Source organism: Ascaphus truei, chromosome 4, assembly GCF_040206685.1.
Source record: "Ascaphus truei isolate aAscTru1 chromosome 4, aAscTru1.hap1, whole genome shotgun sequence".
NCBI classification, from domain to species: domain Eukaryota; kingdom Metazoa; phylum Chordata; class Amphibia; order Anura; family Ascaphidae; genus Ascaphus; species Ascaphus truei.
In genome coordinates, this window is record NC_134486.1 from 226308988 (window position 1) to 226447952 (window position 138965).

Consider the following 138965-nt stretch of genomic DNA (forward strand, 5'->3'; position numbering starts at 1 on the left):
GGCAGGTCAGAGAGAGTATCTTCAGGAGTGTACTCCTCTGAATCCATGCACCTGTCATGTGCAGTGCCACAGGCATCTCCTATGTTGTTCTCAGTGAATATGCTGCCACTATGTGACATAATCAGATAGCATTGCCTGGGTTATCACTGCTATGCAGATGACACACAACTCTACTTTTCCTTTGCACCAGGCAGTAAGGATCAATTATCAGTCTTCAATAGATGTTTATCTGAGCTCCTAGAGTAGATGAGTTCCAGTTGGTTGAGGTTGAATCCTGATATGACAGAAGTGCTCATGGTGGATGCTCACTATCAGAAGACAACAAGGCTGCAGCAAGGTCAACACACTGGCCTTAATCTTGGGGGCTTCCAGCTGCTAAACTCTTTCCATGTGCGGAATCTTGGTGTTGTCCTTGACTGTGAATTGACCCTTAAAGATCAGGTGTCAGCCGTGGTCAAATCTTCATTCTTTCACCTAAAGAACATAGCCAGGATTAAGCACCTAATCACCCCAGAAGATCTTACAATGCTTGTCCATACCTTTTTTGTCCTCCCGCCAGGACTACTGCAATGCACTCTACCTGCATCTTCCGGAAAAAGAGCTGTTGCTGGTGCAGAATGCTGTGGCCAGGTTGTTAACTAACTACACCCGTTCTTGCCACATGACACCTGTTCACTGGCTGCCCGTAACATGGTGACTTTATTTCAAGATTGGCTTGTTGATATTCAAAGCACTACATGGCCAGGGTCCTAGCTACCTGAAAAGAGCTTCTTGTTTCCTACACTTCCATACTCTCACTTCGATCTGCAGATGAAGTATTCCTAACAGGTCTCAGAATCTCCTTAAGTTCCTTTGGGACCCGAGCTTTTAGCCATACTGCTCCCAGTTTTTGGAACAATCTGCCTGGAAATCTATGAAAACAGACTCAAGACCTACCTGTTTACCGATGCATTTAATTAATGAGCTACAACCTGTCCAGCATTTTATAGCCACAGTACTGCCCATACTGCATTGTATCTTTCCCTTTTGTATTGTTTATAAACAATTTCTTCAAAGTGCAGGTCTCCTCTAAGACAGAAATACAAAGTAGAGCTCTACTCACAAGTTCATAATGAAGTTCACCATTTAATGTGACTTCCAATATATATATATATGTAACGGATTTTCTGGCCTGGCCTGACCCACCCAATCTCACATTGGCCCCTGTGGTCTGACCAGTCCCCATTGCAGTGTAGTGTCTGGTGGTGCACCTGTTGGCAACAGGACTCCTGAGTCTCCCGCATGATGTTGTGTGGGGATTGCCAACCCAGACAGGCAGCTGAGGTAGTGTGCATGAGTCCTACCTACATCCAGTGCAGCGCCTCCACCTCATCAGGATCCTAGCGTCCGCTTGTGGATGGTCCTGGTGAGGAACTCCTCTGTGGTGCACTCCACACTTACACACGAGGGTATGATTTAACAAGATCATCTTTATTGACTTGCGGCGGGCCAGCTGCCCCTCACAGTGGTTGTACTCAGCCGCTCATGTTCACCGCAATTCCCTTTGAAAGGTGTCCTTTCCCAAATTGGTGGATTCCCTATCTCCCCTTGGGGAGATATTCCCTGTGCCAGGTCCCTGGTCACAGTCTTATGAGCTGTCTCCTCCCAAGTCTGCACTCAGACTTGCTCCTTCTCCAACCAACCAACTGAACTCTACTGATGATCTAACTTTTAGCAGTGCTGTACCTTATGTATCCTCTGGGGGCTGGCACAACTCTGACATCACTAATCATGGATTCAGAGCATGTGACCACTCCCATCCATACATAGGGCACCTCACCAGGGTGTGAGGGCAAACCTCCATAATTACTGCTGGCATGCCCATAACTTACCAGGCCTTACTGTCAGCAGGAGAGATGACTGTAATCCATTTTACAGCATGGTTACATATATAATAATAAAGATCACTAGTGAGCACATTCACATGTCTTAGGCTGAGTCCATAGAGACTTCAGCAGTGTGGAGGCGCGCGGAGGCTGAGGGAAAGCGGGTGCTTTCCCTGGCCTTAGACCGCGCGCCGTCTGGGGGTGTGTCGGGGGGGGGGGGGGGCCTGTAACGTCATGGAGCTGGTTCGCCCTCATTGGGTGAACCGCAGACGTGACCGGCCCTGCACTCCGGCGAGCGCAGAAACGAAAATTTTCTTAAGACACACGCTTCTGCACGCTTGCGGAAGCGTGCGCAAGCCCCTGATAAAGCTGCTCTCATTGCGCCTGCAGAAGCTCACTGCTGAGCAGCAGCGCGCCTCAGCATGGGTCAGCGTCTAAGCGCTGACCATGCCCGAGGCCTTAGGCTGAGTCCACGCTGCCGCTGAGCTCGCTCATGCTTGGAGAGCGGAGATGTCACCAGCTCTCCAAGCATGAGTGATCGCTGTCCTGCAACATTTTTAGAGCAGGAGTGGGGGGGGGGGGCGTGGCTATTAGGGGAGGGGGCGTGTCATTGGCTGAATAGGGGCTGTGTGTGTGTCTGTCAATTATTTTTCTACCCCCTTCCCTCCTCTCTCCCTGCTCTCTTTCCCCCATTGCTCCCTCTTCCCCACCCCCCATTGCTCTCTCTCTCTCCCCCCCATTGCTCTCTCTCCCTCTCCCCCCCATTGCTCTCTCTCCCCCATTGCTCTCTCTCCCCCTTACCCCCTCTCTAGACCCCTTCCCTCCTCTCTCTCCCCCTTCCCTCCTCTCTCTCCCTTTCCTCCTCTCGTTTCTCTCCCCCCTTGCTCTCCCTTCCCCTCTCTCCTTTCTCCCCCCTCTCTCCTTTCTCCCCCCTTCTCTCCTTTCTCCCCCTTCTCTCCTTTCTCCCCCCCTTCTCTCCTTTCTCCCCCCTTCGCTCCTTTCTCCCCCCTTCTCTCCTCTCTCTCCCTTTCCTCCTCTCGTTTCTCTCCCCCCTTGCTCTCCCTTCCCCTCTCTCCTTTCTCCCCCCTTCTCTCCTTTCTCCCTCCCTTCTCTCCTTCCCCCCGTCACTTCGTTTGCACCCCCACACCACACCACTTTGTTTGCCCACACCACACGACTGTTTCCCCCCCCCCCACAACACCACACCACTGTTTGCCCCCCCCCCACACCACACCACTGTTTGCCCCCCCAAACCACAGCAGTCCATTTTGTCCCCCCACCACACCAGTGCGTTTTGCCCCCCCCCCCACACCACATCAGTCCGGTTTCCTCCCCCCCCCCACACCACAGCAGTCCGTTTTGCCTTCCCCCCCCCTCCACTTCTCTCGGCTAGAAATCCCATGTTTGTGTTTGCAGTGCTCTGAGCCTGAAAGTATCTCTCCAGTGTCTCCTCAAGCACAAAGCTTGGGAGAGCGTGCGTGCACGCGCATGAGCGCCCACGCACAGCGCGAGCGTGAACGGGAGGATTCCCATTCACAGAGGTAAGCACACCAAGTGCCAAGCGCATAGCGAGCTCAGCGCCAGCGGGGACTCAGCCTTAGGCTTCGGGCATGGTCAGCGCTTAGGCGCTGACCCGTGCTGAGGTGCGCTGGTGCTTACCAGTGAACCCCTACAGCCGCAATGAGAGCGGCTTTAGTAGGGGCTCGTCTACGCTCCGGCGAGCGCAGAAACAAAAATTTTCTTAAGACACACGCTTCTGCACGCTTGCGGAAGCGTGCGCAAGCCCCTGCTAAAGCTGCTCTCATTGCGCCTGCAGAAGCTCACTGCTGAGCAGCAGCGCGCCTCAGCATGGGTCAGCGTCTAAGCGCTGACCATGCCCGAGGCCTTAGGCTGAGTCCACGCTGCCGCTGAGCTCGCTCATGCTTGGAGAGCGGAGATGTCACCAGCTCTCCAAGCATGAGTGATCGCTGTCCTGCAACATTTTTAGAGCAGGAGTGGGGGGGGGGGGCGTGGCTATTAGGGGAGGGGGCGTGTCATTGGCTGAATAGGGGCTGTGTGTGTGTCTGTCAATTATTTTTCTACCCCCTTCCCTCCTCTCTCCCTGCTCTCTTTCCCCCATTGCTCCCTCTTCCCCACCCCCCATTGCTCTCTCTCTCTCCCCCCCATTGCTCTCTCTCCCTCTCCCCCCCATTGCTCTCTCTCCCCCATTGCTCTCTCTCCCCCTTACCCCCTCTCTAGACCCCTTCCCTCCTCTCTCTCCCCCTTCCCTCCTCTCTCTCCCTTTCCTCCTCTCGTTTCTCTCCCCCCTTGCTCTCCCTTCCCCTCTCTCCTTTCTCCCCCCTCTCTCCTTTCTCCCCCCTTCTCTCCTTTCTCCCCCTTCTCTCCTTTCTCCCCCCCTTCTCTCCTTTCTCCCCCCTTCGCTCCTTTCTCCCCCCTTCTCTCCTCTCTCTCCCTTTCCTCCTCTCGTTTCTCTCCCCCCTTGCTCTCCCTTCCCCTCTCTCCTTTCTCACCCCCTTCTCTCCTTTCTCCCCCCTTCTCTCCTTTCTCCCTCCCTTCTCTCCTTCCCCCCGTCACTTCGTTTGCACCCCCACACCACACCACTTTGTTTGCCCACACCACACGACTGTTTCCCCCCCCCCCACAACACCACACCACTGTTTGCCCCCCCCCCACACCACACCACTGTTTGCCCCCCCAAACCACAGCAGTCCATTTTGTCCCCCCACCACACCAGTGCGTTTTGCCCCCCCCCCCCACACCACATCAGTCCGGTTTCCTCCCCCCCCCCACACCACAGCAGTCCGTTTTGCCTTCCCCCCCCTCCACTTCTCTCGGCTAGAAATCCCATGTTTGTGTTTGCAGTGCTCTGAGCCTGAAAGTATCTCTCCAGTGTCTCCTCAAGCACAAAGCTTGGGAGAGCGTGCGTGCACGCGCATGAGCGCCCACGCACAGCGCGAGCGTGAACGGGAGGATTCCCATTCACAGAGGTAAGCACACCAAGTGCCAAGCGCATAGCGAGCTCAGCACCAGCGGGGACTCAGCCTTAGGCTTCGGGCATGGTCAGCGCTTAGGCGCTGACCCGTGCTGAGGTGCGCTGGTGCTTACCAGTGAACCCCTACAGCCGCAATGAGAGCGGCTTTAGTAGGGGCTCGTCTACGCTTCCGCAAGCGTGCGGAAGTGTAGGTCTTATACAAATTTTAGATTTGGCGCTCGCCGGAGCGCAGGGCCGGTCACGTGAGCGGTTCGCCCAATGAGGGGGAACCAGCTCCGTGACGTCACTGGCCCGCCCCCCGACACACCCCCAGACGGCGCGCGGACCAAGGCCAGGGAAAGCACCCGCTTTCCCTCAGCATCCGCGCGCCTCAGCACGCGAGAAGGCACCCTGGACGCAGCCTTAGGCAGGTCTGTAACCCTGCCTTTCACCATATTCCCAGCATACAGTGCTTTCACTGCAGCAAGGGATTCTGGGAAATTACATGCAAATGAGCACACAATGTGTCACCTTTTGTCTGAAAAACCATTATTACATGGAGCCCATGTAAGCTAATGCTCGCTGTTAAGATAGCTTTAAAGCACAGCATGGGAATCAGATTCAAAGCCAGAAAAACCATTCACAGACATGTTTCAACCTTAATGGGTATCATCGGTGTGAAGTTGGTTGTACTGCTAGCTTTGCATTTTCAAGACTGTAGGGTTTTCACTCTTTTTCACCCACCATAACTTAAAGCGTGTGTATATATATAATTTGGTTGACTAAGTCACTCTCTGAAAAAAAAAATAGTCTTCTGCACATTTCAAGGCCTCCAATATATTTTCTGTAACTCAAGCAGCAGAAGTTATTCATAAGAACATTCTTTGTTTGTGACATCGTCAGTGTCCTTTGCAACCTAAAAGAGAAGGAAAAATACATTGTGTTACTATAACTTTAATTAAAAAATTAAAAATGATTCACTGCCATTGTGTGCTAAAATGATACATTTGACTCATCAGTACAATCCTTTGCCCATACAGTATAATCACAACAATTTAAATATGCAAGCCTAGAAAGATAACACCTAACATTTTATTGGAACATTCTATTTATATTGGAAAAGAGAGGAATGTTTTAAGCTCCTTATTTGCCATGCAGCAAAACCGTTATCTCCTTTTATACTGAGCCCAAAAAGAAAACCTGTCTGTGTGAGGAAACAAAGTTGGTCAGCAAAGAAGCTTATGTTATATAGATGTAGCAAGACTTATTGTTCCCTGTGCCGCGATTTTCACTGTTCCTGTGCGGCTGCACTGTGGCCCTGAGAACAGTAAACTGCCAAGGCAGATTAACTCAGTAGGGTTCCATGCTTCGGAATGGAATCCCACAGCGTTAATCTTTTTCGGGCAATCTACAGGGAGAGAATACTGATTCTCACCTTCAGATGAGCTGCGCAGCCATCTGCAGCTGTGTCCCCGTCTCTCTGTCTACAGTCATGTCCCTGCAGCGCAGGTAAGATGCAACACTGTTTTTCCTTCCCCCTGGATGACGTAGATGCCCTTATATAGGGCTCTACATCATGAGAAGGAAGCTATACGGCCATATTTGGTCAACTACATCATCAAGAAGGACTGCACAGTGTTACATGTCCTGTGCAGCCCAAAGGTTATGTAGATGATCAAATATGTCCATATAGCCTCCTCATGATGTGAGACCACATAAGGGCATCTATGTCATCCAGGGGAAGGAAATACAGCCCTGCATCTTACCATGGCTGCAGACAGCTGTGCAGCTCATCTGATAGCCATCTGGCTATTATCTGGCAGCCCAACAAGCGAAGGATTAATGCAGTGGGAGTCCCATACAAAAGCATAGACCCACGGAGTGTTAATCCTTCTGGACCGCAAACTTTTCTGTCCCTGTGGCTACAGAGGGGCCGCAGAGGGCCATGGTTTTCAGCATTTTTTTCCGTAGCCACCAGGACAGAAAGTCTTCCTACATTTGTACTTTCCTCTTGGAAGTTCAAACAGAGGCAATGTGATAAAGCTACATCTTGCTGCTAACCATTAGTTCACTGAAAGCATTTATTGGCAATATAATAATTTGGGAACAATTTACAAGCTTTCCAAATTAAGTGTTTTTTCCTTAAAGTGGGAGAACATTTTCTTGCAAAACAAACATTTTATTTTTCACAAATGTTCTAAATACCTAATTTTTACATCATATTTGCAACATACAACTTAAAATTAATTAACATGGTTCAAGAGACAATAGAATAATAAATCATACTTTTATCATAGCAAGAAACACTCCTAGTGTGTTTACAAAGACAAACAAGAGAAAACCCTTTGCTCAGTCTATGAAAAGAACAAAAGGCAGATGCACCTATGGGATATATATCTGCCTCTCTGCTAATGATCTTACCCACACCTCCCCCCCCCCAACCCCCACTGCATCCCCTTCCCCATCCATGCTGTTCCTAGTCACCGTTTTATTACCCTTCCAATGTCTTCAAACACCACTTTCTCACCCTACCTTATCTACATCTCTGGTTTTTTTTCTGCTTTCCTAACCTCTGTTTTAGCCATAGATTTCTTTGTAAACCAGTATTGCTCACCTAAGGAAGAGAGGGGAGATCTCTCAAAAGCTTGTCCTATGACATAAATTGTTAGTCCAAATAAAAAAGATGTCACCTAATACTGAAGTACTCATAAATATATATATATATATATATATATATATATATATATATATATATATATATATATATAGAGGTATCAGTACCGTGTTAGCCGAGCTTCAATAATCAAAAAATAAATAGATGATACCGTTCTGTGGCTAACGAAATGCTTTTATTTGTGCGAGCTTTCGAGATACACTGATCTCTTCTTCCAGCGATGTTACAATGAATGAAGCAAAAGGTATACTTAAAAACAGTGTCTCTTGGAATGTTATCTGTGCTGTTCCTTCCCCCGGTGTGGATGTGTTTTATAGCTAGAGCAAGGGTATGCACCTTAACCCTGGCTTTGCTCAAAGCTGTGACCATGCAGCAAGCTTAAGCCTATAGGGAACCATGTTTAAAAAAAATTTGAGGCAAAAAGTGACACTGTGTGCTCATTTGCATGTCATTTCCCAGAATCCCTTGCTGCAGTGGAAGTGCTGTATGCTGGGTGACAATGGGGGAAGGCGGGGTTGCAGACCTGCCTAAGACATGCAGATGAGCTTGCATATATATATATATATATATATATATATATATATATATATATATATATATTACTGTACACTAAACAAGAAAAAGAAATCCCAGTTGTCGGCACTCTAGGCCAATTAATCAATAATGATTAGTAAATTGGAATAACATATCATTTTTAATAGGTTGCTAAGAAACAACAGGTACCTAATATAATCATGACCCAATTAAAATATAGAAAGTGAAGGGGGGAAAAAGGGAAAAAGAGCTCCTCTAACTCCACTTGCACTGAAAAACTCAGACTAATGCTGAGATAGTGTCTCAATAGCCTATACTGAATGAGTGTGCAGAGTATACATTGTGTGCAGATCTGTACCGCAATTGGCGTTGGTTATTTGTTCACTACCATAATTAATGTCTGTATTTTTCATTTTATGTAGATTTTATATAGATTTTTTATCTGCACTCATTGCTTTTGCGTTAGTAATACCAGCATTGGATGGGCCTTGCCATCCAGCACTGCATCTTAGGCACATGAACAGATAACCAATGCCAATTGCTGTACAGACCTGCACACAATGTATACTCTGCACACTCATTCAGTATAGGCTACTGAGCCACTATCTCAGCATTAGTCTGAGTTTTTCATTTCATGTGGTGAGGAGCTCTTTTTCATTTTCATTCTGTTGTTTCTTAGCGACCCATTAAAAGTTATACTTTATTCCAATTTACTCATCATTATTCATTAATTGGCCTAGAGTGCCCATAACTGGGATTTTTTGTTGTTGCTTAGTGTACATTTGTTAAAGATAAATAACAGTTAGATAATATTACCTTTCGTTATGTTTTTCTACATTATGGTCTCGTCACTATCGGATTTGAAAAAAATGGTGCACTTACTGCACCGACACACTTTATTCGAGCAAATACCCGGTATGTACCTGGCAGATACCTGGAATGCGCCGCTCCTCACCTCTGACAAGCCCCGTTGCATTTGCCTTCCCAGCCTGGGTTCATGCCTGGCTGATGGGCGGCTGATCTGTTAAATGAGGATGATTAGGATTTAATAGGCTGCAATGCTTCGCGTGTCTACCAGATGGCATAAATTCATGAATTGTAATGCAGTGTATATATATATACTGTGCAGTATTGCAGCCAGCGGGAATAAAATGCTTCAATCCCTGCCTGGAAAATAACTCAATGCACTCGGGCAGAAAACAGTCACAAACCTCAATACACCCGGGTATACCCGAATTCGTGGGACTAGCCAAGCTCGAATAAAGTGTGTCGCCAGTGTAATCACTTACCTGGTGCCGCCTTCCTCCTCCAGTATCACGCCGTTCTGTTCCGTTGCCTTGTGATGTCACATTGCCAGCCGCGCATGCGTGAACGCCACTTGCCAGCCGCTCATGCGCATGCGTGATCGGCACTCACCGATCACGCATGTGCAAGTAGGGTTGCCAGGTGTCCGGTTTTGAACCGGACAGACCGGTAATTTGCCCCCCTGTCTGGTGAAAAATGAGAGGTAATACCAGACATGTATGTGTCCGGTATTCTCCCTCTCTGAACGGGCAGTGCGAGTGCTAAGAGTGGGCGGGTGCAGGGTCCCCGCTCCCACCTCTTATTCAGAAGCGGGCAGAAGGAGGGTGAGAGGAGGATGTGGGGGGGTAATGGGGATGAGGGAGGGGTGAGAGGAGGATGAGGGGGTGAGGATGATGGGGGTGAGAGGAGGATGAGGGGGGGTGAGAGGAGGATGAGGGGGGGTGAGAGGAGGATGAGGTGGTGAGAGCAGGATGAGGGGGGGGAGAGGAGGATAAGTGGGGGTTAGAGATTGATGAGGGGGGTGAGGATGAGGGAGGGGTGAGGATGAGGGAGGGGGGTGAGGAGGGTTGCAACAATCTTGGAAGTAGTGGGAGAGAAGCATTAAGATCAGTATTGTTCACCATGTATGACTGCAGGTATGTTATTAATAAATGATCTGACCGTTATGTCATTTTGTTTCTTAATTTCACTCCACATATGCACCAATTTATATTCTATTTCATAAAAAATGCTGGGAGGGCGCTCAATCCCCAAACCCCTCCCCAGAATTTTTACGAAATAGAATATGAAATAGTGCAAATTGGTGCATACGTGGAGTTAAATTTAGAAAAAATTACGTAATGGTCTGAGAAATGATAATAATAATAGCATGTTCTTGTATAGTGCTGCTAGTTGTACGCAACGCTTTACAGAGACATTTTGCAGGCACTGGTCCCTGCCTCATGGAGCTTACAATCTATGTTTTTTGTGCCTGAGGCACAGGGAGATAAAGTGACTTGCCCAAGCTCACAAGGAGCCAACACCGGGAATTGAACCAGGCTCCCCTGCTTCAAAGTCTCAGTGCCAGTCAGTGTCGTTACTCACTGAGCCACTCCCTCTCCCAATTTATAAATAACATACATCCCCACCGACATTTCGAGCGCACCGCATTTTTCACCATTGTGTCCAGTATTTTTGGACAAGCCACCTGGCAACCTAGCAAGCACCAATTGCGCATGCGCATGAGCGACCGGCAAACACCGATTGCGCAGGTGGCAAGCGCCCCCAAATTCTGCAGCCCTAGGCCCTGGGCCTAATTGGAAATCCGCCACTTTGTCTCGTAAAATTTAAATCAAAATGTACAGGATGTCCCCTAATCAATTAACACAAAACTTAACCACAACTTGAAAATATACTCCCTTTTTCATTAAGAACAATTCACATATATTTAAAGCTTTATACCTAACTCTTGATTTGAGTATTGTGAACCTGAAAAAAAACTGTAATCACCACACTTTTTTCACATTTCTAAATAAGAAGCAATTTGTCTACTTTGCTTAGTGATAGCATGTCTGAAGTAAGAGAAGACAAAAAAAATAGTTTCATATTTACATTTGCTATTTTTTTGCCTAATAGATTCTTTAGAAATCCAACAACTCTATGCTTAACTCTTAAACACTGATGCTAATGTATCACGTTAATGCCTTTAACCTATTCAGTTGTGGTAACAATACTGCAACCAAACTGTTAACTTTAATTTTAAAAATACCTATTTTTCTATGTCTCTTGTGAGGTCACCTGGGTTAACCTGGTCTTTGTACTAATGGGCAAATTAAACAATGAAAAAACAATATGTATATAATAGTAGTGACTGGTGAAAGTGTAGATGAACCAGAGATTTTACATAATCTCTAGGTTATCTGCAAGAGCATTGTGTACATTCCTGAGACTGGTCTGGTTAGCTGACAGAAGGCCAAAAGAGCACACAACATTTCCTTACAGATTTAAAAATGTATGATAATTACAATCTGATGGAATCAACAAGGATAAAGAAAATGTAGATTTGTGGCGGGCAAAATTAGGTGCAACAATATCAACTGTGACAGGTTTTTCTGTGTTGCGTATGTCAGATATTTATTTCCTCCTTAAAGCTTAAAATAAGCCCTGTCTAGACAGATGCCACAGCATGCATTAAAGTTATACAAATGAAACAGTGAGGGTGGCATTGTTCTAGGGATTACAGGGAGAGAGTTATAGGATATTTTATACTCCAAGATGAATTTGGGTTTAAAATCATTCTCTCTCCCAGCCTTAAATGTCACAAAAAAATGATGAGTAGGAGATAAGACACAGACACAAAGGGTTGGCCTGTCCTTAGGGGCAACAATTTGAACATAAAAACTATGTATTTGGTTATCAGAAGTATAATTCAACAGAGGGGTGTTATACTAAATAACATGGGAATTCTCATATTTCAGTCTCCTGGCCTCTTGAGTACGTTACCATCCAGCAGAGCAGTGGAACAGCAAAGAGAGGCAGCACTCAGAGGTAAGTGTACAAAGAATTGTATTGTAACAGACACAAAAATCCGACATTTCCCACAGAGGGATCTTCTTCCTGGGGTGTGCAGTGATGCCTAAGACTTACTGTGACTAAATACCCTAAACCCATGTGAACCCATCACCTGAAAACAATGCAAACGCAGATTGGAGGCACGTGATGACCTTCCTGCTTTGCTAATTGCTGCCGATGACCATTTAGAATCAGCCGCCTCTGCAGTTAGTGCTCCAGAGGGTGCCCCAGTTGCTGAATGTGCCAACTGATCAAGCACAGGCATCCTCCATCACCTAGGCAACAACCTGACCTCCTTGGTTATTTAGTCACAGTAAGTCTTAGGCATGCTGTCTCTCTTTGCTGTTCCGCTGCCCTATATATAGCTATATATAGCTATATATATATATGCAAATACAACTGTATGCTCATCTGCATGTCTTAGGCAGGTCTGCAACCCCGCCTTTCCCCATTATCACCCAGCATACAGCACTTCCACTGCAGCAAGGGATTCTGGGAAATGACATGCAAATGAGCACACAGTGTCACTTTTTGCCTCAAAAACCATTTTGACATGGTTCCCTATAGGCTTAAGCTTGCTGCATGGTCACAGCTTTGAGCACAGCCAGGGTTAAGGTGCCCTTGCTGCAGTGGAAGTGCTGTATGCTGGGTGATAATGGGGAAAGGCGGGGTTGCAGACCTGCCTAAGACATGCAGATGAGCATACAGTTGTATTTGCATATTTGCTTTCCTGTGGAGGGTTTTTGTCACTTTTTTTACTCACCATAACTTAACTCAGTATTATGGTATATGTGTGTGTGTGTGTGTGTGTGTGTGTGTGTGTGTGTGTGTGTGTGTGTGTGTGTGTGTGTGTGTGTGTGTGTGTGTGTGTGTATGTGTGTATGTGTGTGTGTGTGTGTGTGTGTGTGTGTGTGTGTGTGTGTGTGTGTGTGTGTGTGTGTGTGTGTGTGTGTGTGTGTGTATGTATAGTGTATCTTTTATTAAAAAAAAGGGCAATTCGGCGCCTAATAATACTAAGTGAACATAGAAAAAACTATGTGAACTAAGTGTCCAAAAAATAAATAAAAGGAACTCCAACCATAAATAGTCCAATGGCAAGATGTAGCAAACCTCCAACGGGTCTCTTGAAAGTGGTCTCACAGCACATGGAAATTAAAAATAAAGAATATCATAGTGCAACACCATACAACAAAAACACATAAATACACCAATAATAACCAAAATAATAGAAAATAGATATAAAATAAATGAATATTAATACTAAAAAATAACCAATGAATAATAAACCACAATTAATACCAATATATAAACAAACACACGTGGCTAGTGAATAGCTAGAAAGACTAATATATTTCATATAAATAAAACAGACAAATGCCTTCACAAAGGGAAATACTGACACAGTGATTCACTTCCAGAGGGTTTAAATTCGATTCCTACTCACGACAGGGAAAAGTTGTACAAGCGTCCTGAACAAGTGGTGGATCCAATTGCACCAACTCTGAATCAATACTGACAAGCAGCCGCCTTTGCCTCATGGACACACACCTCAGGAACCGAAAACCAGTCCAGCTGTTCCGGCGCCTCCTGGTGATGTCACAAGACTGTGACTGGAGACTACAAGTGTCCTTATCATTGAGTGAAACAACTAATGACATCATCAGTAGGAGCTGGAACAGCTGGACTGGTTTTCGGTTCCTGAGGTGTGTGTCCACGAGGCAAAGGCGGCTGCTTGTCAGTATTGATCCAGAGTTGGTGCGATTAGATCCTCCACGTGGAGGACGCTTGTACAACTTTTCCCTGTCGTGAGTAGGATTCTAATTGTAACCCTCTGGAAGTGAATCACCGTGTCTGTATTTCCCTTTGTGAAGGCATTTGTCTGTTTTATTTATATTAAATATATTAGTCTTTCTAGCTATTCACTAGCCACGTGTGTTTGTTTATATATTGATATTAATTGTGGTTTATTATTCATTGGTTATTTTTTAGTATTAATATTCATTTATTTTATAACTATTTTCTATTATTTTGGTTATTATTGGTGTATTTATGTGTTTTTGTTGTATGGTGTTGCACTATGATATTCTTTATTTTTAATTTCCATGTGCTGTGAGACCACTTTCAAGAGACCCGTTGGAGGTTTGCTACAGCTTGCCATTGGACTATTTATGGTTGGAGTTCTTTTTATTTATTTTTTGGACACTTAGTTCACATAGTTGTTTCTATGTTCACTTAGTATTATTAGGCGCTGAATTTCCCTTTTTATATATGTCATTGGATAGATTTGTATCAATCTTTTTTTTTTTCAGGCTGCCTAACTTTCACAATTGAAAGTATTCCTTTTGTAAGCACTTAATAATATTTTAAGCATTAGCTCTGTTAACCACATTTTTCTTTCTTGCATATAGTGTATCTTTGTAATATTCCCTATTGGTAAACAAGCACTGTACCACTTTAAATTTAAAATTGAAAAAATACTTTCTTGGTATTGCGAGTTACATCCAGAGCCTGAAATATGCATTTAGCTGAGAGAGCAAAACCCATAAGTCAGACTGGGGTTAGAGCTATCACCGCCTCAGGTCTTTCCAATTCTAAAGCAAGTACAATCCAGGTGTTTTCGCTGTTGAACCATGCCATTTGTCACTTTTTATAGAAGAGGTTTAGAAGATATGATTTGCAATAGAGAATAGATTTTTTTTTCTCACATTTCATTCCACTATTTCAGAACATGTCAAACCGCGCAATTCGGCAATGACACCTTCGGAGCTACGAGAATAGGAGAGTCTGTCTTTGTGGCCTGCTAGAGGTGCCTGGTCAGCTTGAGGGTACGTGGATGGCATCCTGATTCTGGTTGAAGGTTGGCCTGACAGTGGAGACACTGTTCCCAAAACTGGTAACCCCATAAAAAGGGTCAGTAGTAAAATTAAGCCTTCACACTCAACTATATACAGTGGTGTGAAAAAGAAAGTACACCCTCTTTGAATTCTATGGTTTTACATATCAGGACATAATAACAATCATCTGTTCTTTAGCAGGTCTTAAAATTAGGTAAATACAACCTCAGATGAACAACAACACATGACATATTACATTGTGTCATGATTTATTTAACAAAAATAAAGCCAAAATGGAGATGCCATGTGTGAAAAACTAAGTACACCTTATGATTCAATAGCTTGTAGAACCACCTTTAGCAGCAATAACTTGAAGTAATTGTTTTCTGTATGAATTTATCAGTCTCTCACATCGTTGTGGAGGAATTTTGGCCCACTTTTCTTCACAACGTTGCTTCAGTTCATTGAGGTTTGTGGGCATTTGTTTATGCACAGCTCTCTTAAGGTCCAGTCACAACATTTCAATTGGGTTGAGGTCTGGACTTTGACTGGGCCATTGCAACACCTTGATTCTTTTCTTTTTCAGCCATTCTGTTGTAAATTTGCTGGTGTGCTTGGGATTATTGTCATGTTGCATGACCCAATTTTGGCCAAGCTTTAGCTGTCGGACAGATTGCCTCACATTTGACTCTAGAATACTTTGGTATACAGAGAAGTTCATGGTCGACTCAATGACTGCAAGGTTCCCAGATCCTGTGGCTGCAAAACAAGCCAAAATCATCACCCCTCCACCACTGTGCTTGACAGTTTGTATGAGGTGTTTGTGCTGATATGCTGTGTTTGGTTTTCGCCAAACGTGGCGCTGTGCATTATGGCCAAACATCTCCACTTTGGGGTCTCGTCTGTCTAAAGGACATTGTTCCAGAACTCGTGTGGTTTGTTCAGATGCAACTTTGCAAACCTAAGCCGTGCTGTCATGTTCTTTTTAGAGAGAAGAGGCTTTCTCCTGGCAACACTTCCAAACAAACCATACTTGTTCAGTCTTTTTCAAATTGTACTGTCATGAACTTTAACATTTAACATGCTAACTGAGGCCTGTAGAGTCTGAGATGTAACTCTTGGGTTTTTTACAATTTCTCTGAGCATTGCACGGTGTGACCTTGGGGTGAATTTTCTGGGACGTCCACTCCTGGGAAGATTGGCAACTGTCTTGAATGTTTTCCACTTTTGAATAATCTTTCTCACTGTAGAATGATGGACTTTAAATTGTTTGGAAATGACCTTATAACCCTTCCCAGATTGATGGGTGTCATGACAGAGAGGATTTGGCCCGGGATTAAAGGGGTTACACCCCATTTGGCCACCCTCTACTCTCACCTGGGAAGCAAGGGGTTAACTGGACTGAGGTCCAGTAATGTGTTTTTTGCCTTGCTTCAGTATCCAAATGTTTATTCCCTTGTATAAACGTATTGTGTTAGCCTGGTGTTTGCACTCACACATACACTAGGGTTGATGCGGGAGGGAAGGGGTTAATGTTAATTTAGTGATTATAGCCCTTTGTTCTCTTTTCCTGCCTTTTCAGGCTCCATTTTGCAGCCGTCCATAGGTCGCCATTGAGCCTCCATGCTTACTAATGGCAGAAGTAGCGGTTTTGGACCTGTTTTCCAGCGACGACCAGCAGGTGGCGTCCGAGAGGAGGAGCGGCGGTTTCCCATTGTAAGTCAATGGGCTCATTGACTTCAGTGGAGATTCCTCAACGCCGGCCTCGAGGAACAGGTTGGCAGCCATCCAAACCGCAGACCGCAGAAGCGGATACAATGTCTTTGAAAAGAGTTTAATCACTTTGGTCAAGTTCAAAGACAATTGGCATGGGAATCTTAAGTTCTAGGGCCCCTTGGAATAAAGTTCTTTTTGTCCCTAGCTCCTAGGAACCCCCACACACGATCCACACAGGGTCCAGGAATGAGAGACCCCCGTAAGGGGTCGAGCGGAGAAGGAGGGTCGCGCCATTGACTTCAATGGTGGAGTTCACATTGAATCTAATGGCGGCGTGCGCCATGCATTGTCTGTGGCAGCGCCGGCCATTGATTCCAATGGGGAAAAGCCGCGTGGCGTAAAAACGACTAAGTGTGAAATGCTGAAAAATGTAAGTCCATATCTCTGGTTCTGGAATGACATGGGGCATGGGATTTGGGTGGCATGTAGCCAAGGTTCCGGCTTTAATGCATGACCCTTCCCAGCCCTCTCCGGCCAACCAGATGGAGTGTGGACAAATGTAAAGATTTGTGTTTTTTCCATAGGCTTTAATGGCGGCAGTTCTCCATTGAAAGCCTATGGCGGGAAATCCCATTGACGGCAACGGCGGAGCCCGCCATTCAACGCTATGGTGGCGGACCCCGTTGATTTCAATGGGAAAAGATTGAAAAGCAGAGATTAATTTTTAAAGGGACGAATCCTGTATTTTTAAAAAAAATGTATTAAAGTGCATTTCTGTATCTCCGGTTCTGGAAGTCCCAGAGAGTTTAAATTGGGCCAATATGTAGGGTCACTGTAGGCTTTAATAACTGTCAGATTTTGACCCACTGGACCCACCAGAACGGAACTTATTAATAAGTGAAAATATTAAAGTGTATGGGATTTTGGATCTGCTCTGAAAATGCAGACCTCATCTGCTATGCTAATAGGGCAGGAAGGGCATCCTGAAAGAATTAGCATAGCCCTGTGATCAAGAGTGATCAAAAGTTAACTGCCCTGATTGTTTATACTAGGGGCAGGAACAAAGGAACTGAGTGTTTTTAAGTGTGGTACTTCACACTTACAGGGGAAGCCAAAATCTCCTTCAAAGAGATTTTTCAAGCCAGCTCGGCACCTAGGTTGTAAGAGAGGGGGTTGAAATGGTATTTAAACCAGAGTCAACCCTTACTCAAATGTCTTCATGCATGGTCTTCATGATCTTCATGTATTGTCGTGATGTCTACATCTGAACCTGAATTATGGAAGAAATGGCCCATCCTGTATCCTGATGGCTTTCTTGTCCAAACCTTTCAGTAAGTGTCTATATTTTGTCTGTTATTTGTATAATCTGTTGTGTTCACCTTTTTCAAGGAATAAATTATATTTTATCATATCTAAGCCTCATTCAGTTCAACCCAGTTATATTTTTGGTGTATTATTAATAGCCTGTCACAAAGTTACAGTCAAATGGGCAGTAACAATTGCTTCTCTAGGATCATTGCTGATGTCTTTCCCCCTTGGCATTGTGTTAACACACACCTGAATGCTCCAGACTAGCAAACTGCTAAAACTTCAGCTTTTATAGAAGTGGTCACACTTGCTGATGATCAATGAATCAAGGGCATTTGTTTAGCAGCACCTGTCTGCTACTTAGCATCTTAATTCCTATGGAAGCAGTAAGGGTGTACAGTACTTAGTTTTTCACACATAGCTTCTCCATTTTGGCTTAATTTTTGTTACATAAATGATGACACGGTGTAATATGTCATGTGTTGTTGTTCCAATGGCACTGGGTCACTAGTGTTTATTGATGATGTGACAGAAGACAGAAGCAGCCGGATGAATTCTGAAGTGTATAGGAATATATTGTCTGTTCAGATTCAGCCAAATTCAGCGAAGTTGATTGAACGGCGCTTCACTTTACAGATGGACAATGACCCAAAACAAACTGCGAAAGCAACCCAGGATTTTTTTTAAGGCAAAGAAGTGGAATATTCTGCAATGGCCGAGTCAATCACCTGATCTCAATCCGATCGAACATGCATTTCACTTGCTGAAGACAAAACTTAAGGCAGAAAGACCCACGAATAAACAACAACTGAAGACAGCTGCAGTAAAGGCCTGGCAAAGCATCACAAAGGAGGAAACCCAGCATTTGGTGATGTCCATGCGTTCCAGACTTCAAGCAGTCATTGCCTGCAAAGGATTATCGACAAAGTATTAAAAATGAACATTTTATTTATGATTGTGTTAATTTGTCCAATTACATTTGAGCCCCTGAAATAAGGGGACTGTGTATGAAAATGGTTACAATTCCTAAACGTTTCATACGATATTTTTTTCAACCCCTTGAATTAAAGCTGCACTTCTATTGCATCTCGGTTGTTTAATTTCAAATCCATTGTGGTGGCATACAGAGCCAAAATTATGAAAATTGTGTCAGTGTCCAATTTTTTCCAGACCTAACTATGTATATAATTGTATATAATGATAATATATTAAGGATATATTAAAAATGGACTGATTGAACTCACTCCAAGACAAAGAGAACGCAGGGGCTAAATTCTTCAAAATCTGGGAGACATATATAGAAACATTGCCTTTAGATTCCCAAAGACTTATTTATATATAATATTTTTTAACATATCTCTTTGGTGGAAGGGAAAACATTATGGAGACGACTACCTAGTATTTTTGACTGACAGGATTTGTTTGGGCAGGGAGGCACTGAAGGGTCAGGGAGGAGTACCTACTGGTTTACGCACGCATGGTCTTCTCAAGTACATTGTCTAATTCCCTTTATTTTATTTTCCCATGTACTCTTTATCCATATTGTAATCGTTTAATTATGTTCCGTGTTATTACGCTGGTTACCAGGTTTTTACAAAGTTCGAGCTGAACACAGGAAGCTTGAAGGTCTAAAATGTAAAGTGCAAAAGTTCTACCATCTATGAACTAAGACCAAAATTAAAAAAAAAAAAATAGATGGGTGATTGTAATCTAAACAGATGTTTATTAAAAAAATACACCACTATGTGAATTATGAAATACAGTACTGTGATAGGGTATGATATGTCATATATCCCTGCAAGCAACTGAAATAAATATGAAACTACTGTTTAAAAAAAAAAGCTGACATTTTTTATGAAAAAAATAAAATAACCACTTATTTATCAATTATTTTTCAATATATTTTGACCAGCTTCCTACAGAGGGAGTCATTTTCCAGTCCTTCCACCTGACTTTATATATGGTGAATAAACACAATATATTGGAAGGACAGCAGTGGAGTGGAATGTTCCTAAAGAGTTGCTGTAGTAGATGTGTGCAGAGAATTTAAAAACAGGAAACTTATTTAGGGGAAAATAATATAGGCTTTTATTAGACAAAACTTTCACAACATTAAATCTGCTTGTGTTCAGCATACAGGAGCAAAATAAATAGGCCTAGCTCTTCTTTGGAGCACTGACTATACAGTGCTTAGTCTACCAGTTGGGGGAGCTACGCCCCTTTCCAATGATAATACACGAGTCAGATATACTGTAGGCAAGTTTTACCTTTGGGACCACCCCCCGGCTTTCTTCAGGCTGGAATAGGGGGTGAAAAAGTCCATGGTCAGGGTGTTGTCCACAGCGGAGTCTCCCTGGTGCAGATAATCTGCCTTGTGCAGGGTGGGCTCTGTTGCGCAGTCCATGTGTAGGAGCTTCCTGGATTAGAGAGTCCCAAAGACTGAGAGTTGTACTCTTTTATAGGTCTAATGAGCTAGATGAGGAGACCAATTAAGCCAGCCGGCTTTGGAATGAACCTCCTCAGTGCTGGCTCAAGTTCTGTGTACCACTGTGTTACAGTTACCAACTAGAGAAAATAAACCAATGATTCCTTGTCAGCATATTATTGGCATATTTATCATAAATTCATTATTTACTGAACAGTAAATAGAACCAGAGGCATAACCCCTTTGACTACTCTGCTAGTTCCTTTTTTCTTCATTATTTACTGGACATTTTTCCATAGGGCTAATATATAGTAAATTATGTGGATTTCTGTCATGCTGGCAGTATTAGATTATCTTAATGCAGTAGTATCGGAGCCTTTGACAGTAGACATACTGTGACACAAGCAATTTGTTTATCCTGGGGAGTCGACATGTCATAAAGACAGCATCCAAGTACAGTACTACCAGGGAATTACTAGAACTGAAAACCATGTTATTCTTTAAATGAAGTTGAAAAGCTTAGAACAAAGTGGTTGAACTAGAGGGCATGACAACTAACTGACGGAAACAATTAAATTGTACCTCGTTCAGCAAACATGGAAAAGATTAGCTTGGGCAAGATGGAGCCTTTGATGCAATATAATATATCTATCGAATATTATCATATTGCTACTTTTAGTACTGTAAATGTAATGTTCAGTGTGTAGCCCCCTGTAAACAGCACAGGCTATACCTATCTTCCTTCTGCTGTGGTAAGTCCTGTTAAGATCAGGCACCAGTAATCATCATGGGTTTTCCCCCTTCATAGCCCTATCCTGAGTGGTAGACGCAGGCCTGGACTCTGCTGCAGGCGTGAGCAAGAGGGGAGGTTCTGCCGACATCACGAGGGGCGGGGCTAGCTCTATATTTAGCAGCCAACTCCGTTGAGTAGAGTTAGAGTTGATAGTGATACCGAGAGTCTGGAGTTGCCGGTTAGTTATGCCGGGAGTATGCAGTTCAGTTAGTATGCCATGAGTCCAAGAATCCTGCGGATCGGTCCGAGGAGTTGGAGGAGACTACGGTCTCCCCTGCGCAGAGTGCAAGGGAGAGAGGAGCGGAAAGATTCAGCGTCCTTTAGTAGAACTGATAGAATTATAGACTTGTTGGACCAATGCCCTCACCCCACTGCCAGGGGTGATGGGGAGAATCCAAGACCCACCACGAGGCTAACCTCAGGGGTGGGCCACGGGGTATTGAAGCCCTAGCCCAGACCATCCTGCCGGAGGAGCGACTTGGAGGGAAGGAGAGGAGGAATTATCTGGGTGGAAGGCGAGCGGCGTAATAACCCGTCCTGGCTATTGTTGTTGCGGCTGCTGGAAGCCACTATCATTGGGATATTGCTGCTCTGTCAATAAAAGAGACTATTCCTTATTATCAAAGACTGTGTGTGACTTGGAAAGTACTACCCTGGGACTGGGACCCAAGGGGTTCTTCTATACCGGTCCTGTCCATATTCCTGGGAGTATAGAAGATGGAGGCGCTGCACCACTAGGAGATCATGGAGGCTACCACCCCAAAAGCCCGGTCCTGGCTCCCCCACAACATCGCGGGAAGCTCAGGCCCTCCTGTTCCTCACAGGTACGCACCACACCGCATGTAATCTGCCCTCATGCACCCTAGACACCACCGTAGAGTCTGGGGGAAGAGGGGAAGCAGGGTTACAAGTGTTACCTGCAAGAATCATTTTTGTGGCGTTTAAAACGAGCTTATTCTGTATTTTGTAATATTCGTTTGTTTTTCTTCACTCTCCCATATAAGCAACTCGTATTTACCACAGTTCACTCTTTTTTTTATACACAGGCTATTTTATTCTAGCCTTTACCCCTCCAACAAAACCATCTTTTTTTTGTATTATACTGCCGTTTTTATATTTCTCTTCCTGGCACTTTCATATGCCTTTATTTTCCTTTCTTAATGCCCTCCTTTCGAAATCTTCTCTCTTTACATCCCTTCATCTCCCATTTAATTTCTGCTCTACAAACCCAGAATTGTGAAAACAGGGGTAACTCACCACAATGCAACACCTGACATTCACGTGAATATAACAATGCATTTAATGTGTCTTATCCCTCTTCTCACTGTCTTGTGTTGGGGGTTTGCTCTCACAGATTTATGGATACGTCGGTTACATCCAAACTGTACAAAGAACCATCAGTGACTGAGCAGTGTCTGCTAATGGCTTCATAAGATAATGTATGCCTTATGTTTTCAAAATGGTTACTGTAAACTAGTCTTCATAATTATAGTGGCACAGTTTTATTTTAATGTTCCTATTTATTTTGACCATCATAACTATTACAATACCTTTATGCTGTTCCCTGGACGTCCTTTAAGGCAGGCACGCAAGGGTCCGTTATAACATTCAGGGAACGTCATATGAAAATTGCTCACCTGATGACGAGATGGAGTGGTAAACATGACTGCAACAGAAGTGAAGGGGACTTCACTTCTGTTTATGTTCCCCTGGGGCAGCCGTAACCATATGATCGCTACTCCATAACATCATTGGCACTCCAGTATTCCAGTGCCAAACATTAAAGTTCATCACACCCTCATTGTTTTATAGCGCATCTCTGTATTGTTCCCCATTCTTCAAAAATCCTTATGTCCACATCTTCCTCTGTGTTTGCTCTGTGGAGTGACTTGGTATTATCATAAAAAATAAGATTTAACATTTGAATCAATATCATTTATGTTCACAGTTAAGAACAATTTCCCTATCATCAATCCCTGTTAATTAAACAATTACTATTATTTAAATATATACAGTATATATATATTTTATTTTTTACTTAGAAGCTTTTATTTGATTGTTTACTTACTAATTTACAATACGTTTTCAAAAGTACTCAAGGATACTTCCTGTATGAACCATGTCCCAGTAAAATATCCTAAAAACTCAAAGCCAGACATAGCTATAACATACAATTATTTCTAGACCCTGTCTTATGGTTGCTATTAGAACTTAGCTTTCTGGATGTCTACTGAATGTTGGGCCCAGCTTCAAACCTAATGCATTTTCCTGTTGTCACCAGGGAATAAAGGATTCTGGGTAAGTACAACTGGAGTTGTAGCACACTTGTCACCTTGAGTAAAGCTGATAAGCCATACACAGATCTACAATTTGTGTCTCCTTTATGACTGATGCTAGAATTTGCATGTGTATATTGGTAAAACGTACAGGTCTATAATTGCTTTGCTCTGACTTTTTCCCCTTGTTTCACACAAGTATTATATATTATAATCTTCAATCTTTATAAAAGACAACTGGGTAATTGATTTACAATAAAAACTAGAGACAATAATAATAATAAGTAACCATTATAACCTATTGTTTTCTTAATTTTCTTCTCCTACTCCCAGACTGTCTTTACCAGTCTGTGTCATTTGTGCATATCTTGTATAATTTGATTATTCCAGTTTTTCCACTGGCTACATATTGAGCCGGTTGAACTCGAATACAATGTACTAGATTAATAGATTCACTGTGGCATCACTCTCCATTCTAACTGTATCTCAGTTTAGTGCAGTTATGTGAGTACGTACATAAGAATAAAGGTCCTTCTTTTCCTCAATATATACTGTATTGCTCAAAGACCCGATGTATTTAATTTTGCATGTTAAATATGTATATAGAACAGTTTGTTTTTTTGCACAAATCACCTACACCATCAACATGCTTGTTATTATAAGAAGAGTAATAACAGATTTGTCCAGATATTATTCAAACAAGATATTTCAGACAGTCTTTCGAATATAATATTCTAAGTCTGCTGGACCCCTATTGATGATACAGTATGTATTTATCAGTACATGCTGATAAATAATACATAATAAAAATATAAAAAAGTACAGTTGTGTTGAAAGTTATCTCAGTTATTTCTATTTAATAAGTAAAAGAAATAAATGTTAATAGGAGGATTCCTCCTACTGACACCGTGAAACTCTGATCTCCTACTGTATGGCTTAGCGTTAGAGGAGGTACCCACAGTCTAAACATTTTATTGCAAAAATGTTGAAATTACAATGGCCCCGTAGGTAACAACGACCCTTTACAGTAAAAAGCTGATTCCTGGAAATAAATTCTTGTGGGAAAATACATAATACCTATATCTGCTTTTCAGTGGGTGTGTACATTCAGAAAATATACACTTTAGTTGTGGTATTTATTTTATGCTATAAGAGTGTTCTGTCTTGTCAAGGATGCAAAAATCTAGTTAGTATGAATTTATGAGCAAAAATATCACCGCAGCTGTTTTCAACAAAGATTCCCGGCTGAATTTCTTTGGGGGCGGCGTAAACACCTTTCCCATGTCTAGATTCCTTGTGGTATGTACCTTCTGAAAAAATATATTTCATGGGAGTATTTTTATGATAGAGGGTAGTTTATCTTTGTCAATGATGACATGCATCTTTTGTGTTCAGCCCTAAAAAAATAATACGTAAAGAGAAGTGTTACTAATTTATGGCCTCCACTTGCTAAAACAGTATGTTAACCTATCTGGTATCCTTGTAATCAGAGAACCAAGGGATATAAAACTTAGTATTTCCATGATTACACTAAGCTGATATGAGAACTTTTAATACAAAGTCTGAAGTTGGTGTTATTAGTATTTTTTTTCATCAATTTACATTAATAATAATAACTTTATTTGTATAGCGTTTTTCTCCATTGGCACTGAAAACACTTAACAGTTATACAAAGGACAAAATAAGAAAACATTAAAAGAGACCAAATACAAGGAAAAATACAACACAGGATAGGACGGTACTGTAGTTATTAAATGCCAGGTTGTGGTTTATTTATTACATGTCTGGGTTAAAAGGTAGGCCTTGAGCCTGTTTTTATAGATTTCCAGAGAGGGGCCTCTGGAACTGTAATAGGCAGACTGTTCTAAAGAGTGGGAGCAGCGTGGCTAAAACCTCGGGCCCCCAAGCAAGTCAATCAGTAAGTATAGATATAGGATAAAGTATCTGTTGTCTAAATTTAGCATAGGTTGAACTTGATCGACGTACGTCTTTTTTCAACCTCATCTACTATGTAACTATATGTAACTATGAGATTCTGGGAACTGTTTGGAGTCCTTCATCTGCATATCAAAGTGAGCGAATGGGAGTCTAGGGAACTAGAAGCTCTTTTCAGATAGCTGGGGCCCTGGTAGTGCTTTGAACGTCAACAAGCCAATCTTAATATAAAGTCACCATGTTATGGGCAGCCAGTGCAGAGAACGGAGAACGGTTGTTATGTGGCAAGAACGGGTCTGGATAGTTAACAACCTGGCCATAGCATTCTGCACAAGCTGCAGGCGGAAAATATTGTTTTCAACAAAGATTCCCTGCCAGAATTGTTTTGTGTGAAAAGACGTGCTACCCATGTTTGAATTCCTTGGGGCATGTACTTTCAGAAAATGTATATTTTTGTAAGAGTATTTTTATGTTTGGGGGTAGTTGTGCCTTGTCAATGATAGAATAAAGAAAAAAAATCCAGCGCATAGATTGAGGCGGAAAAAAAGAGAAATATAGTGTAGTATGTTTTCAATTATCCTTGATATCCAAAAAATAATAGATGTGGCACTTTAGTGCCTAGAATATAGCCATTGATCCATAAGGTGAATCTCCTGTCTTTGCTGTCAAAGGACTTTTTTCACAGGGAAACTGTTGCAATTCTTTTAAGCATTGGTTAAAACTTTCTTCAAACTTGAAACTGCCAGTGTATTGCAGGTGAGAGTTTCCCTTCTCACGTGTGTATCCGTTCGGATTTTACTGGCACCTGACGTCACCATCGGGTCCATCGCGTCTTATCTGGGTTTCAAGAGGGTGTCTCACTCACTGCGTTTCACTTGCTTCTGCAGCTTCTCACCCTACGTATTTCACAAGCTGAACTTGCTTCCTGAAGGGCTTTACAACAAAAAACTGGATGGCACTCAAACACTCCCTTTAAACCCAGTGATGTCAATGTGAATAAAACTTTAAATTAAGTGAAAAAATAAAGTGCAGACATATTAGATCTACAACACCCAAAAATGGTGTAAATTGAGCAACAAATAATAAAAAATAAGTGGTAGGGACCTCCACTCAACCCTGACGTCACTTCCAGTTTCGCCAATTCGTCCGTCCGCGCACATCAGAGTGTGCTTTTCTCGCCTCTCCGGATCACGTCAATGAGCTATACTCTACGCGTTTCGCTGTACTAAACTGACAGCTTCCTGAGGAAGCACCCTCTGACTTGCATGGACAGACGAATTGGCGAAACCGGAAGTGACGTCGGAAGCAGTGACATTTGCGGATACGATCAGAGGCTGAGGCGGACGAGGAGGTGGTGAGATCGCGACTCACCACCTAGAGATACTGTCTGCTAATTCTTGCCTTTTGATCTTCACCTAAGTGTAAGCCTCCATTTGCGAGATTCACTGATAAATTGTATTTTTAAGTTTGATGGCATTCACCACCGCTCCCCTATGGTTTGGAGAATATTCCTCAGTGGCTTGTCAATGATAGCATTACTATTTAACATTCATCCCTAACAAATCCAGGTGTGAACAGCCTTACTTATTTGGGATCTATATTGTATGCACATAGCTAATATCATAGGGCAGTGGGCAAGAACATTTAGTATTCACTTTAACGAATGGATTGAATGTTTTAACTATCTGGGACAATAACAATAAAATGAAGATGTTTCCCCCCATATTTATGGTATCATATATTGGTAACATAATTTGCAAGCCCAAGAAGGTTACAAATGGAAAACTCAGTTTGTGCTGAAAAAACCCCCCCAATATATCGTTTTCTCAGATACTGTATATAGAAAGTATCTCATAGGAATCATGGTTAAACAAATGTAGAACAACATTTTGAAAATATTCTTGGCCACACAACTACCCTCGGCAGCAAAAAGGTTAATATAAAATGAATAGTCGTGTGTTTCCACTTTGTTACTTGCCATAACCTTATTTTGTCTGGTCTGATTTTTGCTTCCAACTACACAATGCAGATTCAGCAAAAAGAACAAATGGAAAATTGTGAAACCACTGTCATTTAATCTATTTCTTGCTGTGTATAACCTCACTTAGACAGCCTGAGGCTTTGGTTATATCACTGGAAGGAAGGCAGAACAAAAATAATGCATGAGCATATATATATAGAACTTGCCAATGGTGTACCATTGACCTTCCAGGCTCGAGACCATGTGATAACTTGTTGCATCCCACCCTCCAACAACAAGAATGGAAGATGAAGTCCTCCCCTTTCATTAAGATCGCATTCACATCTCCTGGAGAGTTATTGATGTGATCTTTGTAAAAATGGGCAAAAGTGCTATGATAGTCATAAAGGATCCTGCCATGGTAGACGTGGTGAAATTGTGAGAATGTCATACGGGTACTGTAAAGATTAATCACTGCATATCTGAGAGAAAGGCCCTAGTAACTATTGTGAGACATGTTGATGAAATCTTCATTGTATCATTACTGTACTGTATTGGACAAAGATACTATATTATCTTGAATACTACAAATGGGTAATCTTTTTTTCTCTCAAATAAAATTAAACCAAATGTCAATTCTAGTGCGCTCATCAACCATCTTGTCTGTTTATTGACGCTTGTATCTGTAATTGTATTACATAGGACATAGGCACATAGGACAAAGGTGATAAAATAAAATAATAAATAACAGATCACTGTAATAAAATATTACACATAAAGTAAAGAAGCATTTTCTTACTATTTAATCATAGGCTTGTACATGTTAGTGAACATGTAAGGGTCGTAAGATGTAATCATCTATAAGTACTGTTAAAATGTATGCAAGCTTATGAAACCATTTCCCATATTTCTTGGGAATGTAACCTGAAAACTGATCTCATACTGTATGTTTGCTGGTGACATAATCCTAATGCAGGATATAGGATGGTCTCTCTTTCCCAGAAAATACAGTTATGGAATCTCCCACATGACACTAATGGCCAGCTAAATATTTACTCTGACAGCTCAACATTGCCGATGTTGAGCTGTTGCATTAGTTCTCAAAAACATATTAGCTGGCCATTAGTGTCGTGTGGGAGATTCCATAACTGTATTTTCTGGGAAAGAGAGAGCATCCTATATCCTGCATTAGGATTATGTCACCAGCAAACACGTTATGACCAGATTTGGTGCATGCTTGTTTTGCCTTCAAATTGCAGTATGCATGTACGTTTTTATCCTCATGTTTACATTACTGTGTTACTATGGCAACCACTGACGCTGATGGTCGCCGCTTCTATGTTTATGTCTATGTTATTGTGTCACTATGGCAACCACTGACGTTGATGATCGCACATGCGCTGAGGTATATTAGTACTTAGAGCTATTGGAGCTGTGGGTGTGCGCCCTTCATTCTATGACCGATGGGGGTGGGGTATTGTAACAACGCCCCCTCATTGAAACACGCTCATGCGCATGCATGTATTGTACACACAGTGGGTTGTCAGTAGGCGCGATCATTAGCGCATGCGCAGACCCAAAAGATGTCCGCATACCTAATGACATCAGTCAGCGCGTCATTTACATTGCCTGGGGTTGCGCAGGTGTGTGCCTAACAGCCTATGATGGAGGAGGGGGGCAGGTTTGCGACTACGCCACCTCATTTGAACATGCTTATGCGCATGTGTGTACCGTTCACGCAGTGGGTTGTCAGGACAACAGGAGACACGATCATTAGCGCATGCGCAGACCCATAAGATGTGCGCATACCTACTGACATCAGTCAGCGCGTTGTTTACATTGCCTGGGGTTGCGTGGATGTGTGCCCAATAGCCTATGACGGAGGGGGGCGGATTTGTTTACACTCTGCCTTATATCACCTCTTTGGCTACGGAAGAGCTAATCGGGTGGGAGTTTCTGGTCACGTGATTTAGTTACCCTAATGGATTGGTTGACTTGTATTTACCAACGGCTGATTACTTGTTTGGATTAAAGAGCTTATTTGATTGGTCACCTGGTTGATTAGTATGCACTGGTGGGGGGTATAAGTTAGATTCATGTTCATTCTCACACTGAACAGCCCTGAGGAAGGTTCCGCTTCTGGAACCGAAACATTGGTTTTCTGAGTGTCTGCATCTTCAATACAACTTTTGAAGTTTACCCCTTGTGTGCTGTCTCTTCTTGCTGGACTACATATACTATTTTTATGAGATTAGCATCAGGACTTTTTTGCAATATAAGTGTGTGCCGGCTGCCATTCAACATATATACATACATACATACATACATGTCTGTGTGTGTGACATGTTCATTAATAAATTTTTCATATTTTTTGTATACTGCATACTGGCTTTGCATCTCATCCCAGCCTCTGTCTAAAAGCTGTGTTTAAAGCAGTATGCATTGGCTTAAGGATTTGCTCGTGTAATACGAGCTTGAGACAAAAGGTGGCACTGTGTGCTCATTTGCATGTAATTTCCCAGAATCCCTTGCTGCAGTGGAAGCGCTGTGTGCTGGGCGATAATGGTGAAACACAGGGTTGCAGACCTGTCTAAGACATGCAGATGAACATACAGTAATATTTACAGTTGCTATATACAGGCATACCCCGCTTTAAGGACACTCACTTTAAGTACACTCACGAGTAAGTACATGTCGCCCAATAGGCAAACGGCAGTTCACGCATGCGCCTGTCAGCACGTCCTGAACATCAATACCAGCTCCCTACCTGTACCGAAGCTGTGCGCAAGCAGGGAGACTATAGAGTCTGTTACACATGCGTTATTTACATCAGTAATGCATGTATATGACGATTGCAGTACAGTATATGCATCAATAAGTGGAAAAAAGGTAGTGCTTCACTTTAAGTACATTTTCGCTTTACATACATGCTCCGGTCCCATTGCGTACGTTAATGCGGGGTATGCCTGTATATATAAATCCTCTATAACTTACTGTGTGTATATATATATATATATATATATATATATATATATATATATATACACAGTAAGTTATAGAGGATTTTCCATTCATTAATATCTATGGAGAACGTGCAGGAGTGAAGCATAATAAAAGTTGACAGCCTGTGTAAGTGAGTAGACCTGTATATGTGTGAATATATTGGGGTAGGGTTATGCAGGGTAGATACGTGAGAAACAATCAGCAGAGGTTTGCTTTTCCTGAATAGTCCACATTTTCTATCTCGCTCAGATACTCATTAGGGCAGAGAAACATGTGTGCTCTTTTAGAAAATGGAGATAAAAGACAAAAGAGGGATAGAAAATGAATGCTGGAAAAAACCTCCCAGGAGGTGAAATGTTCTGTGTAAATAACCCCTATAAAATTGATTTTTAACTGTAGCAAAGATTCGCCACTAAAGCTTTTGCAGTACAGGAATTGCTTTTGTTTAGTGTGGGACTCAAAGAGGGCTAGGCCTGTTTGTATGGGCTTTGTTCATTTATTTATAAATCATTTGCATAGCTGTAAAAGCTACAGGGGTAAAAATAAAACCTTCCCTTTTTACCTTACATGCTGCTTATGGGGTAGATCGGAGGACCTGGGATGTGGAAATTTTCTTAAAATACATTGCATTATTAATTTTGTTATAGCTTTCATTACAGTCCCACTTACATCTAGAAGTTTAAATTACATAGTGATCACACTTTTATTTTTCTTAATTTTTCTTAATTGCTTATGTATGTATCCACTAGTATAGACCGCTTCCGTGCTGTACATAAAATGGACTCTCTCCGCTGACATGCTACTGTATATGCATTTCTTCATTCATTGTGCTTAATCTTATATTTGATTCTTTTTTTGCTCTACTATCCTTTGTTGCTCTAGCCTTGAGTACAGCATTTGGATAATTATGACACACACACACATGAGAAAATGTATTTAATACATTTTATTAGTCAGTTATTATTAAGATATAGAGTAGAAACACAGATTATACATTGTCAATAGTCTTTATGATCATCTGATTCTGCTCCCGTTGCTCCAAGACCTGTTATGGTATTATTGTATGCAGTGAATACAATTTGTTTTTAACCTCACTTTTTTTTCTGTATGGGGATCGAAACATCGGGATATTTGGTGTTCTATAGATTTAATAAACCCACTGTTTTGATTACAGACTAGATAGTGCTGGTATTTTGTGTACATACACTTACTCCCCTATATGCATTCTTTCCATTTACCTGGCATAGCATATAATATATATTTTCTTTAACTGTGCACGCAATGTCTTGTATACTGTATAATGTATACCCTGTTCATTTATGTAACTGTACTTGTAACCATGTATTATTTGTTTTACTCTGTGCCCAGGACATACTTGAAAACGAGAGGTAACTCTCAATGTATTACTTCCTGGTAAAATATTTTTATAAATAAATAGCTACTAGAACCTAGGGGTAACCATTTCGAAACATATATATATGTATATATATGTATGTATATATATATATATATATCTATAAATAGATATATATATATATAGATATATAGATAGATAGATAGATAGATAGATAGATAGATAGATAGATAGATAGATAGATAGATATACAGTGGTTGATAGGTATATATACAGTGGTTGACAAATCACAAAAAAATCTACTCGCCACCTAGTACCAAATGTGTGCTGCTTGGGCCAATATTTACTCGCCCGGGGGTTAAATCCACTCGCCCGGGGCGAGCAAATGTATAGGTTTGTCGAACACTGTATATATATATGTAAACACAAAAGAAGAAAAAGAAACCTCACAAAAAGCACTCAGACTTATAATGCAAAATATTAATACATTTATTGAATCAATGTATAAAGAAAAAAAACAGGAAAACTGACTGAAACCCTAGCTACTGGACTCAAAAAATATTGATGGCCAAAAATAAAAAAGGGACTAACTCATAAAACACAAAAATAAGGAGAAAAATAAACAGAACCTCAATCTATAAAACCACTATGGGGACAGAAGTACCTATAGTGATTAACGACCGGCCGGTCATACAGTGAGGAAAGTATATGAAATTATATATATATATATATATATATATATATATATATATATATATATATACAGTGGTTGACAAATCACCAAAAAATCTACTCGCCACACAAAAAAATCTACTCGCCACCTAGTACCAAACGTGTGCTGCTTGGGCCAATATTTACTCACCCGGGGGTTAAATCCACTCGCCCCGGGCGAGCAAATGTATAGGTTTGTCGAACACTGAATATATATATATATATATACAGTGGTTGACAAATCACCAAAAAATCTACTCGCCACACAAAAAAATCTACTCGCCACCTTAGACCAAACGTGTGCTGCTTGGGCCAATATTTACTCGCCCGGGGGTTAAATCCACTCGCCCGGGGCGAGTAAATGTATAGGTTTGTCGAACACTCATGTGGCTGATGTACAAGTGAGCTTTGTACTGTATAGACTCAGCACTGCTTACATTCATGGGAAAAGTTAAGGGAAGAGTTACTGGGTTCAATATTATAATGTGATACATCAACGTTTGAGCACATTTCTATTTTAGACTGTCTTCTACTTTATCTCACTATCGACTTAAATGGTAGATTCCATTTAACTATTTTTCCAGAATCAGGGAGCACAAAAGTTTAGTTGTTTTGCCAAGTCTCATATGGATCAGTAAATTATCTTATTCCAGTCGTAAATTACTGAAAATAATGCTTACACAACACAATTAGTATGCGATAATAAAGAACACATTTGACACTTTGTACACGCTTTCCTTATGCAAAGCATCACTTTGTCTGGCTAAGTGACTTGGTTGATCCATTATCTCGTCCATTCATTACTTAATCCTTCTACATAAAACTTTTAACAGGAAAAGTAGTGCTAAGAAACATTTGCTATTGAGTCATGTTGATATTAATTTTATATCGGATTCTGTAACTTATTTATAGTACAAAAACATCATGTATTAGAATGTATGTTTTTTTTAGAGAAATTATACCTGGTAGTGTTCAGTTCCAGAGGTGCCAATCAAAGCACTGCAAGTGGCTGGGAGCAGAACGCTCGACTCATTGTTTCACCTTTATTGGTTAATCCCATCTGAGATCATAAATTGTGAATATACGGCATTTGGTATCCTGTGAAGGCTCCTCTCATCATCAGTGCATTTTTAAACCCCCAGTACTTAATGGAGTCAGACACATCAACCAGGCTAGTTACTGCTTCTTAGACTAGAAACTTTCTAGTTAAACAGTGGTAATACAATAAGACCCAAGGGGGCCCAAAAGAATCCTTACGATAAGCACTCGCTGTTGATATCAAAGTGGTGACCATATAAGTCCTAAAGGTATAAATAACCTTGATCACTATTAGTGATTATGGGTAAATGACTTCACTAATTCACAACCTCCTATATAGATAATGTAGGATACGGACGAAAAATAATAAAGTTTTATTTATACCAATGTTTAAAAATGCATGGAATATATACATAAGTAATAAAAAAAACCTCCACGAACAAAGGGAATAGGTGGTTAACTAAAGCTTAGTTAGGCTAGTAGCCCTGAGCACTTTTTAAAACCTCCATTTTTATTTTTATATTTTCTTTCTAGTGACGTCACTGCGACATCTCTCGTGAGTGCTCCCTGCTGCCCTCTGAGTCCACGTGGTATGGCTCTTACCAGGTTTCTGGAGCTGCGAGCCTCGGCGGCTATTTACAGTATGGCCTCCCTTTGGCCCCACGGAACAGCAAACTCCTTGGAGTGTGGAGGTCTGGGCTTCAGCGGCAGAAAGAGGCAGACAACTCCCATGGAACAACAACTAAGTAGTCAGGTAAGCCACCTCTACATTACAGAAAAACACTAAACTCTACCTCAGCTAGGTAAGATAGAAAAAAGACTACCTGGGGAGGAAAGGATGGGCTATTTATGGTCCTCCCACAGGTAGATTTCTGTCCTTTCTCAGTTGGAGGGTGAAAATTAACCCATTGGTGACCAACCAGGAACTACTAAGAAAGAAAAATAAGCCAGGGATTCCAGATCTTACTAAATCTATGTTTTGAAGCATGGTGGTAATAGGTGAGTTTCTCCATTAGCATAACTTCATGTATTTTATTATTAACTAGAGTGGGATGAGAATGGGGACTTTGAAGTCCTAGCTATCATAAATATTGTATTCTTATTGCTCAGTTCCGGAATAGTTTTATGCTCATGATGAAATATAGTATGTTTGTAAATCTTGGTCCCAAGACTTACTTACAACATTTGTAGAACTCTAGTACACATATATATTTAAGGGCAACCACCTAGTGTGGAATAGAGAGCTTACTGCACTACATCCCTAGTTCCCCACCACCATAAGGAGGAAGCATGAAGGTGAAAGAAAAAAAGTTGCAAACAAACTGATGACGTATATTTGTGATATTAATTTTTAAAAATAAACAATCGATTAAAGTGTTAGCAGTAGTGACAAACACAGAAGGGTGTTCAGAGAATAATATATGGAATGCAATAGAAAATAACATTAAATAAATTGCTGTTTTTTCTCTTTTGGTTTTCCTTTCTGTGGCTGCAGCTCCTTTTGGGCCCTCCTGCAGGTCCTCGGTACTCCAAACACAAGTGTGAAGTAAGGAGAATGAACCCCGCAGTGTCCGGTGCTCTACAACATACATATGACTGTTTGTTGATATTGTGCAACTTCTGACATATATGGTAGAATGGCAATCCTGCTGCAGATAAAACAATTGAATGATGAAAGTCTAAACAGAGGACGGGAAACAGACTAAAAACCTGGGTGGGAGGCTAGTAAGCAGGGAATAGATAGAGACAGGAAGAGAAGCAACCGTGGATGCCTCTCTCGTGTACTCACGGGATACTACAGCCTGCTGCCCTTACCCGACCTGGTGTGTTCACTGCCCGTCCTGTCCTGCCGGTCCCAGCTCTGAGAACACTGCGCTTGTGTATGATGTCATCGCAGGAATTAAACTGCTTCTCTGGAACGATCCCAGCGTACCATGCGCTCCGGCGCTCCTCACACTCCAAGGGGGCGGCACTAAGCGTTTCACGCTGGAAGGGAGACACGGCTCCCAATGCAGAAAGGATTGCCTGCGTGCTCCAGCCAGATGATAGCCAAAGTAGTGATGAAATGTAGGCGATCACTGCATAACGGAACTCAGCCAAATAAAAATAAAAGCAGCTTTATTGAATTTGAATGCTGCACATCACAGAGAGAACCTTTGACACGTTTCGTCCCGTCGTGGGACTTTATCAAAGAGTTAAAAGTCTCTCAACGCAGGTATCTTAAGTAGGCAAGGCCTTCCTGTTTATTGGTTGGAAAAAATCAAACTCAGTAGTAAGCAATCAACTAATCATGTTGGAAAGCCACAGAGGAATCAAAATTGCCTTACACAAGATAGCATGTGTTTAGACCAAAGAAAAAATAGCACATATACATAAAAATACAAATACACAAAAAATATAACAAATTAAAAACAAGTGATGTGAAGCATCAATAACATCAATTAATAAAGGCAAAAAAGCACATACAGTATGTAGTTATAACCCTTTGGAGAAGTACATTGAATGTAATAATGAAAAATATATGTATTGTCACATAATGACAATATTGTCAATTTAACAATACGCTGATATACATTAAGACATGTCAAGATTATAAAACTTGATATTATAAAGAAATGCACATAACAATAGGAACAAAATGTGTAAAACAATTAACATCTAATGTAAGAATAGCCGAGCATGCAAAGCATTGATGTATATATAGAATATGTATGATATGATATACCGAGGCACACTCCCAAGACTCCCCAAACAACTAACCCTGAAGGAAATGTTTCAACTCCCAATCAAGGTTGATACCGTGTGGGTGGAGAGTGTTGAGAGTGTATATCCAATACATCTCTTGTTTGTTGAGAAAATTCTCCCTATTGCCACCTCTAGGGTGGCAAGGTATATGCTCTATGGCTGAAAAAGAAAAGTTGTTAATACTGCCTTTAGAACATAGTGAAAAATGTCTGGCCACAGGATGATTTAAGTCTCTCTTTTTGATCAGACGTACATGCTCAGCTATTCTAACCCTAAGGTAGTACGGCCCACATATTTATATCCACAACCACAATAAAGGACATAAATAACAAAACTGATATTGCAATTGAGAAAATTCTTTATGTAATACTTCCTAAGGTTCTCATTGTATGTAATGTATTTAGTCTGGAATGTATATTGACACATAGAACATCTGCCACATTTAAAGAAACCTTTTGGTATGCTTTTAACATTAGGGAAATTGGATCTAGAATCGAACATACTAGGTGATAAATGAAAAGCCAATGTTTTGGCCTTGTGGTAAGAAAATCTTGGTCCACTTTGTACAATAGTACAAATGTCCTTGTCTAACAACAATGTATGCCAATGTTTTGATATGATATTACAAATTTGTTGAGACTGAGAATTAAATGTAGTAATAAACAATGGACTCTTTTTATTATTAGAGAATAGTGATAAATCTGTCTCTTTTTTAGATAGAAAGTTTCTCTTTTTCTTGCAAATAAGGGTTCTTCTATCCATAGTATCTGCCTTGGCAAATGCTGCTGATACATCTTTGGCAGAATAACCCCTGGCCAAAAATCTGTCAGACATCTCCTTTGCTCGAGACAAGAATACTTCATTGTCCGAACAAAGTCTTTTTAATCTAACAAATTGAGCCCCTGGAATTTTCTTGATTAAAGAACGAGGATGACAACTTTGTGTGCTTAGAAGCGTATTCCTGCAATTTTGTTTCCTGTAGATGTCCGTCTGTATGGTCATATCATTGTCAATATACAGGAATAAATCTAAATAATTAATGTGATTAATATTGTGATCAAAGTAAACTTAAGATTGTAATCGTTAGTGTTAGAGATATTCAATAAAAGAAAGTAGTGAGTCTTCGTCACCTTTCCAAATTAAGATCAAATCGTCAATATATCTCTTGAAATAGACAATATTATGACGAAATGAATTGTCACTGTGATAAATAAAACGTGATTCCCAAAAACCCATAAATAAATTCGCGTAAGACGGTGCAAAACTTGTGCCCATTGCAGTGCCCAATTTCTGTAAATAAAACTGTGAATCAAATAAAAAATAATTGTGAGTGAGTAAAAAAGATATAGATTCTAACAAAAAAGTGCAATGTGAAATAGATAAAGTAGATAAATCAAGACAGTGCCTAGTAGCCGCAAGACCGTGCTGGTGTTCAATAATGGAATACTTACTCCAAACACAACACAAAAAGGAAAAAAGAAACATAGAGAGAGATCTAATGCAGATTGTTTCTCATGTAGAGAAAAACACAGCTGGTAAAGCACTACAGTAGGTGAGATCAACTCACATTTCATAGAAGAATAATGCGCTCTATGATATGTGTCTCCTCTCACTGGTACAGCTTGGTTGCTCCAGGATATATTAGGAGAGAAACATGTGATAGTATATGTAACAGGGACTTATCCCTGTTAAGAATCTTGCCTCTAATCCAGCGGTGTGCAGGTTGATTGCACACCTGCAATCAACCACTCCACCTGCCTAATCACAGCTCTGTGAAAAAGCCTGTTCCCAGAAACAGGAAGGAGATTTTCCTCAGTACACAAGGGTGCTGACAAGAGGAAAGAGGTCTTGAGCAGAAAGGCTCTGCTGAGATCAAGACACCCAAAGACCTACATTCCTGGACAAAGGGGACCCAGGAACCTACCAGAGACTGACATGAAGGGCCACCTGCTTTAAGGTATCTCTTGAGACTTTGGGGAATAGGGTGGTAATGGGATTATCCATCCAGCCCTGGAGAAAGGGACTGGGAAGTAAGTTAGTCCTTAAACAGGGATAGGCATTTGTTGTTTTCATATGTTTTGCTGTGTTAAAAGGGACAGGCGCAATAAAGCCTTATTTAAATTTCACCTTAAAAACGGTCTCCATTGCATACCTCTGCACACATCTCTTACAGTATAATATTGTTTTAATAAATATAAAACTGATTTGTTTCAGTATTTACTCAGAAACATCAAATTCAAATAAGCCCATAGCACAGTTTTCCACCACGTGCTCCGATCGTGACTTCACATGCGGTTGGGAACATCGTGTCACTTCTAGTTTCCTCAATACTCGGACTGAGATAGCTAAAGCGGCAAAACCGCCTGGCCTGGACAGCAGGTATTAACCCAACACGAACGCATTTCACCAGGATTCTTGCTTCCTCCGGGGTCTCCATAGTACAATAACCACCTGCCTTAAATATCCACCATCCCAATTAAACAATTATGTTAACCCCTTGTTGGACCTGATTTAGGAGGTATGCAGTTCTTCTACCAAAGTCCTTTTGTAATTCCTTAAAGTATACCTATGTAGATGGACATTAACATATGTATAAATATATACATATGTGTATAAAAATCAATTCCATATTGTTAAAAAAAAATTAAACACTGAAATAGCATATGATATAATAGCTGTGTGATATAATGTAAGAGAGAACACATTAAACCATACAAGGGACGTATATAATTTAAAAAACAATAGAAAATAAATAAATACATTTGCCTACTTAAATTTAAACCTAATAATATAAATATATAATCCATATAAAATGAATAATTAAATTGAATGAAAATGAATAAAAAATAATTAATCCAAAAAATAATCCCAAATTATTTAATCTAAAAAAGAAAATAAATGTAAATGTTTCATGTGTTCCCCCCTATAAACAACCATTGCCTGCCAGATGTCATAAAACAGAGAGTTGCATATATGGGTTCATATCCACAACATGAATATATAAAAATGTAAAATATAGAAAAAGGGGATTGTTAATATTTAAAAAAAACTTAGAAAAAGCGTTCTGCATTAACTAATCTGCATTAGATCTCTCTCTAAATTTCTTTTTTATTTGTGTCTCGCTCCCTTGGGAGTGTGTATAAGGAGGAAACAGCCTGTAACAAAGTATGAGGTCATTGTGGCGTTAAGTACACTAAAAGCTTATATACTGTTATAATATATTATAGCAAGGATGGAAAACAAGAGTTCCAGAAATTAGGACTATTATTTAATAGGGATAACAACTCCACTCATAGTTTACAGTATATTTCTTTTCACAATAAAAGAAATTAATATGTGCCCGCCTGAGGTGTACCTATCAAATGATATTAACCCAGGCTCATTATATTAAATTATGAAACATAGGTTAGAAATACCGGGCTGGTTTCAAACTTGAACAATACTAATCCAAACTCCAAAATACATATATCAAAGAAAATTAATCCCATTAAAAGCAATGTTTTATTTGTCTTTGATAAATGTAATATTTACTAGGCGGTGGACTGTAACACGGAAGCTCCAATATGGTGTCGTCTGGTCCAGAAAAGTGTTTAATGGAACTGCACCACTTAGGAAATATGGGGTGATATAATATAGAGGGGCCCTTAGGTACTCTTACTCCAAGGTTTATCTCTCGCAGTCATTTGCAAAGTACCTCGGCCATCTCCTCTAGAAAAAATTGGCCCTTCTCCCACCAATGGTCAACTATGGAGCCGTCGACCAACACTCACCACTGCTGACTTTAGCGGTAGTGCAGCTGGCTCTATGGATTCTTTGGACGCCATCTTGTCGATGACATTCGCCATGGACAGTCTCGCGAGACCACCAGGCAGGCTCAAGTGCGGCGACGGCGATGACGTCACATCCGGTGAAACCGAAAGTTCGCCTCCCCGCGGTGCACCGGACAAGGCCGCACCCGGCGCATCCCCCAGGTAGGCCGTAACTGGGTCTGGAACAAAGTAGGAAAGGGGCGGCTCACCCATCCCAAGGTAGGGCACATCCCTCGGTTCCTCCGCAGGTAGATCAGGAGTAGCACCGATGTTATCGGGGATCGCGAAGCTCCTCGGATGTTCCGAAACCTCCGCAGCCTCTGGGATGGACATGGTTGGGTTGGAATTCCTCTCCGGACGGCAGGTTAGAGGTGGGCTCTTCTCCACAAGTTCCGCCCGGTTTAAGTCATCTTTTGCAGCAACAGGTGGGGACACCTCCACCAGGACGCGATGCCTGGGCGAGTCAGTCGCTCGGGAGACCATGCTTTTGGAGCTACTGTGCTCCTGGTTCACCTGGAGACCTGCACCCAACAACCCTGGGGCAGTCCACTCACCCTCAGGAACCTCGGCAGTCATGGATCCCAGTCCTGGGACCGTCAGCACCGTCACAGAAGGCACACGGGCCCACAGCAGGTTCCGCGGTGGTCACTTTGGGTGGCACCGGACCAATAAAACATCCGGGCACGTTGATAAGGGCACACGGGCCCACGTTGTCCATGACCGGGAAGATGAATGAGACTGCACTGGTCGGTGTGGTGACTTGCGAAGGAGGTACACATACCTCAGCTGGTACAGGGCTAGCAAGCCTCAGATAGTAGGTGCCACTGTGTGAGCACCGCGCATCGAGACCGACAGTGCCTCCATGTATCCGGCAGTTAGGACAGATACACCACAGATTAATCTGGTTATTCACTCGGACAATCAAATAACTGCCGGGAAGGTTATAATTTGTAGCCTCCAAATTCTCAGAGGTTTTGCTGGAAGCCATATTAAGGTAGTATTCGACTGTTGTATAGCAGCTCCTCTCTCTTTTTCAGCTCAGTTGGGAATGACACTCTTGGGCAAAGAGTGAGAGCTCCACCTTTCCTGAGACAGTCCCTGGTTGGCTAAAGAGTATTTAGCTCCTCCCCTGGGTGAAATCAGAGGCAGGGTGTATCAGTACAAGGCTGACCTGGCTCAGCATAAGTCAATCAGCATAAGGGGTGGCACCCTCCATTTGGCACCGTTTGGATGCAACTATTTTGCAGATCTTTTGCAACTTTGCACACAGCATCCCATTGAGTCCCGTGTTCTTGGCAGGAGCTCCCTTTTTGGAACTCATGCACATGCCACCACGTGGTTACCACCATGTTTAAGACACTCCTTGCATGCGGTCCCTCCGATCTGGGTCGGGGAACCACTCTTCTTATGCTGCAGATATTCTGAAGCATAAATTACCCTTCAGTTAGGCAAATCCCCTCCAGTACGCTGCACACGATAATCTTCATCCAAAGTGCCTGTGACTCCCTGTGCATCAGCTGCTAGGTGTACAGCAATAGTTCTCCAGCAGAGGTTCTGGAGACCCTAACCTACAATCAGGACCTCCCCTCCTCAGACACTATCCTGCACACTGTCATGCCACCCCTCTTGAACTAGACACTGCAGTCCCCTTCCAAAGGTTTCTGAGCCCTTGGCAATCAGAAAACCCTCTCCAGGCGCCCTACACCTATCTGTCCTCAAAGTGACTTGACCAGAGCAATAGCAGTTGCTTCAGCACAAGACTTCTCATTAGGGCAGACTAGGCCACAGCTCCCTGGCGGGGAATATGGTCCCTGGTTATGGTAGGCCGGGGTCCCCTGGACACTATACCTAATCCCCCTCTATCTTTGCACTCCATCTGAAAGCGTACTTTCTCCTGTACCTTTCTTACTGTTTGCTCTAGCTGTAAAAGCCTGTCCTGATCTCAGCAGCGCCTCCAAATGTAGCACCGCCCCCGCCTCCCCCCCAGTGGGAGATACACAGCTTCTGCTACCTAGGGTGTGGTGCGAGTACCTGTAGGGTCAGGAGAGCTGAGTTCCATCTGCGATGGTGGGAGATCAGGACAGGCTTAAGTTCTTCTTCTCATGGTGTTAGCGCCTCCAAATGCAGTGGGCTCCAGGGTGTCCAGAGATCAGTCCCCACTATTGCACATTTATTCCCTCCTGACCAGGGACTGATATTTAGACAGGAGTATGATGAACAAGGGTCTTTATTTCTGGCAATGACTGCTAATGTTCTACATACAGTGGTGCAGGGTCTCAGAGGCTCCAGGTCTCTAGATGTTGCTTGGCCCAGATAGTACAGGGCATCTGCTGGGTTTCAATCAGATGAACCGCCAGCCTCAAGGGCTGGGGGTGAGCATGCTCATCCCTGATGGGAGAGAATCACAGATCTACTTGTCTCTTCCTCCTCCAGACCAAGATTGGCTAAATTTGGCACTGCCCCTCATCAGGAACCAGAAGGGATGGGCTCATGGTCTATACCTATCCCTGATAGGCTTACACAGGCCATGAGTCACCACCTCAATTCTGTCCATCAGAGAAGAGCATGTAGGGGGCGGGTGGGGGGGTCGCAAGCCCACAGAATTTACCTGTCACAGCCTGCAGCTGGCAGGAACTTACATAACAGGGGGAAAGACAGGCAGAACAGACATAGCCTGTTAAATATTTATAAAAAAAAACAATGTCTTATATTGAATCCCTCCCAATCATGTCTATGGGTCTTTTAATTCTAAAACAATGAGTGATTGCCTTTCTATGTACTGAGAATCGGGACTTAATCGGTCTGTAGTATCACCATTTTTGGGGTGTTTTGATTCATGGTCTCTTTCTTGATAACACTGTAAAATTTTAAATCCTGCCTTATTTACACCTAAAATTATGTTTGATACCAGTATGTTTTTCATAAACTATACCTTAGTTCTCTTGATTATAAACCATAATGGCCATTCTCCTAGGAGAGCCCACAGCTTCTCCAAAGGTATGTTTCTGTATTATGCAAAAATGTTCATAAGCTATAGTTTTACAGAAAAACTAATAATTATTGACGTTGCCAGTGGAATGCACCAAAACTCAAATATGTGGTCTAAGTAATAGCATATTCATAAAACATTGTCATTGATGAGTGACTCACAAGCAAGAAAGGTGCTGGCAGAAATGTTTGAACACAAGGAGATCAAACACTCTCTATGAAACTTACATCAGTTCTATATCTGAAAAGCTTAAACTATACACATTCTGAAAAAATAGAAAACTGCACCATAATTCATGCATATAACATGTTAGTTTAAATGTCTTTAGAATCCCCAATCCCCCAAAAAGTAGGTACTTCTATGGGCTGGCTTTTGGAGAAACATTTGATTATTTGTGATATTTGAATTTGTCACATCAAATAAAAATACCATTTGTGAGCACATTCACATGTCTCAGACAGGTCCACAAACCTGCTTTTCACTATTATTTCTTAGCATACAGTACTTCCACTGCAGCCAGGGATTGTGGGAAATTGCAAGCAAATGAGCACGCACAGTGTCACCCTTTACTTCATGTCCATTTTAAAAGGGACCCCTATAAGCTTATGCCTGCCATATTACACAGCTTTTAAACATAGCCTTTAAAAAAGTGCATAGCCAGTAAAACCATTTTTTTTCACTTGGAAGTTGTGTACTTTTTGTAGGAGCAACCAGATCAATTTTCATATATGACATTGTCAAATATTGAATATTTCCATAAGAATAATCTCTGATTTTACTATAGAGTTACACAGTGTGGCAGGATGGCCGTGGTTAGTGAGGAGACAACACGACACTTCTGGTGAAATAATATGCTGGTGGATTTATTTGTCCGAAAGTGTAACCAAACAATGGGTACTCTGTCCCTTTAAGTGCAATAAACGTAAAGAAAAACCTATTCCCGGTCGGGGAACTGACTAAACAAAAGTGCAGGCTATCTACCTGGCTGGCTAGCTAACCTAGTCCAGCCCAACAATGTTCAACAACACCAGTTGGCTCCTTACCTGGGAGCTTTATTCCCCCTTGGGACAGGATCAATCTGAGCAGCCTGAGTCTGTCTGTCAACACTCCTCTGTCTTCTCTCTGTGCCTGAGAAAGACTGCTTCTCGAGAGGCATTTCCTCTTCCTGTTTTAAAGCAGGTGAGCTAGCTTAATTTGAATCACCTGTGGACTGCTTAATAAGCTGGGTTAACCCCTCGTCTACTGGAAAACAGGCTTACTGCCATCTCCTACTAATGTATACAGAGTCAATGACCCTGTCACAACAGTTACATAGTTACATAGTAGATGAGGTTGAAAAAAGACATGCGTCCATCAAGTTCAACCTATGCTAAATTTAGACAACAGATACTTTATGCTATATCTAGGCTTCCATATTGATCCAGAGGAAAGCAAACAACCCTTCCCCCCGTGTCATATCATCCAATGATATCTCGTATGGGGAAAAATAAATTCCTTCTCAACACCAAGAACTGGCAATCAGATGAATCCCTAGATCAACATTCTTCCCACGTTTACTTATTTGGTATATCCCTGTATACCTTCCCTTTCTAAAAAGATGTCCAACCTTTTTTTGAACAAATCTGTTGTATCTGTCATCACAGTCTCCATGGGTAATGAATTCCACATTTTAACTGCCCTTACTGTAAAGAACCCTTTCCTTTGTTGCTGGTGAAATCTCCTTTCTTCCAAACTTAAGGGATTTCCCTGAGCCCTTTGCACTGCCCTTGGGATGAATTGTTCTTTTGAAAGCTCTTTGTACTGTCCCAGAATATATTTGTATATACTGTAGTTATCATATCCCCTCTTAGACGCCTCTTTTCTAATGTAAATAAATCTAATTTAGCTATCCTCATAAGTTAGATTGTCTATCCCCTTTATTAATTTGGTGACCCTTCTCTGCACTCCCTCTAGTTCCATAATGTATTTTCTAAAGAGGGTTACCCCAAATTGTACTCTATATTCAAGGTGTGGTCTTCCTAATGCTTTATAAAGGGGCATCTTAATGTTTACTTCCCTTCCATCCATTGCCCGTTTAATGCAAGATAAGATCTTGTTTGCCTTTGCAGCTACTGCATGATTTTGGGCACTATTGCTAAGCCTGCTGTCTACAAGCAATCCTAAATCCTTCTCCAACAAGGATTCCCTCAATTTATCACAATTTAATTTGTAAGTCGCCTGTTTATTGTTGCTTCCCAAATGCATAACCTTACATTTATCTGTATTAAACCTCATCTGCCATTTACCTGCCCAAGTTTCCAGTCTCTCCATGTCCTTCTAGAGAGAAATTACATCCTGCTCTGATTCTACTACCTTACACAATTTAGTATCATCAGAAAAGATGGAGACTCAACCTCAAGGTCATTAATAAACAAGTTAAAAAGCAGGGGTCCCAGTACCGATCCCTAAGGTACTCAACTCACGACCTTAGCCCAAGCTGAAAATGTTCCATTTATGACAACCCTCTGTTGTCTATCCTTCAACAAGTTTTCAATCCAGGTGCATATATTTTTACGGAGTCCAATTTGCTTTATTTTGTACAGCAACCTCTTGTGTGGAACCGTATCAAAATCCTTTGCAAAATCTAAGTAGATCACATTAACTGCATTACCCTGGTCTAAATTCCTACTTACCTCCTCAAAGAAACAAATAAGATTTGTTTGGCATGATCTATCCTTCATAAATCCATGATGACTATTACTAACAATTTTGTTTTCCATTAGGTATTCCTGAATATTATCCTGTATTAAATCTTCAAGTAGTTTCCCCACTATTGAAATCAGGCTTACAGGTCTGTAATTCCCCGGTTGTGATCTAGCTCCCTTTTTAAATATAGGCACCACATCTGCTTTACGCCAATCTTGTGGTACTGAGCCTGTGGAAATGGAGTCCTTGAATATTAAATATAATGGTTTGGCTATTACTAAGCTTGACTCCTTGAGTAGTTATCCACTACTCTGTGTCTGTCATCTCTCTACACCCTCATTTTCCAGATACATCACATTTCCATACTTAAATACCAGAATGCCTGTGGCACAGCATATATCCAAACTATAACTTTGTCTACCTGTACATTACTCATCTGTATTTATCCTTGACTATATTTCCCTTTTAAAAACCGAATCCAAATGCATTTAAAAATGTCCAATGCTCCTTACATTTTTTAGACCGCAAAAACCTTCAGTACATCTACAGTACAGTACACGTACAGTACCATGAAGGTTTGCAATAATCCTAGTCCAGCCTCTAAACATAACATGGAATTTTTTTTACAGTGATGCATCAATAGGAGTGTGTATTTTAACTGCAGAGCTTTTTTATGTTTAAAACTTGTCATTATTACAAATCATATAATACACATTTATTTAATACTATGTAGTGTAAAACAGTGCAAAATATTTAATATTACAGAAAATATGTAGCCATTTAAAACACTCGCTTAAACAGCCATTGAGTACTACCATTTAAATAACTTTCATCAAACACCGTATTACGCGATCACATAATGTGTGTGTGTTTTTTCATAGTACAGTACTTTTTTAAGAGTACTGAGGATTGAAGCGTCAAAAGCAGTTTGAAAAACAAGGACAAAAAGGCAATCTAGACACTGGATTGTTATTTAACAAAGAGCCTCCAACTGCAAAACTGGGGAAAGGGTAGTTAAAAAAAATAGCAATGGAAATAATTCAAGTTGCTTTCAATTGTGTGTTTTTTTTTTTCTCTAATAAATTTGTTTGATGTAAGAAAAATTGCCATGGGTTTCAGCCAAAGGCTTTGAAAAAGAATCTCCATTATGTTGAATTATAAGTGACCAATATGTTGACAGTTCCAATGGTATGTCACATTTGCTCACTTCCCTTTTTCACAAGACACAGCAACAATTCCTTTCTTATGCTAAACAACTCATGACCATTATACCATAGATACTTGACCCTTCCGTGTACCCACCAATCCCAATAAACATAGACACATTTAACTTGGGCTCAAATGGCCAAAGCCTTTTATTAACCATAAACCACAAAACATCCCTGGACCTGGTCAACAAGTAGCCCCAAAACCTGTGAACCTAATCATACGCAGCACTGATCATGACCAAGTGAGCACTTTTGGTTCATAACCCAGGAAGTCCTTTTTGGGAGGACACCCTAAAACCAACTCCTTCATACCCCTCAAATTATTACAAATTATCCACCTGGAAACTGGCCAGTCTGCACCCCTCTAATGCCAAGGCCATTTGACCACTCAAACTTGCCTTTCCGCCACCATCAGCAGTGCAGCCTACTCCAACGCATCCTTCAAACACATCTTTAAAATATCTAATGCTATTTCAGAGTGGTGAACACCATCCTCCCTAAACAGACCAAGCTTCTCCCATACCAATTCCTTATGCCAAACTGCGATGTCCCTCAATTACCTCATCAGGTCCACCAGCCCCCAGTTGAACTTCCTCCTACTCCTGTCATTCTGGCCCAGATAATTACCCTCAATATGTAGCACAAGAATATCCAGTGTCATCTTTCTTCTACTCTCCAGCAGAATCATTGGAAGTGTCTTCACCCAGCATAAACCCCCCTACCCGAACCAGAAGATCATCTACCTATCCCCAAACAAACAAAACTGCTTCCTATATAGCCTCCGTTCTGCTGTCTTCTTAGCCCAGTGGATATATGAGTCTCCACAGATCCATGAACACTGCCACCCACCCCCTAAAATAACAAAAAAATGACATGCTGCTTTAACCTTCCTACCATCCAACCTACTTAATCAAGTGTAAACTAGCTCTTAAAACAAATTAACTTGCATCTCTCACACTCTCCTGACTCTTTCTTCTTTATAATTTTCTGCCCCAGCCCCAAACGGGCCGCCTTCATTGCCACCCGATCCAAAAGGAGTGAGGGCCAAACGACTTGGGGTCCAACCTGTGACGGTGCTCGTCTCAAATCAGGAAGTGAGGGATGCAAATAAACAGGGCAGGGCTGAGGGAGGAATGCAAATAAACCGACCACAGCCCAGGGACAGAGTCCTGTAAGAGTATCCGTAATCAGTGTGGAAGCAGGGGCCAGGGCTGGCGGCAATGTTGCGGAGTCCAGGGTACAGGCAAAAGGTCAGGGCAGGTGGCACTGATGCAAAGTCCAGGCACCAGGCAAAAGGTCAGGGCAGGCAGAAAGCAGCGAGGTCGGGGTCACGATACGGGGTCAGCAACAGGGAATTCAACAGGGAACAGGCGACAGCAAAGACCGACAGGAGCTGCAAGAACACAAAACTTTGCTCAGCGACTTCCACCAGGAAGTGCAGCCATAAATAGCAGTCTGCCACTAACCAAAATGGCCAAATTGAACAGAAAGGGCAGGCAGTCTGGAAAACACGAAATGGCAGCAAAACCCGGCACAGATCGAGCAGAATCCTTACACATCCCCAGCACCCTTAAACAGCTCCTGAAGACTCTGACAAACTGGTATCTTGGCAGTGACTCACCCCCCTCGTGTAGAAGCAATGAAGACCACCCTTGTGGCCAGACGACCAACTAATCAGACCCCAGCCCTACTGGACATAGCACACTACCTTCCACCTACGTGACTTCTACCAAAACCCCTTTTTCTTTCTGGTCCGTTTTCGACCTTCTAATATAAAAACGTATTAAGCCTTCCCCAACCAATACAGCCGCGGCCCCTTTTATTCTCCAACATCTCCGAATTTTTTCGGGGATTTTTTCCGAATGCCACGCACTTCACCGCACTTCACCACGTTCATGCCGCATTCATACCACATTCATGTTGCATTCATACCCGCGATTGATGTGTTTATTGATAATGGTTCGGATTTAATTGGTTGCAATTCTTCGCGTATCCACCAGATGGCAGATATTCATGAATTGTAATGCGCATGCGCTTCAGTAATGTGTCGACTTGCAGGTGTTTAAAAGAATACCACAGTGGTCCATTGTAAATTGGCCTTGGGACTGAAGAAGATACAATAATGTATCAATTTAGGCTTTTCATATTAAAACTAAATGCGCAGTGTCTGGTGTTCTATTGTCCTGAGAGTTCTGAGATGAGTGCACAACTGCAGTCCGTGTTCCAAAAACCCGACAGAACGTACGCTTATTTAATACTAGCTGAGAGACCCGGCGTTGCCCGGGATGTAAATGCGTAATAGGTAGTATTATTTATAAATCGTGGAACAATAGGTGACTGTTTGTTGTAAAGGTTGGATAATAATATTGAAAAGAAAGATGGAAGAAAATGTAATACGATGTTGTATAAAAATGGTTTATTTTAACCACACCACAGTACAATGTATATTTTGGTGCCATAAGTGATGTAAAAATCTGAGTCGTGTGTCCTGCTAGGGTGTGAGGCGGCGGGTGGCGCGTGGGTTGTGAGTGCTGTCTGTGAGTGGGGGTCCTGCTAGGGTGTGAGGCGGCGGGTGGCGCGTGGGTTGTGATTGCTGTCTGTGAGTGGGGGTCCTGCAAGGGTGTGAGGCGGCGGGTGGCGCGTGGGTTGTGAGTGCTGTCTGTGAGTGGGGGTCCTGCTAGGGTGTGAGGCGGCGGCTGGCGCGTGGGTTGTGAGTGCTGTCTGTGAGTGGGGGTCCTGCTAGGGTGTGAGGCGGTGGGTCAGTGATGTCGGGGGGTAGGGGCGGGAGGCAGCAGGTGTGTGTGGCGGCAGGTATGTGTCGAGTGTGGCGGGTGTCTGTTGAGTGCGTGCAGCGGCTGTGAGGCGGTGGGTGAAAGGCAGAGGCGGCCGGAGTAAGGGCGGGTGAAAGGCAGAGGCGGGGGTGGGGAGGCGGTAAGGCGGGCATGAAGGCGAAGGGCGGCGGGAAGGGGAGGAGGGGGTGGAGGAGGGGGGCAAGGGGTGGAGGAGGGGGGAAGGGTTAGAGGAGGGGGGGGAAGGGTTAGAGGAGGGGGGGGAAGGGTTAGAGGAGGGGGGGGAAGGGTTAGAGGAGGGGGGGGGAAGGGTTAGAGGAGGGGGGGAAGGGTTAGAGGAGGGGGGGAAGGGTTAGAGGAGGGGAAGGGGGGGAAGGGTTAGAGGAGGGGGGGAAGGGTTAGAGGAGGGGGGGGAAGGGTTTGAGGAGGGGGTTGAAGTGTGGGAGGGGGTGGGAGGGGAAAGGGTAAAAAGAGGTGGAGGGGGGGGGTGGAAAGGGGAGCAGAGGGGGGGTGAAGGGGAGCGGGGGGGGAAGGGGAGCGGGGGGGGAGGGGAGAAGTGGTGGGAAGGGGGAGGAGGGGGGAGGTGGTGGAAAGGGGGAGAAGGGGGGAGGTGGTGGGAAGGGGGAGAAGGGGGGAGGTGGTGGGAAGGGGGGAGGTGGTGGGAAGGAGGAGGAGGGGGAAGGTGGTGGAAAGGGAGAGAAGGGGGGATGTGGTGGGAAGGGGGAGGAGGGGGAAGGTGGTGGAAAGGGGGAGGAGGGGGAAGGTGGTGGGAAGGGGGAGGAGGGGGTGGGAAGGGGGGGAAGGTGGTGGGAAGGGGGAGGAGGGGGGAGGTGGTGGGAAGGGGGGGGAGGTGGTGGGAAGGGGGGGAGGTGGTGGAAAGGGGGGGGGGAGGGGTGAGGTGGTGGGAAGGGGGAGGAGGTGGGAAGGGGGAGGCGGAGGGAAGGCGGGGGGTGGGAAGGCGGGGGGTGGGAGGCGGTGGGGCGGGGGGTGGGAGGCGGTGGGAAGGCGGGGGGTGGGAGGCGGTGGGAAGGGGGGTGGGAGGCGGTGGGAAGGGGGGTGGGAGGCGGTGGGAAGGGGGGGGGAGGCGGTGGGAAGGGGGGGGAGGCGGTGGGAAGGGGGGGAGGGAGGTGGTGGGAAGGGGGGGGAGGCGGTGGGAAGGGGGGGTGGGAGGCGGTGGGAAGGGGGGGTGGGAGGCGGTGGGAAGGGGGGGTGGGAGGCGGTGTGAAGGGGGGGTGGGAGGCGGTGTGAAGGGGGGTGGGAGGCGGTGGGAAGGGGGGGAGAGAGGCGGTGGGAAGGGGGGGGAGGCGGTGGGAAGGGGGGGTGGGAGGCGTTGGGAAGGGGGGGTGGGAGGCGGTGGGAAGGGGGGGTGGGAGGCGGTGGGAAGGGGGGGTGGGAGGCGGTGTGAAGGGGGGGAGGCGGTGTGAAGGGGGGGAGGCGGTGGGAAGGGGGGGAGGCGGTGGGAAGGGGGGGAGGCGGTGGGGAAGGGGGGGGGGCGGTGGGAAGGGGGGGGAGGCGGTGGGAAGGGGGAGGGGAGGCGGTGGGAAGGGGGGGGAGGCGGTGGGAAGGGGGGGGAGGCGGTGGGAAGGGGGGGGGGCGGTGGGAAGGGGGGGTGGAGGGGAGGTGAAGGGGTGAAGGGGGGGGTGGAGGGGAGGTGGAGGGGGGGTGGAGGGGAGGTGAAGGGGGGGGAGTGGAAGGGAGGGGGGTGGAAGGGAGGTGAAGGGGGGGGGTGGAAGGGAGGGGGGGTGGAGGGGAGGTGAAGGGGGGGGTGGAGGGGAGGTGAAGGGGGGTGGAGGGGGGGGAGGTAAATGGGGAGGTGAGGGGGGAGGTAAATGGGGAGGTGAAGGGGGGTGGAAGGGAGAAGTGGAGTGAGGGGAGGTGAAAGGGGGTGAGGGGAGGTGATGGGGGGTGAGGGGAGGTGATGGGGGGTGAGGGGTGGTGAAGGCCGCTCACTCACCCGTCCGGCAGGTCCCACGTGGATCTGAGGCGGGAGGCAGCGTGTTGTGGCCGCTCTCCCGCTGTGTCCCGGGCGCTCGCTCGCTCCCCCGCTGACTGTAGCGGCACCGGGGGGGGGGGGGTATCGGGGAGACACTGACACTGGAGGGGAGGGGGGGTGGAGGGGAGGTGAAGGGGGGGTGGAGGGGAGGTGAAGGCCGCTCACTCACCCATCCGGCAGGTCCCACGTGGATCTGAGGCGGGAGGCAGCGTGTTGTGGCCGCTCCCCCGCTGTGTCCCGGGCGCCGCCATCTTGGGCACTCGGCGCCGCGAGGCAGCCTGCCTGGCCACTGGCTGTTCCCCCGCCGGGGAGGGGGTGAGTTGTAGCGCCGGTGAGGGGGGGGGGCATGTATATGTGTGGGGGGGGAGAGGTGGGAGATATAGAGGGGGGGTCTCGCACGGCCGCTGACACTGGGTGGGGGGGGGGGCGCTGAAGGGGTAATAATAGTGTGTGTGTCCCGCTGACTGTAGCAGCGCCGGGGGAGGGGGGGGTCGGGGTGAAAACGCGGGAGACACGGGGAGAGGAGGAGGTGCGCGCGGGTGCTGCTAACTGTGAGCCCCGCTAATGTAGGTAACAGTGTGTGTGTGTGTGTGTGTGTGTCACTGTGTGTGTGTCTGTCATTGTGTGTGTGTGTGTGTCCCTGTGTGTGTGTGTCCCTGTGTGTGTGTGTGTCCCTGTGTGTGTGTGTCCCTGTGTGTGTGTGTCCCTGTGTGTCCTTTGGCCCGTCACTCCGCCTCAGGCCAATGAGAGGTGTGCGGGGGCGGGCCAAGGGACCAATCAGATTTCCCCTAGGGACACCGGACATCCAGCAGGCATGCATGCATGCATGCAGGCAGGCAAACATACAGTGCTTTCACTAATATAGTATAAGATGGGCCGCGATCAATGCAACAGATGATAAGATGGCAACAGTTGTTCAAATTTATCAGTATTTTATCGAAAACTATGACTTTTACAAATTATCACCAGAAGATCATGTGTGGAAGCGTGCAATAAGGAAAAAGTTATGCATCGATCCATGTTTTTTTCGTATTGATCCCGATGTTATTGGAGGGTATTGGTGTGTATCACCGGATTTTTCCCGTATCTATGTGAATGGAGACTTCAAAAGGCGAAAAGTCATGTTAAAACCAACTAAGAAACATCAGTCGCAGGCAAGCAATGCGCCAGCACCAGCACCGGCTTCCAATAACGGTCCGACCGTCAGTGAATACCTGGTGACCGATGTAAAAGCTGTAAAAACGTTACAACAAAAATTCAGTTATCAAATGAGTTTATTCAGAGTGTACACAGTGGAGACAACTTCAAAACAAAAAGCTCTTCCCCAGATAACACGGTATGCCATATATTTATACCCTAAAACCTAAAGCTCCACCCCTTTATGGGGGGGCTTGCACGTCACTAAATATGACATCATTTTGTAATACATAACAATGCTAAAGCTGATGTAATTTTGTAATACATAATAATACTGAATAAATGTAAGTAAGCTAAAAATCATTATGGGGTTAAATGTGATGTCAGTTCTGCCACCTGGCATATTTGTATGAGAAACAGTTTCACTGTAAGAATCTGAGCTTATCTTAGACTACTAACAAGGCTTTCTCATAACTTCTGGCCTGTTTACACTTTCATTTGGAGCTGATTGGATGAGGAAAGATCAATAAAATCAGCTAGGAGCGAAAACATTCCATTCTCTGTTTCACACGTTCGTTCACACAGACATAAAACTCACAAAGACAAGACAAGATGGCGGACTAAAATAGTCAAACAAAATGGCTTCTTAGATCCTAATGCTGTTATATCAGACCCCCTAATGTCTCAACATCGTCAGTCCCTCCTCTAATTCTTTAAAACATTGCTTTTTTGAGAATTATTGGCATGATTTTAGTCCAGAAACACATTGGGAGGCACAGGGGTGCTCCATCTCCATCATCTGATAATGCTGCTTGAGGGTATAGGACAGTGCAAGAGGGTGCCTGCCAAATGTAGTCATAGTCTCGTATGGCGTTCCGGCCAATTTCTTTTCCAGAGTTAGAACACTGTACTTGGCATCTTCTTTCTTCAAGGGACTGCTGTAAATTGGATCTGCAAACAATGGCATCATGTCTGCAGAGGGGGTAGCACATTTGTGGATCATGCCTTTGACAAACGTGACACAAACATAGATGACAACGAGTATCACAAGCACACATATTACCGCATTCAAAAATGTCGCTCCTAGTGATTCTACCAATCCACCCAGCCCCAAAGGGTCCCACTCTGTGTCACCTTCCTTCATAAGTCTTTCTTGAATTTCTTCTATCTTATCTAACTCATGCTGTACCTTGCCACTCTGATCTTGGAGGAAAACACAACATTGTTCTTTAATTAGGGCACATTCACCTCCTTTTGATGCTAAAATGTAATCTAAAGCCATTCTGTTTTGTAAGGCCATAAAACTAATACAGAGTGCTTTTCCTGGTAATGTACAGGTTAATTAAAGCTTCAATCAGACTTAGAACTTTGCAACTAATTTTGACAGATTTATTATAAATCATTCTTCCTAGCAATGCACAGGTTATTAAGAATTTATATTAGTGTAGGGACCCTTGAGGTGTGGTCTGCCGTGCAGTGGCTCAGGGGCTTACAACAATTTGGCCAAAATGTTAAACTAAAAAAACATTTTATTTAATAGATATCAATACATGTATATTTAGGCACTGTACCGTGTATAAAATTTTGCTGGATGTGCATTGAGCTCTGTCTGTGTTTCATGTTCGTCTCTGGTTTTAAATGTATATTGCCATGCTCAGTAGCACTCCTCTGTGACACTTATACGCTTATATATATGTTGTGGTTATTTTGGGGGTTCAATATGAGCTTGTGGGTGTTCTATATGTCTTGTAAGGCCATAAGCCTGATCTGGACTTGTTCTTCGTTTAGTGATGCAATGGCTATAGTGGTGTGATTGAGGACATAATCTAACACATCTGTTAATGTATTAAGCCTGTCATATAGTAACCCAACTCTTACATTTAGAACTAAACTAACCCAGAATTGTTCTTTCCATAAACTACTTTTCAGCCCTGAAATATTTGGTGTTTTTCTCCTGTTTCTGGTTGTTGGAGGCACCTGACCCATAAATGATTGGTGTTGCTAGTGTGTAAAAATGGATACAAAAATGCTAAAAACCTTATTTTATGCAAGTGACCTTTCTGCTGCTAGCTAAAGAAAATGTATCTCTACCATCACATATTTTGAGAATTAGCACAACATTCTATTACTGAGAATTGAAGGGGGTTGGTATCTGTGGAAGTGAATGCATGATCATCACTCCTGCACGCATCATATACATCATTCACTCAGAAAAACAGAACAAAAAATGTCTGCGATGGTTAAAAATTGCTGACTTGTGATCCTTTCCTTGTGGCTGACACACGCCCCTGGGTGACTCCCTCTTCTCGATGGGGGTGCAACAGACTTCTGGATCAAAGTTTTGCTGCACATGACACATACATAGAGAGTGATGAGTACTGCCAAAACACATACAAGAGCATTTACAAGCCTCATTTGCAGGGAACCAATGGACTTTGATGTTTGTGGGTGAGATGCTTAGTGTAGTGTTACCTTGACCATGGTGATAGATATCTGCGATGTATAAGGAAGACAGGCAGATGAGTATTGTTGACAAAGCTCCGCAGAGCGTCATCATGACAATCCTGTCATCTCTCTGTGGGTTATACCTTTGCAGACCCAATGGTGCATACATCTTAAAATTCTAACTTAAATACACTATAAAAAATAAAAATATTGAGTCTTTGAAAAAATGAAATGTTCTGATAAGATCAGGCCTCTGCCTGGTATCTTATTTTCCTCGTTGGTTAACGGTCAAAGTTTATGTCTCGTCAAAACGTTAACTTGATACGACTGTGCTTTAGATTACTTTGGTCTTTGATGGAGCTGGAATGAGTTTTATGTGAGCCACGTGGATCCAGGAATCTCTGACACTTTAATTTCGGTATCAGTGGTGAGAAGTATTTGAAATGGTCTTTTCATCTGGGATCAAGAGCGTGCTTGTGTAGGAACTACTTGACCTTTATCTCCGTCTCGTGTAGGAGCACTTTTATCATACCTTATGCCTAGAGAGACTAAAAAAATATATCAGATGCATACAATACTTATTAATTGTTTTATTACCAATAGATGGTCCTTAATTTGTTCCTTTGAACTACTGATAGTCATAAGTCATCCCATAAGTGTCTCATAGGGAGATAATATATACCTAGGAATAAATTCTTGTATCAATGTGTTTACTACTGTCTTAACATCCGCATATAGACAGAGGTATCTCCTATTAATGCTCCTCACATTTAAAACTAAGCAGCTAATGTGGACTTGACTGTACTACAATCGAAGTTCCTAAGACTTTGGGCCTCAAACCAATTGCTTCCATAATCAACTCTATCCTTTCTACAGGCCATATTCCTAAGACCTGGAAAACTGCCAGAGCTGTCCCAACCTTCAAAAGTGGGGACAAAAACACTGTCTCAACTACAGGCCAATCTCTCTTCTCCCAATACAGTGCCGAACACACTGCCAGCTTTATTATTTAAAGACACTCAGCATTATTATTCATTTGACTACAAAATAATTTCAGAGTTTGTTTATCTTGGGCAATTAGCCAGCCCGGGCGTTTCGCCAAAAAGACCTTGAGAGTGCCGAGCAGATAACAAAACAGTTTCTCTGTCTTCTAAATATTAATTACTGGATTGAAACTTCAGCTCAAAGTTAAAAATGGAGCTCTCTCCACAGCAATAAAAACGAAAAAATGTATGGCCTCTCAAAAATAAAAACAGGACAATTATACACTGAGGTTAGATACACACCATATATAATTTAAACAATACGTGTGAGCTTAAAATATTTCCAACATATCCTAATCCTATAGAAATGCAATTGACGTGTTTTTACTGGTTTACACACACAGAAACCACAATACAGACACACAAAGAACAGAGACACAAACTTCTCTCCTACACAGCCAATCAACTTCTCATAAATAACCTGCTTCTGAAACAAAAAATGTTATGCTCCGGAGCTTTTGAGTTAATTTTCGTATCTTTTGCACATTCCTTTGGAGAAAGAGTGGCGCAGCGAAAGCGTGCTGGGCCCATAACCCAGAGGTCGATGGATCAAAACCATCCTCTGCTACCATCTGTAAAAGCTGTAAAAATGTTACAACAAAAATTCAGTTATCAAATGAGTTTATTCAGAGTGCACACAGTGGAGACAGCTTCAAAACAAAAAGCTCTTCCCCAGATAACACGGTATGCCATATATTTATACCCTAAAACCTAAAGCTCCACCCCTTTATGGGGGGGCTTGCACGTCACTAAATATGACATCATTTTGTAATACATAACAATGCTAAAGCTGATGTAATTTTGTAATACATAATAATACTGAATAAATGTAAGTAAGCTAAAAATCATTAAGGGGTTAAATGTGATGTCAGTTCTGCCACCTGGCATATTTGTATGAGAAACAGTTTCACTGTAAGAATCTGAGCTTATCTTAGACTACTAACGAGGCTTTCTCATAACTTCTGGCCTGTTTACACTTTCCTTTGGAGCTGATTGGATGAGGAAAGATCAATAAAATCAGCTAGCAGCGAAAACATTCCATTCTCTGTTTCACACGTTCGTTCACACAGACATAAAACTCACAAAGACAAGACAAGATGGCGGACTAAAATAGTCAAACAAAATGGCTTCTTAGATCCTAATGCTGTTATGTCAGACCCCCTAATGTCTCAACTTCGCACCGACAACCCTTGCTGTCTTTCCCCGCCCGGATACCTGCAGCCTGAGCCAGATTTTGCTTACAGATTCCAGCAAGCTTGCATGTACCTAAGCGATTTCTAGCCTCATCAGCTGACTAAAGGGGTAGTAGTCCCTCTGTCACCTGTCAACTACGTGTATAATCAAGAATACGGGACTGGCAGTGGCTCGGCGCCAGCTGATTGGCTTGAGCGAGCCTTGTGGGTGTGCGTGGGGGAGGGGGGTACAGGGTACAGCTGCATCAAGGATTAGCTGTACTATAGTTCAAAGAAAAGACATATTTTCAAAAGGCAGGTCATCATAATAATTTGATCCCTACACCCCCAAATACCTAAAAAGCACACAAATCAACCATGTGCAGTCAAACGCAGTGTCGCAGTCAAAAGCTACAGCACAGATTGAATATCGTAAAATCAAGATAATTTAGGCAGGCTTGTGGAGAAAATAAAAATAAAAAATGAGGAGGAAAAAAAATATATATTTTTTTGGGTCACTCACTCTTGAACTTCGCAAGCAAGTAGTGGTGAGGTTACGCATCCGCAGTAATCATCAGCTATCAAGCAGGAATGTGATTGAAACCAGAAAGACACACATTCAAAGGAATGGTGTGGGAGAGGTGTTCTGTACTGTAGATAAGATAAGAAGTTGAAATACTGCAGTGCAGTAAATTATCCTGTGTGTGTGCGGGGGCGAGCGAGGGGAGAGCGCTGTATATGCCGAAATGTGATACTGTTACAGTACACGCCTATGTGTTTCAACAATTTTCAAATGAGACATACAGCACTGCACATGCATGTATAAATATGCAAATTTACAATTACTGCGCGCGCACACGCAGACTGTGTACTGACGTACTGTAGGTTGAACTGCAAAAGTAATAGACTTTGAAGACAACATCTCGCGAACGCCCCCCTGAGTTTTTTGATGGTATTGCAGTATTGCAGACAGCGCTAATAAAATGCTAATATTATGCAATATATTCTGGAAAAGAAAACATATGGCATCTGCCCGCGGTTATCAGAGTTGCGCCGCTACGGCCGCACTAGGATAAAGGCGGCCGCAGCTGTACATCATCTGCTCTCAACCCTGATGGCCTGTTCTTTGTCGGGCTAATCAGCAAATGCGGCCCTGAACATGAACAGCCTACCCTCAAATCATGAAAATCAAAACTCTTTGGATGCTTCCAACATACCTTGAAGAACCTGAGGTGAAACTGGCCTCCTCAAATCAACCGTCCGATTGTTTCTCCTCCAACTCCTTACCAGTCTCTTCACCAACAAGTACTTTGTATGGATCCTCCACCCATAAAAATGGATATCCTGGCCAGCTCTTGCTCCACCAAACTGGTTGATGCATGCTCACTAAATCTGGCTAACAGGAAGCCTACCGTTCCTGCAACACAATCATCTTTCAAATCCACTCCCCCTGACTCATCAATAAATTCTTGCCATGCCAGCCACGGCCTCACATACACTGCCCAGGATGTATACCCCAAAGGCTCCTTTACTACCTCCATCAGCCCTCCATCCCTAACTGGGAAAGCAAGTGTGGGCAAATCAATCCCACCGCATCGGCTCCCAGAACCAGTTGCCGAAATAATGAAAAATGTTGTTTGGACAATGCATCCGCTATTGTGTTAATCTACCCCGAGAATATGGCATGCCCTGATCTAAATATTATTTTCTAGTCATCTAAGTACCAAATGCCTCAACATTCTCACCATGAGCGGAGATTTGGCCAACAACCTGCTCACAGCCTCAACCAGAGCCAGATTGTCTGATCGAAAGAGAATCTTCCTATCCTTCAGCTCCTCTCCCCAAAACTACACTGCAATCACCAAAGGGAATAATTTCAAGAACGTCCAGTTACTGGTCAATTTTGAATCATCCAACCACCCATTGCTCTGCACACCACTTATGCCCACAAATTGGTCCAAAGCCTACTGAGTCTGGAGCTTCTGTGAAGACTTCTAAGTCCTGGTTAAAAAATCTCACTTAACTGCCACAACATCCTCCTATTGTACAGTACTTCCCCAGAAACTCTCTCCAACCCTTCAATTCATCCCTTATGTCTTTTGACACCCTTTTTAAATTGTGTGGGCAACTCAGGCCTTCATTTCTCCCACTGGATCCCTGACTGAAGCTGCTTGATCATCAGCTTTTTGGTCCTCAATGCTTCTACTACCATCCATTCGAGCTCCCTCAACTTCCCCTTTAGCAGCCAGAAAACCATCTGTACCAAATCTATCTCAGTACCCAAGAAGTTCAAGACTGTAATCGAGTGCTTGCAATTACCTGAAATTGCACCAGTAACCCCCCATACACACGTAAATGCAGGACCTTTAAACAGGAAGTGGTACCTTCGTCCAGGTAATGGATCACTATCGAATTACCCACTTCCTTCCTTAAAACCCAATTCCATACATATGCTAAAAGTTTCAAAATAAAAACAAGAAATGGAACAGCCCATCACAAATCAATAAAATATCCCCTGAAAGGCATCGAAAACTCACAAAAAAATCTGTTCACAGCAGCTCAGCCCCACTTTGTCCAGATAAAGGTCAAGCTAACAACCCATCGCGTCTAACCTTGACAGAGTTGTTGCTCTTATGAGCAGTTTCTTTTCCTCTTTTTCCTAAGACACATGGACGCAGTGTGCTCTTCCCCTCTTTAAAACAACAAATTACTCCCCACTTGCACTTTCCTTCATTGACCACCCAACACACTTCTTGCCTAAGAGCATCTGACTGTCCTGAGTGCCTTGCTGTCCAGACCTAGAAAGGGGAATGGAAACTGTAGCGTCATTTTTGACAAACCCTAGTCCATATCTTTAAGATTCCATTTCCATGCTTCTTAACCGCCATCCGCTCCTTGAAACCCTCGTCATACTTCCACCAAGCGACTCCCATGAACCTTATATGCTTCCCAAAAGGTATCCAAGTATTAAGAAGCGCTGAACAATTTTATTGAGCCTTCTCTCCAAATGCCTCCAACCAATAATAGAAAATACAAACTTATTATGATGTTAATAAGTTATTTAGCAGTAAAGAAGCTCAATTTATTCAGAATCCAAAAATTCATAATTTAGAGAGTGTTTTTGTAGCCCTATCCATTTAGTCATTACTTTTTAGGAAAACAATATAACAATTACTTATAAATATTGTAATCTATACCTTCTAAGACTGCATTTACCCTTTCTTCAGACCTGTTATTTAAGGCCGATGGATAAAAATCCTCATGGCCCCAATTTGTAATAACTACTAGCCACACCATGCAGAATCAGTGGCCAAGCTCAAACAGACAATACAGCTATCTTTGAGTGGGTACAATTTCTGTTTTCCTAGGATTAGTTACACAAGCGGGGTAATACAGCAGGCCAAACATAAAGGGCCCATGTAAAGCGTTCATAAACAAAATCGCCGGGCCCTTTAAATCGCCTGTTTTTTTAGCGTTGCTATCACGGTATTCAGAAAGCCTCGATTACCTGGGGTAGCAAAATTCCCAAAATGGATGAGTAGTCAGGGACGTGAAGATCGCCTCTCTGAAAACGGCTTACCCGGCGATTTCTTTCAAGTGCTCAGAGAGAGCCGACTTCCCCTGTGCAAATCTTGCCCACAATTAATGTTTTTTGATATAAATGTTATTACTAGTGTAGATGAGCAGGGGATCTACGGAGCAGAACCGCATTGATTTAAGGTCCGGGGACCCCTGTATCTCTTTTGCATTTTATTCCCACGGTCACATGACACAGGACATTTAAAACACCCCCCACCACCTCCCCCCCAACACATACAGTACAGTAATGGGCAAAATAACTATTATCCAAAAATGGATAATAGCTCATTTGCCTATTATAAAATCAAACATTACTCAGTCAGCATAAATAAAGTAAATAAAACTAGCTACTTACCCCTGCCATCATGAAGGGCATGCTCGTCATAATCCTGGTCCATGTCCTCCATTGCCAGAAAAAATACGTCATCCCTTAAAGTGATGGGCCAGCAGGGACCACCTGAGGACCCCCGGATACCTGTGGGGACCACCTGAGGGCCACCAGACACCTGCAGGGACCACCTGAGGACCCCCAGACACCCACGGGGACTAACTGAGGACACCCAGACACCAGAAGGGACCACCTGAGGACCTGCCTCCAGACACCCGCGGGGACCACCTGAGGACACCCGCGGCCTCTGGTATCAATCATGTGGGGGTAGAGGAGGTGGGTATTAGTGTTTATTGTGGGTAGCGGGTGTGGGTGAAGGGGGTATTTGGCCCTTGGTGTGTAGCGGGAGGGTTTAACCCCTTCATTGCCTTCGCGGTTAGCCGCTAAGGTAATGAAGTTGCCTTTAAATGCATTTTTATTGCATGGGATTCATGATGGGGGTCTCCGGTGCTGATATTAATGGAAATCAGCTCCGGAGACCCCCAGCATCAATCCGATGCAGGAAAAATGTCCTGTCTCGCCGCCTCTCAGCAACTTTTCACCAGCCTCGCACCTGGCGTTAGGATTTTGGGAGAAACTCGCCATTCTAGAGCCGCGATAACCTAATCGCGGCTACTAGAATTGCACAAGTTTCAGAACCTGGCAATAAGTGGCTTATCGCCGCTCACCCGACGGCTGAAATTTGGGGCGATTCATGCCTTTATCGCCCACTTATCGAGACTTACTGAATAGCAGTAGGCATTTTGGCCAATAAGTGCTCAATAAGTGGCTTATCAACACTTATAGCATAGGCCCCAAAGTATCCATGTAAAAATGGGAAGAAAGCTAAAAGTGATACACCCTGTGGGTGCTTATTTGCATTTTAATACCCAGGTTCTTTGTATATAGGTATTGCATATACGGACGCCGGTCACGGTACAATAAGACATTAGGTAACGAATATAGTTTGTAATGGCACACTTATGAGTTAGTCAGGGTATAACAATTACCTTACCAATCAATCTTATGACCAATATATGTCAAAGTGTCTAATTCAGGGGAAACAAAAGCCAAAGTGCCAGCCCTTTCAGTATGTTGACCATCAATTACTGCAGACAGTTTCCTGTTATGTTGCTAAGCTTATCTTCGACCTTTAACTTTCCTAGTTTTCTCTATTTAAGTTCCTTTTATTCTGTTTCAGTTTATCACTAGTTGCTTTTTTTTAACACTCCTGTTCCCACACATGTAACAGTTGGATTCTCCCAAAGCTTCTCCCACATACTATTATCCATGACCTCATCTGTACATAGCATCTTCCTCGCCGCCCACCACTAGGTTATAAACGTGCTATAGATTTCTCCAGTTGTTCTCAACAAATTGCACTGTACTGTGTTATCACTTTGTGTCCAATATATCTATTTCTTTCCATCTCCATTTGTTCTCTTTTAATTATTTTTTCACTTATTACAAAATGACTCATCCTACTACATATGGGTGAGGAGATAATATTTTTTTTAATATGAATGAATATGCATAGATGCATACATTGCCTAGTACATGAAGTACTGACTCATCCGGGTGGCTAAGTGCCTGTAAGCTGTTTTTATTGACGCAAATATTAAATTTTCCATGATATTTATTGAGGCTGTTGTCCAAGAGATGTGTTGGCGCTGGCATGGTTATATCACATACACAGATTGCAGAATGAATGTTATGCAGCTTTACTTGGCTTAATAAACCACTTCCTTTCTGGCTGAATGTGCATTCAACAAATTGTCAGTTCGTGGCCTTACCTTGAGTGGTACAGTTACCTGTATAAATAACCCCTATCGGGTAAAACATATGGTTATTGTATACACATCATGTTTACTTTGCTTTGTTCATCCTTATCACATATCTAATTGGAAAGTGATTTTTCAGTTCTCTGTTTTTCTGTTTTGGAGAAATATCAAGATAAAATAGATTTTAACATAAATTTAAAAAGCAAAGAAAAATTGGGTATTTTCTAATGTGGAATTACCTATAAGTCTTTCCCCCTAATAAAGGCATAATGTGTAGCATATTAAGGGTGGGCGCTTTCACCTACAGTATGCTATGGCTACGGTTTCAAAAAGATTTTGTGTTTTTGTTTTCCTGGAATTTGATTGGTTTGGGTTTTGAACTTTTAAAAAAATATCAAAAGAAAACTCAAAATAAACAGGTCTTTTTTTACTTTTGAAAAAAATAATAAAATATTAAAACGTTAAACTTTTTTGCAAAGATTTGCTGGTTCTTTTGTTCACAAACTCAAAAGTTTAGCCAGTTTAATTAAAAAAATATATATATAAGCCAAAGTTTAACTTGAACTCCCGAAGGAACTTTGAAGTTCAGATTTCGAACACATGAACCTGACCACACTGCCCATAATGTGATATTTGTTGTGTTATTTGCAGTTAGGCCTACATTTATAACACACAAATGACTCGGAGAGTGGAACATTTTTCAGTGGGGTATTTTGAAGTGGAAAGTCAGGCAACTTAGAACATATTTGTATATATTTTTGAATGTATATAATGTTTTTTCACTGCTCGCTTAGGGCAGGAGCAAAGTAAACACCCTTTTCTGTTTTTCATGAAAAAAATCTATTGCTTGGACCTTTCTTGCACATACTGTGGTGAATGCATGGTATGATGTAGTTGCAATAACGATAAGAGTGAGAGAGGGATCACAGGCTTAAACAATAGGGCACTTATTACATTCTACTATGAAAACAAAACATGGTATTTACCACATCTTAGGTCTTCTGATTTGACTGAGTTCACCAAGCAACCTGCTTTTGTTTATACTGACAAGTTATTGTCCTATGACAATGTCTATTCAGTGATGTCCCCTACCAGAGCACTCAGTTCACGGTTTCAGTGTCAACCTATTTGTAGTATACAAAGCTGTTGTTACCGACACAGCTGAAAGCTATTTCATCCTAAGTATTATGGGTAGCGAAGGAAGGGGGGAGGGGTTAGGAAAGGAAAATTCCCGCTTCAGCCTGATAAGTGAGGTGTATTCACTGTGGTGCAATGGAATAATAGGCATAAGTAATAAAAAAGAAATCCCTTTTGAATGCACTCGCAGTGTAGTATGGTAAGTTGTATTCATAAAACCCTTTAATGGTAATGTTAAAAATTATTACTATAAGATTGGTGGTATTAAATCCATGGCCAATCTTAATTAGCAACTAACTAGTCATTAACAAATACAATAGGATAGAGAGTGGCAGTGTAAATAGTTACTGACCCTAGGTGTAATATATATGTACTTCTTCAATGAGGGATAGGAATAATCCTCTGAATAGTAAGATATATAGAACTAGTGTTATACACCTTGATAGATCCATACATAATTATTGATAAAGTTAGTACATTAGTCTCAAAAACTCTGGGGTGAACAATGCAACCCAGAGCACTAAATCACCAATAGGTGATAAACCAATATGGGAACAGACAAAAACTATTAAAAAGCTGCATAAAACACAGAGTGAAACCACCGCCTGAATATTGTATAGCTGTGGAGTCATGTGATGACTAGTTATTCAGCCAATATCCCTGTAATGACTAATTGCAAGAATAATATAGTATAGGAACAGGGCATATCAATTGTCTACTAAGGTAAGTTGAGATGTTTAATACTTACAGTAGACCATGATCAAAGACCAATAAGGTAGATGTATGTCTTAAAGTTGAAAGCACAATTGTATCTTTCACAGTGCTCCCTGTTCGTGAATAAGTATCCAATTCCCCCCACACATCACGGATTATTTATTTATTTATTTATAAAATATTTTACCAGGAAGTAATACATGGAGAGTTACCTCTCGTTTTCAAGTATGTCCTGGGCACAGAGTAAAACAAAATAATACATGATTACAAATACAGTTACATAAATGAACAAGGTATACATTATATACAAGACATTGCATGCACAGTTAAAGAAAATATATATTATGAGCGTATGAAACAGTTACAGACCAGATTAAAGTGTGAGACAGCCTTAGATTTGAAAGAACTTAAGCTGGTGGTGGATATGAGAGTCTCTGGTAGGTTGTTCCAGTTTTGGGGTGCACGGAAGGAGAAGGAGGAACGTCCGGATACTTTGTTGAGTCTTGGGACCATGAATAGTCTTTTGGAGTCTGATCTCAGGTGATAGGTACTGCATGTGGTAGGGGTGAGGAGCTTGTTCAGGTAGCTGGGTAGCTTGCCCAGAAAGTATTTGAGGGTGAGACAGGAAAGGTGAACTTTGCGCCTAGACTCTAGTGATGACCAATCTAGTTCTTTGAGCATTTCGCAGTGGTGTGTGTTGTAGTTGCATTGGAGAACAAAACGACAAATTGAATTGTAGAGGGTGTCAAGTTTGCTAAGGTGGGTTTGAGGAGCCGAGCCATATACTATGTCTCCATAGTCAATAATTGGCATTAGCATCTGCTGTGCAATACGCTTTCTGACCAGGAGACTTAGGGAGGATTTGTTCCTGTAAAGTACCCCTAGTTTGGCATAGGTCTTGGTTGTCAGGGTATCAATGTGCATCCCGAATGTTAAGTGGGAGTCAAACCATAAGCCCAGGTATTTAAAACTAGTGACAGGTGTTAGGGTGGTGTTAGCGTTGGTTCTAATCAGGAGCTCAGTCACTGGAAGCTTTACAAATTTAGTCTTGGTCCCAAATACCATTGTTACAGTCTTGTCAGTATTTAAAAACAGTTTGTTTTGGGAAATCCAGTTTTCGAGTCTCAAAAAGTCAGACTGAAGTATGTGTTGAAGGTCAGAGAGGCTATGGCTGTGTGCATATAGGATTGTGTCATCTGCATACATGTGTATTGAGGCTTCCTTACAAGCTGTGGGAAGATCATTAATGAACACTGAGAAGAGAAGGGGCCCCAGAACAGAGCCTTGCGGGACACCACAGGTGATATCCAGGGGGTTGGAGTTAGAGCCTGAGATGGACACATGTTGGGATCTTCCTGATAGGTAGGACTGAAACCAGTTTAAAGCATGTTTCCCTATTTCAGAGCTCTGGAGTTTGTTAAGCAGGATAACATGATCAACTGTGTCAAAAGCCTTTGCAAAATCTAGGAATACTGCACCAGTGAGTTGTCCCCGTTCCATTCCACACTGGATTTCATTGCAAACTTTTAGCAGGGTAGTTACGGTGGAGTGTTTGGGACGAAACCCAGACTGGAATTGGCTAGGGAAATTTGTCTTGGTGTAGAAATCGCTTAATTGGGAGTGGACACATTTTTCCATAACTTTGGATAGAATTGGGAGAAGTGAGATTGGCCTGTAGTTTGAGACAGTGTTTTTGTCCCCACTTTTGAAGATTGGGACAACTCTGGCAGTTTTCCAGGTCTTAGGGATATGGCCTGCAGACAGGATAGAGTTGACTATGGACGCAATTGGTTTGGCAATGGCAGGGGCACCAAGTCGTAGGAACCTAGATTGTAGTAAGTCAGGTCCACATTGGCTGCTTAGTTTTAATTTGAGGAGCGCTTGTATAATCTCCTCTTCAGATACTGGGCCAAATTGAAAATTGTGGGCAGTGTTGGGAGGGGGTGGGGCTATCTGCGTACTCCCAGGATGAGATTCAGATTTGTGGTTGGGCTGCGTTTCGCTAATAAGTTAGTGGCACACCCCACAAAGTAATCATTGAATGCATTTGCAATGTCAGTGGGGTTTGTCAGAGTAATATCCCCATTAGTGATATTACTTGGTTGTTGATGGTTAGGAGCCTGGAATATATTGTTGATAACCTTCCAGAAGTTAGCTGGGTTTGATGTATTTTGGTGGAGATTGTCAGAGTAATATTGTGCTTTTGCATACCTTGTTTGCCTTGTGCACACGTTCCGCAGGCATCTGTAGTGATTGAGATCCTTGGTAGTGCCAATTACTTTGTAGCTTTTCCACAAGGTATCTCTGAACTGGTAGAGTGCTATAAGGTCAGGTGTAACCCATGGAAGGTGGGCCCCCCGTACCCTTATTTTGCGTAGTGGAGCATGGGTATCGCAGAGTTTTAAGAACTCGGATTGGAAATAGTTGAGCGCAGAATCAGGGTCGGGAATTAAATCGATTCTGTGCCATGGGCAGTTGGTAAGGTCATCCAGAAACTGTTGTGGGTTAAAGTTTTTAAATGTTCTAGTGAGGAGAACTTTAGGGCTTGAATGGGGCGGTTTAATTTTCCTTACACAGTACACTATTGCATGGTCACTGAAAATATCAGGAAGGATGCCAGAGGATTGGATTCTGCTGGGGTTTGAGGAGAGAATCCAGTCTAGCAAGGAATGGTTATGCAACTTCAGGTTTATTCGTGTGGGTTGGGAAATTAGTTGCGATAGGTTAAGTGACTTGAGTTGTATCTGGATTTTGTGGTTTTTAGGGTCAAGCCAATTGAAGTTGAAATCCCCTAGAACTAGCAGCTCACTCTTCTCATTCAGAGAGGAAATGGAGGCAAGAAATTGGGTGATATCAGTCAAGGATTGTAGAGGGGCTTTAGGGGGGCGGTAGATGCCAGCAAGCAAGATGGGCTTAGAAAGGGGAGGCAGATTTTGCCAACTAGAGTTTCAAAAGAGGGTGGACTTGGTGGGCAATGTAACAGTGTAAATTGTAAGGTGTCTGCAATATAAAATAACACCCCTCCTCCTCTCTTTGACCTATCTCTCCTAAAAATGGAGTATCCCTGAATGGCGATATTTGCATCAGGGGTTTTAGAGGATAGCCAGCTTACGAACAAACCGCTGCAGCATTTTGCAATTGTGTATTCAAACAGTGTAGTTGGAACACCTAAACGGCACACTACTTTGCAGTAAGCTGTATGTAACCGATCTAATCCGGATATTTAGAGTCAAATAACCCAAAAATGCGCAGTTGCACACAGGCACACTTAGAGGCCTATGTAGAATGCTCCAATAAGTCACTTCTCGCCACGTTTTCGGCAAAAAAGCCTACTGCTATTCAGTAAGCCCCGATAATTTGGCGATAAGAGCAAAAATCGCCGTTTTTTCTTGCCGACAGTTTTTCAAACACGCTCAATTCTATAAGCCCCGATCAGCTTATCACGGCTGATCGCCACATAGAATTGAGATTTCTTCTCCAAATCATGCCGCCACAAAAAGTTTGCAAGAAGGTGGGGAGAAGAGGCGAAACGGCACTTACAAAATAAAATGCATTTTTCGTGCATCGGATTGATGCCGGGAGACTCCGGAGCTAATAGCCAGCCGGGTATCCAAGCTTAATATCAGCACCGGAGACCCCCGGCATGAATCCGATGCATGGAAAATGCATTTACCGGGAACTTCATTACCTTAGCGGCTAACCGCTAAGGCAATGAAGGGGTTGACCACCAGTGCCATGCTTATTGTGGGTAGAGGGGGTGGGTGAAGGTGGTATTTGGCTCTTGGTGGGTATTTAAGCCTTGCAGTGGGGGGGGGTTTGCTGGTGGAGTTAACTCCTTCATTACCTTAGCAGTTAATACATAAAGCCATTCTGCCACCCTGCCCCCGCTACACACCCGGGAGGCCTAACCATCTACCCCGGACCCACTATACCCACCCTGTACCCATTCAGGGCATAGTAGTACATCATACCCATATAATATGTGCATCATAAGCCACTATAGCACTCAATGGGCACCTATCCAAAATACATGAAGGCCCAAAAGACACAATAATAAAACATACAAATGCACCTAAACACCCCAATTCAATAAATAAAAACACTAGCCAACCAATGTAATTAATAAAAGCACTAACCAACAAAACAATGAATTAATTTAACCATTAACCAACAAAACTATTAATTAATAAAACAAGTAGGCAACACAACCATTAAAACCAGGAACCAACACAAGACATCATAAATTCAATTAGAAAATCAATCATAAAATATTAAATATAATGCAGCAAAATGACAAACAATTACATCCACATAATAAACAGAAATAGAAAAAAATCACACTCAATACATTGCAAGCAATGACTTAAAAAAGCATGGGCTAATAATGTATTCATCTGTACCCTAAAGAGGTACAAATAAATACATTATCAGTCAATGGGCAATGAAAAATATAAAAAAAATACATATCCAATCGAAAAACCTGTAAAAAAATACATTTACATACATTCCATATTTTACTTACCTTTAGAAGCGTTGGCCCTCCGACTCCCGGGTAATCAGGAAGCTCACGTACCGCCAAGGCCTCAAACCCATCCGATGCCATCCGCCATGAAGATCCAGATCAGGTACCCCAATTCTTCTTTGTTTTATCTTCAATCCACTTCTATCTTCTTCTGTAAATATGTCTTTATTTTTTTAATCTTCTTTCTTCATCTGTCAATCCAAAAACCCAATGGCAGATCCACAACACGATGTTGTCTCGTCGGCTTCTTGGGCTCAAATGAGGCATGACGGCCTTAAATATGGCATGTGACGTCACATTTGGGAGGGAAGTGGTTCAACAGCCATCTGATTGGCTGTCAAAACCATGTGCCTTTTTTGACAATGACGTCATTTAAAGGGAATGAAGCCAGCCAATCAGAATGGCTGTGCTTAATTTCCCTTTAAGATGACGTCACAAAATCCAAGATGTCTGGCGTCACATGGTATTTCAGCCAATCAGATTGTGGGAACTATATCCCCAAAATGATTGGTTGTCGTAGACCATATGACTCCCTTTTGATGACATCACATCCTTTCCCAAAAATTACTCACATGGTCTAATACAGCCAATCAGATTGGAGATATAGTTCCCACAATCTGATTGGCTGAAATACCATGTGACGCCAGACATCTTGGGTTTTGTGACGTCATCTTAAAGGGTGTTTGTTGTGTTTGTGTGTGTGTGTGTGTGTTATAAATACGTTTGAATTAAATAAATAAATTAATACTTTAATAAATTATTTATTAACATTGTACATGCTGTGACAGAAACCAGGGGTTGGTAATAAACTCCATATACAGGGCTCCCAGGATACTGAACAGTTTCTGTCCTGTCTAAGCTGAACAGGGCAGCCTCGTGGTACAGGCACTCCATTCCACAGTTTGTCTGCTGCCTGTTTTCTGTCACCTGTCATGCTGATTAGAGTTCAGGTATATAAGACCTGTTTCCTGTTTCCTCTGGGCCCCCGCCCAAGAGCCTGGAAGGCTGCTGAACTGCAGAGGGGTGAGAAAGCCTCTTTCCCAAATCGCTTCATTCATTCTGTTAGTTTGTCTAAAGACTGCAAAGGTACTTATTTTGTTGGTGGAAGTGGACAAGCCACTTCCAACTCTGAGTCAGGGACATCTAAGTTTAAGTTATCGCTCAGACGAGCAGCTTTTTGTTTGGCTTTGTTTTCTGTTTAAACTGTGGCAGTCTCAGTGCCTGGGACTGAATAAACCAGGCATAGCCTGTTTAAAGGAACAGTACGTGACGTCTCATCATTTAACCTACCCTAAAAGGCCGTGTTCTAACAGTCCCGGACAGACGGCGGAGCCCCGGAGTAAGCCGTTTGTCACATATGGTGGAGAATGCGGGCAGAACACTAAAAGGTCTGGGGGTTAAAGAACTTTAAAGAAAAAAAAAAAAAAAGGTTTTTTTTTTTCTCTCTCTCCAAACAAGATGGAAGACGTGGTGACTGCGCTGGTACGCAATGTCGCTGTCCAGAGAGACGCGAATGAAGCCCTGCAACAGGCGAATGCAAACCAGCAAGAGACAAACCGCTTGCTGAAAGAGGAGCAACAGCGGTTCGCTCAGGGCTTACAGCAGGAACTCGAGATCCTGAGGGAGACTATCAGTAACCTTCCACTGGCAGCGGCAGCCCCAGTTCCGAAAATGACCAGGGCAAGCCACTACCTTCAGAAGATGGGACCCTCGGATGATGTGGAAGCCTATCTTCTCACGTTTGAACGCACGGCACAGAGAGAGGGATGGCCAGAAGCTGAGTGGGCGGGTCTAATCGCACCCTTCCTAAGCGGCGAACCCCAGAAGGCTTACTTTGATCTAGAGCCAGCCGAAGCTAACGTCTATGCAAAATTGAAGTTCGAGATCCTCGCCCGCCTCGGCGTAACCACGGCTGTTCGCGCCCAAAGGTTTCACGCATGGTCCTTCATGATGGATAAAGCCACCCGAAGCCAGATGTATGACCTCATCCACCTCGCCCGGAAGTGGCTACAACCCGAGATCAACTCAGCAAGCCACATCGTGGAACGGTTGGTCATGGACCAGTTCTTGAGGAAACTTCCCTCTGCCTTACGCCATTGGGTCAGTCAGAGTGACCCCCACAATGCGGATGAGCTTGTGGCCCTCGTAGAAAGGTACAATGCAGCAGGAGAGCACCCGCAACCCACAGTCGTGGAGCAACCCCACTACCCGAGGTTCCAGGACTCTTCCAGAGACGGTAAAAGGGTACCGGGGTTAAGGGGAGCTGAAGAGCGGCGACCACCTTCACGCAGCACCAGCAACAGTGGTTCGCACACTAAGGGCAATAGCCAACATGGGGAGCCGGGAAAAGGCTCTAAGTGGGACACAGACTATGTACCTAAATGTGTAAATTGTCATGAGAGGGGCCACACAGCAAAAATCTGCCCACTAAATGATGAGCCCATGCAATGCAACAGCGTGGAACCTTATTCGCTGTTGTCCCAATGTATGGGCCCTAGCCCAGAGGACCCCTTGAATAACCATCTGTGGGCATTTGTAAAGGTTAATGGTAAGAGGGTTCGGGCACTTCTTGACTCTGGGACTAGTGTCCGAATACCTATTGCCCATTAAGAAGAAACAGGTAAACAGTTCACAAAGAGTGGCAATTTGTTGTATACATGGGGATAATCATGAATATTCCACGGTTGATGTTTTTTTTGAAACAGAATTTGGTTCTTTAGATTTCAAGGTGGGTGTTGTACCCAAACTGGCACATGATGTGTTAATAGGGACCGACTTTCCCCATTTTCTAAAAATGTGGTCCCCAGCTCAGAATAGCGCCCAGAGTTCAATAGCAGACCATAACGAAGTGTTAGAAGAAACAAATCCTTTCCCTTTTTCAGAAATGGAGGTTGACGAGGGCCCAAATAAGAAAGGGGAAAAGGAGGAGTGCTGTGAAATTCCCTTCCCCATCACTACTTTGGTAGGGAATACCCCAAATCAAGATGTTGATCAGGCACTTACCACCCCAGTACAGGATAAGACCCTCGCTGACCTAGAGGTCAGTCCTGGGAGTTTTAAGAAGGCCCAGTGGGAGGACCCCACATTAGCGGTAGCAAGGGGAAATATACGGGACCAGAATAGTACTCATGGCCAACCAGATAGGTCACTTGCTTACCCCTACTTCGAGGTAGAGAACGACCTAGTATATCGGGTTGATAAAAGAAAATCAGTTACAACTAAACAATTGTTGGTACCACGGACATTCCGTAACGTAGTATTACACCTCGCACATAGTCATCCATTGGGGGGACACCTAGGGGTGGAAAAGACAAAAGAAAAGGTTCTCCGAAGCTTTTATTGGCCTGGGGTTCTGGCAGAAATTACAAACTATTGTTCCTCATGCCCAGAATGTCAGATCACCGCCCCGTTCAAAGCATACCGCAGCCCATTGGTACCCCTTCCCATAATAGAGGTACCATTTGACCGGATTGCTATGGATCTAGTAGGACCCCTAATAAAGTCTGCTAGGGGACATCAGCATATATTGGTAATATTAGATTATGCTACCCGATATCCGGAGGCAGTTCCCCTACGTAGCACCTCTGCTAAAAACATAGCAAAAGAGTTAGTACTTCTGTTTTCCCGGGTCGGAATTCATAAAGAGATCTTATCTGACCAGGGAACACCATTTATGTCCCAAGTAACAAAAGAGCTATGTAAACTCCTAAAAATCAAGCATCTCAGAACCTCAGTCTATCATCCACAAACAGATGGTTTAGTGGAAAGGTTCAATAAAACCTTAAAGAGCATGTTACGCCGGGCGGTCGATAAGGATGGGAAAAACTGGGACTGTTTGTTACCATACCTGTTATTTGCCATTAGGGAAGTTCCCCAGTCATCCACAGGCTTCTCCCCGTTTGAACTATTGTATGGCCGACATCCAAGGGGCTTACTGGATATAGCCAAAGAAACTTGGGAACACGAGGTTACCCCTTACAGAAGTGTAATAGAGCATGTTGCCCAAATGCAGGACCGCATTGCTGCAGTCCTACCCATAGTGAGGGAACACATGGAGAAAGCTCAAGAAGCACAAAGGAATACGTATAATAAGGGTGCTAGGGTCAGAATTTTTTTTCCAGGTGATAGGGTACTAGTTCTGGTTCCCACCGTGGAGAGTAAATTCCTTGCTAAATGGCATGGGCCATATGAGGTCTTGGAAAGAGTGGGAGAAGTAAATTATAGGGTAAGGCAGCCAGGTAGGAGGAAACCTGAGCAAATTTACCATATAAACCTACTCAAGCCCTGGAAAGATAGAGAGGTCTTGTTAACCCTAGTACCCCCAGGTCCGTCAGAGAATCAAGAAACTGACCCAGAGGTTAGCATAGCTGAAACACTGTCCGTGCATCAGAAACGAGAGGTCCAGAGTTTAGTGAGAAGGAACAAAGAAATCTTCTCTACACAGCCAGGTAAAACTAACGTAATTAAACATGACATAGTCTCTGAACCGGGGGTCCGAGTTAACCTTAAACCGTACCGAATCCCAGAGGCCAAGAGAGAGGCTATAAGTTTAGAGGTTAAAAAAATGCTAAAACTAGGCGTAATTGAGGAATCCCAAAGTGGGTGGAACAGCCCTATAGTTTTAGTCCCAAAGCCAGACGGTACAACAAGGTTTTGTAATGACTACCGGAAACTAAACGCGGTGTCAAAATTTGATACTTATCCTATGCCCAGGGTGGATGAACTTGTAGAGAGACTGGGCAAAGCCCGATATCTCACAACCCTAGACCTAACAAAAGGGTACTGGCAGGTTCCCCTCACAGAAAGGGCAAAAGAAAAAACAGCCTTCTCAACCCCAGACGGCCTCTTTCAATATAAGGTGCTGCCTTTTGGCTTACATGGAGCTCCCGCCACATTCCAAAGAATGATGGATAAAATTTTAAAACCACATGTTCGGTACGCTGCCGCCTACCTGGATGATGTGGTAATCCATAGTGAAGATTGGCAGTCCCACCTTCCAAAGGTCCAAGCTGTGCTCGACGCTGTTCGGTCTGCTGGACTAACTGCTAACCCCGCTAAATGCACTATTGGTCTGGAGGAGGCCAAGTATCTGGGGTATTCTATTGGTAGAGGGTTACTCAAACCACAAACACTCAAAGTAGAGGCGATACAAAATTGGCCAAGGCCAGTCACAAAAAAACAAGTAAGGACCTTTTTGGGGTTAATTGGCTACTATAGGAGGTTTATTCCCAATTTTGCAACTAAGGCAACCCCACTAACCGACCTCACAAAAGCAAGAGGACCGCTAATGGTAAAGTGGTCCCCCGAAGCCGAACAGGCCTTTAGAAGCCTGAAAGAAGCTCTCTGTGCCCAACCAGTGTTGGTCACACCTGACTTCTCCAAAGAGTTCGTAGTCCAAACCGACGCATCTGAGGTAGGGCTGGGGGCGGTACTCTCCCAGGAGTCTCAAGGGGAGGAGCACCCCATCCTTTATTTAAGTAGGAAACTAAATCCCCAGGAGAAAAATTACTCCATAGTCGAGAAAGAGTGTCTCGCAATAAAGTGGGCTGTAGAGACACTCAAGTATTATCTGTTGGGGAGAAAGTTCCGATTGGTCACAGATCATGCACCCCTTACCTGGATGTGTCAAAATAGGGAGAAGAACGCTAGGGTGACCAGGTGGTTCCTAAGCCTACAGCCCTTTAAATTTTCTGTGGAACACAGGTCGGGGCACAAACATGGCAATGCCGACGGGTTGTCAAGGATGCACTCCCTAATATCCATGGTCGCTCACCCCTCGAGGTCTGAGCTGGGGGGGAGGATATGTGACAGAAACCAGGGGTTGGTAATAAACTCCATATACAGGGCTCCCAGGATACTGAACAGTTTCTGTCCTGTCTAAGCTGAACAGGGCAGCCTCGTGGTACAGGCACTCCATTCCACAGTTTGTCTGCTGCCTGTTTTCTGTCACCTGTCATGCTGATTAGAGTTCAGGTATATAAGACCTGTTTCCTGTTTCCTCTGGGCCCCCGCCCAAGAGCCTGGAAGGCTGCTGAACTGCAGAGGGGTGAGAAAGCCTCTTTCCCAAATCGCTTCATTCATTCTGTTAGTTTGTCTAAAGACTGCAAAGGTACTTATTTTGTTGGTGGAAGTGGACAAGCCACTTCCAACTCTGAGTCAGGGACATCTAAGTTTAAGTTATCGCTCAGACGAGCAGCTTTTTGTTTGGCTTTGTTTTCTGTTTAAACTGTGGCAGTCTCAGTGCCTGGGACTGAATAAACCAGGCATAGCCTGTTTAAAGGAACAGTACGTGACGTCTCATCATTTAACCTACCCTAAAAGGCCGTGTTCTAACAGTCCCGGACAGACGGCGGAGCCCCGGAGTAAGCCGTTTGTCACATATGGTGGAGAATGCGGGCAGAACACTAAAAGGTCTGGGGGTTAAAGAACTTTAAAGAAAAAAAAAAAAAAAGGTTTTTTTTTTTCTCTCTCTCCAAACAAGATGGAAGACGTGGTGACTGCGCTGGTACGCAATGTCGCTGTCCAGAGAGACGCGAATGAAGCCCTGCAACAGGCGAATGCAAACCAGCAAGAGACAAACCGCTTGCTGAAAGAGGAGCAACAGCGGTTCGCTCAGGGCTTACAGCAGGAACTCGAGATCCTGAGGGAGACTATCAGTAACCTTCCACTGGCAGCGGCAGCCCCAGTTCCGAAAATGACCAGGGCAAGCCACTACCTTCAGAAGATGGGACCCTCGGATGATGTGGAAGCCTATCTTCTCACGTTTGAACGCACGGCACAGAGAGAGGGATGGCCAGAAGCTGAGTGGGCGGGTCTAATCGCACCCTTCCTAAGCGGCGAACCCCAGAAGGCTTACTTTGATCTAGAGCCAGCCGAAGCTAACGTCTATGCAAAATTGAAGTTCGAGATCCTCGCCCGCCTCGGCGTAACCACGGCTGTTCGCGCCCAAAGGTTTCACGCATGGTCCTTCATGATGGATAAAGCCACCCGAAGCCAGATGTATGACCTCATCCACCTCGCCCGGAAGTGGCTACAACCCGAGATCAACTCAGCAAGCCACATCGTGGAACGGTTGGTCATGGACCAGTTCTTGAGGAAACTTCCCTCTGCCTTACGCCATTGGGTCAGTCAGAGTGACCCCCACAATGCGGATGAGCTTGTGGCCCTCGTAGAAAGGTACAATGCAGCAGGAGAGCACCCGCAACCCACAGTCGTGGAGCAACCCCACTACCCGAGGTTCCAGGACTCTTCCAGAGACGGTAAAAGGGTACCGGGGTTAAGGGGAGCTGAAGAGCGGCGACCACCTTCACGCAGCACCAGCAACAGTGGTTCGCACACTAAGGGCAATAGCCAACATGGGGAGCCGGGAAAAGGCTCTAAGTGGGACACAGACTATGTACCTAAATGTGTAAATTGTCATGAGAGGGGCCACACAGCAAAAATCTGCCCACTAAATGATGAGCCCATGCAATGCAACAGCGTGGAACCTTATTCGCTGTTGTCCCAATGTATGGGCCCTAGCCCAGAGGACCCCTTGAATAACCATCTGTGGGCATTTGTAAAGGTTAATGGTAAGAGGGTTCGGGCACTTCTTGACTCTGGGACTAGTGTCCGAATACCTATTGCCCATTAAGAAGAAACAGGTAAACAGTTCACAAAGAGTGGCAATTTGTTGTATACATGGGGATAATCATGAATATTCCACGGTTGATGTTTTTTTTGAAACAGAATTTGGTTCTTTAGATTTCAAGGTGGGTGTTGTACCCAAACTGGCACATGATGTGTTAATAGGGACCGACTTTCCCCATTTTCTAAAAATGTGGTCCCCAGCTCAGAATAGCGCCCAGAGTTCAATAGCAGACCATAACGAAGTGTTAGAAGAAACAAATCCTTTCCCTTTTTCAGAAATGGAGGTTGACGAGGGCCCAAATAAGAAAGGGGAAAAGGAGGAGTGCTGTGAAATTCCCTTCCCCATCACTACTTTGGTAGGGAATACCCCAAATCAAGATGTTGATCAGGCACTTACCACCCCAGTACAGGATAAGACCCTCGCTGACCTAGAGGTCAGTCCTGGGAGTTTTAAGAAGGCCCAGTGGGAGGACCCCACATTAGCGGTAGCAAGGGGAAATATACGGGACCAGAATAGTACTCATGGCCAACCAGATAGGTCACTTGCTTACCCCTACTTCGAGGTAGAGAACGACCTAGTATATCGGGTTGATAAAAGAAAATCAGTTACAACTAAACAATTGTTGGTACCACGGACATTCCGTAACGTAGTATTACACCTCGCACATAGTCATCCATTGGGGGGACACCTAGGGGTGGAAAAGACAAAAGAAAAGGTTCTCCGAAGCTTTTATTGGCCTGGGGTTCTGGCAGAAATTACAAACTATTGTTCCTCATGCCCAGAATGTCAGATCACCGCCCCGTTCAAAGCATACCGCAGCCCATTGGTACCCCTTCCCATAATAGAGGTACCATTTGACCGGATTGCTATGGATCTAGTAGGACCCCTAATAAAGTCTGCTAGGGGACATCAGCATATATTGGTAATATTAGATTATGCTACCCGATATCCGGAGGCAGTTCCCCTACGTAGCACCTCTGCTAAAAACATAGCAAAAGAGTTAGTACTTCTGTTTTCCCGGGTCGGAATTCATAAAGAGATCTTATCTGACCAGGGAACACCATTTATGTCCCAAGTAACAAAAGAGCTATGTAAACTCCTAAAAATCAAGCATCTCAGAACCTCAGTCTATCATCCACAAACAGATGGTTTAGTGGAAAGGTTCAATAAAACCTTAAAGAGCATGTTACGCCGGGCGGTCGATAAGGATGGGAAAAACTGGGACTGTTTGTTACCATACCTGTTATTTGCCATTAGGGAAGTTCCCCAGTCATCCACAGGCTTCTCCCCGTTTGAACTATTGTATGGCCGACATCCAAGGGGCTTACTGGATATAGCCAAAGAAACTTGGGAACACGAGGTTACCCCTTACAGAAGTGTAATAGAGCATGTTGCCCAAATGCAGGACCGCATTGCTGCAGTCCTACCCATAGTGAGGGAACACATGGAGAAAGCTCAAGAAGCACAAAGGAATACGTATAATAAGGGTGCTAGGGTCAGAATTTTTTTTCCAGGTGATAGGGTACTAGTTCTGGTTCCCACCGTGGAGAGTAAATTCCTTGCTAAATGGCATGGGCCATATGAGGTCTTGGAAAGAGTGGGAGAAGTAAATTATAGGGTAAGGCAGCCAGGTAGGAGGAAACCTGAGCAAATTTACCATATAAACCTACTCAAGCCCTGGAAAGATAGAGAGGTCTTGTTAACCCTAGTACCCCCAGGTCCGTCAGAGAATCAAGAAACTGACCCAGAGGTTAGCATAGCTGAAACACTGTCCGTGCATCAGAAACGAGAGGTCCAGAGTTTAGTGAGAAGGAACAAAGAAATCTTCTCTACACAGCCAGGTAAAACTAACGTAATTAAACATGACATAGTCTCTGAACCGGGGGTCCGAGTTAACCTTAAACCGTACCGAATCCCAGAGGCCAAGAGAGAGGCTATAAGTTTAGAGGTTAAAAAAATGCTAAAACTAGGCGTAATTGAGGAATCCCAAAGTGGGTGGAACAGCCCTATAGTTTTAGTCCCAAAGCCAGACGGTACAACAAGGTTTTGTAATGACTACCGGAAACTAAACGCGGTGTCAAAATTTGATACTTATCCTATGCCCAGGGTGGATGAACTTGTAGAGAGACTGGGCAAAGCCCGATATCTCACAACCCTAGACCTAACAAAAGGGTACTGGCAGGTTCCCCTCACAGAAAGGGCAAAAGAAAAAACAGCCTTCTCAACCCCAGACGGCCTCTTTCAATATAAGGTGCTGCCTTTTGGCTTACATGGAGCTCCCGCCACATTCCAAAGAATGATGGATAAAATTTTAAAACCACATGTTCGGTACGCTGCCGCCTACCTGGATGATGTGGTAATCCATAGTGAAGATTGGCAGTCCCACCTTCCAAAGGTCCAAGCTGTGCTCGACGCTGTTCGGTCTGCTGGACTAACTGCTAACCCCGCTAAATGCACTATTGGTCTGGAGGAGGCCAAGTATCTGGGGTATTCTATTGGTAGAGGGTTACTCAAACCACAAACACTCAAAGTAGAGGCGATACAAAATTGGCCAAGGCCAGTCACAAAAAAACAAGTAAGGACCTTTTTGGGGTTAATTGGCTACTATAGGAGGTTTATTCCCAATTTTGCAACTAAGGCAACCCCACTAACCGACCTCACAAAAGCAAGAGGACCGCTAATGGTAAAGTGGTCCCCCGAAGCCGAACAGGCCTTTAGAAGCCTGAAAGAAGCTCTCTGTGCCCAACCAGTGTTGGTCACACCTGACTTCTCCAAAGAGTTCGTAGTCCAAACCGACGCATCTGAGGTAGGGCTGGGGGCGGTACTCTCCCAGGAGTCTCAAGGGGAGGAGCACCCCATCCTTTATTTAAGTAGGAAACTAAATCCCCAGGAGAAAAATTACTCCATAGTCGAGAAAGAGTGTCTCGCAATAAAGTGGGCTGTAGAGACACTCAAGTATTATCTGTTGGGGAGAAAGTTCCGATTGGTCACAGATCATGCACCCCTTACCTGGATGTGTCAAAATAGGGAGAAGAACGCTAGGGTGACCAGGTGGTTCCTAAGCCTACAGCCCTTTAAATTTTCTGTGGAACACAGGTCGGGGCACAAACATGGCAATGCCGACGGGTTGTCAAGGATGCACTCCCTAATATCCATGGTCGCTCACCCCTCGAGGTCTGAGCTGGGGGGGAGGATATGTGACAGAAACCAGGGGTTGGTAATAAACTCCATATACAGGGCTCCCAGGATACTGAACAGTTTCTGTCCTGTCTAAGCTGAACAGGGCAGCCTCGTGGTACAGGCACTCCATTCCACAGTTTGTCTGCTGCCTGTTTTCTGTCACCTGTCATGCTGATTAGAGTTCAGGTATATAAGACCTGTTTCCTGTTTCCTCTGGGCCCCCGCCCAAGAGCCTGGAAGGCTGCTGAACTGCAGAGGGGTGAGAAAGCCTCTTTCCCAAATCGCTTCATTCATTCTGTTAGTTTGTCTAAAGACTGCAAAGGTACTTATTTTGTTGGTGGAAGTGGACAAGCCACTTCCAACTCTGAGTCAGGGACATCTAAGTTTAAGTTATCGCTCAGACGAGCAGCTTTTTGTTTGGCTTTGTTTTCTGTTTAAACTGTGGCAGTCTCAGTGCCTGGGACTGAATAAACCAGGCATAGCCTGTTTAAAGGAACAGTACGTGACGTCTCATCATTTAACCTACCCTAAAAGACCGTGTTCTAACAGTCCCGGACAGACGGCGGAGCCCCGGAGTAAGCCGTTTGTCACAATGCGTACATACACACACATACACCCACATTTCAGCGGCGGTAGCAGCGCAAAATCTTTATTTTCCTCATCTTCCCCCGTCGGCTGGTTACACGCTCACTGCCGTGCGCACGCGCGGCACCATTATAGAAAGGCTGACTAACCTCAGCCAACTATAACTGCCGTGCGCGCGCATGGTGCAGCAAGCGCACGCACTATAGAATGGCTCTCAGACCGCAAACTCCTTCATCCTCTCACCCCCCATAATCCTCTCACGCCACCATCACTACCATCATCATCATCATCATTTCCTCACTCCAATCATCATCTCATTTAATCCCCCCTCATCTCCCCCAGCACCCTTTCCTCTCCCAGCACCCTTTCCTCTCCCAGAACTCCTGTCCTGCCCCCAGCACCCTTGTCCTGTCCCAAGCACCCTTGTCCTCCCCCCAGCACCCGTGTCCTCCCCCCCAGCACCCTTGCCCTCCCCCCAGCACTCTTGTCCTCCCCCCAGCACTCTTGTACTCCACCCAGCACCCTTGTCCTGCCCCCAGCACCCTTGATCTCCCCCAGCACCCTTGATCTCCCCCAGCACCCTTGTCCTGCCCCCAGCACCCTTGATCTCCCTCAGCACTCTTGTTCTCCCCCACACCCTTGTCCTCCTCCCAGCCCCTTTCAGAAGTCCCCCTCATCATCAGTCCCCCTCCCCCATTCCTACCAGATCGCAGCACAGAGGCGATGGAGGCAGTGGTGGCGGGAGGGGGGGAGGAGGGAAGCGCAGCAGCACGTCAACTTCAGCTGGAGCCGGCTCGGAGGGGAGCGCGATAGCGCGTCAACTTCTGAAGCCGGCTCGGAGGGGAGGGAGCGCATGCATTCGGAGCCCTGGAGCGGGCGCGCACGCATTCGGAGCCCTGGAGCGGGCTTACGTGCTGGAGCGCGTGCACATGGCACGCATGTGCTGAAGTGGCCGGGGGTGAGGGAGGAGAGCGCGTCACACCGCTGGAGCGCGCTCCTTCCCTACCAGGGGAGGAGAAAGGGGGGGGGGGGGGCACACAAGAAGTCCTGGCGGCCCTGTTCGCCACATTCTCAGTGCCAATTCGCCACAAGTGGCGAATGGCGACAGGGTTGCCCACCCTGGCTCTAAAGTATATAAATGAAAGATAAAAGTAGAGACACTGGAGGCAGTTGTTAAAAGACAACAAGCACCCAGATTCACTATTGTAGTTCGCTTATCCAAAAAACGTTTGTATACATGTAACACCCCTACCCCCCCTCCCCCCGGCTGCAGGGTTATACAAGGGTAGATAATGTCTTTTAGTCTGAAACCAAGGTCCAACCCTCTCCCGGTAGGATTTAAGTGTCAGCTTCCCGGTCAAGTACCTGTGATCTCAGGGTCTTTTCTGTGCAGGTTCAGGCTAAGGCGGTAAGGGAGGTGATAGTAGTGATGATGGTGCAGGAACATAGAAATAGGGTGCCAGAATCTCTTTTGTAACTTAAGATGTTTATTGGATAGGCAAGCAAATAAATCTCACTCCTGTATCACAGACACTATCTGGTATAGTTACTCTCATAGGTCACCATACCTCAGTATCAGTACAAAGGGTTTCCAGTTGCACAAATCTCCTTAGGGCATTTTCATGTTAGACCCAGATACTTCTGATCAGGCCTTAGCTTCTAGTCCCACCTCAATTCCACACCTAGTCAGGAGTTGGGTCTCCCAACCTCCTCTGAAAGAGCGATCTCCTTTTGGTGTCCTAGTCCCTATCCCCTGTATCCATAATACTCCTTCTTGCTTACTAGGGAAGGTCTTGCACTCTTCTCTGGCCCTTGACTGTTCATCCCAAGAGTTTGAGACTCCCATGCCGAATACACGTTCCCTGCTCACACACCCCCAGGTGAGGGATGAACTGGCACTTCCCTAGGTGAGGGAACAACGAATTGCCTTTTGCAGAACCCACTTAGACATACAGCAGGAGGGGCCAAACTATTCCTCACCCTCTGCTTGCAACTCCACAAGCCCAGACTTGTGCCTGTAAATTGCTACACTCAGCAACTGAGGGGATGGGATCTCACCAACTAACTATTAACCCTAGCACTGCCTGCTCTTACCAGAACTTATGTGCCAGGCATAGGGGGAAATAGTGAGGATGCTACATACATAATCAGCAGCGCGTTATTCTTGTATGTATCCATAGTGCATTTATTTAGATTATTAGGATCAATTTATACACAAGGGGACTCAAATGAAAGACCAAATCACTGTTTATGGTTTGTATATTCCTCCACATGATAAAATAATATAGATGTACAGTATATTTACATGTATATTGATGTACATAGTCAGACTAATTTGGATGATGTAATATCCAACTAGTTTCAATCAGTGTCCTATATAGGACCTGCCAGGCAGTAAACATACTTGTATGTAAAACACCTATACATATTCCTAATTCAAACCATAAAATCACTCATTGGTATATAGTACTGTTGGGAGTGGTAGGGATGATGTTAAAGTGGGGGCAGACTTTAATCTTAATGAAGAATATACATTAGTATATATTGTCTACCTCAGACAAATGGAGAGAATACAAAGCTCTTATTAAAACCCTGTGGCGAGAGTGTCCCAAGATTGAATATCCATCTTGATTCATTTTGTAAAATCTCCCTATTCCAATCACCCCCTCTGATGTTTATTGGTACAGATTCAATAGCCAGAAATTTCAAGTCGGAGATATCACCCTGGTGTACAGATGTACATGGTTAGCCATGGTGTATCTCGATGGTTCCGAATGTCCCCTAGGTGTTCTAAGATCCTGTGGCGTAACTGCCTAGTAGTTTTGCTTACATATTTTTTGCGACAGACGCAAATCACTAAATATATGACACCCATTACCTTACAGTTTATAAACTGTTTGATCTTGTAGCTACGACTGTCATCCCAGTTTTGGAATGTTTTGGTTGGACATGAGAATTCACAGGCCTTACAATTTTGGCATCTATAGTTACCCACCAATCGATTACGCCCCCTCACTTTGCGCACCGCTGACTTAGCCAAGTGTCCCTTGTAGGGGGGACAAAATGGCTATGTACCAGCTTAATAAAAGAAGGTGACAGAGTTCACGAAAGTCCCTATTAGTTGCACTCACGGCGACAACAAGTAACATAACTATAAGATGATATAAATATCCTTAGTATGGACTCAAGGTCCCAGGTGAAAGTAAGCTAATAGCTAAAGGATATAATATCCACAGATAGACAAATGTCAAAGACAAATTACCATAATCCCTAAGGACCATGTATCCACAGAAAGTCTAAAATACTTAAAATAAAAAAACTTTAATACATCATTTATAACGCCGAAAAGCAAGTGACACAAAAAAATAAAACAATGGTGATGTTAAAAAAACCCTGTTGGGGAGCGGGTAGGAGGGGGGTAGTAACCAATATAGTAAGGAATACCAAATCAATAGTAGTAGGTATAACACATAAACTAATGGTATCCCTAGTGTTGCTACCAAAGCTGTATATGCTCTGTGGGTAGGTCAGGGAGGAACACTTACAATGTATGGAGCCTAAGTAACTGGATATAAGGTCATCATAACACAAGATGCATCTATATGTGTGTAACCCTTGTTCCCCCCCCCCCCCCACCCCCCGAGACTCATCTGTGGTGCCTAGGGTGCGTGAGGGCAGATTACATGCATAGTGGTGGTGCATACCTGCGTGGAACAGGAGGGCCTGGGCTTCCTGCGGTGTTATGGGGGGAGACAGGACCAGGCTTCTGGGGTATTGGCCTCCATGGTATCTTAGTGGTGGTGCAGCGCCTCCATCTTCTATAGCTCCCAGGGATATGGGAGAGGACCCGTATAGAAGAACCTCCCTGGTCCAGGGGTGAATGCTCCAAATCACACAGTCTTTGGTAAAAGCCACAGGGTCTTTATTGTACTCGCAGCTTATTAGAGCAGCACACAGCAGCAATAGTACACAGCAAAACACTTCCTTCACAGTGTAGAGGATCTGTCTCCTTCTCCTCTCCTTCCCTCCAAATAGTTCTCCTCAGGATGGTGTGAAGGGGGGTCTTTGCTCCCTGCCTCCACCCTCAGCCCAGGGCACTCAGGGTGGGGCTAGCTCTTCCTTCACCCCCTAAGCAGGGTGAGGGGCACTGGTCCACCTATAACTCACCAGGCCCTACTCCTCTGGAACCTAGGATCTAGCTCACACCGTCTGACTGTCCAGTCAGACACTCCAACACTAACAGAACTGAGAGCACACAGGAACTGCAACTAAGTTTGGTCAGCCCCGCCCCTCATGACATCAACAGAACCTCCCCTCTGCATCAGGCCTACAGCAGAGTCAGGCTTGTATCTATCAATCAGGCAGAGCTTAAAAGGGGGAAAACCCATGATTACTACTGGCCCCGGTCATTAACAGGACTTACCACAGTAGTAGGAAGATGTTATAGCCCATGCTGTTTACAGGGGGCTACACTCTCCCTATGGTGGAATCCAATGGTCCCCACTTAGATCTAGCTTTGGCAGTACCATCCTGCAGTGAACAACCTGGGGAACAAACACAGGTTACACATTTTATCATAACATTTTAGGAGGTAGTAGTATTAGACAACTGAGTACCAGTTACTCCCAACGTGGAGAACCTAGTGATAATGTTTGGGATCTGGCTTCCTCACTCTCCTGCCATTATGATCCGTGATTGTCACAGCGAAAGATTGGACCGACCCATGCTCCGGCCGATAGCTTACCATATGCGAACCAATTCACTTATCTTGTCTTCATTATGGTAACCCCCTTGACCAAACTTGATCCAAAGATATTCCTGGACGGCCTCCCTGAGCCAACTATCTCGGTTCTCTTCTATTTCCCTCATGATAGGCTCAGGCACGTAAGGGTATTCATATCCGTGGGACTGCCGGTATCTAGCCACTATGGCCCTGTCAGCTCTACTCAGTTTGGTGAGCTTTCTGTTACCCGCCCTGCTTGGCAGTACTCAAAACACAGGCTCTTCCGGAGCTACTTCATCATATAAGATACTGGGGCCTCGGGGTACAACAAGTTTCTGCTCTATCTCCCGGTACCTATGATCTAATTCATCCTCCACCTCTTGTTGAGTGAAAGAACCAGCCGCCCACCAATGATCAACAATATTATTCTTAATTAATAGGTACCGCGTACGGTCCATCCCCTCGTGGTATCCGGTGAATAGGGGTGCCCACCACTTGTCACGGTGCTTGTACTCTGTGGAGTGACTAGTGCGTTCTACCTCTGACTCTTCCTGAGATGATACACCGGACGTACCCGCATCAGTAGATCGCGAGCAATCTCTCCTCCCTTTGGCATTAAAGTACCTGGTAGGGTTCATCTTATGAACCACGTTGCTGGTAGGCCCAGCCTCTACTGGAGTGTGGGACCCACGGGCCCTCCCTCTAGCTGCAGGAGAAAACAGCACAGGGTTAGGCACAGGTATAACAGTTGAATACGGTATCTCCTTATCAGACCCCTCATCGCTCAATTCCCAATCCCGCAAGTCCTTGGAGTATTTGGAGTATTTACATAACTTATCCCTAGTAGGTCCCGGTGGCACCACTCGTGACGGGGCAGGGGTAGTGGCCGGGGCAATGGAGCTATGGGCTGGGGCTGGGGGAACGTCCAACTCAATGTCCAGCAAGCGGGCAATTCCGCGACCAATGGACGCTTTCTTAGACGCGCTCTCCGCCATGCTTCTGGCTTCTCTGGAGGGGCCTCGACTCCTTAGGGTAGCCAGTGCAAGGGCCGTATCTATGCTTTGTGAGGAGAACAGCGCTCCCGGCCTTCTCTTTATGGTGGAACCGGAAACGACGTCATCAGGGGTGCCCACGGAATCTCCATCCGCCCCGTGGTCACGCACCGGAAGTGCGTCGAGGACCGGCATGGGCAGTGGCAGAGCATCCGGTGCACGGCCAGACAAGTAGGCCTCAAGCCTTTCAGTCTCGTCCTCCGTGGTTGCGGTCTTCGCCTGGTGGGAGTAATGGGGTGGTGGAGTCTCCTTACCGCTCCGCTGCTGTTTGATGATATCGGGCTTCTCTAGGGTCGTCTCGATCGCCATCTCCTCCGCACTGGGAGTCACCACGGCCGTGGGACTGCTACGAGCCTCCGGTCGCACCAGCGCTCGCTGTCGGACGATGTCCGCGCTCGTCTGCTCCTCCTTGATGCTCCGTGGGTGGTTCGCCGGTAGGCGCATCGCCACCGATGGTACACCAGCCTCTTCCTCTGAGGATATCACGATCGGATCCTCCGCTCGGGAGTCACCGGGTTCTTCGGCGATACAACCAGTGGGTATAGGTACGAAGCTGGCGGGCTCCGGTACCTCCACTGCGGTCGCGCTCTTCTCCGTCGACGGCTCTTTTGGCTCAACAGCCGGTCGGGCCTGGGTTCTTCCCGCCTGCTTATAACGGAGAACCAGGGCCGTTCTCTCGGTGCTTTCCGCCACCTCAGCTATCGTTCCCGGAGAGGCACCCCGTGGGGTCTCGGTCAGTGGCCCCGGCTCGGTAGGCCACAAGTAGAACGTGCCACACTGGAAGCATTGTGCTTTGGTGCTGGGTACCTCACCGGGTATCCCGCAGTGGACGCACAGGCACCTCAGGTATTCTTGCTCCACGATCTCTATTACCAGCAAGCCGCCTGGTACTTGGAAGATCGAAGTATTCATCTCGGTCATGGTTCGCTCAGGGTTGGAACAGCTCAGTGTTTCAGCTCCTTGCTCCTCGAATGCCAGACAAAAGTGAAGCTCTTCGCTCTGGCTTCCGGTCCCTTCCTTCGCTGGGGAGGACTCTCCTGGGGCCTCCTCCCTCTGGTGGAATCCAGAGGCGGGGCCTTCGCTCCGTCAGTGTGACGTGGCCTGCCTTTCTGACCAGCCACAACACAGGTGGGTGGGCTTTCTGCTTTCGCGCCGCTCCGCTCCTCTTGCAAGGAATCTGGGTTTGGCGCCAGACTCTTGCACATTTCCCGCCACATTTTTCTCACTGTCTCTTTGCACGATTCACGTGCTTGCTCCAGTATTGGCGGGAACCGCCATTTTAGATCGGCTCTCTTGCTATGCGGAGCACATGTAGGGGCGGACGCCATCTTGGATGAGCGCTCCAAATGTACATGTGCCCTATTCTCAGTGTCTACTGGGTATCTCGTACCTAGACACTGAGTGACCTCCACTCATGTGCTCTGCATTCTGTTTCTGTATCCCACTAATATGAGGTGGCTTTACCCCAGGCTCAGCGGAACTCCTCTCCTCCATGCACTGTACTCGGTGTCTACGGTGCAAGTGCTCTGTGGTGCGTTTGTGTGGGTTATAGCTAGTGTACCGAGCATCTCCCTAGGTACGGGCGTCTCCTACTTTTGGCCACTCATAGCGCGGGCCCTGCGCCATGGTCCCTGGACTAGTTAACAGGCTGACCCCCCCAGTTGCCTCACGCTATCTGCCTCAAGGGACTCGAACAGCTATAGCTATTCACCCCTCCTACGCCACCTCCTAAGGGCGCCCAGGGCGTACTGTGCGAGAGTCTACGCTCCCTTGACTACCCTCGGTGTACAATTGCGCCCTTCCTTCTCCAGCACTTGCACGGAGAGTGCATCTCACTCTTCCCGTTCCGCCTCACTGTAAGCCTGACATGTTCTGGCATCTCAGCAGCTTGCCTCCAAATGTAACCCTTGATCCCCCCCCCCGAGACTCATCTGTGGTGTCTAGGGTGCGTGAGGGCAGATTACATGCATAGTGGTGGTGCATACCTGCGTGGAACAGGAGGGCCTGAGCTTCCCGCGGTGTTATGGGGGGAGACAGGACCAGGGTTCTGGGGTATTGGCCTCCATGGTATCTTAGTGGTGGTGCAGCGCCTCCATCTTCTATAGCTCCCAGGGATATGGGAGAGGACCCGTATAGAAGAACCTCCCTGGTCCAGGGGTGAATGCTCCAAATCACACAGTCTTTGGTAAAAGCCACAGGGTCTTTATTGTACTCACAGCTTATTAGAGAAGCACACAGCAGCAATAGTACACAGCAAAACACTTCATTCACAGTGTACAGGATCTGTCTCCTTCTTCTCTCCTTCCCTCCAAATAGTTCTCCTCAGGATGGTGTGAAGGGGGGTCTTTGCTCCCTGCCTCCGCCCTCAGCCCAGGGTGCTCAGGGTGGGGCTAACTCTTCCCTCACCCCCTAAGCCGGGTGAGGGGCAATGGTCCACCTATAACTCACTAGGCCCTACTCCTCTGGAACCTAGGATCTAGCTCACACCGTCTGACTGTCCAGTCAGAAACTCCAACACTAATAGAACTGAGAGCACACAGGAACTGCAACTAAGTTTGGTCAGCCCCACCCCTCATGACATCAACAGAACCTCACCTCTGCATCAGGCCTACAGCAGAGTCAGGCTTGTATCTATCAATCAGGCAGAGCTTACAAGGGGGAAAACCCATGATTACTACTGGGGCCGGTCATTAACAGGACTTACCACAGTAGTAGGAAGATGTTATAGCCCATGCTGTTTACAGGGGGCTACATGTGTATAGGATGATGTACCTAAGGAGAGTACATATGAGTGTAATCCTTGAATACCCACGATTGTAAAGGCAAATGCAGTAAGCAAAGAAAGATAATACAACCGTGCTCCTGGCGCAAGTGTATATTCCCCAACCAAGAGGAACCCCCAACAGATGCCGCTCCGCGAGTGTTCCCGCTCTCAGACGCCCACAAGTGACATCATACCCCGACGCGTGTTTCGTGTGATGCTTCACACTTCATCAAGGGGAGGGTTTTTTTTTTAATATTATCTACCAGCTTATCCTTGATGTTCATAGCCCGTCGACTCACCAAAGTGGGTCTGTTTTGTAGGACTTTACGTAGATCATGGTCCTCTAAGAGGATATGCAGCAGACGCAAATCACTAAATATATGCCAGTGGTTGTTTAAAATATTAATGATTTGGGGACACTGATTATTAAATATACAATATAATCACCTGTCTTAGGATATTTTTGATTGGAGAGGAGTGTATTCCGATCAGTAAATTTTGTCCTGTTGTAGGCTTTCTTAACTGATCGTTTGCTATATCCCCTCTCCAAGAAACATTGTTTCATTAATGTGGCCTGTTTTTTAAATTCCAAATCTGAGGAAAAATTCTTCCTGACTCGTAAAAATTGTCCTACAGGGATACCTGAGATCTGGTGATGGAGGTGATGACTGTCAGCACATAATAAACTGTTAGTAGCTGTCTCTTTATGATGCAATGTTGTTTCAATATGGCCTGACTGGGCTTTAGAGATAGTTAAATCCAAGAATGTAACCATGGAATCACTAATCTTATAGGTAAGACGTAGGTTCAAAATATTGGTATTTAAGATTTTAATGAATTCTTCAAAGAGTTGCTTCATACCCTTCCATAGAACCAAAATATCATCGATATACCTCGCCCAAATAACAATGTGCGAGGTATACAGATGATTAGTCTCCTGGAAGACCACCTCCACTTCCCACCAACCAAGGTACAAATTGGCATAGGTGGGAGTGCAGGTGGTCCCCATTGCTGTCTCCTTCAGATGATGGTAGAATTTTCCATCAAAAATAAAAAATTATGGGTTAGAATAAAACGCCAGACAATTTGAGAGAAATGCTGCACACCTCAAAATAGAAAAAATAATACAGTTACCGGTGCGATCAGTCCAGAACAGATGAAAAAAGGAACATAGGGCACAACGGATTTAGCATATCAAACTCATTTATTGAGCCAACACTAGAATAAAACGCAACAGATCCAGGATCAGAAGATTATGATTAATGAAATCACAACTTCTTGTTTGAAAAAAATATGCTACAGCCTTAATCCCAGTGTCATGTATTATTGAAGTGTATAGAACTTCGACATCCAAGTTGATTAATAGCGTCTCTTCATCAATAACAATGTTCAAAACATCTTTCGTGTCTCTAAGATAGGATGGAAGCATATTTACTAAGGGTCTAAGTACATGATAAACATAGGCACTTGATTGTTCCGTTAAGTTAGAGACACCGGACACAATCGGTCATCCCGGAGGTGGATATGTGCCCTTGTGGATTTTTGGCAGACTATAAAAAGAGGCCAATTTAGGTGTCATATTCAGGAGTTGATCAAATTCATTTTTTTGACAGAACCTTAGTGTGGAGGTCCTGATCCAAGATGATTTTGAGTTCTATCCTATATTGGACCGTGGGATCTATTTTCAATACTGTGTAACAATTTTTATTAGACAACCGTCTCCTGTTTTCTCTGACATAGTCAGTGGTATTCAATATCACAATATTCCCACCTTTATCTGATGGTTTTATTGTGATATTTTGCTTAGATTGTAGATCCTTAAGGGCAAAACGTTCAGCATCGCTCAGGTTACCTGGGCATTGCTGTGATTGTAATCATTCTAAGTCTCTGGTAACCAATTTTATTAACGTCGCTACGTGTGAGCTAGTTTCAAGGGGGGAGGGGGTAAACCTGGATTCCGGTCTTAGTGTGAAAAAGGACCCTCGCCTGGTTCTCTCATTCCCTCCTCTTGGTGTACTGTTAAATCTCTACAGGCATACCCCGCATTAACGTACGCAATGGGACTGGAGCATGTATGTAAAGCGAAAATGTACTTAAAGTGAAGCACTACCTTTTTTCCACTTATCGATGCATGTACTGTACAGCAATCGTCATATACGTTGTGACAGAAACCAGGGGATGGTAATAAATTCCATATATAGGGCTCCCAGGATACTGAACAGTTTCTATCCTGTCTGGCCTGGGAGTGCAGCCTTATAATACATGCACTCCATCCCACAGTTTGGCAAGCGCTGGAACTGAGGGATGAGAGATCCAGACCAGAGTTTGTCTGGCTGCCTGATTTCTGTCACCTGTCATGCTAATTAGAAATCAGGTATGTAAGACTGATTTCCTGGTTGCTCTTGTCTCTTCTCCAGAGCCTGGAAGGCTGCTGAACACAGTGGGGAGAAGCCTCTTCCCCACACAGGTTCAATCGTTCTGTTCATTTGGCTAAGTCTGCAAAAGTACCTTGTTTTGTTGTTGGAAAGTGGAAAAGCCACTTCCACCCTGAGGTAGGGAAATCTAAGTTAAGTTATCGCTCAGGCGAGCAGCTTTTGTTTTGATGTGTTTTGTTGTATGCACTGTGGCAGTCTCAGTGCCTGGGACTGAATAAACCAGGCCCAGCCTGTTTAAAGGAACAGTACGTGACGCCTCCTCATTTTAACCTACCCTAAAAGACCGTGTTCTAACCGTCCCGGACAAGCGGCGGAGCCCCGGAGTAAGCTGTTTGTCACATATGGTGGAGAATGCGGGCAGAACACTAAAAGGTCTGGGGGTTAAAGAACTTTAAAGAAAAAAAAAAAAAAGGGTTTTTTTCTCTCTCTCCAAACAAGATGGAAGACGTGGTGAGTGCGCTGGTACGCAATGTCGCTGTCCAGAAAGACGCGAATGAAGCTCAGCAACAGGCGAGTGAAACCCAGCGACAGCTGTTAATAGCCCAGCAAGAGACTAATGCAAACCAGCAAGAGACAAACCGTTTGCTGAGAGAGGAGCAACAGCGGTTCGCTCAGGGCTTACAGCAGGAACTCAAGATCCTGAGGGGGACTATCAGTAACCTTCCACTGGCAGCGGCAGCCCCAGTTCCGAAAATGACCAGGGCAAGCCACTACCTTCAGAAGATGGGACCCTCGGATGATGTGGAAGCCTATCTTCTCACGTTTGAACGCACGGCACAGAGAGAGGGATGGCCAGAAGCTGAGTGGGCTGGTCTAATCGCACCCTTCCTAAGCGGCGAACCCCAGAAGGCTTACTTTGATCTAGAGCCAGCCGAAGCTAACGTCTATGCAAAATTGAAGTTCGAGATCCTCGCCCGCCTCGGCGTAACCACGGCTGTTCGCGCCCAAAGGTTTCACGCATGGTCCTTCACGATGGATAAAGCCACCCGAAGCCAGATGTATGACCTCATCCACCTCGCCCGGAAGTGGCTACAACCCGAGATAAACTCAGCAAGCCACATCGTGGAACGGTTGGTCATGGACCAGTTCTTGAGGAAACTTCCCTCTGCCTTACGCCGTTGGGTCAGTCGGAGTGACCCCCACAATGCGGATGAGCTTGTGGCCCTCGTAGAAAGGTACAATGCAGCAGAAGAGCACCCGCAACCCACAGTCGTGGAGCAACCCCACTACCCGAGGTTCCAGGACTCTTCCAGAGACGGTAAAAGGGTACCGGGGTTAAGGGGAGCTGAAGAGCGGCGACCACCTTCACGCAGCACCAGCAACAGTGGTTCGCACACTAAGGGCAATAGCCAACATGGGGAGCCGGGAAAAGGCTCTAAGTGGGACACAGACTATGTACCTAAATGTGTAAATTGTCATGAGAGGGGCCACACAGCAAAAATCTGCCCACTAAATGATGAGCCCATGCAATGCAACAGCGTGGAACCTTATTCGCTGTTGTCCCAATGTATGCGCCCTAGCCCAGAGGACCCCTTGAATAACCATCTGTGGGCATTTGTAAAGGTTAATGGTAAGAGGGTTCGGGCACTTCTGGACTCTGGGAACATGGTCACACTAGTGTCCGAATACCTCTTGCCCATTAAGAAGAAACAGGGAAACAGTTCACAAAGAATGGCAATTTGTTGTATACATGGGGATAATCATGAATATTCCACTGTTGATGTTTTTTTTGAAACAGAGTTTGGTTCTTTAGATTTCAAGGTGGGTATTGTACCCAAACTGGCACATGATGTGTTAATAGGGACCGACTTTCCCCATTTTCTAAAAATGTGGTCCCCCGCTCAGAATAGCGCCCAGAGTTCAATAGCGGACCATAACGAAGTATTAGAAGAAATAAATCCTTTCCCGTTTTCAGAAATGGAGGTTGACGAGGGCCCAAATAAGAAGGGGGAAAAGGAGGAGTGCTGTAAAATTCCCTTCCCCATCACTACTTTGGTAGGGAATACCCCAAATCAAGATGTTGATCAGACACTTACCACCCCAGAACCGGATAAGACCCTCGCTGACCTAGAGGTCAGTCCTGGGAGTTTTAAGAAGGCCCAGTGGGAGGACCCCACGTTAGCGGTAGCAAGGGGAAATATACGGGACCTGAATAGTACTCCTGGCCAACCAGATAGGTCACTTGCTTACCCCTACTTCGAGGTAGAGAACGACCTAGTATATCGGGTTGATAAAAGGAAATCAGTTACAACTAAACAATTGTTGGTACCACGGACATTCCGTAACGTAGTATTACACCTCGCACATAGTCATCCATTGGGGGGACACCTAGGGGTGGAAAAGACAAAGGAAAAGGTTCTCCGAAGCTTCTATTGGCCTGGGGTTCTGGCAGAAATTACGAATTATTGTTCCTCATGCCCAGCATGTCAGATCACCGCCCCGTTCAAGGCGTACCGCAGCCCATTGGTACCCCTTCCCATAATAGAGGTACCATTTGACCGGATTGCTATGGATCTAGTAGGACCCCTAATAAAGTCTGCTAGGGGACATCAGCATATATTGGTAATATTAGATTATGCTACCCGATATCCGGAGGCAGTTCCCCTACGTAGCACCTCTGCCAAAAATATAGCAAAAGAGTTGGTAGTTCTGTTTTCCCGGGTTGGAATTCCTAAAGAGATTCTATCTGACCAGGGAACACCATTTATGTCCCAAGTAACAAAAGAGTTATGTAAACTCCTAAAAATCAAGCATCTCAGAACCTCAGTCTATCATCCACAAACAGATGGTTTAGTGGAAAGGTTCAATAAAACCTTAAAGAGCATGTTACGGCGGGCGGTCGATAAAGATGGGAAAAACTGGGATTGTTTGTTACCGTACCTGTTATTTGCCATTAGGGAAGTTCCCCAATCATCCACAGGCTTCTCCCCGTTTGAACTATTGTATGGCCGACACCCAAGGGGCTTACTGGATATAGCCAAAGAGACTTGGGAACACGAGGTTACCCCTTACAGAAGTGTAATAGAGCATGTTGCCCAGATGCAGGACCGCATTGCTGCAGTCCTACCCATAGTGAGGGAACACATGGAGAAAGCTCAAGAAGCACAGAGGAATACGTATAATAAGGGTGCTAGGGTTAGAATTTTTTTTCCAGGTGATAGGGTACTAGTTCTGGTTCCCACCGTGGAAAGTAAATTCCTTGCTAAATGGCATGGGCCATATGAGGTCTTGGAAAGAGTGGGAGAAGTAAATTATAAGGTAAGACAGCCAGGTAGGAGGAAACCTGAGCAAATTTACCATATAAACCTACTCAAGCCCTGGAAAGATAGAGAAGTCTTGTCAACCCTAGTAACCCCAGGTCCATCAGAGAGTCAAGAAACTGACCCAGAGGTTAGCATAGCTGAAACCCTGTCCGTTCATCAGAAACAAGAGGTTCAGAATTTAGTGAGAAGAAACAAAGAAATCTTCTCTACACAGCCAGGTAGAACTAGCGTAATTGAACATGACCTAGTCTGTGAACCGGGGGTCCGAGTTAACCTTAAACCGTACCGAATCCCAGAGGCCAAAAGAGAGGCTATAAGTTTAGAGGTTAAAAAAATGCTAAAACTAGGCGTAATTGAGGAATCCCAAAGTGGGTGGAACAGCCCTATAGTCTTAGTCCCAAAGCCAGATGGTACAACAAGGTTTTGTAATGACTACCGGAAACTAAACGCGGTGTCAAAATTTGATACTTATCCTATGCCCAGGGTAGATGAACTTGTAGAGAGACTGGGCAAAGCCCGATATCTCACAACCCTAGACCTAACAAAAGGGTACTGGCAGGTTCCCCTCACAGAAAGGGCAAAAAAAAAGACAGCCTTCTCAACCCCAGATGGCCTCTTTCAGTATAGGGTGCTGCCTTTTGGCTTAGATGGAGCTCCCGCCACATTCCAAAGAATGATGGATAAAATTTTAAAACCACATGCTCGGTATGCTGCTGCCTACCTGGATGATGTGGTAATCCATAGTGAAGATTGGCAATCCCACCTTCCAAAGGTCCAAGCGGTGCTCGACGCAGTTCGGTCTGCTGGACTAAATGCTAACCCCGCTAAATGCACCATTGGTCTGGAGGAGGCCAAGTATCTGGGGTATTCTATTGGCAGAGGTTTACTCAAACCCCAAACACTCAAAGTGGAGGCGATACAAGGTTGGCCAAGGCCAGTTACAAAAAAACAAGTAAGGACCTTTTTGGGGTTAATTGGGTACTATAGAAGGTTTATTCCCAATTTTGCAACTAAGGCAACCCCACTAACCGACCTCACAAAAGCAAGAGGACCGCTTATGGTAAAGTGGTCCCCCGAAACCGAACAGGCCTTTAGAAGCCTGAAAGAAGCTCTCTGTGCCCAACCAGTGTTGGTTACACCTGACTTCTCCAAAGAGTTCGTAGTCCAAACCGACGCATCTGAGGTAGGGCTGGGGGCGGTACTCTCCCAGGAGTCTCAAGGTGAGGAACACCCCATCCTTTATTTAAGTAGGAAACTAAATCCCCAGGAGAAGAATTACTCTATAGTAGAGAAAGAGTGTCTCGCAATAAAGTGGGCTGTAGAGACGCTCAAATACTACCTGTTGGGGAGAAAATTCCGGTTGGTCACAGATCATGCACCCCTTACCTGGATGTGTCAAAACAGGGAGAAGAATGCTAGAGTGACCAGGTGGTTCCTAAGCCTACAACCCTTTACATTTTCTGTGGAACACAGGTCAGGGCACAAACATGGCAATGCTGACGGGTTGTCAAGGATGCACTCCCTAATATCCATGGTCGCTCATCCCTCGGGGTCTGAGCTGGGGGGGAGGATTTGTGACAGAAACCAGGGGATGGTAATAAATTCCATATATAGGGCTCCCAGGATACTGAACAGTTTCTATCCTGTCTGGCCTGGGAGTGCAGCCTTATAATACATGCACTCCATCCCACAGTTTGGCAAGCGCTGGAACTGAGGGATGAGAGATCCAGACCAGAGTTTGTCTGGCTGCCTGATTTCTGTCACCTGTCATGCTAATTAGAAATCAGGTATGTAAGACTGATTTCCTGGTTGCTCTTGTCTCTTCTCCAGAGCCTGGAAGGCTGCTGAACACAGTGGGGAGAAGCCTCTTCCCCACACAGGTTCAATCGTTCTGTTCATTTGGCTAAGTCTGCAAAAGTACCTTGTTTTGTTGTTGGAAAGTGGAAAAGCCACTTCCACCCTGAGTTAGGGAAATCTAAGTTAAGTTATCGCTCAGGCGAGCAGCTTTTGTTTTGATGTGTTTTGTTGTATGCACTGTGGCAGTCTCAGTGCCTGGGACTGAATAAACCAGGCCCAGCCTGTTTAAAGGAACAGTACGTGACGCCTCCTCATTTTAACCTACCCTAAAAGACCGTGTTCTAACCGTCCCGGACAAGCGGCGGAGCCCCGGAGTAAGCTGTTTGTCACAACGTGCATAACTGATGTAAAGAACGTATTTGTAACAGGCTCTATAGTTTCCCCGCTTGCGCACAGCTTCGGTACAGGTAGGGAGACGGTATTGCTGTTCAGGACGTGCTGACGGGCGCATGCTCGAGCTGCCATTTGCCTACTGGGTGATATGTCCTTACTCGCGAGTGTACTTAAACAGGAAAACACTGGACATAGCGTAGACCGTAAAACAATTTAATAAATGAAGTAGTTATAATCCAATCTACTCACATGTAGCAAGATTAAAAACAGCATTTTAGATCTCAATGATCTCTGCAAATATCGCTCGATACTGCCACCGGATGGGGCCTCTCTCTCTGGTCTCCCTCCTTCTCTGCTGTGCGTGTCACTAGTGCGTGTCAGCAACCGGAAGTGACGTCATCGGCATTCAAGGATTCCGGTGGGTAGAGACAGCGTCACTCTACGCGTTTCACCTTACTTGGCGTCCTCAGGAGTGACGTTGTGAGAGGTATAACTGATATATATACACCCTCCAATTAGTTGTTAATTGATTTACTGGGAGATGCTGGTAGACAATTATCGAGCGATATTTGCAGAGATCATTGAGATCTAAAATGCTGTTTTTAATCTTGCTACATGTGAGTAGATTGGATTATAACTACTTCATTTATTAAATTGTTTTACGGTCTACGCTATGTCCAGTGTTTTCCTGCCCTAAAGGTCAGCTGGGAACCACAGTATTCTGGCAACACCATACTCCACAGATTGACACCAGCTCTTAAAGATACCTTTATGTGCCTTCATTCTACCTCACGTTTGTGAGTATTCTGTGTACACATTCTGTGCTAGCAACTTTACTCCAACACTGTTTGCACAATATTGCACCAAAAGCATTTTTCTTTATATGTGTTCCCACATGGTATGCGCTTCCTGATGATCCACTTGCCACTTTCTATGAGGATTGAGAAAGAAATCCTACACCAGGTTACAGCTGCAATCAACCATTGTGTTTGTCTAAGTATCACCATTATCACTATTATATTGATTTATCACTGTTATTGTAAATGTATATGAGCGCCGAATTTGGTTAAACACTCCACACACACTGGTTGCGAGTAGAGACAGGTCGGCTCACCTGTACTGTAATATAAATAATACCTAGCAAGTAACCAACCCATCTAGAACTGATAGACTGAGACAGGTCAGATGGTGGTGCTATTTCTCCTGTGTAGTCAGCGTGCTAAAAAAACATTGATTGATTAATCGAGTCAGATATTTAGAGTGCATAGTTCATTGCTCATCATAGAAGCTGGATTACTAATTATTTGGGGTTCATTTACTAATGGCTTCTGAGGGCAAAAAACACCATATTTATCACAGAAAGCCCATTGAAAACAATGGGATTTTTTCCTTTAATAAACCTGGTGCCCTGGTTTTGCCTCGTTTTTTGCAGACAGGAGACTTTAGTACATAACTCCCTTTATCTTAAAACTACTATATTAAATAATATATATAAATGTCTAATGGTATTATTTTCACGGCAAATCCTTTTATATCCAACTATGCCTAAGGAACATAAAAAAATATTCAATGCCTAACGATCATCTCTAGTCATTTCCAGCAGCCTTTCAACTAACATACCTTGTGTTTTTCAAATGGAATGTGCTTTTATCCATAATAGGTGGTGTCTGTATGTTGGAAGTGAAGTGGAAAATTATGGAATGAACATCAGCATCAACAAGGCTGGAGTAAAAGCTGGTCAAGTGGATGATGTAAGTCTGCAGTTTCCTCCCAGTTATATTATTGAGGTAGGGTGACCAGATGTCCCGTTTTTGCCGGGACAGTCCCGTTTTTTTGTGCCCTGTCCCGGTTGCCGGGCCGTCCCAGAAATGTCCCGGTTTTTAGAAGTGGCGGCGCTGCGCGGCGCTATGCGAGTAGGCGGGGGCGGCGCTGCGCGAGTTGGCAGTGAGAGGATGAGGCAGCAGTGAGTATTTGCAATGTTGAATGAATGCCGGGGGTTGGGCTTTAGAAAATGCCGGGCCGCAGGGGATTGGTTGGAGCAGGAGGTCAGAGGATGCCTGGGGCAGGGTTTTATGCCTCGGGCGGGGCTTTGTACTGGGGGGGCGGGTGTAGTGAGGTGTGTGTGTGTGTGTTCGATCACTGACCAGTTGTTGATTGGCAGCTGGTCACACGATGTGGAGTGGGCCATGAATGTGGGAGACAAGAAAGGTAAGAGGAGGCGGCTCACTGTACCACCCGTGCTGGAACTCCCTGTAGACCCCCCCCCCCTGTGCTGAGACTCCCTGTAGACCCCCCCTGTGCTGGGACTCCCTGTAGCCCCCCCCCTGTGCTGGGACTCCCTGTTCACCCCCTGCTGGCACGCCATGTACACCCCCCCTGTGCTGGCACTCCCTGTACACCCCCTCCCCCTCCATGTGCTGGCACTCCCTGTTCACACCCCCCCTGTGCTGGGACTCCCTGTTCACCCCTCCCCCCCCTGTGCTGGGACTCCATGTACACCCCCCCCCCCTATGCTGGGACTCCCTGTACACCCCTACCCCCCATGCTGGGACTCCCTGTACACCCCCCCCCCCAATGCTGGGACACCCTGTACACCCCCCCCCATGCTGGGACACCCTGTACACCCCACCTATTCTGGGACACCCTGTACACCCCCTCTCCCCCCCATGCTGGGACACCCTGTACACCCCTCCTCCTCCTCCCCCCATGCTGGGACACCCTGTACACCCCTCCTCCCCCCCCCCATGCTGGGACTCCCTGTACACCCCTCCTCCCCCCCATGCTGGGACTCCCTGTACACCCCTCCTCTCCCCCCATGCTGGGACTCACTGTACACCCCTCCCCCCCCATGCTGGGACTCCCTGTACACCTCCCCCCCCCATGCTGGGACTCCCTGTCTGTGTCAGTTGGTGTGTCAGTGTCAGTGGGTAGGTCAGTGTCAGATAGGGTTGCCAGGTGGCTTGTCCAAAAATACTGGACACAATACTGGACCCCCACACCCCCCAAATACATATAAAAAATACCCCCACGCCCCCGAATACATATAAAAAATACCCCCACGCCCCCCGAATACATATAAAAAATAACCCCATGCCCCGCGAATACATATAAAAAATACCCCCACGCCCCCCGAATACATATAAAAAATAACCCCACGCCCCGCGAATACATATAAAAAATACCCCACGCCCCCCGAATACATAAAAAATACCCCCACGCCCACCAAATACATAAAAAATACCCCCACACCACCCGAATACATTTAAAAAATACCCCCACCTCCCCACTACATTTAAAAAATACCCTCACCTCCCCAATACATTTAAAAAATATCCCCACCTCCACAATACATTTAAAAAATACCCCCACCTCCCCAATACATATATAGAATATACCACCCATCATCATCTCATCCTGGCCCCCCATCATCTTATCTCCCCAGGCTGCCACCCCCCATATCATTATCTTATTCCCCCCCCACACCCCCCATCATCATCTCACCCTGGCCCCCCCATCATCATCTCATCTCCCCAGGCTGACCCTCATCCCCCCCATATCATTTTCATCTTATTTCCCCCCCCCCCCATCATCATCTCACCCTGGCACCCCATCATTTTCATCTGTCACACCCATCATTTTCATCTTCCCAGGCTGGCCCCCATGCCTCATCTTATATCCCACACCCATCAATTTTATCTCCCCAGGCTGGCAGGCTGGCCCCCATCCTTACCTTATTTCCAGCAGATGTCTCTGACTCTGGCTCCGCCCCCGCTGTTCTCTCTTTCACTCGACAGGCAGCAGGAGTGCAGGTTGACTGCGTCCGGCCACCATCCTCAGGGTAGCAGACCAGCCAAGTGCTTGCCGCATCCGCCGCCACACACGCGCTCGCCACCGCACATGCCTGGCCACCGTATCCGCCACTTGGCTTGCCGACAGCCTCCTGCATCATGGTAATGCCGGACACATGTGTCCGGTATTACCTCCGATTTTGAACCGGACAGGCATCAGAATTACCGGTCTGTCTGGTTCAAAACCGGACACCTGGCAACCCTAGTGTCAGATGGTAGGTCAGTGCCTGTATCAGTGGGTAGGTCAGTGTCAGTGGATAGGTCAGTGTCAGTGGGTAGGTGTGTGTGTGTGTCAGTGTATGTGTGTCGGTATGTGTCACTGTGTGTGCACGTATATTGGGGAGGGAGGTTGAGTGTTGGGAGGGGAGAAAAATACGTGGGGGTGTGAGAGAGGGTTGAAAGAAAGGGTGACTGGGGAGTGTGAGGTGGGGTGAGAGTGAGGAAGTGTGTGAGAAGGGGGGTGTGACAGGGTGAAGTCAACCCCTATCAGTTATGCCTTGGAAACATATGTCTGAGTGCTTCATCCAGCACTCATAAGGGTTAACTCAGGTGGAAGCTAACTAATCATGATGTAAGCTGACACCTGAGAGCCAGCAAGGTAGATAAGGATCTTGTTACCAGCAGTAGCTCCCTGTCCCAGATAAGAGCACATGGATAGATGTGCTGCTAGCCAGAAGGATACAGCACACTACTTACTGCAGCCAAAGTAAGATTTCTTTCATTTGTTTGCATGACTGCTTAAAAAGACTCTTATGGTTTGGGTATGGTTTAGCCAGCCAGCCTGCTAGCTAGGACTGCTGTGTAAGTCAGTTTTCTCCCAACGTGGAGCAGGATTTATTTGCTTAAAGGGACAGTGTACCCGCATGTTATGTTGCTGTGGAGAAATAAAGCCACTGAACGTTTTCATTTATCCTGAAACTACATGTGTGGCCTGTTCCCTGACCTCGGCTACAGGCCGTCGTGCCACAGGGGGGTTCTCGCAACGCCGCCAAAACGTGGGTAGGGGGCCCTGGTGGAAACGTTGGTCCTGGGCCCCGGGAAAGCTGTCTGGGGCCCTGCATGGCAGTGATGTCACTGACTGCCAGGAGGAGAGCAAGAGACCCTATTTTGCAAAGTGTAATACACACAAGGTCAGGAATCTCACATTTTTAAAATGTCTTAATTTTAATTAATGCCTACATTTTTTTTAAATTTAATTTTAATGTCAATTAATTAATTATTTTTCATTTGTTAATTATTTTAATTTTAATGTTTTCATTATTTATTTAATTTTAATTAGAGTAGAGAAAGTACATTTCCGATTTCAGGCTGCAAAGTGGTTTGTTTTAGTTCTGATAGTGAAATCCCTTTACTTAATATAATTTGTTATGTTGAAGTTAAACTTTAAAAAAGGTGGTTTGTGGAGTTTTTCTGCTGTTGTCTAGAAATGTAAATGTATTGCATTTAAATGCTGATTTGAAATTCATATTTGTGCACCCTTTTTCCTGCAGCGTGGGCACTCACAACGGACGTTGTCGTGCCTGCCACAAGGACGCGTTTTGACAGACCACCACTGATCCATACAGACCTCAGGTCAGTCCAGAAAATAATAAAAATAATTTAAAGAAATATATGTTGCTTTTCATTTTTTTTCCCCCAACTATTTTAGAAAACACACACACACACACACACACACACACACACACACACACACACACACACACACACACACACACACACACACACACACACACACACACACACACACACACACACACACACACACACCTGAGGGGTGAGGGAGCAGAGAGAGCGAGAACGGGAGGGAAGAGGGGGAGACGAGAGTTTGTGCTATGTTAAGCAAAGCCCCCACCTCTATACACACAAACACACACTGCTGCCCCCACCTATATACACACACTGCAGCCCCCACCTCTGTACACACAAACAGACTGCAGCCCCCACCTCTATATACACACACACTGCAGCCCACACCTATATACACACATACTGCAGCCCCCACCTCTATACGCACAAACACACACCCTGCAGCACCCACCTCTGTACACACACAAACTGCAGGGCCCACCTCTGTGTACACACACACACACACTGCAGCCAGGGATGCCACCTTCTATTGAAGGCTAACCCGGAGATAACATTTTTTAGATCTTTTTATTATATATTTATTTATCTTGCCTTTGGCTGTATCCTCCCCTCCAAATTCCATCAACATGGCTGTGCGACGTCACGTAATGCCCATTGCCATAACAACAAGACGCTCCGTGACATCAAGCGGCATCAAGTTAACATGACAACGGGACGCATTATGGCACAGAGGCATCGTGATGCCACATTGTCATGGCAACATGTCACCGCCTGACGTCAGTGTCTCGTTGTCATTGCGTCACGTGATATCATTTGTTTTATAAAAAAATGTTTTAATGTATCCCGGTTTTTCATTTAAAAAATCTGGTCACCCTATATTGAGGCAACATAAATAATTTTCATTTAAAGAAATTTTCATGAAGATAATGCTTTTGTTTGCAACCACGAGATCAATGAATGACACGTAGTAAGTCTACATTTTACAGGAGTCCTTATATTATGAATTGTAACATTATTTAGCATTTTGTTCTTAAGGTCATTTTGTATGCATGGTTAAGGAATTCTATTCGCATCTCTTTTTTAAAAACATCTTCGTTATTCATAATTCATACCATACTACTTAGATTCTTATGAATGGATGCCCAGTACAAAATAAATGATATCATTTCAGATGTAATGGCAAAGCAGAACCAAGGCCCTTTAAAGGGAAAATCACACATACTGTACACATATTTTTGACATTGCAAAAACAACTCTGTAATTTGCTTAAATGAATTCAAACATTGTTACACAAAATGTACTTTTCTGTTTTCTTTTGCAACTCTGAAAAGGACAATATATATCAATCAAGTTTCTCCTCTAGCTGTAGCTTACCCCCCCCCTCTTTTCAGAGGAACACTCAAGAGAAAGGGAAGACGTCCTTTCTTGTGGAAGATAGGATAAATCAACGCATTGATAGCACACAAAAGGGAGGAACTAAATAAAGTCAATCCTTTCACAAGCTTTAATCTTGTTTTCAATCTTGTTTGCAAACTACTGTTGAAAACATATTTGAAAATGTTAAACCTTTACAGTTCAGTTCAGGGATGCCTTGTGGAAAAGCTACAAAGTAACTGGCACTACCAAGGATCTCAATCACTACAGATGCCTGCGGAACGTGTGCACAAGGCAAACAAGGCATGCAAAAGCACAATATTACTCTGACAATCTCCTCCAGAATACATCAAACCCAGCTAATTTCTGGAAGGTTATCAACAATATATTCCAGCCTCCTAACCATCAACAACCAAGTAATATCACTAAGGGGGATATTACTCTGACAAACCCCACTGACATTGCAAATGCATTCAATGATTACTTTGTGGGGTGTGCCACTAACCTATTAGCGAAACACAGCACAAACCCCAAACCTGAATCTCATCCTGGGAGTACCCCTATAGTCCCACCCCCTCCCAACACTGCCCACAATTTTCAATTTAGCCCAGTATCTGAAGAGGAGATTACACAAGCGCTCCTCAAACTAAAACTAAGCAGCCAATGTGGACCCGACTTACTACAATCTAGGTTCCTACGACTTGGTGCCCCAGCCATTGCCAAACCAATTGCGTCCATAGTCAACTCTATCCTGTCTGCAGGCCATATCCCTAAGACCTGGAAAACTGCCAGAGTTGTCCCAATCTTCAAAAGTGGGGACAAAAACACTGTCTCAAACTACAGGCCAATCTCACTTCTCCCAATTCTATCCAAAGTTATGGAAAAATGTGTCCACTCCCAATTAAGCGAGTTCTACACCAAGACAAATTTCCCTAGCCAATTCCAGTCTGGGTTTCGTCCCAAACACTCCACCGTAACTACCCTGCTAAAAGTTTGCAATGAAATCCAGTGTGGAATGGAACGGGGACAACTCACTGGTGCAGTATTCCTAGATTTTGCAAAGGCTTTTGACACAGTTGATCATGCTATCCTGCTTAACAAACTCCAGAGCTCTGGAATAGGGAAACATGCTTTAAACTGGTTTCAGTCCTACCTATCAGGAAGATCCCAACATGTGTCCATCTCAGGCTCTAACTCCAACCCCCTGGATATCACCTGTGGTGTCCCGCAAGGCTCTGTTCTGGGGCCCCTACTCTTCTCAGTGTTCATTAATGATCTTCCCACAGCTTGTACGGAAGCCTCAATACACATGTATGCAGATGACACAATCCTGTATGCACACAGCCATAGCCTCTCTGACCTTCAACACATACTTCAGTCTGACTTTTTGAGACTCGAAAACTGGATTTCCCAAAACAAACTGTTTTTAAACACTGACAAGACTGTAACAATGGTATTTGGGACCAAGACTAAATTTGTAAAGCTTCCAGTGACTGAGCTCCTGATTAGAACCAACGCTAAAACCACCCTAACACCTGTCACTAGTTTTAAATACCTGGGCTTATGGTTTGACTCCCACTTAACATTCGGGATGCACATTGATACCCTGACAACCAAGACCTATGCCAAACTAGGGGTACTTTACAGGAACAAATCCTCCCTAAGTCTCCTGGTCAGAAAGCGTATTGCACAGCAGATGCTAATGCCAATTATTGACTATGGAGACATAGTATATGGCTCGGCTCCTCAAACCCACCTTAGCAAACTTGACACCCTCTACAATTCAATTTGTCGTTTTGTTCTCCAATGCAACTACAACACACATCACTGCGAAATGCTCAAAGAACTAGATTGGTCATCACTAGAGTCTAGGCGCAAAGTTCACCTTTCCTGTCTCACCCTCAAATACTTTCTGGGCAAGCTACCCAGCTACCTGAACAAGCTCCTCACCCCTACCACATGCAGTACCTATCACCTGAGATCAGACTCCAAAAGACTATTCATGGTCCCAAGACTCAACAAAGTATCCGGACGTTCCTCCTTCTCCTTCCGTGCACCCCAAAACTGGAACAACCTACCAGAGACTCTCATATCCACCACCAGCTTAAGTTCTTTCAAATCTAAGGCTGTCTCACACTTTAATCTGGTCTGTAACTGTTTCATAAGCTCATAATATATATTTTCTTTAACTGTGCACGCAATGTCTTGTATATAAATGTATACCTTGTTCATTTATGTAACTGTATTTGTAACCATGTATTATTTGTTTTACTCTGTGCCCAGGACATACTTGAAAACGAGAGGTAACTCTCAATGTATTACTTCCTGGTAAAATATTTTATAAATAAATAAATAAATAAATAAATTTACAGTGCCTGGGGTCAGACCTCCAGCACTTCCGGGTCATGTGACCGCTTCTGGAGCAATCATATGACGCGACTGGTGCCCGGATGCTTGAAACAAAAGCGGAGGGAGCACACCGAGTAGTAAGCCTGATCTACCCCAGGAAACCAGCACATGCCCATGATGTACATGGTACTCTAAAAGAGGGGATATTTTATTTATTTACATTAATCACCTAGATTTAATCACTTATTCAGAACCCTGCTGTTGGGTCACTAAAGGACAAGAGCAAAAAGGTAACTTTAAAATTAGATTAAGCCTTTACTGGGCATAACTTGTTTCTAAATCACCCTTTCTCCCTCCAGGCTCAGTCTTGACTCTTCAGAATACCTCATTTAAGTATATAGCCTTCCTGCTTGTTTATTATACTTTTAAGAAACCCCAAGGCTGTCTCTCCTGTAACAAACATGGAACAATGGCAGTAATATAGTTCAAACTTTTTGATTGATGTTTTTTTCAAACCAGTCAACCATGTGCATTTCAATATACTGGTTTCATGCTAAACTGTTTCAGATGGTTTACCCGGCAACCTGAAACACATAGCATGTTGTTGGAAGGTTTGTAACATCTACTTATCATTAGCAGTTACTGAAGCAGGAACTGAAGTATCAGACGCAACGTCTGTAATTATGAGCCACTTCAGCAAGTGTTTAACTGTTACCTGATTCACCTGCATTCAGAACTGCCAACAGATATCATGAAGCCCAGGACAAATTAATTGAGCAGGTCCTCCCCCCATGCCCCGTTAATCCCCCCATCCCATTGTGCACTGGGGGTTCCCAAAGGGGGGGTAGAACGAGATTTTGGGGAGGAGAGAGAGGGGAGGACAAGAGAGGGAGGGAGGATGAGAAGAGGGGAAGGAGGTGGGGGAGGAAGAAGAAGGGGGGTAGATGGGGAAGGGGGACAAGGTAGGGGAAGAACGGGGGATAAGGTATGGGGTAGGGAAGGAGAGCGGGAAGGGTGAAAGGGGGAAGGAAAAGGGGGAGGGGGAGAAGCAGGATGAGAGAGAAGAGGGGGAGAAGAGGACGGGGAGAGATGATGATGGGGGAGAAGAGTGGGGGAGAGAGAGGAGAGAGAGGGGCAAAGGGAAGAGAGAGGGGCGACAGGAGAGGGAAAGGGGAGGAGATGGGTGGATAAAGAGAGATGGGGAAGAAAGATGCAGAGAGAGAGAGGCGGCAAGGGGAGATAAATTGGGGGAGGGAGGGGGGCAAGAGAGATAGATGTGGGGTAAGAGAGGAGGGAAAGATGGGGAAGGAGAGAGAGGAGGGGGAAAGAGGGGACGGGGAGGGGGAAAAGACAGGATGGGGAGGGGGAAAAGGGGATGGGAGGGGGAAAAGAGGGGATTGGGAGGGGGAAAGAGGGGATTGGGAGGCGGAAAGAGGGGATTGGGAGGGGGGAAAGAGGGGATTGGGAGGGGGGAAAGAGGGGATTGGGAGGGGGGGGAAAGAGGGGATTGGGAGGGGGGGGAAAGAGGGGATTGGGAGGGGGGGAAAGAGGGGATTGGGAGAGGGGGAAAGAGGAAGGGGAGGGCGATAGAGATGGAGAAGGAGAGAGAGGGGAGTGCAAGGACCCTACCTACTGCCTTGGAGGATGAATTGGGCCTCTTAGAGGACTGTAATGGGGCATGAAGAGGTGCCCACAGAGGAGCCTCCCTTCCACCGGCATACAGCATGTTGTCTCAGTCAGGCACCTCCACAGATATCATCCTTGCAGGCCCCTCTGCAACATCCCCCATTAGGCACCCTCTGCAGATCAAGACACATCATGTTAGTGTTGCTGGCAGGGGGCCCGGCAACAGCCCCGGCTGTTCCAGCTGTCTCCCCGTTGGTGGCCCTGCCTGTATCCAATCTACCTAGACATACCTGTGACGGTAGGGGTAAATATGGCTGCTGTTAATAAACGTCAAGCCTGCATTACCCCTACCTACCCACTGGTATTATGTTATGTGTATGTATAATGTATCATGTCTTTACCTGGTTCCAGCATCTCAGGGACCAGGGATTAATTGTGTTTGCAGGAATTTTTTTGCAAAAGTGTCTGTGACCTTTCCCTGTAACATTGTGCATGTTGCTCTTTTTAATGTTGCTGTTAAACCCACCAATCAGGGGCTGGGCACATTGACAGCACCTGGCCCTGACTGTTTCAATATTTTGGGTTGTGTATAAAAAGGTGGTGAGGGAGACCCGTAGCGAGAAATAGGAGTTGCAGAAGTTATTGCAGTAACTGAGAGAAGCTGCAGTTCCCACTCCTGTGCTGGTGTCAGGCCTGGAATCTTATTTCAGAGGACATTACTTGGAAGAGAAGGACAGGGGAATTCTCTGCAAGGAGGTTCCTGCAACTAGGTCGGCAGGGTATCCCCAGTTTTCCCCGGTTGGGTATGTGTTGTCTGTCTATATGTCAGTTGTGGATAACTTTTTTCCAATAAATGAATTTTATATACTCTTGTGTTTCTGTCTGGCGAGTTGGTCCCTGGTATTAGTCCTGGTCTCCCGTGACAATACATACCAGGCTTCCTATTTAAACACTTCTTCTTTCTATTTCCTTTGCCATATTATTAAAACCAGAAACCTACTGACAACAGGACCGGAATTTGCAAGCATGAGAACACCAGGCAGTGTTGAGTTCCTCTGGGCGAAGAAAAATCCTCTGCAGACACCTGCACAAGGGGGGGGAGTTGTCGTTCACTCCTCCTGTTGGCCACACGAAACCCAGCAGACAGCCCAGCAGACGCAGCACTACACAGGGAACACTCCTACACGTGTGCTTGTGAGGGGATCCACCGCGTGACGCACTTCCGGTCCTGTTGTTAGTAGGTTTCTGGTTTTAACCCCTGATGACCCGCTGCAACAGGCATCCTTGTATTAATAAATTTGTTTTAATTATCAGCTTCTGTGTTACATGTTTTATGTTGTGAGTTAGTTTTGTTATATGTTTTATGTAATGTGTTTACAGTATACACTATGATTATTTTCTTGTCATTTTTTTCACATGGCAAGTGGATCATCAGGAAGCGCATACCATGTGGGAACACATAAAAAGAAAAATGCTTTTGGTGCAATATTGTGCAAACAGTGATGGAGTAAAGTTGCTAGCACAGAATGTGTACACAGAATACTCACAAACGTGAGGTAGGATGAAGGCACATAAAGGTATCTTTAAGAGCTGGTGTCAATCTGTGGAGTATGGTGTTGCCAGAATACTGTGGTTCCGAGCTGACCTTTAGGGCAGGAAAACACTGGACATAGCGTAGACCGTAAAACAATTTAATAAACGAAGTAGTTATAATCCAATCTACTCACATGCTGCAAGATTAAAAACAGCATTTTAGATCTCAATGATCTCTGCAAATATCGCTCGATGCTGCCACCGGATGGGGCCTCTCTCTCTGGTCTCCCTCCTTCTCTGCTGTGTGTGTCACGAGTGCGTGTCAGCAACCGGAAGTGACGTCATCGGCATCCAAGGGTTCCGGTGGGTAGAGACAGCGTCACTCTACGCGTTTCACCTTACTTGGCGTCCTCAGGTAAGGTGAAACGCGTAGAGTGACGCTGTCTCTACCCACCGGAACCCTTGGATGCCGATGACGTCACTTCCGGTTGCTGACACGCACTCGTGACACGCACAGCAGAGAAGGAGGGAGACCAGAGAGAGAGGCCCCATCCGGTGGCAGCATCGAGCGATATTTGCAGAGATCATTGAGATCTAAAATGCTGTTTTTAATCTTGCAACATGTGAGTAGATTGGATTATAACTACTTCGTTTATTAAATTGTTTTACGGTCTACGCTATGTCCAGTGTTTTCCTGCCCTAAAGGTCAGCTGGGAACCACAATATTCTGGCAACACCATACTCCACAGATTGACACCAGCTCTTAAAGATACCTTTATGTGCCTTCATCCTACCTCACGTTTGTGAGTATTCTGTGTACACATTCTGTGCTAGCAACTTTACTCCATCACTGTTTGCACAATATTGCACCAAAAGCATTTTTCTTTTTATGTGTTCCCACATGGTATGCGCTTCCTGATGATCCACTTGCCACTTTCTATGAGGATTGAGAAAGAAATCCTACACCAGGTCACAGCTGCAATCAACCATTGTGTCTGTCTAAGTATCACCATTATCACTATTATATTGATTATATCACTGTTATTGTAAATGTATATGAGCGCCAAATTTGGTTAAACACTCCACACACACCATTTTTTCCACATATCACGGATCTATGAGTGAAGCCTGATTCATCATTTATTTGACTATTTGGACATTTCATTCGTTGTTTGGGCGCTGGTCTGTATTTGTTTTTGTTAAACTTCTTCTGATATTTAATTAGGCCAGATATCTGCAAATTAACCATTTTTAAGTCTCCAAATTAATTCCTATGAACATTGTATTATGTGGGTTTTTTTGTTTAGAAGTTTCACAGTAGCTCTTGTTCCAAACAAGTCCTTTTCAGGATTTTTTACCTTTAAACTTGTTGCACCTTTGTTTTCAGTCACAAAATGTATACAAATTAGAATGGATACAAAATAATTATAGGAAAACGTACATAGTCACATATTAGATGAAGTTCAAAAAAAGACATGTCCATCGAGTTCAACCTATGTTAAATTGAGCTGAAAGAGATATACATCCTATCTTTGTATTTATATTGAGGAAATAGCCGGCACCCCAGAGGACTTGGTGAAAAATAGATCTAATTACATAAATAAATACATTTTTCACTAAGTCGTCAGGAGTGCCGACTATTAATATTTTTCCTGATTAAATGCTGCTTGATGTGGCAGTCTGAGCATCCGTGGCAGCTGACTATCTGGATATATGTGAGTGCACCTTTCAAATACAACACTGTATTTATCCAGATTAAGGCAAACAAAAACCTTAGTCCCTTAATGATGTCTCATTAAGGAGGGAAATAAATTCCTTCTTGACTCCAATCAAATTTGTCAATGGATCAACATCCATTCTATGTTTACTTATTGGTATATCCATGCATACATTTCCTTTCTTAAAAGAGGTTTAACCTTTCTTAAAGATATCTATTGTATCTGCCATCACAGTCTCGATCAGTAATAAATTCCAAAATAATGAAAGGGAAACAGCACCCAACATCTCTGTTAATCAAAATCTGTTAATTGGGTGCCCGTAGACTATCCACTCCATCTTCATGGATTCCAATAATGTAAATTAAACAATGTAGTCCCAGCACTTCTGTTTAGAAATTATTAAAACATTCTTCTTTATTACTGTATAACATTAGCAACAACAAAAAAATAACCTAAAAAATTCATAGCAGAATAATGCTACAATTTACAGATATAGCGTTAATACACATTATTTTAGACTGGCGCCATGGACCAAACCAACCCTTCTACTGGAATAAATTGCACATTTTAACTGCCCTTACTGTAAAGAACCCTTTTATGTGCTCCTAGTGAAATGTCCTTTTCCCTAGGTTCCAGGTATGACCCTGTGTGATTTATACTGTCCTTGGGAATAATAGTTATTTTGAAAGTTCCTTATATGGACCCTGAATATATTTGTAAATTGTTATCATATCCCCTCTTAGATACCTGTGCAATGAAACTTGTCTGATGAACCTTGTTGCTATTGGAGAGTTCTCTAGCACATGACAGCGCACTACAGGTAGTTCGAAATTTACTTTAGTAAGCATAGAAAAAATTAAATTGAAGATTAGAAAATGAACCTTAATTTAAAGTACAAATTAATGGCATGTGGCAAATCTTCTGTTTTTTGTTGACGATAAATTGAATTTTATTATCAAATTCCAAACAAAGAAGTTTCATTACTGCTACTAATTTAACTAAGTCATAGTTCAATGCAGGATCTTGCTCACAGGGCTAGCTTTCTTTATAGATTACTTTAGCGCAGCAGAACACTTTCTGAAATGTATAAAGGCAGTCTGTGGTGACACCAATTTCAGAAAAGCAGAGAAGAACAAAATATTATATAGGAAAGAAAAGGAGTTTTATATTTTTATTTTGAAAAAATTATAAACTGTTATGTTTAGAAATCCAATTAAAAAAAAAAAAAAAGGCGGAATCCAAGTGGCAACTTTGCTCACCACTAAGGTGCAATAAAGGAGAATGATGTGTACCTAGTTTACAATTGTTAAGCACAAACATCCTCTTTGCAGAAACAGCAGGCAAATCTCCTGAAAATAAATCTCCGGATGTGTCTAATTGTTCCAGCCAGTCAGTAGAGGAGTTTGTGCTGATAGGAGGTGAGATTGAAGAGAATTATTTCCTTTTGCTGGCACATGCGTGGGCATCACACTTTATATTGTGTTCTGACTCATGTACAATGCAATTTCCATTTCTGTTTCTATGACACATTACTGTATAGTCCTTAACTTCTGAACTACTGGTTTGAAAATACGTTTATTCCTAATTGAGAAAAGTGAAAAGAGGAACTTTTGTTCTCACAACGTGCTACAATATTTCAACCTCATTTCCTTTGCTTTCCTGCCAAATAAATGTACAATTAAAAAACTTTTCTAATGGTTATCCCCATTGTGATACCATCACTGCCCTCTAGGGGCTAGAATAGGGCAGTTATTGGACTTTGCAGCTCTCATAGGGTTAGTCCTCCTTGGAATGGCTGTTCAGCTGCTAGTTAATGAAGCTAATCAGCCTGGCCTGTATAGTCAGGAAGTGACTACAGAGACTCCCCATGCTACCAGAGACACACTGCTGAGAGTGACACAGAGAGAGAGAGGGAAAGAGTGAGATACACTGCTGCTGTGCTGATCTGAAGGCACACACAGACCGCCCTATGAGAGAAACTGCAAAAGGGGACGCTGCAGGTACCCTGTGTAAAGTGGGGAAAGAGGTTAGTTCTCCCACTGTTAGTTAGGGACTAAGCTATATTAGTCAGAACTCCCGAAAGGAGTTAGGTCTTTTGTTTCTGATTTAGATTAAGTTAAACCTGTTCCTGACTTGCACCTTGTAAATAAACCCTCCTGTGCACAAACGCTGTTTTCCTGCCTTTGATCTGGACACAAGATCCTACGCTGGGATTGAGACGTCACACCATATATGCAAAGGATCAATATACACAAGCATAGAGATACAAGCACACTTTATGTTTGTACACATCAGCAGTTACAAAGGTTTTAAAAGAGCTGTTCATTTTGAGGATTAGGGTATTTTACTCCCCATTCTCTGAAAAAAATAATTACATTAATAAGTATGATGTATTGTAACTATTATCATTATAATATTGACGCTAGAGAATATACAGTCTGTATGTAGAATGTAGTAATCTATAGCCCCATCAAACTCATATAATATGAAATTATAGAAGCAGTACAGATATCTCTGTTGGTTTTCAGATGAGTTGGTAGTACGAATGGGGCTCAGAATCCTTAAATATATGTGTAACTCGTATTTGTTTCCCTATATATATTAATATGTATATACTAGGGTGGGGGTCTGAGTAGACCTCTCGTGTACCTGAGAGAGAATATTCAGCCTGCAAAGAACCAGGCTTGAGTCAGACAACGCAGTGGGACAGGTAGCTTATAAATAATAGTGCTTTATAGGTAGGGAATGCAGAAATCACATGCAGTGGCTTTCAATGTCAGGAGACCACAGACAACACTTAAGGCAATATTCATACCATATAACAACAAACCTCGCTATGGAAATGTCCCAGAGAGTCACTTGTTCAGTCCCGGTGGCAAAAGTTCTAACTAAAATGGCCACTGTAGTTGACAATACCGCGTTGGAGCATGTGTAGTTTTATATAGTCGAAATGGTTGCAGGACTATTACTTCACAATGTGTGTAGTGCCCAGGGCACTTAGAAAGGACACTGATGTGTTTATAGAAGCGATCTCCCAGCTGGTTTCTGACTATATGACTCACCGCTTTGAACCACATCTTGCACAGGTTCCCTCTCTTCTTGCCGTCCTGCTAGTCTTTTAGGCACTGCGACCTCGCTGTCTTGTACACCTGGCTTCTCAGGACAGCTCTCTCCTCTCTCTCTCACGTGGATCTCCCTCTCTGCTCACTCCTCCCTGCTTGTGTATCTCCACACTCCCGTTGCCGTGGTGGCTCAACTCCTCAGGATCCAATGTGTTTATTCTGTTCTTCTGCTCTCCTCCATTTGCCGAAGAGTATGTCCATCAATACACAACACTGTGTTATGCAGGGCAGGTTACTGCTCCTACTGTGCAATTGGAAATTTTATTGTATAGTCTTAGATACAGAAATACATATGAAAGATGTGCACTCTACTGTACCAATCACAAATATATAGGCTTACTATAAATGAGAATGGGACCCAGCTTTCCGAAAGTCAAAGGACGTCAGAAACAGTGGCAGCATGAGAACAAACATGCCAATTCCCATCTCCTAGAAATAATCTAGAATAAACAGACACACAAATGCTGAAGAGGCTAAGACGTGAGAACAGATGCAGAATAAAAAAGAAACAGAGAGACAAAACATCAGGTGCCCCCCTCATTTGTACTAAGCCTATATATTTGCAGGCAGTGCAGTTTATTTTTCAGCCCTGATGAAGGTCCGTTATTTGGAACGAAATGTCGTCTGTTCCTAGCTTGTTGTGACGGTGCTCATCTCCGATCAGGAAGTGGTCCCGCAGGGCTGAGGTAGGGATGCATATTAACCGACCAGAGCCCAGGGACAGGAAAGGACATGTCAGGCGCTGCACTGTAAGCAATAAATCCGTCTTAAAAGCGGGAGCCCTCGAATCGGTACGGACATCAGGTACTGCAGGAAAATCAAAACAAATATATGATCACCTGCACTTCATCCATGCAAGGGGCATGCAGCTAGGCGAAAAAATTGGCCATACAATAGTGAAAAACGGTAAGTTTTTCTAGTGGCAAACTGCACTAGATATATAATATAAGCACATGCTTGGACATTTTAACCCCATTTGGTTCATTTTCACATAACACTAGTTGCAGTCAGTGTAGGGACCTGCCTATGAGACTTACCGTGGCGTTTGGTGGCAGGCTTGGGCATTATTTAAAGGATGTAACTAAAAGTCTCCTTTATCTCATAGATTTGCACATCATGTATATATATTTATTTCACATATATTGTTAACCCATTAGGCAGAAGCGCAGGGATTCACTTTCCGTTTTTCACTGCAGGAAAATCAGTGAGAGGTAAACCTGACCTTGAAGCAGAAGTCTTTGAGTCAGTAAAGGGTACCTCAAACACTGCGGAAGAATCAGCGAGACTTAAACTTGCCTTTGGAGTGGGAGTCCCAGTCTCATGAAGGGTTACATAAGGTAATGTAGAGAAACCAGTGAGGGGAAAGCTAGCCTTTGATGTAGGAATCTTAGAGTCAGTAATAAATACCTCAGACGCTGCTGAAAAATCAGTGATACCTAAACTTGCCTTTGGAAAGGGAGTCCCAGAGTCCTCAATGGTTATTACAGTCACTGCAGAGCAGTCAGTGAAAGATATGTTTGTCTCTGAAATGATTGTCTGAGAATCAGCAGTGGTTACACTAGGTAATGCAAAGGGATCAGAGAAATATATGCTTGTCACTGAAGTGGGTGTCTGAAGATCAGCAGTGGTTACACTAGATACAGCAAATGGATCAGAGAAAGGTACGCTTGTCAGTAAGGGTACTTGTCTTGGAAAAATCAGAACTAGGTATATTTAACCATGTAGGGACATTGGTGAAAGGTCTGCTTGTCACTGAAGTGGGTGTCTGAGAATCCACAGTAGGTATACCAGATACTATGGGAAACTTTATGGCAAGAGCCTTAGAAACAGTCAAAGGAACCTCAGACATTGCAGGCGAATCAGAGAAAGTAAAACTTGATTTTAAAGCAGTTGTTTTAGCATGAATGATAGATATGTCAAACATTACAGGAGAGTCAGAGAAAGGGGAACCTGCTTTTAAATCCAAGGCATTATAACTAGCAAAGGTTACAGCAGGTACTGGGGGAGAGTCAGAAAAAAGGAACCTGCTTTTAAATCTGTTGCTTTGTCACGATGACACCAACTTTTATCAACACATTTATATTTCTGGGTACTTCATTGAACAGAACAAGTTGCAAAATGAATTGTGATTTATTTCCTTAATAGACAAACACACGACATCTGCAGAATACACTGAAAACAACACTCACTGGGATAAGGGAATGAAATAAATTGTCCTTGGAACGATAGAAATTGTCCTTTGCTTGCAAGCGCCAGAAATGCAACCTTGATTTTAAAAGTCATGTGGTTATGTTGTTATTAACCCCTTCACTCCTGGACTGGCTGCTGCTGGACTGGAACAAAGTCTTGCATCTTTACATCATGGATTAAAATTCAGGAATCACCCTGGGGATACCTGGGGAGGCACAGTTATAGACTGCCCAAAGCTATCTTTAACATGTGGATCCAATCCCCTTGTGGGAATAAAAAAACCCCCCGAATAGCCGTTACCCACAGTTCATAAGACCGGTCAAAAGGGCTGTCCGGGGGGCAGGGCGCATGGGTCAGGTTGACGCCCATGCCAGTTAGCATACCTGGACTACACCCATAACTTGGTGCCGCTCCGTCTGATTTTTGACTAATAAATGTCAATAGACTGGCATCAGTGATACCTCAGAATGCCGGCCGTGTATAACTTATGGGTATCTGGGTCTTTTCATAACTGACACCCTTTTAGACAGGGAGACTCCAAATCTGTGAGCCCCCTTTTAAAAAATACCTACAGCTCATTGAGACCCCTTTGAAGCTTCTTCATAAAAATACCTACAGCTCATTATAATGCCGGTTTCTATGCTGCCATCATGTGTTAGTTAGAGGGTATGGCGAGCAATGCATTTTGTCTTTTCACATGGCAGCCAGAGAATGGCTTGTAAATGGGGAACAAAACGTCTGAGACAGGGCAACCACAGTAATGCATAGCAAATCGGGTATTAACCCCTTCCTCCCCTTCACATGTTTTATACAGTAATTAGCAAGGGTTACAGCAGGTACTGCAGGAGAGTCAGAGAAAAGGCGACTTGACTTTGAAACAGGATCCTTAGATTCAGTAATGAGGACATCAGACATTGAATTAGGAGTCTTAGAACCATCAAGCGTTACAACACTTACTGCCAAGGAAACAGTGAGAGATGTACTTGGCCTTCAAACAGGAGCGGTAGAGAATTCATCTTTTGGCTCCTGGAATGCAAGGTTAGCTTGCTGAAGCGGAGGGGTAGGTGCCGACGAAGAATTAGCCAGTGGTGCAAAAAGAGGATGGTTGGCAAGGATTTGCAAGCTGGAGGTGATGGAAACGATTACAGTGTCCCACATAGTCAGGAGGGCAGAGTGCCTATCCCGGATTTGGCCCAGGAGGAACAGCACCCTCCCTACCTCAGCAGGGTCCATATGTGTCCAGAGCATTATGTGACGGTGCTCATCTCCGGTCAGGAAGCAGACCTGCAGGGCTGAGGTAGGGATGCAAATTAACTGATTAGAGCCCAGGGACAGTGTCCTGTAAGAGTCTCCATAGTCAGTAAGCAGGCAGGAGGTCCGGGCTGGCGGCGGGGGTGCAAAGTCCAGGCAACAGGCAAAGGGCCAGAGCAGGCAGCGATGTCGGTGTCACGGTCTAGGGTCAGCAACAAAGATTCCAAATGAACAGGCTAGCCTCTGGAACAGGGAAGCCACCAGGAGGGCTCACAAACAAAGAAGGCTCAGCAACAGGCTGGGCACAGCAACAGGGAAGGCTCACGAACAAGGAAGGTTCAGCTACTAGAACCCAAGGTGGCCAGGCACACAGGGAAACATATACAATGCTCAGGCAGGGGCTGGAAGTCCCTGGCTGCTATTTAAGTCCTGGAACAGGTGCAGCCAATATATCAGGCTGCCAGTAATCAAAATATCCACAGCAGCCAGGTAAGGGCGGGTTCCAGCCAAAGCCTGGACTGGAACCCTTACACTTGTGAAGCATTTAAGATAATCAAAGAAATGTTTTTGCTCTTCAAGTGCCCGGATTTCATATGTATTCTTCTATGTCTATGTTGGTGACTTTAGGACATTCCCTTTAGCTGGAGGCAACATTCAATTTTGTCCTTTTTTTTTGCTGTGCTCAGTCATATTTATTTTTTATGTAGCCTTAGATATGACTGCAGCGATCCTCAATTGTACCGTCGCCTAGTGATCACCTAAGCACATACCTCCAGCTCTCACTCCTACCTTCAAATTGTGGATAAAAATAATTTTATTAAAATTGTAATACAGAAGAGCTAACCAGCACCATGTGTATTCAGAGTTCTAAACTAACACATATATCACCCACCACCAAGAGAGGACACCCCCAACCCATGCCCCTACCACCAAGCACAGTCCCACTCTTCCATCATTAGAAGACACCATTACACTTGGCACAAGTGGGCTGTAGTGCTCATTTTAAATCAAGCCAACACTCATAAATGGGCTTAACTAAGTTTGGCACTTAGTTGGGGGGGAGAAAGTGTTTTTCTGAAGTGGAAGTTAGGAAGAGCCTCCTTTTTTCCCTGTGCATTTCTCTCACTAGTGCAGTTGTGTGAACTTGTCCCAATTCGGTTTGCTTATGTTTTGCTTAAACTTTTGAATATACCGAGAGAGCGGGAGTCCTCATCTATAAGTGGAGAGATACATGTAAACACATCTGAGGTGCCTGGGAAATTATCCAATTTGTAATTTTCAAATGAGCTCATTTGCATATTTACATTTGGAGAGTGGAGTATCTCTCCACTTCTATAGATAAGTGTTTTGAAAAGTATTTAAGTTAATGGGCATGTCACGTTAATGCCTTTAAGCTATTCAGTTGTGTTAACAATAAAGCAAGCAAGCAGTTTATTTTCATTTTAAAAATAAATATGATTCCTGTGAGCTTACCTGCGTCAACATGGTCTTTGCATTAATGGGCCAATAAAACAATTACAAATATATGTTTATAATTGTAGTGACTGGTGACAGTGCACAGATGTACCAGAGATTTGAACGGATCTTCTGGCTCGCAGACAGAAGGGGACAGAAAGAGCACTCTCCATTTCCTTACAGCTTTAAAAATGTATGATAATTAAACTCTGGTGTAATTCATAGCGATAAAAAAATAGATTTGTGACAAGCCGAAATACAGAATTGTACTGAGACTAAATATAACAGGTTGCCTGGGTTGAATATCTCAGATATGTATTCTCTCCCTCAAAACTAAAAGTTGCATTAGCAAAAATGATATCTACGCCTTCAGCAAAATCATAAGAATGCATCAGTGTGGGTAGCATCATTCTAGGGGTTAAAGGGAGAGTTATAGAGTACATTATACTTTCAGATTCATTTGGGTTTAAAATCATTCTCTCTCCCAGCCATAAATGTGACAAAAGATTGATGAGTAAAAGATAAGACACTCCAGAAAAGGTTGGACTGTCCTTATCACAGGGGCAACGTTTTGAGCATAAAAACAATGCATTGGAGTATCAAAAGCAGAATTCATCAGGAGAAGGGGTATTATACCAATAACATGGGAATTCTCATATTTCAATCTCACGACCTCTTGAGGAGTCTAATAGGTGATAACATATCAGGCTTTCTGTTTTATATCCTGTTATTTTTTAGAAACTCTGCATTTATATATTGTATGTCTTTGTAACATTCCTTTTTTGTAAACAAACACTGTACATTTTTCATATATTAAGTCTAAAATGTCATAAGTACTGTCTTCGGTCTCTAGTTTTACGTACAGTAGTACCTTTTGAAGAGATTAACCACATTTTAGACAATATTTTGCTACATTGTTTTTTTTTGTGTTAATTACATCTTTTTCTAGTAAAGCTGAGACCAAGAACTGAGGGTAAGACCTTAAATTATTCTTGGTGGTGGAAGAGGTGTAGTGTGACGGTTTTGAGTCAGATATTGCTCACTTTTAGTGCCCTGCGGGCAGGTGGTAGCTGGATGGCTGGAGGTTTTACCCTCTTTCATATACACAAGTAACGTGCACACAGGTCTGGTGTTCGTGACAGGGTATTCTACTAAATACTGTAGGACACTCTCCTTTCCTGGAAAAGCCCTATTTGCTGTGGAGATTGTTACTTGGTAAATTCCTGCCAAAGGATTTAAAAAGTTAAATTTTTCATGAACTTGGGCGAAAAGTTTGCAGATCTCTTTGACAAAACATGTCAGGAGAACTGCAGAACACACTTAGTTTTTTTTTTTAGGATTGTTTTATTGCTTTTTCATGAGTATGACATGCAATACATAAAAGATTAATTCTCCAGATCATTTATTCATAGGACAATTATAAAATAATAAGTAAACAAAACAGGTGTTTCAGTAAAAAAAATCAACATCAAATGATAACAAATAATAATTATACAGTTCTTAATCTAATACAAAAATATATCAAATTAAAAAAACAGTATAATACTAATGAGGTCCTATAAACATGGGTATCGGAAGGGAACATTTAGCTACCTTTTCCTAAATTTCTTTGATCTATCAATGCCATACCCGATGTGTAATCAATTTTGTGCCTTGTCTAATACTCTACTTTCTCCTATTTTATTTTTCAGGGTCATTTGGGACAACTTGGTTGTAGCTGCTGTAATATGCACCAGGGTGTATAGTCAAATGCCTACTTCATCATTTCTTTAGCTCTGTGTAGTAATATTTCAATAAAAGAGTCCCATTTTCTTTTCTTTAGAAAAATTGGCCTTTTGCTCTTTATTTATTTCTGTCTCCATTGTATCAATTGTACTAGATATTTATTCAGGATATCTAAGGTGGGGGGGTTATCCTTGATCTATTGTAGTATTATAGTTTTCCAAGCTGATAGCAATGTAATCTCGACCAATTTTTTAGTTGGTAAACCCTTGATGACTCCTTTCCATTTTTCGAAATGACCAAATAAAACGGATAACGGTTCTTTAACTGGAAACATTTGAGTGTTTTTCTGGATATAATCCAACACTTGATCCAAGAATTTAGATCTGTTGGGAAACCTGGGGGCAGGCAGAGCTGTGCACGGACGGCCAAGAAGCAGCTCCGTGCTGAGGCTGCTTCTCTGCTCTGTGTCTTGCAGAGGGGGCGGGGCTTCTCTCTGCACACAGACAATCCCTCCTTCTATTCCTGTCTGTTACCCGCCCCAGTTTTCAGAAGCCCACGGGGGGACTAGAGCAGGAGTGTGCCTGGTATTGAATTGTGCCCCCCCAGGTGAAAGTGTGTGTGTGTTGTGATATGAGTGTGTGTTATGTCTGTGTGTGTTGTGATTGAGTATGTGTGAGGTGTGGGTGTTGTCTGTGTTGGTTGTGATTGAGTGTATCCTGTCTGTGATTGTGTGTGTATTGTGATTGATTGTGTGTGTTGTGTTGGTTGTGATTGAGTGTGTGTGTTGTGTGTGTGTGTTGTGATTGAGTGTGTTGTGTCTGTGTTGTGTGCTGTGTGTGTGGGTGTTGTGATTGAGTGTGTGTTGTGTCTGTGTTGGTTGTGATTGATTGAGTGTGTGTGTGTTGTGTCTGTGTTGGTTGTGATTGAGTGTGTGTCTGTTGTGTCTATTGGTTGTGTCTTTTGGTTGTGTGTGTCTGTGTGTTGTGATTGGTTGTGATTGTGTGTGTTGTGTCTGTGTTACCAAATAACATAAACGCAGGTATCACAAACAAAATTGTTGCAGACAGGTGTCTGTTTGTATCCTTCCAGCTCTCTTGGCTGGAATAGTGTAGAGGGGGAGAACTGTCCCATCCTGGCCTTTTAAACCCTGTTAGTTAGGCCCAGGTGATCTGCAACTGGCTTCACCTGCACAACCTCCACTGTTCTGTACAAGACCTGGCCTGGATTCCTAAAGGCAGCTTGAAGCAGAATCCTCCTCTAGGCTTTAAACTTTTAGTAGGGACAGGTAGAATTTATCAAAGCAGGCCTTATACACTGGCGACACACTTTATTCGAGCTCGGCTAGTCCCACGAATTCGGGTATACCCGGGTGTATTGAGGTTTGTGACTGTTTTCTGCCCGAGTGCATTGAGGTATTTTCCAGGCAGGGATTGAAGCATTTTATTCCCGCTGGCTGCAATACTGCACAGTATATATATACTGCATTACAATTCATGAATTTATGCCATCTGGTAGACACGCGAAGCATTGCAGCCTATTAAATCCTAATCATTATCATTTAACAGATCAGCCGCCCGTCAGCCAGGCATGAACCCAGGCTGGGAAGGCAAACGCAACGGGGCTTGTCAGAGGTGAGGAGCGGCGCATTCCAGGTATCTGCCAGGTACATACTGGGTATTTGCTCGAATAAAGTGTGTCGGTGCAGTATACCTTCCATCCACAACTACACCACGTTTACTACCACATATCCTGTTATTTATAGTATGTAGCCATGTGTAAAATTGGGGTACAGATCTCTCTCATGCTGACAGTAATCCTGGTAAAAAGGCAGGGTTGCCAGTAACTATCATGGAGGTTTGCCCTCAAACCCTGGTGAAGTGTCATATGTAGCAAAGGAAGTGACAGCATGTTTTGTGTCCACTCTTTCTGGAGTCTATATATTACACAGGACTGCCTAACATTAGGAGCTTATGTCTTATGTTCCCGAGTGAAGTGTCTGCAGCAGTTCAAGTCTGGCTGTCAGAGAGTCAAGTGCAAGCTGAATACACACTCAGTCCAGGGACCTGGCACAGCTGGTGGTCTCCCTTAGGGGAGAGGCGGAGAGCAACTCAATTAAGAGAGGAGGAACCTTCTGTATGCTATTAAAGATGCCCTGGTTCAAGAGATCCTGAGTGAGTGAGTCTGGAGTTATTCCCCAGGAAGATGCACCAAGGAGTTCCCTGTCAGATACTCCTCCCTGCTGCCGTAGGGATCCTGATGGGGTATAGGCGCTGTACCAAATGTGAGTAGGACTCAGAACACTACCTCAGACGCCTGCCATGGTGATATTCCCCATTACCAACCAGCGGGAGACTCAGGAGTCCTGTTGCCAGCAGGTGCACCACATATCACACAGACATGTAATTGGGAGCAGATTACACCCACAGGGGCCAATATGAGATTGGGTGGGGGATCTGACCGTTACATTTTTGGAGGCGCTGCTGAGATCTCTATCAACAGGACAGGCTTTTGCTAGGCACACTGGGAAACAGGAGAGTGTATGCTGCCAGTCAGTGCTGTGGATGGGACGGGAGCCTAGGGGTAGACAGGAAAGGTCTGGACGACTCGCAAAGCACGCCCTAGGTCCTTGAAAGGAGTAAAGTGGGTCTGGAGACAGGGCTATAGCTGTTCTAGTCACCTTGAGGCGGTTAGTCGTAGGATGCCTGAAGGGATAGCCTGGTTAACATGGGTCAGGAATTCTGGAAAGGATCTGCACTAGAGGTAGCCAAGAGAGGTGGGCACCCTAGTACTGCATGGGAGAAGCCAGAGTACTCTAGCCATTAGACAGAACACTTACCACAGAGCACATACTGGAGGAAGGTAGACACAGCATACAGTGAGAGAGTGAGCCTAGCCTGAGGTAGTAACATGAGTCAGACATACATGGGATACATGTAGAGTGGTGCACTGGCATTCTTTATTGCATAGAAATGGCGGCTGCCCAGCAGAGGAGCACCATGTGCGATAGCAAGTATCAAGTAAAGATGGCGACCGCAAGAAGTGAAGTTCCGCGCGGTGCCGAGAATCGAAGATGGCAGCCCGCGCCTGATGGAGAGAGTGCACGTGGTGTGTGTACCACAGAAGAACAGACTACCGAAGTGACTTTGGCTAGTTTGCTATGGAGTGGCGCGAAAGCAGTGGCTGCGCCGTTTTTGTCCTGCCTGGGATCCCGGGGTGCTTCCCTGGATGAGAGTGTGGAGGACATTGTCGTTATGTGCGGAGTGGATGGAGAACCTGATTGCCAGATGGTGATCAACAGACCAGTATCTACTTCAGTTGCTTAAGTGAATGGCTGTGCAATCCAAGATGGCGGTTCCCGCTTCCCTGGGAGTCCGCGTGGGCCGATTGAAGAAAACTCTTCAAATCATGCTATTGCAAGAAGTTGCCCGGGATTGAAGTGAAATGAAGAACCCCACCCTGTTGGGGGAAGTGGCACGAAAGCTGTGGCCGCGCCCTCATGGACTGTGACAGGCTTAGAGCCAATCATGGGTCATCAAGTGAACCTGTGGGACCCCCCCTTAATATCTACCAGGGGGAGGGGTCTCTGTATCTGCCAATTACGAACTGAGTTGGCTGAGGGAGGACTTGGATGTGCGCTTCCTGCCCTTCAGTTGCAAGGAGCTGGTGAACAGGCGAGACCACTGTGCAAAGTGTCTCCCTTAACCAGTACTACACAGAACGAAATGGACATTGGGGTATACCTCTATTCATTGCCAGAAGGCTTCCTGGTAGTAAAAGCTGGGGACAAAGAGACATTGCGGTGCCTGTGCATGCAGTGCAGTTTGCCCGGCGGAGAAGCCAGCACCACGGCAAGGTGTCCCCAATGTGACATACATTATTTGTGGGCCGTGCAGCCCTTTGTGCCTGGCCACGCCACGGAGGCAGGAGGAGAGACAGCCAAGCTGACGGCTGGAGCCTCGCCGAAAGTAAAGACGGAGAAAGCTGATTTCGGAGAATGGGGATCGTTGCTGATGATCACTACGAAGAAGAAAGAAATTGGGGTCTGCAACCGCAGCGGGAACCCGGAGCCTCGCTTTCGGTCCCCTGCAGAAGTACCACTACCAGCGTCGGAGTCTGCCTCATCGGACAAGGAGCAAGCAAGCCCAACATCGGTGGAAATGCGCCTACCGGCGGGCCACTACAGCGGTGCTGAAAAAGAACCAGCACTTATCTGTACTGCGGAGGAAACGAGTTCCGATGTACCGCGAGCACCTGATGCGACCGGAGCGGATGAGTCCTACGGCCAGCGTGGAAGGAGATGAGGACCCCATCACAAGCCGACGGAGCGGTGAGACACATTCTTACCCTCCACAGGCTCCGATGGAGGAGACGGCGAAGGAAGGCCCAGCCAAGGCCCAAGCGGAGCAGTAGGAGGAACCATCACTTCCGGCGGTGGATGTCGTTCTGGAGGAAGAGGTTCCGGTGGGGAACCCAACCCAAAATGGCGGCGCGTCGTCCCGCGAGATCGATGATGTCCCTTCCGGCGGACGCAGCGGAACCGGTTGGAAGATGGCCGTCCCTCGCGACCGCCGTGCTGTACCAGGTCGCCTGGAGGAGAGAAGAGCAAGAGCTGGCAGGCCCTGCGGAAGCCTGGGAACCAGGAGACGGGTGAGCCTAATCCGCTCAACACTGGCACCGGCAGAGGTATTGTCAAATTGCGGATAGTGATGCCGCATCGCCAGCACCTGTCCCCTTTTGCCCTGCCCCTGCCCATAGGTCAAACCCCTGTCACCTCTTCATCCGCGTCACTGTCTAGCCAAGGGTTGTCTAAGGAGTCCCGGGATACCTCCGAGGAATGGACTGGGTCAAATCTGGACTGGGGGGAATGTTTTACTTCTGATGAAGGATCGGGGAGGGAAATGATTGCTTCTGGGGTGTCGTCAAGAACGAAGTCGATTGATTGCGCCTAGAAGAATTAAGGAAAAGATGGTACGATATTCAAAAGGGCCTTGTTACTCCCCGAGGGTCGTCCATACTATATGATGTGGTTGCTACGGAAGAACCATTGTCATGGGTGCTGCCAGGCAGGGCAGGTAATAAGAAGCTTATCCGCATCAGCAGGGCTGAGAGAGCAATAGTTGCCAGATACAAAAGGTCTCATTTTCTGGAATATCCATATGTGCCTGAACCTCTCATGCAGGAGATAGAGTATAACAGGGATACGTGGCTGAGGGAGAATGTTGAGGATTACATTATGTCTAAATCGGGTGGTCACGCACCGTACAAGACTGATGAGAGGATATCTTACCTTATGAGGGTATGGAGTGTTGGGCGCAACATCTTCATGCATAAGATGGAGTATAGGCCAGAAAATGGGCCGCCCAGATCTTACAGCATTACAGTGAAGGATGCCAATGGGAGGGAGGTGCAGAAACCAGACCCTAGGCATTATTACTAAATTAGATTCTCCTTAGGAGCAGTACAGTCTTGCAGGTCGGGCTATAGCTGTTATGTGATTATGTTTCTGATGTAAAAAAAATGTGTTCTGTGATAATGTATTTCTATTCTAACATATATGGATGTGTTTTGCAGTGCTACCTAAAGGAAGGTTCCGCAAATTTAGATCCCAGCTGGGAAGTTGGGTTCCACCAGGGGGAGATTGTAGCCAAGTGTAAAATTGGTGTACAGATCTCTCTCATGCTGGCAGTAATCCTGGTAAGAAGGCAGGGTTGCCAGTAACTATCATGAAGGTTTGCCCTCAAACCCTGGTGAAGTGTCATATGTAGCAAAGGAAGTGACAGCATGTTTTGTGTCCACTGTTAGTGACACAAAGGTGGGTCTTTCTGGAGTTTATGGGGGTTATGCACTAAGCAGTGATAAGTGGGTTTTCTGGGTGCTATGCACAAAGCAGTGATAAGTGCTTTTAAGTGAGATAACTGCCTTTATAGCGTGATACTGCCTACTGTGAGATTCACAAAGCAGTGATAACAGTGCAGTATCGTGCTATAATGGCTACTTAAAAGCACTTATCACTGCTTTGTGAATTTCACAGAAAGCAGTATCGCGCTATAAAGGCATTTATCTCACTTAAAAGACTTATCACTGCTTTGTGAATCTCACAGCAGGCAGTATCACGCTATAATGGCTTTTTATCTCACTTAAAAGCACTTATCACTGCTTAGTGCATAACCTCCTATATATTACACAGCACTGCCTAAAGTTAGGAGCTTATGTCTTATGTTCCTGAGTGAAGTGTCTGCAGCAGTTCAAGTCTGGCTGTCAGAGAGTCAAGTGCAAGCTGAATACACACTGTGTCCAGGGACCTGGCACAGCTGGTGGTCTCCCTTAGGGGAGAGGCGGAGAGCAACTCAATTAAGAGAGGAGGAACCTTCTGCATGGAGTACCTCAACGAAATGAGCGGCTAAGTACGACCGCTATGATGGGCAGTCTGCCACATAACATGCTATTAAAGATGCCCTGGTTGAAGAGATCCTTCCTGAGTGAGTCTGGAGTTATTCCCCAGGAAGATGCACCAAGGAGTTCCCTGTCAGATACTCCTCCCTGCTGCCGTAGGGATCCTGATGGGGTGGAGGCGCTGTACCAAATGTGAGTAGGACTCAGAACACTACCTCAGACGCCTGCCATGGTGATATTCCCCATTACCAACCAGCGGGAGACTCAGGAGTCCTGTTGCCAGCAGGTGCACCACATATCACACAGACATGTAATTGGGAGCAGATTACACCCACAGGGGCCAATATGAGATTGGGTGAGGGTCTGACCGTTACAAGTATTTTTGGTATATAGTGTCACTGAGCACAATTAATATGTACTCTGGAAGATAACATTATCTATTTATTTATTTATTTTATATTTATACTATATGAATACAGTCTGTATTTTTATTGTGTTTTTGGTACAGTAATTAATGTATGTTTCTCTTTTATTTTAGATACACCTAGCGTTGTTTTGTATTTTTAACATTTGTTTTACAATAAATGTATTGTATGTTATATAGAGATTGTTTATTCACTCTGTGTAGTGTTTATATGTTGGAATCATAGGACTATTACAGCTATATGCAGAATGTCTATTTACAGTGGTCGACAAATCACCCAAAAATCTACTTGCCCAACAAAAAAATCTACTCGCCACCTAGTCCCGCCCCCAACCCCGCCATAGTCCCGCCCCCAGGCCCGCTTTAAAAAAAAAAAAAAATTGAATAAATTCCTAGTAAGAACAACATTCGTTTTTGACATGTTTATTTATTGTATTACATTATACTACAATTAGTCCTGGTTACGCGCGTGTGTGTGTGTGTGTGTGTGTGTGTGTGTGTGTGTGTGTGTGTAAATGTTGGATTTACACAAAAAAAGCCAGATGTGAATGACTCATTTCCTGCACCCTTTATCCAGTGTCTGGATGCCCCCACTTCACAATATCTAAAGCAGCAATCCCGCTTGGGATCTTACCTGATCCGCAGTCCCTCAATGTCCAGGTACCTCATTCCCGCAATGTTATAAGTTGGAGGGGAGGTGTTTTCCCGCAATGTTATAAGTTGGAGGGGAGGTGTTTTCTACCTGTCTTCTGGGTTAGGGGGGATTCCGATGTCTCCCGTCTGAAGCATGAGAGTCAAATCTGGAAGAAAGCAGTATAGGTGATTTTGGTGTAGTATAGGACAGTTAAGATATATAGGGTAAATAAAATATCCAGAAACTGAGATGGGAGAGAGAGAGAGGAGAGAGAGAGAGGGATGAGAGGGGAGACAGAGAGAGAGAGAGGGGAGAGAGACAGAGACAGAGAGGGGGGAGAGAGAAAGAGACAGAGAGAGGGGAGAGAGAAAGAGAGAGGAGGGAGACGGGAGAGAAAGACAGAGGGGGAAACGGGGGACACCAGAGAGAGGGGGAGACGAGGGAGACCAGAGAGAGGGGAGATGGGGGAGACCAGATAGGGGGGAGACCAGAGAGAGGGGAGATGGGGGAGACCAGAGAGAGGGGAGACGGGGGAGACCAGAGAGAGGGGAGACGGGAATAACTGTAGACAGCATAAAAGACTTGTTACAATCAACCAAACAATGTTTTATTTAACAGATTATCCGGCCAGGAGCACCCCCGCTGGCACCTCCCACCCGGTGGGCCCCCCTTCCTCATGGGTCCCCCCCCCTGCCACTCACCCCCATAACAGATCTGTACCATGCAACCTTGAGGGCCCCCCCCTGCGAGGGGCAGAAAGAGAGGGCGAGAGAAAGAGAGGGCGAGAGGCAGAAAGAGAGGGCGAGAGGCAGAGAAAGAGGATGAGAGGCAGAGAGAGAGGGCGAGAGGCAGAGAGAGAGGGCGAGAGGCAGAGAGGCAGGGCGAGAGGCAGGGTGAGAGACAGAGGGTGAGAGACAGGGTGAGAGACAGAGGGGGTGATTGGGTGGGTGGGGTGATGGGGAGATTGGTTTGGGTGATGGGGTGACTGGGTGGGGTGACGGGGTGGGGTGATGGGGTGGGGAGATGGGGTGGGGTGACACACACACTGTCCCCCCCACACACACACTGTCCCCCACACACACACACACTGGCCCCCACACACACACACACTGTACCCCCTACACACAAACACAGACCCCCCCCCACACACACACACTGTCCCCCCCCACACACTGTCCCCCCACACACACACATTTCCCCCCCACACACACACACACACATTCCCCCCCACACACATTTCCCCCCCATACACACACTGTGGTCCCCCCCACACACACACACTGTGGTCCCCCCCACACACACACACTGTGGTGTCCCCCCCACATACACACTGCCCCCCCACACACACTGTCGTTCCCCCCACACACACACCGACCCCCACACACACACACACTGTCCCCCCCCCACACACACACACTGTCTGTCCCCCCACAAACACACACTGTGTCCCGCCCCCCCCCCACACACACACACACAAAGCATCCTCCCCTGTTACAGGACCACAAAGACCCCTCCCCTATATTCTTCCAAAGGTACGGACTACAAAGCCCCCTCCCCTCTGCCAGGACTCACAGCACCGCTCCTCTCTCCCGCGCTCCTCCGATTGACGCGCGCCTAGCCCTTCTCTGCTTTCCCTCCTCCCGTCTGGGGAGCGCTGCGCATGATCCCCCTCTCTGCACCTGTGAGCGCAAGCCACCAGGAAGCTTGCAGCAGGGAAGGTGCGGGGCCTGTCCAGCTGAGGGGGGTGAGTGACGGCCACCAGGAGGGGGAAGCTGAGCTGCGATCCGGCTGACGGGGGAGAGTGACGTCCACCGGGAGGGGGGAAGGCGCGCCGAGGGTGAAGGTGACCTGCGGGTGGGGATCCGGCGGGGAGGTGAGCTGCGGGTGGGGATCCGGCGGGGAGGTGAGCTGCGGGTGCGGCGCGAGCTTTCGGGAATCTTGCAGCAGGGATGGGCCTGTCCGGCTGATGGGGGAGAGTGACGGACACCAGGAGGGGGAAGGTGAGCTGCGGTCTGGCTGATGGGGGAGAGTGACGGCCACCAGGAGGGGGGAAGGCGCGCTGTGGGTGAGGAACCGGCGGGGAGGTGAGCTGCGGGTGAGGAGAACAGGAGAGTGGCAGTTGGGTGACATCATAGTTCCACGTAGGCCAATGAGAGGCGTGCGGGGGCGGGCCATGGAGCAATCTGAATGACCAGAGGCTGTCAGGTAGGGGGAGTTTTTTTTTTTTTTTTCAGCACAAGCAGGGAAAATGTAAAAAAAACAAACACGTGTGCTGCTTGGGCCAATAGGAGCTTGCCCAGATGTTAAATCCACTCGCCCCGGGCGTGCAAATGTATAGGATTGTCGAACACTGTCTATTTACTTAGTGTAATATAGAAATCACAGGCCTATTACATTCAGTATTATTGTTGTATTGATTTGTTATATTTGCTTCATTTCAGCTTTCCCTTGTCCTTTCCCATTTTTTATCAGCCGTTATGTACTGAACGGCCGAGTATTTAATATGCCTGAATCATCAGTAAAATCTATATGAATTAAATCTCTTCATAATAATCGATTTAACACTATGCCTGGCTAAGGTGTTAACAGGCCATAATCCCTCTGCTTGTACTTTTGAAAACCAATTTATATACATGGTATTTTTAAAACCAAATGTTAGCCAATTAACTCTTGAAATACCAGATGGATTAAAATACATAATATCTCATGATATTATCATGACAGACACTATGCCACAAGAAGACATAGAATTGATTTTTTTAAAAGCATTTGAACATACTGTATAACCTTGAGTCGACTCAGACAAATCTCAGAGAGACATAGATAGAGGGGCTGACAGAGATAATAGGAAAACAGAATCCATAAATTAATGATAAACACAAGTCTAAAGACTCAGCAAGATGTCAGGGATCGGGATTGGGGAAGAGAAGCTCTAAATATCCACCAAGGACATAAGGAGACAAGGTAGATGTTGTGTCCGGGGTCTAAGTGGGGGGTTAGGAAAATTGGATTGAAAAGAATTTATTTAAACAACGCACTGTGTATGGAAAACTGTATTGCTCTATAATGCCATAATTCTGTACTTAAATATGTTTTTGCCTTGTGTATTGTATTTTACTTTACAGTCAATGTTTTATGTCAATTATATTGTGTTTGTAAAGCAATAAAAAGATTAATGAGAAAAAAGAAAGGTATCTGTGATTCCGGACTTTTTTTAATACACTATACTGTATATAGAATTGATAATCCCAAGTGACATTGTCAAAGTCCTTTTCAGTATTATTTTTATTATCTTGTAAATTTTCTTTGGTCCACCTTATGGCTGCTATGACCTTCCTTATATTTTTAACTGTATGCCTTCTTTTCACAAAACCTGTTTGGTCTTCATGTATTCTTAACGTCAACACACAAATTCAAACAGCCGAGTTCTACATTCCTAATACCCACATATGTTTGTGAGTTTTTAATCCAAGTTTAACTTTATAGTTGAAAGTAAATGTTGTTTTGCACTATGCATCTCATTCTTGCATTTTGAGATGACGTTGGATGCCGACATTGAATATACAAAGAATTCATCAAACACCTACAAAATAACTATCATCTTACTCTGAAAAGGATGAAGATTACCTACACGTGTAAGTATATTGGCTAACCCTCTAAGGTTATGTTAAATGTCAATTGTCATTATATCTTCCGAGATTATACATTTCAGCATTCAAGTTGGCAGACAAAGAAACGGCTATTCTTCAATATTACTCACAGATATATGGTTTTCAATATTCAAAGGTGACATGCATTTTCCAAGATCGTGACTTCTCTCTGATGTTTTCTTAGCTCTGGTGTTTTCCTCTCTTAGCTAACTCACATGTTCTCTGTTAGTTCTTATACAGAGAATATTACCTACGTAGGTGTAACTGTGTTTCCCCCACTCCCTGGGAGATTCCCCTGTTACCAGGTGTATGGTGCACGCTTCCTGTTGGCTCACAGAATGCTGAGCTGTCCGCCGATGGTTGTGGGGACTGCAGGACAGGCTTCTGGAGTATAACCCAACATTTATTCCATGGTACACAGCTCCTCCATCTGCCGTAAGCTCCAGATGTATGGAGGTGATCTCCTACAGTAGATATGGTTACCTCTCCCCCCAGTAAGATCACACACCAGGCCGGAGGAATATTCAACTTGAACAGATTTATTCCTGTACACTTCACAGCAACATAGCGGTCCTCTGCCTAACAGTCTTTGTTCTGGTCTCTGGATCAAGATGGTCCCTGACCTGCACTACGGGTCAAGGGCCCCTGCAGCAGTCCCTGCTCTTCCCCAGCACTCTAGCAGGACAGGGGGAATAGGTAATCAACAGACGACAGAGAAGCCTAATGCTACATCCAACATGACAGAAATACACAGTAAAATACTTATATATTCTCTTGAAAAAGGGTCATTTAGTTTAACCCTTTGGCCAAAGCGTTGTAAACTTGCGAGCCAAGACCAGGCAGACACCCGTTCGCAAGTCCTAACACTACCAGATAAAATACTAATATACCTCTATTAGGATTAAAATTCTCATTTACCTCTATTAGGAGGGAGAAAGACCACATTGGATCTATATCCAGCAGAATGAAAGGACCTACTAACTTGGGAAGTGGGGAGAGGTGGGATTAAAACCTGGGAAGTTCACAAAAAGAGCTTGCTGGGGTTTTGTGTTCCGGAATAGGTAATCACTCATTCTCCCCCTAAGTCAAGAGGCCCAAGACCTGCCAGTGCAGAGCAGTCCGGTGTGATAACTTGTCTTTCTCACGGTAGAGACACACTACTGAATTTAGGACTGCAACTCCCTTAAATACAGTAGGGGGATGTACTAGGTCTGAACCCAGGATTGGGCAGCACCCAGACCTAATCCCAGCTCCTCCCCTGTCACTCAAGGGGATGCCTTGTGTGGGGAAAACCCATGATTAGTACTGGCACTGCCTGCTCTTACCAGGACTTGCATGCCAGTGAGGGCAGAATAGTAGCCAGAAACCAGCCAACCTGTCAGGGGTCTTCTCAGCAGCTGTCTATAATCAATCAACCATACACTTCTTAGGAAGGGAAGGAGAGAATTTCTTACAGGTTACTCATTTAAAATTTTGAAACTTATAGCACTATTTTGCATCACTTGAGTGTTCACTTTGGAATGTATTAATTTTTAAAATGTAGCCGCTAATCTGTCTGCTAATATTTTGGAAAGTATTTTAACATCGTAATTTACCAATGAGTTGGGTCGATATGACTCTGGTCATTCATCTCCTTGTGTAATATTTAAACCATTTTACCTGTTTAATATATTCTCCTGAAATGTCTTTAAAGGCTTCTTTAAGCAGGACCACCTGTATGTACTGAGAATTTTATAAAATATGCCACTGAATCCATCACTACATTTAAACTGTGATTGCTCTGAGTGTTTGGGATCAACACTATAGGGCTACACCATTCGCTGTGGGACTCCTCCATCACACCCAATTCCAACATGTCTATTATTTCCCTTTCTACAAGGGTTTTGCAGCCTTCTGGCAATCTGTAAGGACGGGACCGTATTTTTATGCCAGGTTCCGCCTCAATCCTATGGGACACTAAATCACTCTGCCTTTGCAGCTCGGAAAATACATCTGGAAACTGGTCACATAATTCCCGTAGGTCTGCCCTTTGTTCCGGGGTTAACTGACCTCCACAAGGGACATGATGGTCATTATCAGTACTACCCTAAGGAGGTTGTGGAACCAGATCCATCTTCCCTTCAAGAGGCTGGATGAATAGCGATCTCATCTTATTCCAGGGTTTCAGGAGATTCACATGATAGATTTGTTTACCCTTCCTGGACCCTGGTTGAGAGATTTCATAGTTCACCTCGCCGGTGCAGCTGAGAACTTGGAAAGGACCCTGCCACTTCGCTAGGAGTTGACTCTCTGAAGTTGGTAACAGCGGCATCACTTGGTATCCAGGTTGGAAGAGCCTTATGCGGGCATTTTGGTTATACTGCCTCTCTTGATGTTCTTGAGCAGACTTAAGATTTTCCTTAGCAAACCGACCTACCATGTTTAGGCAGTTTCTAAGGTCTATTACATACTGAAGGGTATTCTTGGAGGGGGAGGGCTCCTCCTCCCAGGATTTCTTTAGTAGGTCCAGAATACCCTGGGGCTGGCGTTCATGTAGGAGCTCAAACGGGGAGAAACCTGTGGAGGCTTGGGGAACGTCTCATACCGCAAACAATAGGAAAGGAAGACGTCCAAGCTCACTTTTCAGTGTCCACAAACTTTTTAAGCATATTTTTTTGCGTTCTGTTAAACCTCTCTACCAATCCGTCAGTCTGAGGATAGTTGACCGAGGTGCGGGCGGATTTAACCTCTAATAATTTCAGGACATCCTGTATTAACTTCGCCATGAAGTTTGTTCCATGATCAGTCAACATTACCTGGGGCAGTCCTACCTGAGAGAACAGCTCAAAGCCTGTGAGCCACCTGTTTAGCAGTGGCTGAGCTCAGAGGGAGGGCCTCAGGATATCTGGTGGCATAATCTACTATAATTTGGCCCTTAGTGGCTGTTTAGGCCTTGCGGGAGGGGTTGCGGGGGGACTTAACCCCTTCATTACCTTAGTGGTTAATACCGCTAAGGTAATAAAAGGGTTAACCCAACCGCTACCCACCCGCAAGGTCTAGACACCCCCTTCACCCATCCGTGAGGCCTAAGCACCCACCCCAGACTGACTATACCCACCCTGTACCCATTGAGTAGTATAGTGGTACATCATACCCATATAGTAATAATATGGGCATGATAAACCTCTATAGCACTCAATGGGCACCCTAATTACAATACATTAATACACAAGACACACAATAATAAAACATAACTAAACTCCAAAAAAACACACTTCACTAAATAAAAACAGTAGCCAGCTAATCCGATCAATACAAGCAATAACAACATCAACAATGAATTAATTAAACCATTAACCAATCAAAACAATTTATTCCTAAAACAACTCCAAATTCTTTTATAAAGTAACCAATCCAACCACATTATTACTAAACCAACTCAAAATTAATAGTAACACTAACCAATCAAACCAATTAATTACTACAACATTCATGAATTAATGTAAACATTAAAATACAAAGAAATAAATTCAAACAATATCTGAAATAACCATAAAACGCATTAGCTAACATAATACAACATTAACTACAAACGAACACCAATCGCAAACATTGTATTACCATTAAGCAGGAAAAGAAACAAACAATGACATCCACATAAGAAACTGAAATTTAAAAAAACAACAGCAATACCAAGCCAGAAATGCCCCCCAAATATTGTCATAATAATGTATTAATCTGTACCCTAAAGTGGTACAGATTAATATATTATCAGTCAATGTGCCTCCCCCCAAAAAAACAAAAAACACATCCAATGAAAAACCTGTAAAAAGAGACATTTACAAACATTCAATATATTACTTACCATTAGAAGCGGTGGCCCTCCAACACGTACCTTGGAGGCCTCCAACAGCATCCAATGCCATCCGCCATGAAGATCTGGATCAGGTACCCAAATCTTCTTTTTTCTTTCTTTAATCACCTTCTTCTATCTTCATCTGTCACCATTTCTTGATCTTCTTTATCTTCTATCTTCATCTGTCAATCCAAAAAGCCACATGGTAAATCCCAACCGTTGTTGTCTCGTCGTCTTCTTGGGCTCAAATGAGGCGTCACGGCCTTAAATAGGGCTTGTGACATCACATTTAGCCTCAAAATGGTTAACAGCCACCTGATTGGCTGTTAAAACCATGTTCCGACTTTAATTAATTTTTTTTTTTTATAACTTGTAATTTTTATTATTTTTTGAAAACACAGCATTAATTCATCTTATAACCATTACTGCGTCATGCGATATCAATATCTCATATGCATCTTAGCTGTAAGCTAAGGGTCCCTGAGGCTGAAATCAATGCGGTTTAGGTCAGGAGACCCTCTGCTCCCGTACCGTTTATTCTCACATTATTTCGACACTATTTGCTCACTGGATCTTCGAGTTTTTCTTCTAGGTTTGATTCTACTTTTTCAATGTATGTTTCTCCTAGTTAAGTGCTGCAGAGTCATCCTCTAGATCTCCCATTCTGGCTTCTTCTTCCCCTAGTTTGACACTTTGTGAGGTAAATTCCCCTTTACGATCTAGGAACCTTTAAAGTTTATCAACATTTCTGTTAAGTGCTAGCATAATCTCTTTTCCTACATCTTTCGGTGTTCTTTCTGCATTTTGGTGAGCTCCTTCCTTTCTGATCACTCTGGTCTCTCAGTGTTTTGGAGACATGGGAGCCTTTTTAGCAAAATATTTATCTATAAAATCTTTGTCTTCTTTATGTCGCTCTCCCCTCTGACACTTCTTTGTTGGCAGTTGTAAGCAGATTTAATTGTGATGTGAGGTAGCTGCAATGGAGCTCAACATTCTGCAGCCGTGCTCCTTGGCGCCATATGGAAGTTCCCTTCATTTTATTGTGATTAATCAATTTTGTATTTTCTTACTGTTTTCCTTTCTGCTTTTGTGTTATTTATTTGTTTTCTTTCACTTCTTTTTTTGTGTTTAAATGAACAATATATATATATATATATATATATATATATATATATATATATATATATATATATATATATATATATATAGTTCATTTAAACACAATGTGTTTAAATGAACAATATATATATATATATATATATATATATATAGTTCATTTAAACACAAAAAAAGAAGTGAAAGAAAACAAATAACACAAAAGCAGAAAGGAAAACAGTAAGAAAATACAACATTTTATATATATATTTTATATATAAATTATATATATATATATATATATATATATAGCATAAGCAAATGGATCAGCCAAGTGAATTTAATGATATACACAAGATGCAAAACAAAAGCTAAATAATAACTGATAATGCCTAAATAAACTGAATCAGGGAGAGAAACAGGGAAGTTGGGCTGCTTGAACAGACGTGAACTTGCTGCATCGGGGCTTTATCTCTTAGGACTCTAATTGTGCTGCCAGCATTTGTCGACGTGACAGTCCATATTTATGAGACCACATCCCCCTATAGCCCCTCTTTGCCAGCTATCATCATTTTAGCATCTACATTTGCTCATAGTTGCTGTCATTTACGCTGACCTCACTGTTCATTACCTTGACATCCTTTTCCTCAGGAGTTTAGTCACAGGGTATAGGGAAGTACCAGGGGACTACGGTCTCCCTGGGAACGGGCCTGAAGAAGGGGTTTTATACCCCGAAACGTTCGTTACCCCCCTTGCCCTGGACGTTTTTACCCCCCTTTTTCCTTTCCTCCCTTTTCCCCTTCCCATCCTTCCCTCCCTTCCCTGTTTCTCTCCCTGATTCAGTTTATTTAGACATTATCAGTTATTATTTAGCTTTTGTTTTGCATCTTGTGTATATCATTAAATTCACTTGGCTGATCCATTTGCTTATGCTGTTTCACTTTGAGTGCCGGGAACATTTGTTGTCTATTTATGTTAATTGGGAGGAATTAGGGTCCTCCTGTTTCCCTTGAGCACCACCCTATTAGATTCTCTTTATTCATTTATCACGAATGCTGTCTAGTATATCTTTCTATTATTATATATATTCTTTCAAAAACATAAAGGATGGGAACATATTAAGCATGGGATACATCTCCCAATCAAAAACATATTAAGCATGGGATACATCTCCCAATTCCTGCAAACTTTACCACAAAAAGTTTAATACCTAACTTTTAATATTTCTCACATTGAGGGCTTGTGGGTAGGTGTCAATAATTGCTCACATTATAGGAGACTGGAATTTCTCATATGTTGTTTCTCTACCTTAACACTGTCCTCTCTACTTCGTCACTTTGTTTTTATTTGATATATATATACATTTCCCAGAATCCCTTGCTGCAGTGGAAGTGCTGTGTGCTGGGTGATAATGGTGAAAGACAGGGTTGCAGACCTGTCTAAGACATGCAAATGAATTGATTACTGACTCTTATCTCATTTGAACAAATGCCAGCAACCAACCTCACACTGATGATACCCATCAAGGTTGAAACATGTCTGTGAGTGGGTTTACTGGCTTTGCATCTCCCAAGCCCTAGCTTAAAAGCTGTGTTTAAAGCAGCATGCATTGGCTAAGGGTTGCTCATGTAATGTGAGCATGAGATAAAAGGTGACTCTGTGTGCTCATTTGCATGTCATTTCCCAGAATCCCTTGCTGCAGTGGAAGTGCTGTGTGCTGGGTGATAATGGTGAAAGACAGCGTTGCAGACCTGTCTAAGACATGTAAATGAATATACAGGAATATTTACAGTTGCTTTATGCTTTACTGTGGAGGGTTTTAGTCCCTTTTTTTACCCACCATAACCTTAATAAGTGTGGTATATATACCATGAGCGCTAAAGTCCATGTCTGTACATACTGTGCTATATGTATGCACACACAGCTGTCTCTCACACATACTAATACTCCTTGTTTTTCCATCCCTA

General features: G+C 44.4%; 1 protein-coding gene and 2 long non-coding RNA genes across 7 annotated transcripts in view; all 3 read left to right on the forward strand.

The window, feature by feature from the left end:
• The window catches only part of SCAF8 (SR-related CTD associated factor 8), a 256444-nt gene extending 219788 nt beyond the window's left edge, over positions 1-36656 (forward strand). Inside the window, exons 22-25 of one of the 2 annotated variants that reach the window (XR_012801048.1) lie at positions 11806-11875; positions 14625-14724; positions 33787-34006; positions 34748-36656. The gene's annotated coding sequence lies outside the window, so the exon portion shown is untranslated. The remainder of the gene's footprint in view (positions 1-11805; positions 11876-14624; positions 14725-33786; positions 34007-34747) is intronic. The other variant, XR_012801049.1, reaches the window with a different exon arrangement.
• Positions 36657-61263: 24607 nt separating this feature from the next.
• LOC142493246 (uncharacterized) lies at positions 61264-109385 on the forward strand. 2 transcript variants are annotated; one of them, XR_012801051.1, is made up of 5 exons: positions 61264-61510; positions 69374-69470; positions 98850-98940; positions 102528-102609; positions 108571-109385. It is a non-coding gene; the product is annotated as an uncharacterized LOC142493246 (long non-coding RNA). The 2 variants fall into 2 exon arrangements; XR_012801050.1 differs by lacking the exon at positions 108571-109385 and having other exon boundaries at positions 102528-102799.
• A 1213-nt stretch (positions 109386-110598) lies between these two features.
• On the forward strand, positions 110599-121063 carry LOC142493247 (uncharacterized). Of its 3 annotated transcripts, XR_012801054.1 has the most exons (6): positions 110599-110688; positions 111968-112044; positions 112556-112642; positions 115543-115683; positions 119329-119435; positions 120934-121063. It is a non-coding gene; the product is annotated as an uncharacterized LOC142493247 (long non-coding RNA). The 3 variants fall into 3 exon arrangements; XR_012801053.1 differs by lacking the exon at positions 115543-115683; XR_012801052.1 differs by lacking the exons at positions 115543-115683; positions 119329-119435.
• Positions 121064-138965: the final 17902 nt, after the last annotated feature.